At 45.7% G+C, this 121970-nt stretch overlaps 1 protein-coding gene and 1 pseudogene across 2 annotated transcripts; one reads left to right on the top strand and one right to left on the bottom strand.

Moving 5' to 3' along the window:
* Positions 1 to 4374: 4374 nt before the first annotated feature.
* CD99 (CD99 molecule (Xg blood group)) lies at positions 4375 to 57853 on the bottom strand. 2 transcript variants are annotated; one of them, XM_053579595.1, is made up of 10 exons: positions 57637 to 57844; positions 34273 to 34305; positions 32588 to 32635; positions 31648 to 31692; positions 30239 to 30301; positions 26026 to 26073; positions 23444 to 23479; positions 18196 to 18309; positions 8003 to 8059; positions 4375 to 6936 (listed from the first exon to the last, which is right to left on the bottom strand). In XM_053579595.1, the coding sequence occupies exons 1-10, from the start codon at positions 57701 to 57703 to the stop codon at positions 6911 to 6913; spliced, it is 537 nt and encodes a 178-aa protein (XP_053435570.1). In that variant the 5' UTR covers positions 57704 to 57844; the 3' UTR covers positions 4375 to 6910. The 2 variants fall into 2 exon arrangements, with proteins under 2 accessions (XP_053435570.1, XP_053435571.1); XM_053579596.1 differs by lacking the exons at positions 4375 to 6936; positions 8003 to 8059 and adding an exon at positions 11193 to 13121 and having other exon boundaries at positions 57637 to 57853.
* Positions 48172 to 54102, top strand: LOC128577374 (small nuclear ribonucleoprotein G-like; annotated as a pseudogene).
* Positions 57854 to 121970: the final 64117 nt, after the last annotated feature.

The following is a 121970-nucleotide window of genomic DNA, read 5'->3' as shown; positions in this document are numbered from 1 at the left end:
CTAATTGTCACTTACCGCTGAGTTTTCACTAAAGGTGACTATCTTTTTCACACCAGCATAAAGTATAAGCATCATTAATCAAGGGTCAGGTGCAGTGGCTAATACCTATAATCCCAGCAGTCTGGGAGGCCGAGCCATGTGGCTTTCTAAGCTTAGGAGCTGGAGACCAGCCTGAGCAAAAGAAAGACGCCATCTCTACAGAAAATAGAAAAACTAGCCGGGCGTGGTGGCAGGCGCCTGTAGTCCCAGCTACTTGGGAGGCTGAGGCAGGAGGATCACTTGAGCTCAGGAGTTTGAGGCCAGCTTGAGCAAGAGTGAGACCTCATCTCTTAAAAAAGAATCGCTTGGGCAGAGCAAATAGGTGGCAGAGCAAATTCTCAGGGTAGCCACTGCCATGCCAGACAAGCAGATGACAACTGCCTCTGTGCGTCCTTCACGGGAGCCCCATTGCAGGTGGTCAGAAGCCGTGGATTTGTAAATCCCAGCGTGCAGGGTCAAATGAGTTCATGCAGTCATTCAACAAACACCTCCTGCACCCCTCATCTGAGCCACTTAAGTTCCGGGTGCCAGGTGGGCAGCGATGGAGAACAGAAGGGTGTTTTCAGGGAACAGAGGCCCCTTCGACGGCAGTACAGTGTATGTGACATGCACGGGCACTCTTGGGAGGGTCTGCACGCAGCTTGGTTTCAGAAAAGCCTTCTGCGGAGGCCAGTGAGTCCGACTGGGTCTTACGGGATGGCTGGCACAAGAGGGATGGAGGGGACAGAAATGTGAGCAGAGGCCAATGCTGGATAAAGTTGGAAGAAGGAAGAGGTAAAGGCCAAGGTGGGGACAGCTGCAGGGGGCATCAAGCATCTTATTAACAGGGATGAACTTCATGTTTTTATCACTCCAAATTCATGCATCGAAATCCTAAACCACACTGGGATGCCATTTGGAGATGGATCGTCTGGGACTGAAGATGGGATCTTCACGGTATGGCCCGTATCATGGGGATTAGATCCCTTGTAAGAAAAAGGGGAGACACCAGACCTCACCCCCTCTCTTTCACTCTCTCTCTCTCTCTGCTAATCATCAGAAGATGCAGCAGGAAGGTGGCTATCTGCAAGCCAGGGAGAAAGTCCTCCCCAGAACCCACCCACGCTGGTGCCGTGATCTCCGTTTTCCAGTGTCCAAAACGGTGAGAAGGTAAACATCAGCTGTTTAACCCACCAAGCCCATGATACTTTGTTATCCCAGCCCCAGTGGATTTGGACAGCACGGTGACCAATTCTCCAGACTCAGGGACTAGCCAGCGTTTGCCATGTTCCTTGGTGACACGAATGAAAACAACTCTGCCAACCTCAATCTGACAGCGTCCAAGGATCTGCACCTGCTTTTTTTTTCTGAGACAGAATCTCACTATGTTGTCCTCAGTAGAGTGCTGTGGCATCACAGCTCACAGCAACCTCCAACTCTCAGGCTTAAGCCATTCTCTTGCCTCAGCCTCCCAAGTAGCTGGGACCACAGGCGCCCCCCACGACACCCAACTATTTTTTTGTTGTTGTTGTTGCATTTGTCTAGCTGGCCTGGGCTGGGTTCGAACCCGCCACCATCAGTGTATGTGGCTGGCGCAGTAACCACTGCCAAGCCAGCCCCCGTTTCTTAAGGATGTAGAGACCCTGAAAATAACATTTTCTCCACTAAAAAGCCACCTGCCCATGGATGGGTGAAAGAAGTGGTGTTAGAACGCTGTTGCATGTAAACAAATAAATCTCTAGCTTTGTAGCTCAGAATAGAGGGCGGATGTGCTCTGATGTGGATGGACTTCCACGCGGTTTAATTTGCAGACTGTCTGTATTCCAAAGCCAAATTAGAATACGAGGTTGGCCAATCAAGCTCGTAAACTCATTCTAGAAAAAGGGTCCCTGCTGAATATCATTATGGTCACCTTCTAAGTACTCCCCTTGGGAAGCTATGCCTCAATGCCGAGCCTAGGTGGCAAATGATTGAAAAAAAAAAAAAATTGAGGCTTGGCACCCATAGCACAGTGGTTATAGCACCAGCCATATACACCATCGCTGGCGGTTTCAAACCCAGCCCGGGCCAGTTAAAACAATAACGACAACTGCAACAAAAAATTTTTCCTTTTGTTTCATTTTGATTCCTTCTCTCCTTCCTTCCTTTTCTTTTCTTTTCTTTTTTTTTTTGCCGTTTTTGGCTGGGGTCGGGTTTCAACCTGCCACCTCCGGTATATGGAGCCAGTGCCCTACTCCTTTGACCCACAGGCACCGCCCATTGATTCCTTTATTTCTACCAAAAAAAAGATAAAAATAAATTCTATAAAGAGAAAGTACATGCATGTGTTTAAAGTCTGAGTCATTTTTTGTAACGACCGAAATTTAAATCTTTTCTGTGAAATCTCCCTAGAGAAGAAATATGGGTTGATAGCCCAGCTAACCAATTCTGTTTTTGCAGTGGTTGTTTTTTCCTTTTTTCCCCCACTGCAGACCTGTGACTGTGTCTAATTTATTCATACACATTGCTGTAGATTTGCCTTTCCAAGCCCCCTGTCATAATGTGGTAGGGGAAGAAGAAAAAAAAATTGCAAAAACCTTTAAACTCTTCTGCTAAGTAGGATATGTGGATGAGAAAGAGGGAGGGGAAAAAAAAAAACAGTTATGAGAACAGTTCCTAAATCCCCAAAGAAGCTAGACTGATGCCAAACAGACCCAAAGAAGAGAAAAATACAGCTTGAACTTTTCTGGGCATAGATTGTCGTGACTAAAAATGCTGTTTTTATTTATGTTGATTGTGTGGTGTTTGGGGTCTGTTTTATCTGCGGCATCTTTGTAAAGCTGTTGTGAAGATGGGCTAAATTCTGGCCAGGTAGGTGTGTAGATGTGTGTGCATTTATATATGGGGAACATGCTCTTAAGGCAACCAGCAGGTGAAAGGGGTAGTCCGGGAAAGCAGTCATTGTGTGCAGAAAGGCACTTCCTTCAAAGTTCCCTGACCACAAAAAGCAAGGAGGCTCAGACACCTGCTTCCCAGTGCCTATAATTGTCACATCATTATGTGGCAGAGCAAATTGTCGGGGCAGCCACAGGCATGCCACCCAAGCAGATGACAACGGCCTCTGAGCGTCCTTCCTTCACGGGAGCCCCACTGCAGGTGGTCAGAAGCCATGGATTTGTAAATCTCAGCTGGCAGGGTCAAATGAGTTCATGTATTCATTCAACAAACACCCCATGCACCTCTCTTCTGAGCCACCTAAGTGCCGAGGGCCAGGTGTGCAGCAATGGAGTGAATGAATCTTGAGAACATGACGCCACGGACAGAAACCGGACTCTAAAGGTGTCCATTTATAGGAAACGCCCCGAATTGAAAAACCCACAGGGACAGACAACAGACTGGAAGTTGCCAAGGGGTGTGGGAAGGTGGGGGATGCTGTTAACACTCCAGTTATATACCCTCAAATTGGTCGCTTGAGGCCCTATCCTCCAGCCTCTTGGAATACGACCGCATTTGGAAATAGGGTCCTTGTGGCTGAGATTAGGGGAAAATGAGGTCAGACTGGAAAGCGGTGGGGTTGCCAACACCTTGATCTCCAAGTTCCAGCCTCGGAATGGTGAGAGAATCAATTTACCTCAATGAAGGCCCTCTGGGTGTGCGAGTTTGTTACCGCAGCTCAACAGAATCTCCTTTTGAGGTGACAAAACTGTCTTGCAGCTTGATAGAGGTGGTGGTCATATAACACAGGGGATGTGCTAAGTGTCCCTAAAACACTCACTTTATTCATTTATCTTTTCTTTTCTTTTTTTTTTTTGAGACAGAGTGTCAAGCTGTCTCCCTGGGTAGAGTGCCGTGGCGTCGCAGCTCACAACAACCTCTAACTTTTGGGCTTAAGCAATTCTCTTGCCTCAGCCTCCCAAGGACCCGGGACTACTGGCGCCTGCCGCAATGCCCGGCTATTTTTTTTTTGTTGCAGTTGTCATTGTTTTAGCTGGTACCACCCCATGCTCACTTTAAAAATGATATGTAATTTTCACCTCCTTAGGTTAAAAAAAAAAAAAGTTTCTCGAGCAAGCTGAAATTATTAGGTTAAACGGTTCAACTCAGGAAATCTTTGCAGGTGAAATGAAGGTGCAAATTCAGTGCTGATATTTCCACCCTGCCTGACACGGGCTGGGCACTGCTTTGAGAATTTGAGGTGTAGGAAGACAACAGCAGACCAGCTTTTTTGTGTAAGCCTCAGTGTTAAATACGTGTGTCTTTGGAAAAGATGTGGAATCCCTGCCATGTGTCTGTGTGTCCCAACCAGACGTTATTTATGAGCATTGAAATCAGAGTTTCCCATTCTTTGTATTCATCACAAACTATCATCATTTTTTTTTTTTAATATACTTTTTGGCTGGGGCCAGGTTTGAACCCTCCACCTCCAGAATAATGGGGCCGGCGCCCTACTCCTCGAACCACAGGGATCACCCCATTCTTTTCAGTTTTAAAATTGATTTAGACATACAAAGACATTGTTAGCCTAAGAACAATACCAAACCAGGCAGCCGGTGCAGCTGCCTCCCAGGTGGCTTGTGACAAGTGCCTTGCTGACATCTGAGCTGAGTGGCCCCCTGAGACCTGGTGATGTGTCTGTTTAGCTGAGTGACGATGAGGCACAAAGTGGGTACAATACTGTCCCAAAGCCAGACGTCCAGCTGGTGAGGCAGTGAGCACAGGGACGGCTTGGGTGCCAATCCCTAAAACTACTAGCACAGTTTCTGAGCACAGACATGAGAAGATCCATAATTCACAGCTGGCACCTCTGAGCCACCTTGTCCGCAAGTCAGGTGATTTGTGCTGGGAGCGCACAGAGGTATGAACACACCCCATCTCTGTGCAGACAGAGATTCACGTGAAACTCAGCCTTTGCGGCAGGTGGTAGCTCTTAACGGAGACACGGCGAAGCTTCTCCATGAAACCACTTTTCCTGGGATGATGACTTTAAGAGGTTTACATTATTCTGCCCATGCTGCTGGGGACACAATGATGACACCCTCATTTTTCAGCAGAGGTGAGTTTATGGATGACACATCAATCTTGTTTGGCATATTGGAGCTTTTACACTTTATAAGATTAGCCCTGAATCCAAGCAGAGCCCTCTCCCAGCTTGCACAGAAAAAAGCCCTGGGGGCAGCCTGTAGGCTGTCGCTGCCCTAGATGGGGAAAAGTCTTAACTGACGGCAGGGGGGAGAACAACCCTTGGCTTTCACTTACTTCGACCCCACCAGGGAGTACAGAAGGATGTCCTCGTCTACAAAGCAGTTTCACTTGTTGAGCCCAGCTCTCATGTCAGAACCGTTCAACCTGTGGAAGGACAGTACACATAGCTAGCAAGTATGTAGCGTTCAACCTACAGGAAACCCAAGAGGACACAGGGGAGTATCTGAATCCAGGGAGAATCTGGAATAGAGAAAATCTGGATTCAGAGAAATAACTGGACACAGGGACTATCTGGATGTAGGGATAAAGTTGATTCAGAGGACTATCTGGATGCAAGGAGAATCTGGATGCAGGGAGTATCTGAATGTAGGGATAATCTGGATATAGAGTGTCTGGGTACAGGGAGAATCTGGATGCAGTGAGTATCTGAATGTAGAGAGAAGCTCAGTGTAAGGAGTATCTGGATGCAGGGAGTATCTGAATGCAGGGAGAATCTCAATGTAAGGAGTTTCTTGATGCAGGGAAAATCTGGATGCAGGTAGTATCTGGTGTAGGGAGAATCTTGATGTAAGGAGTATCTGAATGTAGGGAGAATCTGGATGCAGGGAGTATCTATCGTACAGATAATCTTGATGTAAGGAGTATCTGGATATAAGGAGTATCTGAATGTAGGGAGAATCTGGATGCAGGGAGTGTCTGGATGTAGGGAGAATCTGGATATGGGGAGTATCTGGATGCAGAGAGAATCTCGATGAAAGGAGTATCTGAATGTAGGGAGAATCTGGATGCAGGGAGTATCTGGTGTAGTGAGAATCTGGATGCAAGGAGTAGCTGAATGTAGAGAGAATCTGGATGCAGGGAGTATCTGGTGTAGTGAGAATCTCGATGCAAGAAGTGCCTGAATGTAGGGAGAATCTGGATGCAGGGAGTATCTGGCTGGAGGAGAGAATCTTGATCCGGAGAGAATCTGGATTCAGGGAGTATCTGGGTAGAGGAATGTATCTCCATAGAACCGAGTATTTAGACCTGAAGGAGGACCTGACCTCACGTGACAGATAAAAAGAAAAGGCCCAAAGAAGAAACCTCAGAAACTGAAGTGCCAGGGCCGTTCATGTGTCTTCGAGCCCCAGGGAAAGGAACTTAGAATAGCTCCCACTAAACTCCACAGCTGTCTCCAAAATCCGACCCTGCCATAAAACATCTACATAAAAAAAGTAACTTGGTTTCCAAATTCTTTTTTATTAGCCTGGTATGAAAAAAAATATATATCCTCACAAATGAAAGAGATGTTGAAGAAAACTGATGGAAGGCTTGCCTTATATTTAACACCAATTAAAAAAAAAAAAAAGTTGATGCTACCATGGAAGTTTCAAGGTAGGCGTAATCCATGAGTGGCCCAGACTTCCAAGTGGTGGTACCTTGGGGAGGGGCTGATGTTCAAAGTATGGGGACTTTATAAGGGTCAGCTCTTCACATCACATGGGAAGTCCCCCAAGGGCCTTGGAGAACGTTGCGTACAAGGCCCCTCTTGGATGTAAAACTCATCGTTAGTAAACATCGTCTGCCTGGAGACAGCTGGCAAAGGCGTCTCAAGATTAACACAGAAAATCAACAGAAAGGCCTCGTGTGTCGCCCCTCTGGCAGGTGTATTTCCGGAGGAGCCTGAAGCAGGTGTTAGGATCCCAGTCAGCGCTGCTTTTCAGACCATCTTCTACTTCTCTAAGAGAGTCTGTTGAACTGTTGAACAGAAAGAAAAAAAAGTCATTTCTGTTTCCCCAAACAGATACATGGATATGTTCCTCTGGTGTGGGCGGGCTTGATTGCCATATAACACGAACAAGTTCAAAACTCATCACCAAAGAAAACCCTACATCTAACATGCTCAAAAACTCAAAAAAAAAAAATCTCATTGAACGATGCCTTACATGTGTAGGAAAAAAGGGGGTTAGCAAAGGAATTCAGGGGAGAAAGCAAGAAAAGGCACATCCTGCCAACAACTTCTCAAACACACTCATGAATATCTGTGATTGACCAGATTTCAGAATAAATTTTCCAAATGAAATGATGCCACCTAAAAAAATCACTTTACAACAACGGGGAGCTTAGATTTTTCCGGTTCATTCATGTCATTTTAGAATTATATTTTGTATGACAGTCTTAGAATTATTTTTAGAGGAGGAAGGTGAGGTTTGGGTAACAGAATTCAGGGGAATGTTATTTTCCGTCGGAATGGGCTGGCAGAAAATGCCGGAAAGCCAAACCTTTAATGAGCTGTAAGTCCCCCCAACCCCACCAACACACAAGGCCAGCCACCTTCAAAAACCAATAGTAAGAATTAAAGAAATCTCCCTTCTAGATTTAAGACAAGAGTGTGTTTCAAACATCGCTTCCTGATTTGAGTCAGTTAACTACACTCCAACTTCCGAAAAGTTTCCTTTGTTTTTTTTTTTGTTGTTGTTGTTTTTAGAAATTCAAAATAATTCTGAAAATGTGCTTAAAGATTCAGCTCCATTTGACAGCCATCCTGTTAAATAAATGTTGCCTCTGTTGGGCAAGGGAGGTTTCCAACTTCCAAATAAATAAGAGCAAAAAAAGACACAAGATTTGTTAATCAATATTGTTTTGCAGAGAGACATAGGCATGTTGGAGTCTTCCCTGAGGAGTTTCTCTATTGCCTCCCAGATGACCCTCTCAAAAGCAAGTTGTAAAAAAACACATTGAACATCATGAAACTGAATCTGGGGTTGGAGTGCGTGGGTGAAGGGGACAAAATCTAAACACTCCCCGGTGTACCTGACCTTACCAGGTGGCTCTGCGTTGGTGTTCCGATGGTTCTGCAGGTCCACATCGCCTTGCTCCACTAAAAACAAGAAGAAAACACACCGACGGCTCAGTATGGCCGAGAACTCGCTCCTTAAAATGTACACAAAATACACTCGGGGGGTTGGGGGGTGTCAGGTTAATGCTACTATTTCTGGAACTAGACATCTCAATTGTAAAGTCCGAGGCCATCTGGGGACACTGGGTCTGTCCAGTGCACATTTTTTTTTTTTTTTGAGACAGAGTCTCGCTTTGTCACTGTCTGTAGAGTGCTGTAGCATCATAGCTCACAGAAACCTCAAATTCCTGGGCTTAAGCAATTCTCTTGCCTCAGCCTCCCAAGTAGCTGGGACTACAGGCGCCCGCCACAATGCCCGGCTATTTCTTTTGTTGTTGTTGCAATTGTCATTGTTGTTGTTTAGCTGGCCCAGGCTGGGTTCAAACCCGCCAGCTTTAGTGTACGTGGCCGGCGTCCTACCCACTGAGCTATGGGCACTGCCACACTTTTTTCTCTTAATGTCTTCAGTATAGTGTATAATGTGTATATCATATATATATATTTTTTTTTTTTTGAGAGAGAGAGAGAGAGTCTCAGTCTGTCACCGTTGGTAGAGTGCTGTGGCATCATAGCTCACAGCAACCTTCAGCTCTTGGGCTTAGGTGATTCTCCTGCCTCAGCTTCCCAAGTAGCTGGGCTACAGGCACATGCCACAGTGCCCAGCTATTTTTAGAGACAGGGTCATGCTCTTGTTCAGGCTGGTCTTAAACCTGTGAGCTCAGGCAATCCACCTGCCTCAGCTGGGATTACAGGTATGAACCACGGTGCTCAGCTGTTCAGGGCACATTTTGATGCTCACGAGGGAGGGCCTGATAAGGATTTGCCCACACACAGTGCAGGTATTAAGGTAATCCAGAGTTTTCTTTCTAGTTTAAAGGTGACTTTCTTGTCCTTAAACATGGCTATCTGTGCAAGGAGACCCCTGTGTTAAGAAAGTCGACGCATGTCTCTATGAAAACAAGGTTCTGACTTCTGTGTGTCCTCCAAATGATTTAAAAACAAATAAAGTTAAGAGACTCTCACCAGATTAGCATCTTTTTAATAACTGGAACTGAAAAGGTAATTTTTTTTTCCTTACACCCTAAATATGGCACTTTACGTAGTATGTGGGGTGAAACAGAAAGGCAGAGATTCAGACCACCACGAAGGGCTGCCCTTGTCCATCCAGAAATGGATGGACAAGGGGGCATCATCTAGCCTGTTTGGTTTGTTTGCTCACCATCCCTCCCCTGGCCCGTGTCTTATCTTGTTTTTATTTGCAAAGGTTTCATTTGATCCTGCAATCCCATTACTAGACATCTACCCAGAAAGGGAAAAAGAAATCCTTTTATCACAAGGACATTTGCACTGGAATATTTATTGAAGCTTAATTTACAATTGCCAACATGAGAATCCACCCAAGGGGCTGTGAACGCAGGAATGCATTAATAAACTGTGGTATACGTGCACCGTGGAATGCTCTTCAGTCATAAAAAAAGATGTAGACTTTACATCTTTTGCACTGACCTGGATGGAGCTGAAACATATCCTTCCATCACAAGAATGGAAAAGCTAATATCCAAGGTACTCAATACTAACAGAAAGCCAACAGACCATCTTCAGGGGTCCTCAAACTACGGCCCGTGGGCCACATGAAGCAGTGTGATTGTATTTGTTCCCGTTTTGTTTTTTTACTTCAAAATGAGATATGTTCAGTGTGTATAGAAATTTGTTCACAGTTTTTTTTTTTTTTTTAAACTATAGTCTGGCCCTCCAACAGTCTGAGGGAGAGTGAACTGGCCCTGTGTTTAAAAGGTTTGAGGACCTTTGCACCCACACAACAGAAAAACTCAAATCAATTCTAGATACGGAAGAGGGAAGGGAGGGGATGGTTAAGCTCCCACATAACGGGCACAATGTGAGGGTACGTGACACACTGCCGGGGTCCCCGCAGGACAATAGCTGAAACTTTACCTAACCAATGTGCACCTTGTGACCTAACCATTTGTACCCCCCTATTAAGCTGAAATAAACATGAAAATATTATAAACACACCTTGACATTAACACAATTGTCTCCCCACATACAGGTGATAGAGCTTCTCTAAGCCAGCAGAATTCAAAATGCATGACAGATGTACAGATAAAATATATTTATTTCTTTCCAGCATGGTTACAAAGGAACATGGGAGCTGTGGATTTCGTCAGAGAAAGCAAGCAGACAGTTAGCTCACGGAATCGGGGGCAACACACTTCCTGCTCACAAGGCTTTCGTATTTATAAAGCTGCACTGTCTGTGGTTCCAGAGAAAAGTATATGTGTGGTTCACTGACCATTTGTATGAAACAGATTCCATGATCTGAAACACTCTCCCCAGCCAACATCCACGTGAAGGGGCCAAACTTTTACACTTTCACAATTTTTTTTTTTTTTTAAGAGAAGAAAGAGAGAGAGGCAAGTATTCAAAAGGTATGTAAAAGTGAGCAAATGGTCATGGTGAGACATTTTAAATTGGCATTCATTTCAGAAGTTAAAGAAGTTCTCCCTACCAAGGCAAAAACAAAACAAAGGCTAACAAATGCCTTTTTAGCAAATGCTAGAAAAGGCAAAAAGTTATTCTTCTTACTCTTTTCATGGTATGGACCATGGCAAAAAAAAAAAGTCAGTCTACTTTTAAGGGAGGAAAAAAAACCCCCACTGGAAATGATAAATATTCCAAGAGCAAAACCAGGCAGGGGAAAAGTTCCAACACCCTGGACCATGCAGGAGGAGAATGGCTTTCATGAGATGCACCTCCCAGCCATCTATGCTGTCCTTCCCATTAAAACATGCACAAGAGACCACACACACAGCGTCTCAGAAACCAAATTAAAATAATTCTTGCTGCTTCTTTCAAGGGTAGTAACCATCTGCAGCACTTAGAAGAGGTAAGCAATGCAACTTTTTTCCCGTGTATCCTCTGGGAACTTGTGCACACACATGTAGATTTCTATAGCATGTGCTCAGCTTCCAGAGAGGAAAGGAGGGAAGGAAGGAGAGAGGAAAGGAGAAGGAAGGAAGGAAGGAAGGAAGGAAGGAAGGAAGGAAGGAAGGAAGGAAGGAAGGAAGGAAGGAAGGAAGGGAGGGAGGGAGGGAGGGAGGGAGGGAAGGAGGGAGGGAAGGAGAAAAGGAAGAAAGGAGGGTGGAAATCTTTTAACCACACCCCGGGACCAACGGCCAGCAGCATCTTAACTTTAAGGAAGAGTTAGGACCAAAATCTGGGGGACGCACATCTTTGATTCCAACTTAGTCCTAGTTCCTATAAGGGCCCACACCACAGAACGCTGGATGGCATCACAATTAAGCCACCTGTCCTAACTCTGAGCCTGCTACGACCTTCCAGAGAGGTGATGCTTCATTTCAGCAAGAGGTGGAATAAAGAAAAGTAAAAGGAGTAAGAAAACAAAAAAGAAATAAGAAAAAAAAAAAAGTAAAAGAAATTAAAAAGAGAAAAGAATCAGAAAAAAAAAGTAGTATGTGATAGTAATAAGAATAAAGAAAGGAGGAAAGAAGAAAAAAAGAAAGGAGAAAAACAAGAACTAAAACTAAAAGAAACAAAAAAAGAAATGGAGCCGTGCCTGTGGCTCAAGGAGTAGGGCGCCGGCCCCATATACCAGAGGTGGTGGGTTCAAACCCAGCCCCAGCCAAAAACTGCAAAAAAAAAAAAAAAAAAAAAAAGAAACTTTTAACAAGTTAAAGAAATTCAAAAAGGAAAGGAAGCAAAAAAAGTAAAGAAGTAATATATAAAAGAATTAAGAAAATGAGAAAAGTAAAAGAGGGCGGTGCCCGTAGCTCAGTGGGTGGGAACCAGCCACCTACACCCAGGCTGGCTGGTTTGAACCAGGCCAGGCCAGCTAAAACAATGACAACTGCAACAGAAAAATGGCCGGGCATTGTGGCGGGCACCTGTAATCTCAGCGACTTGGGAGACTGAAGCAAGAATATCACTTAAGCCCCAAAACTGTAGGTTGCTGTGAGCTGCGATGCCACCGCATTCCATGGAGGGCAACATAGTAAGACTGTCTCAAAAAAAAAAAAATAAATAAATAAAAAAGTAACATAAAAGAAATAAGAAAAACTAAATAAGAAATTAAGTAAAAGAAATAAGAAACAAAAGAAAAGTAATAATAAAAAAAGAAATAAGAAGGAAAAATAAAAAAGGAAATAAATAGAAAAAAAGAAATGAAAACAAAAATAAGTAAAAGAAATAAGAGTAAAGAAATAGGGAGGGAAAAAAAAAAAAGAAACAGAATTTAAAACAATGAAAATCATGCCCAAGAACAAGATGGTGGGATTTGCAAAGGGCAGGATGATGCAGGTGTAATTTCGGGGAGGCAGAAGGACCCAGCCCTCAGGCGGGCACAACATCCGAACACACCCATTCTGGACACCCCTTAAACTGAAAAGGTCATGAGGGCTGGGGGGTATTTCTAAACTCGTGGAATTTTTTTTTCCTAAAAAGTGAGATGTGTAACTATTTGTTAAAACAGGTCAGAGGGCTAGGTAAGAATTGCCATGTCAGGGGAAATGGAGTGAGACGCAAACCACTCAATACCCACTGCCAGGTTCCCCTTCACCCTCCCTCTCCTGCCAGGTGAAGACCTCTCACCATAGGCCTTTGTCCCAGGACACCTCAGGGGCCAGGCGGCCACCACCCCCAGCTTGCTCCCTTGTCAGGAATGGACTCGGTAAGGACGAGCCTCATTCCTACAGGGAAGCTGCCCGCCTGTTTCTTTCTGTTGGGTTTCAGAAAATCTGCATTTATCTTTATTTCCCAAGGTCACCTGTGCAGTAATATAATATAATATGATTTAATCTAATGGGCCTCCATGCACGGAGGACAAAGGCTTGTGGGGCCCAGGGTGTGACATGTGCTGCGTGAGAATCAGTCACGCTGGGAGCGGCTAGCGGTGGGGGGGGGGGGGACAGCGGCAGGTGCGGCTGCTTTAGGAGACAGACAACTATCGGTCAGGATGCCCTCCAGGCCTGCACCGGGCTCTCTGCTCATCCCTGGGTCTTCACTGCATCTGAAATGGAAGGTTGAAAAAGAAAAACAAAAAAAGGATAATAAAAAAGTAAACTTGTGACAGGTCCACGTTGGAGGTGTGCTGGGACCCCAGGTGACAGCAAGAGGGGTTAGGAAGGCAGCTCAGGGCTCAGAGGAGGGTGAGAAGTGGGGACTGGAGTTTAAGAGGAAGGGAGGGAGGGAGAGAAGGAAAGAGAACGGGAGGGAGGAAAGGAGGGAGACAGGGAGGAAGGGAGGGAAGGAGAGAGAAAAGGAGGGGTGGAGAGAAGGAAGGAGAGAAGGAAGGAGAGATAAAGAGGGAGGGAGAGAGGGAGGGAAGGAAGGAGGGATGGAGGAAGGAAGGAAGGAAGGAGAGAGAAAGAGGGAGGGAGGGAAGGAAGGAGGGAAGGAGTAAGGAAGGAGAGAGAAAGAGGGAGGAAGGAAGAAAGGAAAGAGGGAAGGAGGAAAGAAGGAAGGAAGGAGAGAGAAAGAGGGAGGGAGGGAAGGAAGGAAGGAGGGAAGGAGGAAAGAAGGAAGGAAGGAGAGAGAAAGAGGGAGGGAGGGAAGGAAGGAAGGAGGGAAGGAGGAAAGAAGGAAGGAAGGAGAGAGAAAGAGGGAGGGAGGGAAGGAAGGAAGGAGGGAAGGAGGAAAGAAGGAAGGAAGGAGAGAGAAAGAGGGAGGGAGGGAAGGAAGGAAGGAGGGAAGGAGGAAAGAAGGAAGGAAGGAGAGAGAGGGAGGGAGGGAGGGAAGGAGGGAAGGAAGGAAGGAAGGAAGAAGGGAAAGGAGGTTAGGAAAGAAGGAAAGAGGAAGACAGCCTGTGTCAGCCACCTGAAGCCTCCTGGAATGCACTATTAGACCAGGACCTGGTAACCAGCCAGCCGTGGCCCCAGAGGGAGAAGGACCCACACACCGAGGGTCAGAGTGTCATTAACACCAAGTGCCAACAACCCAAAGCTGGGCTCCACGTGGTCAGTGGCCTCATCCAGTTCCTTGAGGCCGAGACACACACGTGTGCGCGCGCACACACACACACACAGGCAAAGACACAGCCCCTGAGCTCGCAGAAGAAGCAGCTTCAACAGGCCACTGTGGATCACGCGGATGAAAACTAACCAGAGCCGGGTGCCCCAAACTCCCCCCAGCAGAAGTGAGAGGCAGAGCCATGAGGTGCTGCAGCCGCAGGTGCACGTGTATGTCTGATCAGAACAGAACCCTGAAAGCTTTCAGAAAATTCACAGCAAGACGCACACAGCTTGGATCAAGCTACTGTTCTGTTGGGAAGACTCGGTCCTGCCCCACCCACTTGCCCCAATCGTGCAAATTTAACAGACACCACAAATCTCAAGGCAATGACCTGGTCCCAGAAAAATCTGCCTGTCTCAGTAACCAGACAATTAATCTTTCAAACACATCCTGGAAAAAGTGCTATGTACCTCACTGCTGAGTGTCACGATGGTCACCAAATGGCCAAGGCATTGCTTTGAGGGTGTAGGGTGAGTTCTCAAACTTGATCGTCAGACCTCATATGATGACAGCTCGGACGGTCATTCCAGGAAAACAGTCCCAAAATTGCTTTGAAGGATGGACTAGGCGGTCACATCGCTGCATATCTTCCCAAGGGAAGCATCTTAAACGTGACCGTAGTGATATTCAGCAATGAAGCATTTACCACTTTTTCTAGGATGAGTTTGCAAACTTAATTGTCAAACCCACAAGGCTGTTCTTGCAAAATAAGGGTTTTCCCTGAAACTATGCTGTGACTTGCCACACACACGTCCTTCTCACGAAATCTCCAAGCTCAACACCAGTGTTGGCTCATCTTTTTTTTGAGACAAAGTCTCACTTTGTCACCCTCAGTAGAGTGCCGTGGCGTCACAGCTCACAGCAACCTCAAACTCTTGGGCTCAAGCGATTCTCTTTCCTCAGCCTCCCAAGTAGCTGGGACTACAGGCACCTGCCACAACGCCTGGCTATTTTTTGTTGCAGTTGTCTTTGTTGTTTAGCTGGCCCTGGGCTGGGTTTGAACCCGCCAGTTTCAGTGCACATGGCTGGCGCTGTAACCACTGTGCAACGGGCACTGAGCCAAGTGTTGGTGCATCTTAAAATCACCGTGCCAGAAAGGAATCACCACCCATAGAGGAACTCTGTTATGACATCTTTATGCTCCCGCATCCCAAGATGCAACAAATCAGTTCCATTGCTGGTCATGAAACCATGTAAGGGAGATAAACAGTTGCACTCATTTCATTTTTCAGGTTTAAAACCCAAACTATGTGTGAGAGTAGGCAGACCAATATTCTTGTAAAAGAATTGGGTCCTTGGTGTTTATAGAATAACACCTGATTTTTCTTTCTGGGTTAACATTGGCATTTGTATGGCTGGAGACAAAAATTCCTATACATGGAAATCTAAATGGCCAGCCTGTTCCTCTTGTGATGGCTGCTTCATTTTATTTTAGCTGTTTGGCCTTTTTTTCTGTGATGTATTTACACATCAAGATAATGACTGCCCAAATACGAAAAAGTACACCAATATGTAAAGTGGCACCTGTTGTTAATTTGACGTCAGAAAAATAAAAGATGGTAAAAAATACTTTCAATAATACAAGTTGAATCCTAAGCTTCCAGAGCCAACTTTTCAGGAAGGCTGCTTTTAGCTTTTGAAAATAAAAATCTAAGGAAACTCTTGCTGTGAGCGACAACTTCTGTTTTTCATGCCAGCCCACCTCCGGCGATGAATTTAGAAAATGCTTCAACCACAGACCAACACTCAATGCTGAGGAGAGAAAAGACAGAAAACAATTTGTCCTCTTTCCAATTCTGTTTCCAAATTTTTGACCAAGTCGAGTCTGTGGAGAATCTTGGGGGAATCTCCCAACTTCATTTGTCTTGGAATATCAATATTGAATGCACCATAAGCTCCCACAGGTTCATAAATCCTGTGCACGTGAGGACAGAAACGCTTTGCAACCCCAGAATCCAATTCGGATGGATCCAAAGATGCTCAGAAAAATCACTCAGCTCAGAGCACTCGCCATTGTCTAGGATTTTGAAAAGAGCTAGAAAGTTCCAAATAAAACGCCTAAAATATTATGCATCCTCTCCTGACAAATTTCTCTGCCATGCTGAGTGAAACAGCGCTGGGGAAATTAAAAATGGAAGGGAAAGAGGTGTTTTGTGTTACTTTTTCTTCCCCCTGGGTTCTAACGGTGCATCTTCAATCAGCAGCTCCTCAAATGTGGTCATCTCTCCATTTGGGCAGCCCTTAACGCTGACCATTTCATTAACCAAAAGCCATTTCCTGAGTGCTGACCAGGTCGGAGACACAGAACTCTGCTTGGGAAGTGAGAGGCAATGGGCACCCAGCCCTGCTCCGTGTGCGGCAAAAGCTCAGCAGTAAACACCAGCAGCCTATTTTAGATCTTTGAAATCAAAAGCTATTTCGGACTCTCCACTTCAAGCTATAAATAAATGCTGTTTGACCATGTCAAATTCTGGAAGGATGGAGGATTTACAGTCCACCCCGCCCTTATGCTCTAATTGGGTCTCCCCTGGCATTTAGTTAAATCTTCCGGGAATCTCCTCAAAAGCTTCAGAAAAGGAACCAAAGTTGGGCAGGTGAGGTCAGGGATCAAGTATGAATAAGGACATAAGGTCACAGGGGGGTGACCCATTCACACACCCAGGGAGGCTCCTTCAAGGCCAGGATTAGTGGGATCCCCATAAGAGGAGGAAATCCTTACAGTACTCTGCATAGGGAGACTGTTAGCTGTGTTCAAAAGAGCAGGGCTTACTGGCTTCAGGGCGAATCGTAAATAATTTAGGGACCTGTGAGTATTTAGCTCCCCAAGAGCCAGATGCCAGAGTTTGGATATTTGTGGTGCTGAGTGTTATTCTCCGGATCCCCCTTTCCATGTTATATCCCATCCAAGAACCTTCTTGGTACACAGGCACCTGTGGGTATCTGGTTCCAGCACCCGGGGAACCACATGTGTTGGGTTTTGATTTTAACCCTCCTCCCAGGAAAAGGACACAGCACCCCCTGCTGCGAGGCTGTGTCAGGCTCTCAAAGTAGGTGAAGTAGGTGGCGGAGATTGCAAATGAGGGTGATGTAATTGTTGTGTGAAGTTTCTTGTGCGTGGGCAGTGTTGCAAAGTATAGGACTTGCTTTTGAAATTGAATAAAATAAAGGTCTATGCTGGTGAGCAGCAAAGCTCTTTATTTCTCTCCAGCTTATATAGCTGGTGCTGCAGGGATACCCTGTTAACCACACAACTACCTTGTAACAATGGATTAACTCTTCTCTAGGGTCTGGTAGTCTACTGATTAACTGATAGACGTTCTTCTATGTTTTTTACTCTACCGAAAATAACTTTCTTTGAAAAACATGCTGTCGGCCGTTTACTCACATAAAGATAAGGTCACAGAGCATAGCAAGGGGAGAGGCTGCTTGAATGCCTGCTCTTTAGGCCCAAAACCAGCTGGAGGCTGTAAATTATCTTAAAAGAACACAGCCCGGACATTCCCAAGATATACTGTTGACTTGTATGCAAGTCCTCAGCCTCCAAGGCCAGCCATGAGTTATGGGAATTTTACCTCCTGCATACTCAGGCTATAGGTCTTTTTTGGGAGTTCTATCACAGTCTCTCCTAGACTGTGCCAAACAAGATTGTTTACTAGCTCAACTCTCAGACCGGCGGAGCCAAAAACACGCAGGCCTTTCGCCTATATGGAGTCCTTGCAGTGGAGTGCACCTTATACTCTTACACGCTCTGCTGGAAACTACTCAAGGCTGTCCCCACACCGCAGCCTCTGATCATCACAACAATTCTGCGCACAGTGTCTGCACCATCCTTTTCTCAGATTCCAGATGGGACACCTGAGCTCTGGGGCCGTGAGTCACCTGCCAGTGTTTACACAGCCACACACAAGGCAAAGCAGCAGGGCCAGGATGGAAGCCAGAAGCTCCAACCACAGAGTCTTAGCGATGTTGTGAACCATCAGCCAGCGTGCACATGTTTGGAGCCAGCCCAAGTTTTGTTTTTGCCTTTTAAAACAAAGCACAGTTTGCACAGGACCCACAGGAAGAGCCCTTACCGTTCTCTTTGAAGCACATTTTCTTTTTCTGGTAAGCGATGAAGCTGGAAATGGCTCCAGCCACGGCGACCACCACGGCCCCCACGATTCCGGAGATCATGCCAGGGGAGTCAGCTGCGGAAGGAGACACAGGACACGGACGCTGAGACACTTGCGGTATACAGGAGACTCAGCAGGATGGGTGGGGGACACACACAGCAGGTGTGAGATCACCAAGGTCGTGGGGAAATATGAGTGTGCCCACTGTTTTCTGAAGCCTGCAAATTGCACATTTTGAATGAAAAATAATAGAAACCCTCCCATTGTGTGCTGGGCTGGGCAGACACGCCGAGGTAGCAGTTTAGCAGAAGCAAGGCAGACACAGGGGAAGAGGGAGAGAGATAAAAAGACAGGGTTGTCAAGTCACAGGGAAGCAGGGAGACCTTCCTTTAGGGCTGAAGATTAAATAGAGTCCTGTCCCACCAGCTTCATCCTCCTTTATACCAGAGTTCTACGTCACTAAGACACTCCCCTGCGGCTGTGGGCTTCCATGCAAACCTTTTAACTCTCTTTTTTAAAAGTCATGCCAACAAGAATTCCTTTCTTTCTTTCTTTTTTTTTGTAGAGACAGAGTCTCACTTTATCGCCCTCCGTAGAGTGCCGTGGCGTCACACAGCTCACAGCAACCTCCAACTCCTGGGCTTGGGTGATTCTCTTGCCTCAGCCTCCCAAGTCGCTGGGACTACAGGCACCTGCCATAATGCCTGGCTATGTTTTTGTTGCAGTTTGGCCGGGGCCAGGTTTGGACCTGCCACCTTCGGTATATGGGGCCAGCGCCCTACCCACTGAGCCACAGGTGCTGCCCTCCAATAAGAATTCTTATGATGAGATGTGAATTTGAGGGATCTGGGCAAATTCCCTTAGAACCATAAGAGAGCGAAACTGCGCAGGCAAAGGCAGGAAGGCCCTCCTCCATCCCTGACACCTGCCCCCTGGGGTCTCAGAGGACCTTGGGGCAGCCCTCGCCTGGCTGAGTTATATGGCTGTTCCCCCAGAAGCAGCCTTTACAAGTCATCTTCCGTCTGTGCTGGCCTGGCATAAGCACTCATGAGGATTCCAGAGAAGTTTCAGCAGTGTGCCAGCAGCCTGCACCCCACCCAGGGGAAGAAGCAAAAGCTTGGGACCCCGAAAGCCGCCTTGGAGGGACCCCGTTCCCAAGCCCACCATGCTTCCCCCTAGATACGGCTCAAAGCCTCTTGCATGATAAGAAAGCCCAACCTGAATCAGAACAAACAAATTAACTTATTTTACATTACGTAGTGAGCTCTGCAATCAACATTCAGTATAACATTCAGTGTTCTCAGAATGAAATTTGCCCTTTTAACAAGACAATATATATATATGTATAATCCAAACAGTATAAAGTGCTCTGGAGTTGGATCAGTGTGTATCCTATGAAAAGCAATCTTTTAAAAGAAATAAACAATATTTTCTTTCTTTCTTTTTTTTTTTATTGTTGGGGATTCATTGAGGGTACAATAAGCCAGGTTACACTGATTGCAATTGTTAGGTAAAGTCCCTCTTGCAATCATGTCTTGCCCCCATAAGTGAAATATCTGTGCCTTTTTAATCAGAGTGTATTCCAATTGTGAAAGTACTGTTTATTTCCCCATATGGTGTCACAATTACAATACACTCTGATTAAAAATGCACAGATATTTCTTACTCACAATGAAAATCTCATATGTGGACATACATGAAAATAATGGCATGATTGAATTTCAGCAGAAGTAACTATTTATTTTACCTATTTATAATCAAAATACTTTTGTTTCATTTGAAGGTGTGTGTTAAAGATCCATTTTTGAGTTATGAGACAAGGATTTTATAACGACTTGAATTTTTACAGTAAAAATAATATAGGGCATAGTCACTTTTGATGAAAAATGACCTCACATTTGTCTTTCTCAGTATCACTTAAGGCTATTTATTTAGTTGGAAAGATGTTTTTTTCTGCCATGGGGTAGATATTTTGCCACATGGGTATTTATGGTGTATAACTATTTAAATGTATGTACACATATGAACATTGGTATGTTGTCATTATAAAACTATTAAAAGTTATCACCATTTAAAAAAAAGAAAGAAGAAGAAATCAACCTCACGGCATTCCTGAAGTCAACCCCGGAAATCACACACACAAAGGAAACTGGTTTTATCACTGGGAACATCTCCAAACGGATCACCGGTTTCCAGTGAGATAACAGATTCAGTTCCTTTCCCATCCTGGGCACCAACACAAGGGGTGGTCCTTACCTTCAAAAGGCCCACCTGGTGAACATGCAGCCTTAGACCCTCCCTTTACCCCCCATGGGATTGCTGTCCTGTGGATACACAGCTTACAACGGTGCAGGGAATGAAAATGTTTCTATCGGATACAGCTGCTGCAAGTTAACCTTCCTCTCTGTTTTATATCCCTGCTATGCGGAGGCTATCAGCTAAATATGCAGACTTCTTTCTCTACATCCATTCTAAACTGACATATTAAACACCAGCTCTATATTAGAAGGCCCACAGTGATGGCCAGGCACCCATTTTCTTCCTATCTTTCCTATTAAATGACCCTGCCACCGTAGGTAAGGCCTATAAGCATATTATCACTTTCTTTAGAGAAAGTTTAAAAGCCAGGAACTGCAAAGATAATAAAAATGTGACAGTGGAGGAGGCTGGTCTTGTTTCTTTTTCTGTGAACATTCACCACCTATTTTAGGAGTCCACGTTTTAATACCAGCAAACATGGGAAGGAGGTATTAAAATCTTTGGTCAAATCAATCTCTCCTCTGCCAAAGGTAGTTGCAGTCACTATTTCCTCCCCTCCCCTCCCCTCCCCTCACGTCCTCTCCTCTCCTCTCCTTTCCTTTTTTTTTCTTTCTTCCTTTCCTTCCTTTCTTTCCTTTCTCTTTTTTCTTCCCTTTCTCTCTTTTTTCTTTCCTTTCTCTCGTTTTTTCTTCCCTTTCTGTCTTTTTTCTTCCCTTTCTCTCTTTTTTCTTCCCTTTCTCTTTTTTCTTCCCTTTCTCTCTTTTTTCTTTCCTTTCTCTCTTTTTTCTTCCCTTTCGCTCTTTTTTCTTTCTTTTCTCTTTTTTCATTCCATTCTCTCTTTATTCTTCCCTTTCTCTCTTTTTTCTTCCCTTTCTGTCTTTTTTCTTCCCTTTCTGTCTTTTTTCTTCCCTTTCTCTTTTTTCTTCCCTTTCTCTCTTTTTTTCTTCCCTTTCGCTCTTTTTTCTTTCTTTTCTCTTTTTTCATTCCATTCTCTCTTTTTTCTTCCCTTTCTCTCTCTTTTCTTCCCTTTCTCTCTTTTTTCTTCCCTTTCTCTTTTTTCTTCCCTTTCTCTCTTTTTTCTTTCCTTTCTCTCTTTTTTCTTCCCTTTCGCTCTTTTTTCTTTCTTTTCTCTTTTTTCATTCCATTCTCTTTTTTCTTCCCTTTCTCTCTTTTTTCTTCCCTTTCTGTCTTTTTTCTTCCCTTTCTCTCTTTTTTCTTCCCTTTCTCTTTTTTCTTCCCTTTCTCTCTTTTTTCTTTCCTTTCTCTCTTTTTTCTTCCCTTTCGCTCTTTTTTCTTTCTTTTCTCTTTTTTCATTCCATTCTCTCTTTTTTCTTCCCTTTCTCTCTCTTTTCTTCCCTTTCTGTCTTTTTTCTTCCCTTTCTCTCTTTTTTCTTCCCTTTCTCTTTTTTCTTCCCTTTCTGTCTTTTTTCTTCCCTTTCTCTCTTTTTTTCTTCCCTTTCGCTCTTTTTTCTTTCTTTTCTCTTTTTTCATTCCATTCTCTCTTTTTTCTTCCCTTTCTCTCTTTTTTCTTCCCTTTCTGTCTTTTTTCTTCCCTTTCTCTCTTTTTTCTTCCCTTTCTCTTTTTTCTTCCCTTTCTGTCTTTTTTCTTCCCTTTCTCTCTTTTTTTCTTCCCTTTTGCTCTTTTTTCTACACTTGATCTTAGCCAAAAGGCCGAGAAGCGATCGCTCTTTTTTCTTTCCTCTTTTTTCATTCCATTCTCTCTTTTTTCTTCCCTTTCTGTCTTTTTTCTTCCCTTTCTGTCTTTTTTCTTCCCTTTCTCTCTTTTTCTTCCCTTTCTCTTTTTCCTTTCCTTTAGCTCTTTTTTCTTTCCTTTCTCTCTTTTTTCTTCCCTTTCGCTCTTTTTTCTTTCTTTTCTCTTTTTTCATTCCATTCTCTTTTTTCTTCCCTTTCTCTCTCTTTTTCTTCCCTTTCTCTCTTTTTTCTTCCCTTTCTCTCTTTTTTCTTCCCTTTCTCTCTTTTTTCTTTCCTTTCTCTCTTCTCTTTCCTTTCTTCCCTTTCCTTTCTCCTTTCCCTTCCCTTCTTTTCTTTCTTTCTTTCTTTCTTTTTTTCTTTCCTTCCTTCCTTCCTTCCTTCCTTCCTTCCTTCCTTCCTTCCTTCCTTCCTTCCTTCCTTCCTTCCTTCCTTCCTTTCTCTCTCTCCTTCCTTCCTCCCTCCCTCCCTTTCTTTCTCCCTTAAGACAGAGTTTCAGTATGTCGCCCTCTGTAGAGTGCAGTGCCATCACAGCTCACAGCAACCTCCAACTCTTGGGCTTAAGTGATTTTCTTGCCTCAGCCTCCCAGGTAGCTGGGACTACAGATGCCCACAACGCCTGGCTATTTTTTGTTGTAGTTGTCATTGTTGTTTAGCAGGCCCTGGTTGGGTTTGAACCCACCAGCCTCGCTGTATGTGGCGGGCACCCTAACCACTAAGCTCCCGGCACCGAGCCCTTCTCATGCCTTTTCTTCCTTCCTGCCTCTGTCTCCCTCTCCTTCTCCTGCTCACTTTCTTCTTTCTTTCTTTCTTTCTTTTTTTTTTTTACAACTTTTAAGGGATTTTTTTTTCAATCATTCTTTTCTTGTTCCCTATATGGGAAAGGATTATGAGAAAGGAGAAAAATAAATCACCAGCACTTTCACATCAAGAGCACAAAGACAGTTAGAACAGAACAGGTCCACATTCACACCACATCAATCAATCATCAATCAGTCATCAATCAATAATTGATTAATCACCAATCAATCCATCAATCGGCACAGACTGTCCGGGGCATGGTGGGAAACTGGGATCCCATGTGACAAGGTCCTGATCCTAGCAAAGGAACAGAGAAGCTTCCTGCTGGACACAGGACCAGGTAGACTGAGGGTCTGCAGGTCAGCATTGCCCACTATTGCCAGCCCAGGGGGCTTTGGGCAGGTGGCTACAAACACAGCAGAAAGCAGATGGCACCTACCTTGTTGTTCCTCGTCACTCCTGGGGCTTCCACCACCTTCAGGAGAAAAGCAAAATCCATTGACAAATTGTCCCAGGAAGAGTTTTGGCAAAGGAAAAATCCACGGCAAAGTTCCCCTCCCTGTGAGCTGGGGGCTCCTTCACAGAATGACCACAGATTCCCAAGGGTCCTTTTATGATTGAGATGCCCTCGTCAGTTGGTGACTGGGGAATTCCCCCTCTGTGTTGGTCCCTGGATTTCACAGGGAAACCAGGCTCAGCTCCCAGCTCAGAGCTGCCTCCTCTGGCCCGGAGAGTCTGTCCCCTAAATCCCAGCCAGGAGCCCATCACAGACCCTGTCCATGCTGACAGAGGGGTCCTATACGTCCTGCGCACTCCACCCATCTCCTACAGGGCATGAAATGGCTCACTTTACCTTATTTCAGGGTCTCCCCAAGCTGAGGGAGGTGGTGTCAAAACCACCTCTGAATTATTTTTAAATTTCACTCTGAAAACTTGTGTCTACAGACATTCAGAAGCGGTTTTAAGCCTCTACTTGTCTAATGATACAAACATTTCTGCACACTCAGCTCTAGGGCCCAGGAAGCTACAAACTTGTCAGAGACCCACTGTTTCCTTAACACCAGAATCAGCATCTGTGCATCATGAGGCTATGTCTACACAGGTGTCACATATCACGCAGCTACAGAGCTGGGGCTGCCTGTTATACTAGAGGGGTACATGTTACACAGTTACAGAGCTGGGGGCTGCCTGTTACACCACAGGGGTGCATGTCACACAGCTACAGAGCTGGGGGCTGCCTGTTACACCACAGGAGTGCAGGTCACACAGCTACAGAGCTGGGCCTGCCTGTTACACTACAGGGGTGCATGTTACACAGCTACAGAGTTGGGGGCTGCCTGTTACACCACAGGGGTGCATGTCACACAGCTATAGAGCTGGGGCTGCCTGTTACACTACAGGGGTGCATGTCACACAGCTACAGAGCTGGGGGCTGCCTGTTACACCACAGGGGTGCATGTCACACAGCTACAGAGCTGGGGCTGCCTGTTACACCACAGGAGTGCAGGTCACACAGCTACAGAGCTGGGCCTGCCTGTTACACTACAGGGGTGCATGTTACACAGCTACAGAGCTGGGGCTGCCTGTTACACTACAGGAGTGCAGGTCATACAGCTACAGAGCTGGGGCTGCCTGTTACACTACAGAAGGGCAGGTCACACAGCTACAGAGCTGGGGGCTGCCTGTTACACCACAGGGGTGCATGTTACACAGCTACAGAGCTGGGGCTGCCTGTTACACTACAGGGGTACATGTTACACAGCTACAGAGCTGGGGCTGCCTGTTACACTACAGGGGTGCATGTTACACAGCTACAGAGCTGGGGCTGCCTGTTACACTACAGGAGTGCAGGTTACACAGCTACAGAGCTGGGGGCTGCCTGTTACACCACAGGGGTGCATGTCACACAGCTACAGAGCTGAGGCTGCCTGTTACACTACAGGGGTACATGTTACACAGCTACAGAGCTGGGGCTGCCTGTTACACTACAGGGATGCATGTTACACAGCTACAGAGCTGGGGCTGCCTGCTACACTACAGGAGTGCAGGTCACACACTGGGGGTGGCCTGTTACACTGCAAGAGTGCATGTTACACAGCTACAGAGCTGGGGGCAGCCTGTTACACTGCAGGGGTGCATGTACACAGCTACAGACCTGGGACTGTGCTACATGAGAGGGGTGCATGTTACACAGCTACAGAGCTAGGTGCTCTCTGTTATACTACAGGGGTACATGTTACAGAGCTGGGGGCTGCCTGTTACACCACAGGGGTGCATGTTACACAGCTACAGACCTGGGACTCCCTGTTACATGACAGGGGTGCATGTCACACAGCTACAGAACTGGGACTCCCTGTTACACTACGGGAGTATGTGTTACACAGCTACAGAGCTGGGGCTGCCTGTTACACCATGGGGGTGGGGGGAGAGTACATGTTACAAAGCTATAGAGAAATAGAATTAAATCATATATTAAACATATTTAAATATCACAAATAACTACTATGTATGATATATTGTCAATATTATGGGTATATTTTATATATATTTATTTCTTATATTTACACACTGCTTTGGACTTCAATCTGAAATTGCATAGAAAGGATAGAAAGTCCACTTTCCCATTGTCAATGCTGCCTACTGGGGCCATCTTGGAGGGTCACTTCATCTCAGCCTCAGGGCTTCCATACGTGCGTGCGCTGACTGACATCACACAACCTCAGAACAGACAGCAGCTGAGATTCTCAGGAGAACGCCGGTAGGGGAGGGGTGAGGAGACTGCCCTGAAGTCCAGCTCACTGGTCCCTAACGCAGCTCCCCTCCCTTGGCTCCTGAGGACCAGGACTCGATGGGGAAAGCTTTACTTTTCTCATCCCAGAGGTTATCAGTAAACCACACATCTCCCATGGAGATTTCCTAACATTTCACTGTAATTTCCCTGATCCTGCAATGATTCTGCAGAGCAGGTGGCCATGAAGAAAGGAAGGCAGAAAATAAGCAGAATAAGGAGAAGAAATGTACCTTCTCCACCTGGAAGTCCATCAGCAAGATCAGAATCTGAAAAGCCATCTGTGGGAGAAAAAAATGCAGAGTCTCCTGTCACATGGGAACTTACTGGGAGGGGCTTGGTGTCTTGAGCAAAAACAAACAAATAAAAAAGGAAACCTGGAATCCAAACTAGCATCAATTTATGGAAGGAATCTTTCAAAAGCACAATTAAAACTAATTGCCATTCTATTTCAAATCTCCTAAAATTAGTTTTATTTTTTAAAGATTTTTTTTTTTTTTTAAGACAGAGTCTCACTTTGTCACCCTCGGTAGAGTGCCGTGGTGTCACAGCTCACAGCAACCTCCAGCTCTTGGGTTAAAGCGATTCCCTTGCCTCAGCCTCCGGAGTAGCTGGGGCTACAGGCACCCGCCACAACACCCAGCTATTTTTTTGTTGCAGTTTGGCCAGGGTTCGAACCCGCCACCCTCGGTACATGGGGCCAGCGCCCTACTCACTGAGCCACAGGTGCCACCCACCTAAAATCAGTTTTTACCAGAAACGAAAACCTGAAAAAGATGACCCCCAAAAGCAATGGAGATTTCACAACAGGCTTTCTGATAAAAACAAATAGCATTCGTCCTAAATAAAATACCATCTGGGGCAGACTTATTGCACCAATAACCCTAATTTTTCAATCTCCTGGTTATAGGTGGACTGTTGTGGCCACCTGTCAAATCTGGGCTTAGTGGCCAGCAAACAAATATAAGGTATATATACCGAAGGGCCCAGTCATCCCAGTGAAGACCACCCCAGAAAAGGCAACCCCAGAAGACCCCCCAGTTGACCACAGACACGTGAAAAAACTCTTTTCATCTGAGCCAACCTAACCTCATTAGAAATAACAAGGGCGCCTGTAGCTCAGTGCTTAGGGCGCTGGCCACATGCACCAGGGCTAGTGGTTCGAACTCAGCCTGGGCCTGCTAAAAACAAAAAAATTAGCCAGGCATTGTGGTGGGTGCCTATTGTGGCAGGCCTCTATAGTCCCAGCTATCACGAAGGCTGAGGCAAGAGAATTGCTTGAGCCCAAAAGTTTGAGGTTTCTGTGAGCAATGACGCCAGAGCACTTGACCCAGGGGGACATAGTGAGACTCTGTCTTAAAAAAAATAAAGTATTAAGCCACGGGCTCTGTAGATGGGTTTGTACCGAAGCAGTACTGAACTCATTTTTATCAATTTTAATCCTTCAGTTTATGAAAACTTACTATGACTAAATAGAGGTTATTCCATAAGTGCAAGGATATATTTCATGTAAAGGCACCTTTGAATATAATTTGTCATTTGCACGAGTTAAAAGAAAATGACGGGCTCGGTGCCCACAGCTCAGTGGTTGGGGCACTGGCCACATACACCAAGGCTGGTGGGTTTGAGCCCAGCCTGGGCCTGCTAAACGATGACAACTACAACGAAAAAAATAGCTGGGCATCGTGGTGGGCACTTGTAGTCCCAGCTACTCAAGAGGCTGAGGCAAGAGAATAGCTTAAGCCCAAGAGTTTGAGGTTGCTGTGAGCTGTGACGCCACGGCACTCTACCAAGGGTGACAGTTTGAGACATGTCTTAGAAAAAAAAAAAAGAAAAGAAAAGAAAATGACCATCCACATTGATGGCCCCCTACTAAAACTTAATATTTATTCCTGTTCAGGAAAAGAAAAAAAAAATGAGAATAGTGAAATGCTTCTTGAGAGAGAGCTACCTTTTTTTTTAAATTTTAAAGGCAGTATGTTATGTAGAAGATAAAGTTTTGAGGCTTTTGCCCAAAAGTCAGGACTGGAAAATGTCTGTTTTCTTCATACTTGTTTGAAGCTGTCCTGGGTTTTCTAATAAAAATAAAAAATAAGTCAAATAAAATTCTAAAGACACCATAAACATGAAAAGGGAAAAACTTTAAAAACTCATTTGCAAATGATAGGAATGTTTCCTTTGAAAAGGTAAGTAATGAAACAAAGCGAAATTTAATAGAAATTTATCATCAAATGAGTAGTCAGGAAAATATGTACAAAAGTCCCAGTAGATTATAGAAACAAACAGAAAAACAGTGAACATGAAACAGTACTCAGATTCAGAGAAACAAATTTAAAAACAGGTGAAAATGCTTCAAACATATATTTAGGGAAGTAAAAAAAAAATATCACCAAGAGGAAAAAGACAAATAGATGAATCAAACTCAATTCTGCAAGCCTGTTAGCACTCCATAAATCAACGTACAGTTGTAAACAATTCAACTGAAAATAAAAAGAAGGCTTTATGTTTTTTTTCCCCAGGAGGGACGATGAGAAAATGATTCTGATGTTAAAAGGAAAATAAAACAAAACAACACACACAAAAAAACAAGAAAGCAGAAGCCTTATACACGCATAAAAGACACAATAAAACCCAGAAAACTTTAACGTCCTGCTCACCAAATAATACTTTAACAAATATTAAGGGGCAAAAATAGTATGGAAAAAACATTTTCATAATAGGTGGCTGGCGACAATTAACAAGTCAACGCAGGCTCATAAATCAGTAAGAAAATATAAAAATAAAGCACAAAGCTTTACTGATATACTATTTAAAAATTAAAAAAAATTTTTTTAAGATCTAATTTCTTTTTATTTTTATTTATTTATTTATTTATAGTTTTTGGCCGGGGCTGGGTTTGAACCTGCCACCTCCGTTATACGGGGCTGGCACCCTACTCCTTGAACACAGGTGCTGCCCTTTTAAAAATTTTAATTGTCAACGAATTAAATAAATATTTATTTAGTAAGTATTTAAATAATATTTAATAATATTTAATAAATTAAATAGTCAACCAATGTACTATTTTTTAAAAAAGTACTATGTTAAAAAAAATTCACGAGTGAAACTGCAAAGGATTGGTATCATTTATTTTACACAATCTGTGGCAAAAGCTTTCCAGGTGATAACCACTGCTGAGATCATGGGAAAGTTTGCACACACTGGCGCCTACGGGATAAACTTTAAAATAAGGGCCATTTAAAAACCATGTCAAAAGCAAGAAATAAGCACCATACACATTGACCTAAACAGTTTGCACCCCGGAAATTTCTTTGCAGAATCAAAAGCAAAGTGCATTAAGTTAACTTAAATTTACTTAGTAATTCATCATGATTCTAACAGGTCAGAAAGTGACATTTTCAAAATTTGGGATTAGCTAAATAAATTAAATGATAGGACCATATTTGAGTACATATTAGTAATAGTATATAACTGTCACTAAATGTCATATGATAAAAACAAATTATATAAACATGCTCATGAAATATTAATAAGCAAAAATAATATGATGACAAATTATAAACAAAGGGCTTGCATTTTTACTTGAAATTTATTTAAGTTGATGCATAAAATACTAGAGCAAAAAAAAATCAAAACGTCAACAAGATATGGATAATACTTGTATTTTTCTATGTTAAAAATTAACCATGTAAATAAACAAACAAAAAACCCTGATGAAAATCTCAAGTTTCAGTCCGCATTCAGTTCCAAAAACTGGCTCTCAGCGGATTACCCAGAGAATGCTGTGATGTATGAGCAAAGCTGACTTAAACAGTCCAAGGAGGGTGGCGCTTATAGCCCAGTGAGTAGGGCACTGGCCACAGACACTGAGGTTGGCGGGTTCAAACCCAGGCCCGGCCTGCTAACAACGACAACTGAAACCAAAAATAGCCGGGTGTTGCGGTGGGCACCTGTAGTCCCAGCTACTTGGGAGGCTGAGGCAAGAGAATCGCTTAAGCCCAAGAGTTTGAGGTTGCTGTGAGCTGTGACACCACAGCACTCTACTGAGTGTGACATCGTGAAACTCTGTTCCGAAAAAAAAAGTCCAGGGCAAAAAAGGTTTTAAAAACATCAGCTTCTGTACAGGGAATAGAACAGCAGCCATTCTCTCTACATCAAGTCTACATTAAAATCTCATATTGAATGTTGTAGAATTTCCATAAAATCTTAGAAGTAAAATCCATAAGTCCATACAAACAAAAAATATATATACATATATATTTTAGTGCTATATGTATATAAACATATATTTATATTTGAAAGCCTTGTTGTCACTTTCTTGACACAGGAATTATCTTTACAGGGAGGAAGCAGGTGGCTCCCGCCAATCCCCTGTCACCCGACACCAGGCACATCACAGTATTATGAACAGGGACACACAGGGACCCACAGATGAGAAGCTCTTACCAGAGGAATCCGGTTGGTTGGGGTTCGGTTTTGGCTTGGGTTTCGGCGGGTTAGCTGGGTCATCTATCAGTAAAAGACGAGGGTACAGTTAGGAGTGTTTTGTAGCCAAGAGCGTGAAACATCCCCATACAGGTAGATTTTTTTAAAATTTCAGATTAATACAAGCGCACCCATGATTAGGGTATGTTATTTTTATTTCTTAGGCCAAGTTCAAGTTGTCCTTGAGCCATTCACCCAGGGGGTGTGCTGTGGACCCCTAGATCGTGCCCGTTAGGTGGGGACCCACCCATCCCCTTCGTTCCTCCCCCTCCCCTTTTCCTCCTTCCCAGCCCCCCACCCTTGAATTTAATTGTGTTTTCTCTGGGGTGCGCATGTAGTTGTTTATCTATGGGTATCGTGTTACTGTAGAGGGTACTGGATACTTGCTTTTGCATTTTTGTGATATTTTGCTAAGAAGAATGTTCTTTAACTGCAGGTAGTTTATTAAACAATTAGAAATTGGAGACTGTTCTTGGTTATAGTGGGGACAGCCCAGTGCATAGCCTCCCACCAATTTAGTATCTTTTTTTTTTTTTTCTTGAGACTGAGTCTCACTCTTTTGTCCTTGGTAGAGTGCCGTGGCATCATCATAGCTCACAGCAACCTCAAACTGCTGGGCTCAAGCGATCCTCTTGCCTCAGCCTCCTGAGTAGCTGGGACAATTGGCACCTGCCACAACGCCCGTCCAGTTTTTCTATTTTTAGTAGAGACGGGGGTCTCCCTCTTGCTCACGCTGGTTTTGAACTCCTGAACTCAGGTGATCCTCCCACCTCGGACTTTGAGAGTGCTGGGATGACGAGACAGGTGTGAGCCACTATGCCCAGCCTGCCAATTTACTAACTTACCTTCATTTTCAATCAAAACTAAAGCAGGTGTTCAAACTACCTGCAGAATTTGCAGGGCCCAACGCAGAATGAAAATACAAGATCCGGTTTGAACTGTATTAAAAATTTCTAAATAATAGCACTAGGCTAGTAAACCCTCCTTATAACCATGGAGCCCCTCCCTGCCTACCGTGAAGCCAGTCCTGGCAGGGGGCTGTCATATTTGACTTAGGTCATTCCAAAGACTGCAAGAGTTTTTTTTTTTTTTTTTTTTTGCAGTTTTTAGACGGGGCTGGGTTTGAACCTGCCACCTCCGGCATATGGGGCTGGCGCCCTACTCCTTTGAGCCACAGGCGTCGTCGCCCATGCAAGACTTTTAAAAGGAAAGCAAGCCGTACTTGAAAAAAAAAAAAAAAAATCCCATCAACGACAATGAGAAAAACAAAGACAAACCACACATTTGTCTATTCTTTATGTTTGCTCAGTAAAAAGTGGTCCCATGTATTCAAAAGAGACAGAGCTCTTTGAAAAGACCATTATACTCACGGCTTCCTCCATCACCAAGAGCGTCTTCTAAGTTTAAATCGTCCCCTATAGGAGGGAAAGACATGGTTACTACCAAAGCTCTGAGTGGGACCAGGAAGGACCCTGCAAACACACGGAGGAAATACCACATTCCCATGCTGCTAAATTATTTTCCGAATATCAGCCTGACCAGGACCTCATTAGAAAAACTGAATATACAACCGTTCTCCTATCACTGTTCTCTACGGGGGAAAGAGTCAAAGATAGATAAATAGATAGATAGAGAGAGAGAGAGAGAGATACCTCTCCTGTTGAATTCCACTATCATCTCCTACCAAGAAGTCCCCCATAACTTCTCCAGAATTGACCCTAAGAAGCAGGGAGAGATAACGGAGCTAAAACCCTCGAGTGGAAACCCAATAATTGAACCCAATCTGTTAATTATTCCTTTTAAAAACTCAGGCAGTGCCTAGATAAGAATTGGAAGCTGTCACCCGGGTCATGGCTTTTTATCTGAGTATCTACCCACCAGCAGATTTCATCCTTGGACAACTCTGTTATTTCTTTTCTCATGTTGCTCACTTGTGTTTGAAAACACGGCCGCACACGGCTTGCATGTCAGCAGGCTAAGACGGGAGTTTGCTCACAGGTTGGGGAGCTGAGCCCCGACTGTCTTCTCTCCCAGGAGGTGAGCGTGGAAGAGACATGAACCCAGATATTTCGAGTCCAAGTTACTCAGAGACATTGTCAAAATGACCCAGGAACATGGGCAACTTTTCTATTACAAGAATCGCTTCATGAGACCATCGACATTCTGACACAATTCAGATATTAATCAGACAATATGCACAAGTCTCCAGTGACTCATCTTTGCTTCCCAGTTCCCTAACCCTCAAGCTGCCTTCGGGGCACGAAAGATTTTTTTCTTTCACTTTGCACAGAAGGAACGTTTGCATCTTACCGGGGCTGGGCCTTTTGGGGGTCGGAGTGGATTTCTTGTTTTCATCACCTAAAGAAGAAAGACATTCCATAAGTAAGGCTTATAGCTGGGGGAAAAAAAAACACTGATGGTTTTTTGCTGATGGGGATGTCACCAGAGCAGACAGTGGCTGAGGTTTGCAGGATAGCTCTTGAGCCTGCAAGGGCCACAGTGTTCAATGAAGCCAAGAACCCCTTCCCCATCTCTTGACGCTGAAGAGGTCTACAAGTTAAAGGTACAGCAGGGAACCAGAATGGGACATTTGGCAGAAACACCTGACCTGCAGAACCCGAAATCCATTAATATAGACGAACAAGGCATTTGAAATGCACTTCATGTCTCTTACGGAAAACACATTCCGAGCTCCAAGCAGCCCCCTCTGTGGATGAAAGGCAACCAGGCTGGGCTGTAAGACCAAAAACACCTCCCACTATAGGAATCACCTGTTCCCTCTGGCCAAGAAGGGGCAGATGGTTAGAAAAAAGATTATCCCCTTTAGCAAGCCAAAAAAAAAACATTAAGGAAGGTGTCCTGGGTTGAAGAGGGTCCCTCCAAAACCCACATCTACCTGGAACCTCAGTATGCTATGTTATTAGAAATAAAATCTTTCAAGATGTAGTAGTTAAGGGTCTCAACATGAGACCATCCTGGATTAGGGAGGGCCCTAAGGCCAAGGACAGGTGTCCTCCTAAGAGACAGCAGAGGAGACACAGACACAAAGGAGAAGCCACGTGGAGACGGAGGCAGAGACTGGAGTGATGTGGCCACAAGCCCAGGGATGCCTGGAGCCCCCAGGAGCTGGAAGAGGCTGAAAGGAGCCTCTCCTGGGGCCTGTTGGGGGAGCAACCCTGAGACACCTGCACCTCGGACTCCTGGGCTCCAGAGCTGGGGGAGAATAAACCTCTGTTGTTTAAGTTCCCCATTAATGGTATTTTATTACATAGCCCCAAGGGAAGGCAAGCTCTAAACCAAAATAAGAAAGAATTTCATTAGGGCTTTGGATGAAGGGAGAGAGATAGGTGGAATGCCACACAGGGAAGGCACGGGCATTGCTGATTCAGAGAGAGAGGGAAGGTGTGGGGACACCCAGCCCTCACTCCCAGGACCCTGGGCATATTCACCCTCTTGGCAGCTTCCTCAAGTACCTTGCAGGAGTGTGAATTATTCAATGGGGGAGGGTTTATTTACCCTAAGGAAGGCATCTTTGCTTTCCTTGCTTTAAATCAGCATGGTTATCATCATTAACTCCTCCTAAATACACAGGCATACCAGCCACGGTTGCACTTCACTTTACTGTATTTGTTGTTGTTGTTGTTTTAATAAATGGAAGGTTTGGGGCAATCTGGTATCCAGCAAATCTGCAGGCCTCTTCCTTCCAACAGCGTGAACTCACTCCGTGTCTCTGTGTGAGCACTTTTTAGCAGTAAGGAAACTTTTGATGAACGCACGTATGAGACGTTTTTAGATGCAATGCTACTGCATACTTAATAAAACATGACTTTTCTACGTACTAGGAAACCCCTCCATTGATGTGACCCACTTTTCTGCAGTAGTCACCTAATGGCAAAGCTCTGGAACCAAACCCAAACATCTGAGGTATGTCTGTATTTATTACATTTAGATAAAATTCTTACGGTATTTTTTTTTTAAATGATGTTATTGCTTACCACCAAGAGCGTCAGCAAGGTTCAAATCATCACCTAAGAGAGAGAGAGAAAAAAAATCAGATTAGAAATCAGGAAAGATGAAGGTAAATTTGAAATTTATTAAGATGGAAAAATGGCAGGATATTTTTCTGACTCTGTAATGTATGTGGTTCTTAAAAGAGAAGATTTTAAAATTTGTAATGCTGAGCTGCGATTTACCTTTTTATTCTAAAAAAAAAGTCCATGTTCACGCCTGACAGTAAGAATTAAGCCTACGATTTAAATAATTTAGTAGAAATTAAAACAGTGGGAAAACACAATGATTTTGTGTGCACACTATTCTTAAAATGCAGATGCTTTGAAAGTTGGAAGAATAAGAATTTCTGATATATATATGTCTGCAGGGGTGGGGCACTTAGCAACTTTTCCATAATTACAAACCAAAATACACCTCTCATAGAAACCCTAGACCACCCAGAAAAATTCATAGTTTAAAAGAAAAAAAAATATATATCTTGGCTTGGCACCTGTAGCTCAAGCGGCTAAGGCGCCAGCCACATACACCAGAGTTGAAGGTTTTGAATCCAGCCCGGGCCTGCCAAACAACAATGAGAACTACAACCAAAAAATAGCCGGGCGTTGTGGCAGGTGCCTGTAGTCCCAGCTACTTGGGAGGCTGAGGCAAGAGAATCGCTTAAGCCCAGGAGTTGGAGGTTGCTGTGAGCTGTGACACCACGCACTCTACCCACGGCAACAGCTTGAGGCTCTGTCTCCAAAATCAATCAATCAATCTCATGGGATCCCAGGGAATGAGTAAAGAGTTGCTATTGATTGTTGATCTAGTATCCTGTCTCTGCATTTTGAAATTAAAACAATCTCACTGCTACTTCAAGGTGGCTGTCTGTAATAGATAAAAAGAAAGCAAAACGAAGGGAATTTGGGAAAACTCGGCTTGGACTGTTTGCTCAGCTGCAGGAGGGTTAGGCAGAGTCACCAAGATAATCACTCAGATTAGGCATCTCCGTTCCTAGGAACCAAACACTGTCCTACGGGTCTCAGGAAGTGCTGGGTGTGTCGTTAAGGGCCCACAAATCCCCCACCGTAGCCCCGTGGACCTGGGAATGTGTCCAATTCTAGGGGGTGTCTCACGGACAGGGCTCCGCTTCTGTGTGGGTGCCTGCAAACTGCGTCTGTACACAGGGACACCTGTGCAGATATGCGTGTAGGTGCGTGTGCTGGGAAACGTGTGTGCCTGTGTGTATGAATGTGGATTTGTGGGTCTTCGGATGCACGTGGGCAGAGATGCTTCGTGTACAGACAGGTCTATTTTTGTGTGTGCATACGTGGGGGTGCAGGGGTGTGTGTGCCTGTGTGCCTGCTCACAGGTGGGCGTCTCTGCATGCATGCATGTTAAGAATAAGTACGTCGATAGTATCAAAAACTGTCCTGTGGACCCGCCCGGGCAACCCAGTGCAAGCTCTTAAGATCCACTCTCTTCCGAGCTGTGTTCCAGCGTCTGAGGCGTTGCTGTGAAGTGCAGTTGACCAGGGGCACAAGGCATCTCTTGTCTGAGCACCTTTTCACATCCTCGGACCGACACCTGCTCATCTCCGCACACGTGGTAACCACACTCTGCTCTCTGCGTCTACCGCTGCGGCTTTTGCAGATTCCACATAGAAGTGAGGTCAGCTGGTCTTTCTCTTTCAGTCTCCTGCCTTATTTCACTCAAGCATACGATTCCTCGGTCTTTCTGCCTCTTCAAGTACATGATTGCTCCGTTCGTCTACCTTGGAGCAGGTGGCGGCCGCAGAGTTTTTCGTTGAATGCATATACTGGGAACAAAACTAAACTCTCCAGCTCTCCTGCAGCGCTGACTAGAGACGTCCTCTGTGACTCACTAACAGGCCTAAGGCTCTGCAAGACACACCTGCAGGTCCCCAATATACACAGCAAACCACATGGGTCTGGGCAGGGTCCTCTGGCTTCTCTCTGATTATCTGATTCGCAGACCCTTATCTGAACTCAGCATTCCTTTTCTCTGACTCCTGGTCTGCAGCGGTTCTCAGTCTGTGGGTTGCGACCCCCAGGAACTGTATTAAAGGGCCGCGGCATTAGGAAGGTTGAGAACCACTGTGTGAGACCGAGCCTCACTGTTTCAGACGGTTGTCAGCTAAAAAGAATCTCTAAACCCACCGAGAACCTGCAAGCCCCCCCGCTATGGCATGTCCCTCGTTCTGGACCCAAAGCAATGTGAGCCTTGTACACACTGATTGATGACCTCCCTGTCATCCCTGTCTCTCTAAAAGGGACAAAACCAAACTGTCACCACACCACTGGGACTCCAGCTGCTCAAAGATACCTAGATGTGCTTCCAGGTCAGGGCTCTCAAATTGGGCTCAGAACCATCTCCTCTCCCCTCCCCTCCCCTCCCTTCCGCTTTCCTCCCCTCCTCTCTCGCTTTCTTTCTTCTTCCTTTCCTTCCTTTCTTTTCCTTCCTTCCTTTCTTTTTCTTTCTTTCCTTTATTTCTTTTTCTCTCTTTCCTTCCTTCCTTTCCTTCCTTCCTTTCTCTCTCTTTCTCTCTTTCCTTCTTTCCTCCTTTCTCTCTCTCTTTCCTTCCTTCCTTTCTCTCTTTCTTTCTCTTTCCTTCTTTCCTTCCTTTCTTCCCTCCTTCATTCCTTCTCAGAATAATCTTTTTCTTCCTTTCTTTCCTTCCTTCCATTTTCTTTTTTTATTTTGTAAGAGTCTTGCTTGTTACCCCAGCCTAGACTGTCTTAACTCACAGCAACCTCGGACTCTTGGGCTCAAGTGATTCTCTTGCCTCAGCCTCCCAAGGAGCTGGGACTACAGGTGCCTGCCACACACAGGCTAGTTTTTCTAATTTTTTTTTTTTTTTTTTTTTTTGTAGAGACAGTGTCTGACTTTGTCACTCAGTAGAGTGCCGTGGCCTCACACAGCTCACAGCAACCTCCGACTCCTGGGCTCAGGCGATTCTCTTGCCTCAGCCTCCTGAGTAGCTGGGATGACAGGCGCCCACCACAACGCCCGGCTATTTTTTTGTTGCAGTTCGGCTGACGTCGGGTTTGAACCTGCCACCCTCAGTATATGGGGCTGGCCTCCTACCCACTGAGCCACAGGTGCCACCTGTTTTTCTATTTTTTAGTAGAGATGGGTCTTGTTCCTGCTCAGGCTGGTCTCCAACTTCTGACCTCAAGCAATTCACCCACTTGGGCCTCCTAGAGTGCTGGGATTACAGGCTGGAGACGCTACGCCCAGCCCAGAAAATACCTTTTTAAATTATTTTACAGACTATGGCTTCTTTTCTGCTAGTAAGATCATGTTTTTTTTTTGTTTGTTTGTTTTTTGTTTTTTTGCAGTTTTTGGCCGGGGCTGGGTTTGTACCCACTACGTCCGGCATATGGGGCTGGTGCCCGATTCCTTTGAGCCCCAGGCACCGCCGAAGATCATGTTTTTCTCCTGTTACCCATGCATGGACAGTTAGGTTGATCCCACATCTCGGCTACTCTGAACAGTGTGGCCATGAACATGGGTAGTACAAGTCTCCTTTGTATAGGTACTTTTTATCCTTTGATAAGCCCGCCCCTGTTCCAACCCTCTCAGTCCTTTTTTAAAAAAGTTTTTGTTTGTTTTTCTTGCAGTTTGGCTGGGGCTGGGTTTGAACCCGCCACCCTCGGTATATGGGGCCTGCGCCCCACTCACTGAGCCACAGGCACCGCCCCCCTCTCAGGACTCTTCACTGGAAATGGCAGAGCTCTGAGTCTTCTCAACGCTTCCCCTTCATTAGCCGTAGAAATGACATTTTCTTTTCTTTTTTTTTTTTATTAAATCATGACTGTCATTTATGGGGCACAATGTGCTGATTTGGCATACAGTATGGAATGCTTACATTAATCTGATTAACATAACCTTTGCATCGCTTACTTTTTTTGTTGTGGTAAGACATTTATGCTCTAGTCTTAATACTTTTGAAATGTACCCTTGCGGGTGGCGCCTGTGGCTCAGTGAGCAGGGCGCCGGTCCCATATGCCGGAGGTGGCGGGTTCAAACCTAGCCCCGGCCAAAACCAAAAAAAAAAAAAAAAAAAAGAAATGTACCCTTGCATTATGCACATTAGGTGAAGTCCCACCAAACACCCTCCCCCACTCCGTTGTCCTCCCGTCTTCTTTCTGGACTACAGTATTTTACCCATGGATGGATTAACAAACTGTGGTATAGCTATACCAGGGAATACTACGCAGCCATTAAAAAGGATGGAGCCTTTACATCTTTTATGTTTACCTGGATGGAACTGAAACATATTCTTTTAAGTCAAGTATTTCAAGAATGGGGGGGGAAGTGTCCAATGTACTCACTACGATTATGAAACCAGTATAGAATCACCTACACATTCATAGGAGTGATAAAACATAGAGATCACTTTAGAGAGCCTTCAGGATATTTCTGGCAACTCAGAGCACGTTCCCCTATGGAAAGAAAAATTCCCAAACCCCATACTGTACTCTTTAGGAAGAAGAAAAAAAAAGGGCTTAGGAACAAGCATAGGGGCCCTTCAGAATGCGAAATGAAAACCCCAGCGGAAACCAAGCAGCCCACACCTATGAAAGTAAAACAGTGTTTTCACACTTCACTCTGCTAATCCCTGTCATCTCACCCCAACGTAGACACACCATCACCCCAGAAACAAAACAACACAGAGCAAAACAGAACGGTTCCTCTAAAGTGACTCCTCTCTCGCTAGCTTCAGGACATACTCTGAAAAACAGCAAAGGGGCATGAGAAGCATTTTTTCCAAAGGTTTCCGAGACCAGGGTCCTTCCCAGACGCCCAGCTCTCAGCCTGACTCACGGCATGCAGCTCACGACGAGGACAGGGGCTTCCCCGGGGAAGGGCATCTCAGCTGCAGATGGCACAGAACATGGGAACATCCTGGAGGGACTCAGACGCCTCCGCCACTGGGGAGCCGTCAAACACGGCATGCAGGCTTTCAAGAGAACACCTCCCCGTTCACGTGTGCGTATGTATGAGGAGAGTGAGTGTCTGTTTCCCCTGTGCATATGTTCATGTGTGAACATACGTGTCTGCATTGCATGAACGTACACTTGCAGTGTGCCTGTGTGTGCACGTGGATTGAACCAACATGTATATGTGTGCCTGTGCGGCTGACCAGTAACACTGTGTCCAGGGCCCACCACCTCCACCAGCCCAGCCTGTCCATCGTCCTCCCTCTCCACCCCCTCCAGCACCACCACCTTCTTTTGCACCTGATGTCCCCCGACCTAGAACCAAGTCTCCCTGAGAAGGTACCTCCTTTCTGTCCCCACCTGCCCTCCTGAGGCCACACAGACTTTGAGAAGGCCACAGCTCACCCATCCTCTAACTCTCACAAGGACTCAGGGGAGGGCACAGAAGCTCCCGCCGCTATGTGATCATCCCCCATCTGCTCCCAGCCCTAACCCCTGGAGAATCCCCCCTGGGCCTGCAGGGAAAGCTCTTCTTTCCTCTGGGCTGGCCTCACTCCAGGGTCACCTCAGGGAGAGGAAACCACATGACAGACACATTGCCACACTCAGCTTCAGCTGCAGACATCTGCCCTGGGGCCCTCGACCTCAGGTCCCCTCTCCCAAGGCCCTCTCTGTCTCCAAAACTCCCATTCCTGGATACAACACCCAAGTCTCGCCACTTGCTCGTCAGGTGACGACAAAATCCAGGTGACTCATTACGCACTAGGGTTGCTCCTGGAGCAGCACCTGTACCACACAGGGAGGAAGGGGAGGTGGCCGGGTCTCAGTTTCACGCAGAGGTGGATGCCCTAAATCCCCTTGCAATCAGTCACTGAATCCCTGCGGTGGGGGGTCTGGACCACACACACCTCTGATGACAACCTCACTGTGTGTGCATCAGAGTCAAAATGCATCACAGTAGGGGCCAAAAGTCTCCCCCACCCCCAACAACCAAACCCAACCAATGACCATGGCTCTCTAAACGAATCTGCTCCATCTCCAGCTCAAGCCCATAATCTATGCCCAGGTGAGAACTATTTCCAATTCATCCTGCTCTCTGATGTGACAGTTGTAGGCAGGGAGCTCCCAGCAGACACCAGCCACCGCCCGCCCCCTGAATCCTGGGATTGCCAGGGTAGGGGCTGAAAATTGTCAAGAAAACACCACAGAACCCTACACTGCCACCCACAGGAAGGATGAGCCTGGTGGGGGACCCGAGTGCCCGTGTTGAGCACTGAGGCATCTAACTTTTTGCAAACTTGCACAGCCACCACACCCCTGGCAAACGCCCCACTGCCTCTGCAGTTTCCAACCGGCTCACTCAAGCTCCAGATGTTTGGGGCACAGGATGGTGAGTCATTTACACAAGGACAACGGACCTAGGGCATGAGTCACTGGGAAGGGAGGCTTTCTTCTGACTTAAACAGCATTTTTTTTTCACACCAGCCAGGGAGCTTGCAAAGCTGGGGGAGTGTGAGCTCCCCAGAAATGCAAACCTTAGGCCTGGGCCTGCTAAACAACGACAACTACAACAAAAAAAAATAGCCAGGCGTTGTGGCGGCGGGAGCCTGTAGTCCCAGCTGCTTGGGAGGCTGAGGCAAGAGAATCTCTTGGGCCCAGGAGTTTGAGGTTGCTCTGAGCTGTGATGCCACAGCACTCTAGCCAGGGCGGCATAGTGAGACTCTGTCTCAAAAAAAATTTTTTTTTTTAAATAAAAAAATAAAATAAAGAAAGAAAATAAAAAATAAAGAAAAACATTAAAAAAAAAATCTCGATGCACACATCACAAAGGCAGTGAAGTGTCACACACACACATAGCCAAGAGCCAGAATCGGGGTTGTCTTAACCTGCGGCGTGACAGTATGTGGGTGTCTCCCAGAGAAATCAAAACTGGGCAGGGAAAACGGCTCAGATTTTCAGAATTTTGCAATAAGAAAAACAGCATATAATTACACAGCAATAACAATAGCCCAGGGATGTCATTTACTGAGTGCTTTCTATGTGGTTGGAGGCTTCTAGATAATAAAATTCATCTTCATGGCCCCTTATGAGTGGGAGAAACAGGGGCCCCAAGGTCCGTGCTGGTAAACGGCCAAGCGGGACACTCAGCTGCAGACGCAGGTCTGGTCATACACAGTCACCTCTTCATCTGCTCATCCTCCACCACCTCCACACACCCAGCCTGTCTGTCCTCCTTCCTCCCCACCCCCTCCAGAGCCAGGTGGTGAATGAAGGGTTTTCCGAGCCCTTCTTCAAATCCCACGAAAAACGCAAAGTTTCGAGACATTGCAGAAAAGGTCCAGGATGTTCTCATGTTCTCAAAGCTGACTGTGTCCTTGGTTGCAAGGAAGGGATTTTTTTTTTTTTTTTTGAGACAGAGTCTCACTATGTTGGCCTTGGTAGAGTGCTGTGGCGTCACAGCTCATAGCAACCTCCAACTCTTGGGCTTAAGGGATTCTCTTGCCTCAGTCTCCCAAGTAGCTAGGACTACAGGCGCCCACCATAATGCCTGGCTATTTTGTTGTTGTTGTTGCAGTTGTCATTGTTGTTTTAGCTGGCCCAGGCCAGATCTGAACCCCCCAGTGTGGGTGTATGCGGCTGGCGTCCTACCCACTGAGCTTCAGGCACTGCCGAAGGAAGGGATTTTTGCAGGTGAGGGGAGCCAGGTGCATGAACTTCCCCTGAAACTTTTCTTCGTTTGTAGGGGGTCTGGGTGGGGTACCCAACAGAGAGGATAAAAACAGCCCACAACCATGGGACTGGATGTGGGCCAGATGTTATTGTTTTATTTTATTTAAATATTTGGGTTGCCCTTATTTTTCTGTCGCTAAAAATACATTACTTCATACGTAGTACAGTAAAAACCCTGTAAATTGGCCACCCAAGGGAGTGTAACAGGCTGGTCAATGTACAGAGGTGGCCACTGTAAGTTACTAGGTCTGCCTTACTGACACATACATGTGGTGCATATCTGGTCTACAAACATTCGGTCAACTCAAGCAGGTGGTCAGAGCAGGGAGGGGTCAGCTACAGAGGGTCTCCTGTCCTTTTTCTAATAAAATCTAGCTTGTAAATCTTAAAGGGTGGTGGCCACCAGGCTGTGGGGACATTCTTGGCTAACCTACCACGGTCGTGAATGGCCTTGGTGATGACAGTTAAATCCAACTGTCACCTCAGCTTTAAACTCACACACAGCCTGTTAAACCAATCTTCATGTGACATGAAGGGGACATCTGAGTTTCTAAAGGGACAAGGTGACATCTGAGTTTCATCCTAGCTGGGAGGATGTACCTGGTGGCTCCTTTGCATAATTTTACAATGCCTTTGGTGATGAGGGGGAAATTTTCTTTTTTTTCTTGTATGGTGACTCTGGAAACCTTGTATGGTGACTCTGGGAACCTCCCCTGGAGGGATGCCGAGTTTTGGCAGAGCCCAGAGGATGGGATGACTGTGTGGGCTGGGCTTGCCAGGATCTGCACACCCCCAGGGGGATTACACAAACCCAGATTTGTGGGTCTTTTCCCCTAAGACTGACTCTGTGGTCTGAGGTGGGGCCCGAGAGCTGACACTATTAATAAGCTCCAGGGTGAGGTTAGCATGCAGATGACTCAAAACCTTGCCTTGAATAATTTTCATGCTAACAGGATTTCCTGTTTTATGTTCCCTTCCTTTGCTGCAGGAGCTGGCAAGGTTGATTAATGTGCAGACACCACATCCTGGCACATTTCAAGCTTCTCCCAAACTGCTGAGTTCTCCCAAACTGGTGAGTGCCCTGTAGATTTGGGCTAGCTGGAAATAACACCTCCAAGGGTCCCAAACATGAGCAGTGAAAGCTCTTGCATTTACCGCTGGTCCGGCCTGGCTGTTTATGTCCTGGCTGACCTTCACCCCCAGTCTCCCATTCTTACTGTTTGGTAAACTCAGCTCCCACCCTGAAGATGCCTATCTTGAGCTATTTAGGTAGACCGATTTAGGAGATTAGCTTTGAAAGTAGAATGTTGTTAATTGTTTATGAGTCCTGGGTTCTGCTGATTATTAAGATAAGGGTTAATTTAACATCCTCCTCAGTTTGAACTCAAATGTATAAAATGGTCATGATGAAAATGGAAGAACAGAGCTGTCTTGGAGAGGCTGTTCTCCAGAATCCCGGCCTTCTGCAAATAAAGTTGGGTGGACCTATCACCATATTGCACCGTTTCACAGTGGCCGGCGGCCAGACCCTCTTTGTCCCATAATTGCAGTGCAGGGGGAACCCCTCTGCATCGCCACAAAATAATGCTGAAGACACCCCCTCATCGTCCTCCCCGCTCCCCCCAAACACCCCCACCCTTTACAGATCTCTTTGTTAATGATGGTTTGGTTTATTCAAAACAGTTACGTTCTATAAACTCTCCAACAACACCAAATTAGCTCACAGTGAATTAGTGAATACTGAATTAGCAAATACCAAATTAGGGAAGAGTGAACACGGAATTAGTGAATACTGAACACATGGTGCCTAGGGAAATACAGGGTTGTTTCTAGATCTTGTGGTCACATTTTGATCAACCAATCACTACCTAGGCTTGGATGATGTGGGTTTCTGTTTAAAAATATCTTATTAGAACATGTATTTTTGACTCACTGAAGCTGGCAGTGCCTTAAACTCATGCCCAAAGTTCATCCGAATGTGAATATATTCTGTGTAATATGCACCACAGACTTCCCCACTATGCGCGAGGCCCTTCGAAACAGCAGAAATTAGGAAGAAAAAGCCCCCAAATGCAAAAACTAAAAACCCACAATAGAGAAAGACTCTGGTGTCAGTGGAAGACACAGCGTAAGTTGTCCCTCCCCCCAGCGGACAAGAAAGTGTAAAATTGAGAGTGGGGAATGTGTAACAGAGGGAATGGCTTTTAAAAGAAGAAGAGGAAGAGGAAGGAGAAAAAAGAGGAGCAAAAAATACTGTCTTTGTTTTTTTCTTTTTTTGAGACAAACTCTCACTCCGGCTCTCTGGATAGAGTGCCGTGGCAACATGACAGCTCACAGCAACCTCGAATTCTTGGGTTCAAGCGATCCTCCTGCCTCAGCTTCCCAAGTAGCTGAGACTACAGGCGCCCGCCATAAGGCCCAGCTCGTTTTTCTACTTTTAGTAGAGATGGGGTCTTCCTCTGGCTCAGGCTGGTCTCAAATTCCTGAGCTAAGGCGTCCACCTGCCTTGGCCTCCCAGGGTGATGGGATTACAGGTGTGAGTCATATTGCCCAGCTGTGTTTTCTATCTTTTTAAAACTTCCCCCACTCTTTTGGGGAACTGCACCCCAGCCTCAGGTCAGTAGATGAGAGGGGCAAATATCGTTTGTTCTTTGCACAGCAGAAGATGGAGCAGAAGAGGCTCAGAAGGAGCTTGGGTGAGCCCAGGACTTGCAATCTTCCACCTGTGGGAGGAGAAACTCCTCAGGACTCAGACAAAAGTACAGCTATCTGGGAGACGGCAGAGAAAGAAGCAGGATAGAAACCAAATTGCATGATTCCAGCAACCCTCTTCCCACACTCCTATAAATCCTTGACAAGGGGATAGCCTTCATAGGACGACAGCTACAGATAGAAAGTAGGTCAGTAACCAAATGGCATGGTCACAGCAATCTCCTCCCCACTCTCCTGAAATGTGTTAGGGCTGGTGTTCCTGGGAAGCATCAGAACCTGCTACCGCTGCTCCTGGCTGGTACTACGACATGGCCTTCTTCGTGCAAGATTAACACCTTTTGTGGAAGGCAGTGATTCTAGAATCCGTCTCAGACACAGCATCATTCACTTTGCAGGAATAACGACTTCCCTCACCTCTCATGACCCCCTCCCACATTCCAACGACACCAATAAAAGTCCCTTGAAACTGTGTGAGCTGGGCTGACTTTTGGTCAGACTCCATTCTACTCCTCTGGAATAAAGCCGACCCTTCATCCCAGGACTGGCCTTCCCTCCTTCTTGCGGACTCTGGCCAGACTGTCCCTAAACCTCTCACCACCAAAATGGTCAGATTGGAATCGTTAACTGCAGTTAAACAAAAACAGCCCAGAACCGCGGGCCCTCACCTTACGATTTCTGTGTTTCTGCTTATGTACAGGAAATGCGGGCTTTGAGATGAATACGCGTGCATTTTTCCTCCTTGGCCAGAAAAGCAATCAATTCCTCTTCTGTTCATCTCTCCACTTGCTCTGCTCTTCTGATGCCACTTTGTAGACAAGCCCCCAGCTTCCAGGAACAGATTTTGGCATTCCTTGGGTGACAGGTGCCAAGCTATTGGTAACAAGGCAGCTGAGACCACGTGCTATTGGGCAGCTCAGTTTTCTTGGTGTTCTGTGCATGACCAAGAATGCTGATAAGAGTCTTGATTTGGGGACCACAACGAAACTTTAAGCAAGTTCTGAAATATAGTCTCCATGAACCATGACAATAAAGCGTACATAGGTTTAAATAACTGAATAACAGTATTTTTTGTGGTGTCCAACAGATGTTGCCTCCTCCCTCAGAAAACTCAAAATCACCACCTCTTCCCAGCATCTCGGATAAACATAATTGTCACACCCTGCGATTGACACAGGGGTGCCCTGGGGTCACACAGGTTAGGTCTTCCTCGGCCCTCTGCTTGGATCATCTACACAGCCTTGAATGCCTATCCCTGCTTTCCAAACCTGGAAAACTCCTATTTATCCTTCAAGGCCCTGGAAGAGGGTTCCTTCCTCAAGGAAGTCCTCCATCATCATCCCTCCCAGACCAGCTTGAAGCACTTCTTCACAAACATTACAAAATGTGATTTGTAAGCACACATCACAGTCTGAGGAGGACAGCCTCAAACCCCAATTCTTAATTCTGGGCAGTCCATCAAGACTCACCTTCAGGGTTTTCATGAGTTCCAATACCCAGGCCAATTAAACCAGAAACTCTGGGAGGTGAGATGCGGGCATCTCTATTGAAAAGCACACCCACACCATGCAAATGCGTGGCCAACTCTGCAGGACCCTGCTGCAGGTTTTTACTCCCTTAATTCTCCTTAGCCTGCCTTGTCTCACTCTGCATAGCATCCTTGTTGACCTGTCCAGGCTGTGCCAATAGCCTCAGCCCGCCTATCCACCATTCTCCATGCTGCTGACCATGGAGGGGTCATCTGCAGTGAGGTATCACTGTGCAACCATCAGAGTGAAACCCTTCAGAGGAGGTGAAATCCACATTCATCCGATGGGGGTTGTCCATTGCCTGGTCTCTGCGGGTGCAGCAACAGCCACAAAGGAATGGCAGCTCCTGGGTCATTCTTACTGCACCCTGCCATCCTGAGACATGCTCTTCTTTCTCTTTCTTCTAGATCTGGCTTCCTCTGCTCACACCTGGACCCCTTCTATGTGGTGCCCTCTCTGACCCTCTGGGGGAGTGTGGTCCCTGCTCCCTGCCCACTGGGCATCCAGGACTTCCATCCACAATGGTGCCTGTATGTCACAGTGATGCACTGGCCATCACTTCTTCAGCAGAGAACAGACGACAAGGACCAGGGATGTCTTCCCTGTGCCCCCAACTGTCAGCACTGAGAAGACAGATACCTTTCAAAGTCAACATATGCGGGCTGAAGGAGTGTAGGAGACAGCCAATGGAATGGATAGATGAATGGATGGGTGGATGGTGGAATGGATGGATGGGTTGGTGGGTGGATGGGTGGATGAGTGAATGGATGGATGGGTTGGTGGGTGGATGGACTGGTGGGTGAGTGAGTGAGTGGAAGAATTAATGGATGGATGGAAGAAGGAATGGATAAGTGAGTGAATGGATAGACGGGTGGATGGATGGATAGGTGGGTGAGTAGATGGATGGATTGGTGGGTGGATGGATTGGTGGAAGAGTGGGTGGATAAACTAATGGATGGATGGGTAAACTAATGACTGGACAGGTGGATGCATGGATGAGTGGGTGTTTGGGTGGATGACCTGATGGATGGATTCATAGATGGATAGATGAACTATTAAGTGGATGGATGGGAGGATTGATAGATGGATAAATTGATGGGTTGATGGACTAGTGGGTGAGTGGGTGGATGGATGAGTTAGTGAATGAACTGTTGGATGGCTGGGTTGATGGGTGGGTGGGTGGATGAGTGATTGGATGGATGGGTTGGTGAGTGAGTGGAAAAGTGGGTGGATGAGCTTTAATGGATGGATGGATGAATAAATGAATGAATGGATGGATGGATGAGTGAGTGACTGGATAGATGGATGGAAGGATGGGTAGGTGGGTAAGTAGATGGATGAAAGGATGGATGGATGGATGGATGAGTGGATGGATGGTTTGGTGGGTGGATAGACCAGTGGAAGAGTGGGTGAATAAACTAATGGATGGATGGATAAACTAATGAATGGACAGGGGGCTGTGTGGATGAGTGGGTGGATGGGTGGATGACTGGTTGGGTGGATGGATGGGTGGGTGAGTAGATGGGTGGATAAACTAATGGCTGGATGGTAGGATTGAAGGGTGGGTGTGTGGATAGGTGGATGGGTGGGTAGGTGGATGTATGGGTGGATGGATGGATGCATGGGTGAGTGGATGAATGGATGGGTGGGTGGATGACCTAATGAATCGATGAGTGGATTGATGGATGGATAAATGGATGGATGCATGGGTGAATGACTCGATGGGTGGGTGGATGAACTAGTAAGTGGATAGATGGGTGCATGAATGGATGGGTGGATGAACTAATGGGTGGATGGGTGGGTAGATGGATAAATGGATGGGTGGATGGCCTAGTGGGTGAGAGGATGGATGGATGAGTTAGTGAATGAATTAATGGATGGGTGGGTGGGTGGATGGATGGATAAATGGATGAATAGATGGACTGGTGGTGAGAGGATGGATGGATGAGTTAGTGAATGAATTAATGGATGGGTGGGCGGGCGGATGGATTGATGGATGAATAAATGGATGGATGGATGGATGAGTTAGTGAATGAACTAATGGATGGGTGGGTGGGTGGATGGATGGATGGATGAATAAATGGATGGATGGATGGACTGGTGGGTAAGAGGATGGATGGATGAGTTAGTGAATGAATTAATGGATGGGTGGGTGGGTGGATGGATGGATGGATGAATAAATGGATGGATGGACTGGTGGGTGAGAGGATGGATGGATGAGTTAGTGAATGAACTAATGGATGGGTAGGTGGGCGGATGGATGGATGGATGGACTGGTGGGTGAGAGGATGGATGAATGAGTGAATGAACTAATGGATGGGTGAATGTGTGGATGGATGGATGGATACATGGATGGGTGGATGGACTGGTGGGTGAGTGGGTGAATGGATGGATGGATGAATGGACGAGTAGATGGACTGGTGGGTGAGTGGACAGGTGGGTGGATGAGTAGCTAGATGAACTAATGGATGGATGAGTGGATGGATGGGTGAGTGGTTATTGGAACAGAGGGATGAACAAATAGCTGGAACATGGAAACTCCAAGGAAGTGGACAGGCCTCTGGGACTGGTCTGAGACAGGATCCCAGTCAAGGATTCAAGGGACTCCTCTTCTATATTCCCCTGACTGCACCTGATACAGAATGTCCTCCTCCCTGCCACACCCCACTCGTGGTCCACAAGGCCACAACGGGCGGGCTCTGTGCCACCCACAGTTGCAGCTGCCAACCTGCAAGCCCAGCAGTCCCAACATTCGGTGACAGAACGTGTCACTAGGAGCGGACCACATGAGCACCACACGCTTGACAGATACAGTAACCTCAGTGTCTCCATCTATAAAAGAGACATCTCAAGGGCTAAATGAAGATGAAAAAAAAAAAGAGTCTGCACACCCTTTGATAAACATAACCCCAATAACCATGGGTGTGAATGTTCAATGAAAGATTCTTGGGAAAACAAACGCAGGTGGGGAAAAAAATCAGAAAGCCTGGTGAAACCAAACTTCAATGATTCTTGACAACCTGGCCACACATAAAGACCTAACATCTAACCAGACTACTCAGGTAAGCTTGGGCAGATGAGCTATTCATTTCCAGGCTCCTGGGAACACCACACTGGAGATAAAACCCTCAGACCTCAGCCTGGAAAGTGTAACCTAGGGCAGGTTGTGTGTTTGGAACCATCACTCAGGAATCAGGAATGAAGGAGGGTTGGGCAGGGCTCACCTTGGTGCGTGTTTCTCCAGGGAGCTGCGTAATTGATTTACTATAATTTCTGTCCTCAGCAATCATACATATTTTTTCTTCTGAGTTAAAAGAAAATATATTAATCTGAGATAAATCTGAGGTCCTTGGGCCACCCCCCAAATGCCCAAGTTGTCCGGGAATAAGCCAGGTCATGGCTCTTGAATCAGCCTGGTAATGCTGCCGAGGTGGGGATATAGAATTTTTGGGGGGAAGGCAGAAATGGAGAAAGAGGCCAGGGTTGAAAATGATTTGGGGAATTTAACCAACAGGACTTGCAAACAGATCAGACAGCAGAGGAAGGAGCTGGCCTGAGTCATATGGGGGGGCTTCAGTTTGAAAGTTCTGGCAAAAAAAATAGTAAATGTTCATATTATAAAAGATAGAAGTAAAGACGGGGATGTGGGCTAAAGGGAACACAAAAAGCTTCAGACATGGAGCATTCAGGAGACCCTGGACACAGCCAGAGAGACCTGATCCACCAGCGATTTCCTACCTGGAGAGAGATTTAGTGGTGGGGAGAGTCAGGCTTTCAGGAAGTGGGCAGGGAAGCTTTCTCAACCTCTATCCCTGCGAATCACACCCCAGCTGAGGCTAATCTTCCTCTCTGTCATTCCCCAGCCCAGTTTCTCCGGCATCTTCTCTCGCCAAGAAGCAGAGGCTGGCTTGGCGCCCATAGATCAGTGAGTAGGGCGCCAGCCACATACACCGAAGCTGGTGGGTTCAAGCCCAGCCAGGGCCTGCCAAACAACAGTGACAACTGCAACCAAAAATAGCCGGGTACTGTGGTGGGCAGTCCCAGCTACTCAGGGGGCTGAGGCAAGAGAATCACTTACGCCCAAGAGTGTGAGGTTGCTGTGAGCCTTGATGCCACAGCACTCTACTGAGCGTGACATAGTGAGACTCTGTCTCAAAAAAAAGAAAGCAGGACGGCGCCTGTGGCTCAGTGAGTAGGGGACCGGCCTCATATGCTGAGGGTGGTGGGTTCAAAACTGGCCCCGGCCAAAACTGTAACAACAACAAAAATAGCTGGGCGTTGTGGCTACCTGGGAGGCTGAGGCAAGAGAATCACCTAAGCCCAAGAGCTGGAGGTTGCTGTGAGCTGTGACGCCACGGCACTCTACTGAGGAAGACAAAGTGGGACTCTGTCGCTAAAAAAAAAAAAAAAGAAAAAGAAAAAACAGGAAGCAGAGGCTGAGCCCCACCAGCCAGCCATGTGTGTTCAGAATGCTCCTTGTCACTTGCAGTTTGAGAGCGATCCCATGATGAACATCTCCAAGGGACACCAGGGGACAGAGGTTGTTGGGCTCTGCCAGCCTCGGGGCTCTGAGTCGAGGCCCGAATGCAGGTGCTCCTGTCATCTCTGCTCCTTTGAGGTCCCTGAGGAGACAGCTGCTCATCCCCCCGGGTACTCAGACCCAAAGGCTTCCCAGTCCAATTCCCCTGCACTAAATCGCCAACAATCCTCCCCACTCTGTGTCTGTTCATTGGGCATGGTGTGCATTTGGTGCTGAATATGTGAAAAAGAGCCTTGGCTTAATTTATGTTTGCAGGCACACCTAAGTCTCCCCACGGAAGACAGCTGACAATAACAGAAAGAGAAACTGCCTGGTAATATTTGGGTTCTGAGAGTATTTATAAAACCTGCACGCCTCCAAGTCCATCTACCCTAAAGACAATCCAATCTGTTTATTCTTCGCCGGTGGGTCACAAAGGTCCACCCTGTTCCTGTGGAAATGTCTGAGTCTTCTCCTCCGAGTCCCCTCTGAGAGGGTGTAATTAGACAACGATTGTCAGGAACAGATAACACAGGGCTGCATTTTCTGGACGTGAGTCATGCCTTCCACTCCCCGGGACATAACAGCTTTCCTCTAGCCATTCACTCCCTCCTCAAGAAGGACTGTTAACTGATTATTACGATGATGATTTTCAGCCAGCCCTGTTAGACCAGTAACTTTTCTCTGTGACGAGCCCAGAGGATGTATCACTTTAAAGTGGTAAATGTCATTCCAAACACATAGCACAGTAGCAAACACATTTTGTTTTGTTTTTCAGGGTGCTACTTTTTTTTTTTTTGCCGTTTCTGGCCGGGGCTGGGTTTGAACCTGCCACCTCCGGCATATGGGGCCGGCGCCCTACTCCTTTGAGGCACAGGTGCCACCCTCACTGTTTTTTTGTTTGTTTGTTTGTTTGTTTTTTAACTATTTCAGAGTGATATGAGGGTATAAATATTTAGGTTATATCATTTGTGTTTCTAAAGTAAATTCAAGTTGTAGCTGAGCCCTTCACCCAGGGGGCATGATGAACACCCCGACCTTGTGCACATCCGTTGAGATCTCGCCAATCGCCCTCTCGCATCCCCCGTCCCTTCCACTAGACTACTTGTGTTTTGTTTTGTTTTGTTTTCACATGGGTGTGTAGTTGTTTATACATTAGTTTCACATTAGTATTGAGCACATCGGATAATTTTTTTCCCCCACTCTTGTGATACTTTACTAAGAAGAATGTGTTTCAACTCCATCCAGGTAAACATAAAAGATATAAAGTCTCCATCTTTTCTTACGGCTGAATGGTACTGCACGCTGTACATATAAACAAATAAGAAATAAATAAATCGGACATGATCAAGCTGAAAAGCTTCTGCACAGGTCCAGGTACCAGAACAAACACATTTGCAGTCCAGAGGGGACAGTAGAAAAGGTCAGGGCACAAACACTTACTGAGCAGGTCTGAGGGCACACAGGGGGCTCTTTCTGTTCCCCTTGGTTGCTTTTTCTTCGCTTCCAGGCTGCAAGCTACACACTAAATTAACAGATTCAAACACTGGTTTGAATCTAACTCAGAGATGGGGAGCGAGAGAAAAAGAGGGAGGAAAAGGAAATTTCTGGTTTCTGCTGCAGGTGAAATTTTCACAGTGCGACTCAAGAGACCAGAATACCAGCAGCACTGACTCACCCTAAGCCAGAACTCAGGGCCCATGTGCTATCTCCCCAAACTGGCAGAGAGGCGGCCACAAAACCCCAAACAGGAAATTCAAAAGAGGAAGTCCTTCTGGCCCTGGAGCCTTGAGAAGATACTAGTAGTTACATAAGTATGAACAGAAATCTGGTTCGTTACTGGCTTGCCACCAAAGCTTAGGCACAAACCCCAAACACCATCGAGTCCTGGATAGCCTGCAGACACGCCGGGAGCACCACCACCTCCGCCACCCAGCAACCTTATCCCTGCCACCTCTGTCATCCAGCAAGGGTTATGCACTGAAGGCAGCTCTGGCCCTTAGCCTGGAGATGGTACCCTGAGACTTTGCATTAGCAGGATCCACTAACTGGCCTTTATCTGGTATGCATTTACCTCTTCCTTCCCCCAAGTTTCCGCTGTTGGAGACTCAGGCAGAAAAAAAATGCACCAGTCAGTGGAAAAAGTTAAGTTTTCCTGGCAGGAGTGTGCTGGGAGCCACGAATTATATGTTCCTAATCTTCTAATCATCTTTTTTTTTTTTTTTTTGAGACAAGCGTCTCAAGCTGTTGCCCTGGATAGAACCTCACAGCAACCTCAACGTTTTGGGTTCACACAATCCTCCTGCCTCAGTTTTTCTATTTTCAGCAGAGACATGATGTCAATCTTGCTCAGGCTGGTCTCGAACTCGTGAACTCAAGCAATCCACTCGCCTCAGCCTCTCAGAGTGCCGGGATTACAGGTGTGAGCCAACGTGCCCGGCCTTCTTATTATCTTTGATGAGGTGATGTAGCCACTGTGGGCCAAGTTCATGCTCTCAAGTTGAAAAAAATGATGGACAAGAAGTTATCATTGAAATGAAACAGCCGAGGACATGCCCAAGGAATCTTTCAGGGATTTGATCCCTTCACGAATCTTGTGATAGATGAATGTGTGGCGATGGCAACTAGAGCACAACACAATATCGGAATGGTGTTGATAAGAGGAAATAGTATCCTCACGTTAGATGCCTTGGAACGAATATAAATAATGGGGGATCAGCAGAGAAGTCCACGTCCCTTTGTCAATGAGCCTGTTACATTATGACGTCAAAATTGGGTCATGTGCGTTCTCATAGTCAACCTTTTATTAAATAAACTTTACTAATAGTCAAAAAAAAAGTTGAGTTTTCCTTTGCCTTGTCTATTCTTTACAAAAAAATGATTGTTCTTTGCCACGGAAGCTGGGATTGCAAAGCACAGCCCTGGGAGGTCACTTTGTAGGCATCTTCTACGCACATAGAAAAGATACACATTAATATACGAACCTTCGCCTTTCTTTGTTCATGTTTGTTTGGGTTCCCTCCAACTAATAACTTAGGAAAGTTGAGAAAAATATATATATATATATTTTTCCTCCTCTGCGCTCTCAACAACAGCCTTATTTCTTGAGCACATCCATAAATCCCCAAAACATGTGAGTCTTTTCCCCCTAAAATGGGCAAGAGGGATTGGAAAAATCTCAGCAGAAAACAGAACTTTGAGCTTCATGTGGGTGGCAGGAAAGACATGTCCCTTGTGGAAAATATCTCAGTAAGAGAAAAAAAAAAAAATTCCCAGATAGTTTCCCATTAATCTTGCCACCATTCCTAATTGTAAAACAGGCCAATGCATTCCATTAGCTGCATTCTTTTCTAAATTACAGGGAACAAGCAGGGATATATATATATATAGAGAGAGAGAGAGAGAGATAGTTTGGGGGAAGAAAAGTGCTTTCCAAACGAACAATCACGTACTTTAAAAAAAAAAAAAAATCCCCAAAGCATAAAGCCCCATTAACAAAGAAAGACAGAAAGAATGAAAATGGGAAGTTAAAAGAAATGCCATTAACTCTTCTCAAAGCCAAAAAGTGCTGGTGATAAAAGAAAGCAAACAGTGAACAATAAAACCCACTTTCCCCCAAACATTCTCCTAATGATTTCTACAGACACCCGCAGGAGGGGGCTACCGGGAGGGCTGGGATGAGAGGAAAACTATCAACAGTCTGAAAAAGTTCCAGCCCTCCCTTGCTCCCTCGGGGTAAGGGAATCCCAGAAAGGCCTTGTATTGTTCAACAGACATCACTTTATGGAGGTGTTTGAGGTTTGTTTTTTTTGTTTTTTTTTATTGACAATAGAATTTATTAGCCACTTGGAGTTATGTTGGAAAGCTCACTTCCATTGAGATTCTTTTACATTTTCTTGTGTATCAGGTAGAGTTATAATTTTTGTTTCAATAATCTAATATGATTTATAAAACTTATGAAAAAAAGAAATAGTGTATTGTATGTACACATATTTCAGTTCTTTTTGTTTTCCTTTATGATTTAATTAAAAAAAATAAAAAAAAAAAAGAATTTTGGAGCATCAGGAAGGAAAAAGGTGTTTGAGGTTTTAAGTGTACAGCGGTGGAGTCAGCATTCTAAATCCACTTCCCAGAGAGGCATGAATCTGGGTTACTCTGTGCAGGCAGAGATGGGAGTCTCCTCCTCACAGGAAGAAGGGCCCTGAATCCTGCACCACTTACAAACACCAACACGGGATTTTCCACACTTAACCCCACTGGCATTTGAAACCAGATTACTCCCTGCAAGTCTGGGGCCTCCTCTGCCCTATCAGGGGGACAAGCAACAGCCTTGGGCTCTGCGGACCAGATGCCGCCCCTCCCTCCCTCCAGCCCTCACTACCTCCCACCTGCACCCACGGGGATTGCTGCAGATAGCAGGGAACACAGGACCTGGGAGCCTCAGAACTCTGAAATCAGGCCAGGGCTTTTGCTGCTAGTACAGACACCAAGCCAGACACATGCACAGTCTATAAGAGAGTGTGTCTGGGGCTCCACCAACCTGAAAGGAGACTTCCCTGATAAAGCCCCACTTGTGTCCTTGGGACAGGCTGTCCCTGCCTCCATTCCCAGCCGGCTCAGACTGCATGGAAAGCGAGTGGGGAGGGTTTCTCAAGGGCAGCGCTCTGTCTTGTTTCTTCTATTGCAGGGACAAGCTGGCCTCTCCTTTGCCTTGCTGTCCTGGCTTCTGGGCACCATCGCGTACCCCCACGAGGTGCCAGCTTCCTGAAAGCATCAACGACCTTGGGAATCCTTACACAAGGTCAGTGTCAAAAATCACACAGTGCCAGGCAGGCTAACTAACTCTGCTGTGGAGGTTAAAAATTGTGACATGGGGCTTGGCTCCCAGTAGCTCAGTAGTTAGGGTGCCAGCCACATATGTGGAGGCTGACAGGTTCAAACCTGGCTTGGGCAAGCTATACAACAATGACAACTGCAACAAAAAAACAGCTGAGTGTTGTGGCACGTGCCTGTAGTCCCAGCTATTTGGGAAGCTGAGGCAAGAGAATCACTTAAGCCCCAGAGTTTGAGGTTGCTGTGAGCTGTGACGCCACATACTCTACAGAGGGCGGCATAGTGAGACCCTGTCTCCAGAAAAAAAAAAAAAATGTGAAGTGCTCAGTTCAGTGGTTAGGGCTCCTGCCACATACACGGAGGCTGATGGGTTGGCGCCTGGCCTGGGCTTGCTGAACAACAATAACAACTGCAAAAACAACAAAATTAGCTGGGCACTCTGGTGGGTGCCTGCAGTCCCAGGTACTGGAGAGGTTGTTTCAAAAGAATCTCTTAAGCCCAAGACTTAGAGGTTGCTGTGGGCTGTGAAGCCACGGCATGGCACCTTAGAGTGAAACTCTGTGTCCAAAAGAAAGAAATTGTGAAGTGACTTGTTTAGAGCTGCCCAAGTCACCCTCCCCAGTGAAGTAGAATTCCAGGCCTACCAGTAAATCTGTTCTGTTGCAGAAATTTTCAACACTCAGCCAAGAAATGCAGCTCCCCAAAGTCTACAGAAGAACCCGTGTCCATGGCGATAGGAGGCGAGGAAGAATAGCGCACATTTACAAAGGCAGAAAAGGGAGGCCCCATGTGGAACCTCCCCGGCCAGCTATAAATCCTTCCAACTTTCGTTCCACGGAACAGGCTTCTTTCCCTATGCAATGCACTTTTATTTCTGGGATACCAAGGCCACATTTTTTTTTTTTTTTTGTGGTTTTTGGCCGGGGCTGGGTTTGAACCCGCCACCTCTGGCATATGGGACCAGCGCCCTACTCCTTGAGCCACAGGCGCCGCCCCCAAGGCCACATTTTTAAAAGTGTGCAAATACTCCCTGAAAATACAGGGCCGCGCTCCTTAACCGAAGCTCTGGGCTGAACCAGAGGCTACCAAGAACAGGATATGTGCCCGCCCACCTCTCATTCCTAAGATTTGTCCAGCCCTGATAATCCAGCCCTGATAAAGGCCAGTCCTGGGACCATCCCGCCTGCAAAAACTTAAAAGTCTGGCCATATTAAGGCGCAAAAAATGCCCCAGTCAGTGGAAATCTAAGTTGGAATGTACCACACGCGCTGAGGACGGTTGTTCGGTTTTCTCTTTTTCTCTTCGTTTTAAAAGGAGACCGAAAAACAGAGTGGTAGTTACGACCAGAAATAGTCCCGGGCATGTTATCCCGGGGATGACGGCGGATTTTTCCTGTGTCTTCCCAATTTACCTTCCGAAGCACATCAACAATCTGGTTAAGAACACATCTCTTTGTGCTCAAGGGACTGGTGCGCGGCGCGCGCGCCGGCCTATCAGTGGCATGCACGCGCCAAGTATTTTTTAAAGTTTTAAGAGCTCAAAGTTTATTTTTTCTAACTTCTTCTCCCCCACCCGCTCCGTGCCGAGTCTCAGCTATTCCAAATTTAGGCCCGGGACGCAGGGCGCGGCTCCCGGGAGGCGGCCTGCGCGCGCCCAACAAAGACCCAGGCCGTGTACCCCTTGGGGACCGGGGGAAGATATCGGGGTGGGGCGGGGGGGCAGCTGCGAGGGGCGGAAGCCCCAACAAAGTCCCAGAGTTAGTCGGGGATCGGAGGCCCCCTCTCTTCCGGGTCCATCCAACTTTAAAAGTTTGCGACACTGACAAGCGACCTAGGCTGACAGTTGGCCTCTGGAATGGGCCCAACCTGGCCTCAGCAGGACAGCTGGAAAAAAGCAGGGCCGCCTCCCCAGGGCGCTGGCCGCCGGCAGGCACAGCGCGCCCCTCAGGCGGGCAGGGAGAGGGGAGAGGAGGCCCTTGTCCCCCGCGTGCCATTCTCCTCCGTGGCGGCGCATGCCCCGCGGTCCCGGACGCGGACCCCCAGACCTTGCCCGCGACCCCCGTTTCCCAACCCGGTATCCGCTCACCCGCGGCGGCCACCAGAAGGGCGAGCAGGCCGAGGAGCAGCAGCAGAAGGGCGGTCCGGCGCGCCATGCTGCGCGCGGTGCGGAGGAGTGACAGTCCCCGCGGCTCTGAAAGCTGGGAGCAAAGGCTGCAGCGGGACAACCCCCCACCTGGGCCGGGAGGAGCAGGCGGAGGAGCTGGGCTGGAAGGGTGCGGCTCGGCGGCTTCGCGGCCCCGCCCCTGCGGCGCCCGGCCCACCCGCGGCCTCTCCTCCCCGCCCGGCCCGGCCTCCGCCTGCTCCAGAACCGCGCCGGGCGCAGGGGCTCAGGGGCCCAGGTCCCCTCCGCGGTGGTGCACACTGTGAACAGGGGAAGCCCCCCTTCTCTTTTCAGGAAACTGTAGTCCGCCTGCTTCCCCGCGCTCGCCACTAACGGTGACCTAAGGAGGAGCCAAGGGGAGCAAAGTGAACCCCAGTACCCCAGCATTCTCGGGAAATCGTGTGCCCCTCTCTGCACACCTCTCTAAATGGGCCCCTACTTGTACCGACGCGAAACCCGCTTCCCTTCTCGGAAAGCTGTGGGTCTCCGTCTTCACCCGTCGCTAGAACCTCTCTCCACCTCTAAAAGAGGATCAAAGGAAACTCTTCTCCCCTCTCGGAAAAGTGGGGGCCCCTCCCTGCTGTAAGGGGGGCTGTCAGTGCGATCCTGAGGGGGCTGTCAGTGCGATCCTGAGGTGGAACGAAATGGAATTCCCTCTCTGCTCAGAAAAGCGCGGCCCCCAGCCTTAGGACCAGCACTGCACAACCAAGTCCGTTCTGGGGTAACAGAACTGGGGGTGCGCAACGGGAGGGCCCTGGTGGGCTCTTTAAGGTCCAGAGCGGATGACCCCTCTGCATTCTGCGTTCTGGCAGCTCCTCCCCGCCATCTCCAGGGCCACCAGGGTGTGGGCAAGTGGGGACTGGTGTTCACAGTGGGGGCACAGGGAACAGGCTTCCTACCCTTATCCCGAGCGCCAGGGCCCTGGTCCTGGTTGGGGCCGCCAATTCAACCCACCCCCAGGCCAGGCCACAGCTGCAGCGCAGCTGTCCTTTGCCCCACACTAACAATATCTTTTGTATTAACATGTTGGCCCCAAAGTCTAACCATTTTCCTTGGGGGCGGTGGAACAACATCACAGGCTGAAAAATATCCCTGGGTATTTCTGCATTCCACGCCCTTTACCCTGTCTATTAGCCAATCACAACACCTGCCAACACCTATATTCTGTTTCCTCTGCCCCCATCCCTCCCAGGCCACTTGCCGCCCTGGGGCAGACTCATGCCACCCCAAGAGGTTGAACTTGCACCCCAGTGCCGGCTCTGCAAACCCAGATGCAGGCAAAGCGTGTTTTTTTAAATCTTGTCCTGCAAAGTCCAGCAACACAAATGTGCTTTAGAACCACGAGGATATTGCAACTATTTTCCATAGAAACATTTCTTTGGAAGCATTACTCCTTGAGCTTAACCTGGGTTGTCCGGTTGTCCGGAACCCCCTCTGATTTTCTCCCTATGAGCACTTTGTTTATCCCTTGACTGCACTCTTGGGCTGGAGCTAAAACAACGTGGGAACCCTAGATTAGGGCCTCAGGGGGTTTTCTGATGGAGCAAGGGCCTGCTGGAGCCACTGCAGCCATTCTGACACCATGAGGTAAGTCAGCCTCAGGATGAAGCAGAGAGCTGGAAAAAAGCAGGGGCTTCATGCCAGTTCAAACTCCAAAGAATTTCTCAGTCCATTTCCATTACCTCCAAAAGAAAAGGCCCTATCTGGCTCATCTCCAGCCTCTGACGTTTGGTCTGCACTGCACCTGATTCTTCCTTACTCCTAGTAGCTGTAATATTCTAGAAGAGTCTGCAGTCTGGATGTGTTTCCTTGCAGAGGGCATTGGTTGCTATCATCAGCTATAATAAGTATTCATCATTGCTCTCCGGATGCCAGGCTTTAAGGCTTTTTATCTGCTCACAGAGAGGCATTTGGAAGACTCCTGTTTCTAATTCATTTTAGATTCCTCTAGCTTTTTTTTTTTTTTAATATTACTTTCCCTTGGCTCAAAATACTAATTTCCATAATATTTTGCAGACACTTCAAAAGTAGGCTTCAAGGAGCTTTCACTTCCAGAACAGAAAAATTAATTGAAAAGGTCTCCTGGGCTGTATCCAAATGGAAGTGTACTTGACAGGCTGTAGACGAGGCTGAGGAAGAGAGAGCAAACTCACTGTCCACCAGCAAAACTCACTGTCCACCGGGCAGGTGCTTTGCCAGTAGGACCTCAGAAAATGACCAAAGTTTTGCCACTTTCGATGGACTCTACTGGTAATTTTATTTCAGCTGAACCCCTGGTAGCCTGCAGTCTGTACCTGGGACCCTTGCTCTCTCTTTATTTTGTAAGGATTAATTTGTCTGGCTTTGGACGATTCCTACCAATCTCTGCAAAGCAGTTATATGAGGCCTGCGATCAAGGTGTCTGAGGCTGGCCCCTCCTGAGGCCTCTCTCCTTGGCGTATAGGTGCTGTCTTTTCCCTGTGCCCTCATGAAGTTGTCCCTCAATGCCTGTCTGTGTCCCCATCTCTTCTTTTTATGAGGACACCAGTTCTGATGGGTCAGGACCCACCCTGGTGACCTCATATTACCTTAATCATCTCTGCAAAGACCCGTCTTCAAATACAGCCACAGTCTGAGGTCCTAGGAGTCGGGGCTTCAATATATGAATTTGGAAGGGACACAGTTCAGCTCATAATGCACCAAGGCAGGGACCCCACAAGGGGTCTTACACTTGCAGCTGGAGATGTAACGTATAGCCACAAGACATGCTAAGTTTAAGATGTGCAGGTGCTAACTTCACTGGCCCGCAGGTCACAAACTTGCCCCCAGTTGCTCACGCATACCAGTAAAACACACTGTTAGACTGCCTTCCATCTAAGAAGAGCCTCTCACCAGCCAGTTACATGATTCCTATTAAGGTTTGGGCAAGAATGGAGTCTTAAATCAGTATCGACAGAACAAGGAATACAAATTTTGATGTTTTTTAATTGCCACAACTACAACAGGGAGTCTACCTAACAACTGCAAACATTGTAACCTAATTGATTGCACCTTCACAATAATCTGAAATTAAAAAGAAAATCCCTTTTCACCAAAAAAGAAAGGAGGGACGGAAGGAGGAAGAAGGAAGGAAGAGAGGGCATCTTTTTGGACCCCAACAAAGTACTTAACATGTTTTTTTTCTTTTTCCTCCCACCGCCCCTCACCACATCTGGCCTTGACTTAAAGCAGATGTGTTTCAATTCTTTTTTAATCTCACACCACAGTTGAACCTATAATTAAACTTCCATGGCACACTTAAATTTTGTTGATCAAAAACAACAACAACAACAAAGAATATATTTACTGTGCTTTGAAATTCTTTCAAAAATAATTTAATTAATGGTCTTTAAAATTTTTTGCGTTACACCTGAGATCCTCTCCCAGGTGAAAATCACTGGCTTTGGCAGAGCCCGTAGCTCAGTGTGTAGGATGCCGGCCACATACACTGGGGCTGGTGGGTTCGAACCTGGCCTGGGCCGGCTAAGGCAACAATGACAACTGCAACAGTGACAACAACAACAAAATAGCTGGGCACTGTGGTGGGTGCCTGTAGTTCCAGCTACTTGGGAGGCTGAGGCAAGAGAATTGCTTATGCCTGAGAGTTTGAGGTTGCTGTGAGCTGTGACACCACAGTACTCTATAGAGGGTGACATAATGAAACTCTGTCTTAAAAAAAAAAAAAAAACAAGAAAGAAAGAAAATCACTGGTTTAGAGGAACTAAGATGCATTAGAAGACCAAAAAGCCTGGAGAAATAAAGAAATAGCACAGTATCATCAAAGTTCATATTTTCAACCCATAAGGCTCAGAGACAGCCCTTTTACCTGTGCCGGTGGCCAGACTTTGAATGGAGAAGGTACAAAAGCACCCAAAAACTTTCCAAAAAAAAAAAAATTTTTTTTTTTTAGAAACAAGATTCAGGAAACTGAGATGATGCTCTCTCAAAATAATTTGGGTTCTAAGATGTGCCAAAAAAACTAGCAGAAGGGGGTGGTTTCTGTGGCTTAAAGGAGTAGGACGCCAGCCCCATATGCCAGAGATGGTGGGTTCAAACCCAGCCCCGGCCAGAAACTGCAAAAAAAAAAAAAAAATCTAGCAGAAGGTAAGAAAGGTCTCAAATGGTGGGCAGTGCTCAAAGAGGAGGCAGGTGGGCACCCCTCAAGGAAAACGCTGGGGGAATTGATTACAGAAAAACCTCTCTATATCAACAGCACTGTCTAAATAGATCAATAAATACCTAAAAGAGTCAAATGCTCTCATGCAGAATAATCCCGAATAATTTATGTCCCTCCTCTAGCCCTCAAGGACAAGGAATACAATACCCCCTTTCTTTCCAAAGACTATAACATTAAAAAAGGGGGGAAGGGAAGAGTATCTTCCTTATGGCAAAGTCTGGCAAACGTCACTCAGAACAGTGTGGTGGGCGGATGGGGGGTGTGTAGCTGTATGTTTTTAGCCCCCCAGTCACCCCAAATCGTGGCCAGCAGACTTCCTGATGATGTCTAGACTATTCTTGGGTAGGCATACTCAAAATCAAGAAGTTTTCAGTTTAATATGTACACATATCTGTAGTCCACCGTTCCCCAGAGTCAGCTAGACTCTGGTGCCCTTTCCACCTTAAGCGTCTGGACTGACCAGCGTCAGATGTTTGGGCCAGCTGCAAAGCCCACCTGTGTTTTCCTCCTGTGTGTCCTACCTGCTCCGATCCTCCACCTCTTACCTACTTTTGTCTCCCCAAGCTCCCTGGGGAATCCCCTTTTCAGAGTTTCCTTAGCAAGCGCACTCATTCGACAAAGCCTTTTGAGTATCCACTCTGTGGGAGGCGACAGTGAAATCACAGCCTCTGAGAGCAGCAAGCGTTTATTGTTAATGGCCCTGGGTTTCTATGTACTTGTTTCTGGTTTATCTGAGTCTCCCAAGAAGCCTCCGTCTTTGTTTATACCTCAGCAGCTGGACGACAGCCCTCTAGCTGCCTAATCACTGGCATGAATATATGTAAAAGCAAAGCAAAAATTAGTCCCCTAGAAAAGGCTAAGCATCCAGGCAATGAAGCTTATCTGTCTCTTTGTTATACTACAACACACACACACACACACACACACACACACTCACACGCACCTACATACATACAGAGGGTGCCAAAAGAAAAAGGCATCCAAGTTTTAAGGAAAAAACTATTAAAATTGTAACGTTCAACACATACCAGTAACATTTGTTAACATGTATGCTATATCTTCTATCTGTTGTAATTGCAAAAATCAAATGTGATTCAAGTATTACAGGTTTGTTTTGGTTTTTTCTTTTTTGCAGTTTTTGGCCTGGGCCGGGTTTGAACCTGTCACCCCCAGCATATGGGGCTAGCACCCTACTCCTTGAGCCACAGGCACCATACAGGTTTAGTATAGTATTTTCATCGCTTAAATTGTGCATACTTTTTTTGCCACCTTCTGAACACACAGTGTATGGATATGTATGTACTATTCATGGAGTTTTGTCCACCCTAAAAATTCCTACGTGGAAGCCCTGACCATATTTACGATAAGGTGATAACTAAAGTGTAATGAGGACATAAGGTAAAACAGTAATTCAGAAGGGTTTGTGTACAGATGCCACACAAACCCTTTTGAATTGGTGTCTCTCTCCCTCTTTCTCTCTCCTGCGAAGACTCATAAAGCCAGAAAGGGAGCCGTCAACGGGGGATTTCCCAGCCTCCAGTACTCAGGGAAAATAAATTTCCATCATGTCAGCCACCAGTCTCTGTTGCTTTCTTCTGGAAGCCCAACCAGCACTAAGACAGTATTTACATAGTCATCTTGTCCACCATCCACCCATCCATCCATCCATCTCTCTCCCATGCACCTGTGAGACTACAGCTTGCCCATCTTGTATCCCTTCTTCTTTATTTTGTAGTAAGGGACCTTGATTTTATAGATGTCAGTGATGTCCCAACTATATGCTCAGCGTCCCTAAGTAGTTAGGTATAACCAGAAAACTAAGTTGTGGTTCATAAAATAAATGTCAGCATATGATATCAGGTAAAACTTTATGAGAAATTCCTTAGAAAAGGAGACAGAAGCCTGTTTTAATCCTTTTTTGCTTTATCTTTTACCTGCTTGAGAGTGTGATGTGATATGTGGGGCCACAGCAGCTAGTTGAGGGCGTGAGGTTACCTAGAGGATAGAAGTCATACTCTAACAGTGGCAGAACATGTGAGGCAAAGGAGCCTGGGTGGCCGGTGACAGCACAGAGGGCTTAACCAGTCTCAGATTGATTCTCCTCATTTCCTTTATGGGACACAGGAGCATACGTTTATCTCACCATTTTCTAAAGTCACATTTATTTCAGTCTTGTTTGTGTGTGTGTGTGCGTGCATGCTCCTTATTTTTTTATTTTTAATTTTTTTTTCCTTAGGGGGTGTAAGTATTTTGTTTACATAGTTTGTTTTTGGAAAGATTGCATCAAAATTATACATGTAAGTCTGTCCTTCACCCAGACAGTGTGCACTGTACCCAACAAGTGTGAGTTTACCCAGTCCCTCTTGCCCTCTCTTTGCTTGATTTTCGTTGAAATTTACATCCGTATATGCACATAAATGGTGACCAATTAGCTTCAGCTTATTGTTGAGTGCATGCATTTGTTCCTCCATTCTTGTGATGTTTCATTTAGAGGAGTGGTTTCCAGTCTCCTCCAGGTTGTCACAAAAGATATTAGATCACCATGTTATCCATGGCTGAGTCATACTCCATTGTATGCATATGCGAAGTTTAATTAATTCACTCATGTATTAATGGGCACTTGGAATATTTCCGTGTCTTTTCGATTGTGAGACATGAACAGAAACTTTTTAAATGAAGGCACACAAATGTCTAACAAACTCATGGAAAAAAATGCTCAACATCTCTAATTGTTAGGGGAGTGCAAACCAAAACCACACTGAGGTATCACCTATCTCCAAGCAACTCTCATACACTATTTCAGTCTTACTTAAATCACTTTTGTTTCTGGTCTCCATTATTAGGTGCCAACTTATAACAGAGACCTATTGTCCTTGTGGACAGCCAAACCAGTTAAGAAGTGTCTTAGGATCTGCTGCAGACATGCTCAAATAAAAGTTCCTGAGTCGATGAAAAACGAATGGATGGGTAAGTAGATGACTGGATGGACAGATGGGTGGGTGCATGGATGGATGGATAGATGGATGGACGGATGGATGGACAGATGGATGGATGGATGGGTGGATGGATAGAAGAATGCATGAACAGAGGACTAACTGGAAAGCTGGATAAAGATATAGATAGGTACATGGATATATGAAAGAATGAATGGGTTGGGGTTGTGTGGATGAATGGGTGTGTGAGTGGGTGGATGGGTAAGGTAGATGAATGGATGGTTGGATAAATGGTTGATGGATGGACAGATAAATGGATGGATGAGTGGATAGGTAGATGGACATAGGGGTAGGTGGATGGATAGATAGATGAGTGGATGGATTAATGGGTGGATGGATGGATGGATAGGTCGAGGAAGGGATGGTTGGATAAATGTACAGGTAAATGGATGGCTGAGTGAAGGGATGGATAGATAGACAGAAGAGTGGGTGGGTGGATGGAAAAATGAATGGATGGGTAGGTAGATGACTGGATGGACAGATGGGTGAGTGCATGGATGGATGGGTGGATGGATGGATGGATGGATGGATGGATGGATGGATGGATGGATGGACAGATGAGTGTGTGGATGAATGGATAAATAGATGGGTAGGTAGAGGAATGGATGGTTGAATAAATGGTCGATGGATGGACAGATAAATGGATGGATGAGTGGATAGGTTAATAGATGGACATATGGGTGGAAGGATGGATGGATGGATGGATGGATAAATGATTGATGAATAGACAGATAAATGGATGGGTGGGTGAATAGATAGATAGATGAACACAGGGGTGGGTGGATGGGTAGATAGATGAATGAATGGATTAATGAATGGATGGTTGTATACATTAAGGAAGGGATGGTTGGATAAAAGGTTGATAAATGTACAGGTAAATGGATGGCTGAGTGGAGGGATGGATAGATAGATGGACAGAAGGGTGGGTGGGTGGGTGGATGGAAAAACCAATGGATGGGTAAGTAGATGACTGGATGGACAGATGGGTGGGTGCATGGATGAATGGATAGATGGATGGATGGATGGATGGATGGATGGATGGATGGATGGATGGATGGATGGATGGATGGATGGATGGACAGATGGACAGATGGGTGTGTGGATAAGTGGATAAATGGATAAATGGTTGGGTAGGTAGAGGAATGGATGGTTGGATAAATGGTTGATAGATGGACCATTTATCCATCCATTTATCCATTACATAATGGATTTATCCATACATAAATGAATGGATGGATGGAAAGATAGGTGGGTGGATGGATAGATGAGTAGACGATTAGATGGATGACTGGATGGAAAAATGGGTGGGTATGTGGATGAATGGACAGATGGATGGATGGACAGATGGGTGGGTGGATGGATGGATAGATGAGTAGATGGGTAGATGGGTGAATGCTGCGTAGGTAGATGACTGGATGGAAATATGGGTGGGTATGTGGATGAATGGATAGATGAATGGATGGATAGATGAATGATTGGATGGACAGATGGGTGGCTGAACAAATGGATAGATGGATAGATGGACAGATGGATAGATGGGTAAATGGATGAATGGATGGATGGATAGAAGGATGGATGAATGGAGTGATGGATGAATGGATGGGTGAGTGGGTAAGTGCAGTGGATGGATGGACAAACAAGTCAATCTCTTACTTGACTTTTTTATAGTTTCTTATATCTTATCAAGTGTTTACACACCAGGAAACAGGAGTGAAACAAGGATACTGAAATCATTAGCCCACCTCTGATGATGAGGAACTGACCCAGGGCCATGAAACTCATTAGCAATGGGCTGGGATCAAAACCAAAAGCTCTTTGATTCTGCATCCAGGGCATTTGTCTCCAAATCACAGATACTGTCCTCAGAGTGTTTGCAGCAGGCAAGAATAAAGACTGTGTTGTGGCTCAGAGTTTATATTATATATTGAAAACTTCATAGTCTGTGCCCTCAGCAGTAATTTACCTAATTTGGCAAAACTGATGTGTGAGCCTTATGTGTATGTCTTTTTTATTCATCTAACTGTAACATAGGTTGGGTTTTCTGAAGAAATTTAGACGCAGGGAAGCTTCAATATGCAAACACCTGCTTTGTTGATAGAACTAGTGCTTGCCCTTACTCTGGCTCATGGTCAAGAAAGAATCAACTTCTCAGAATCCTGTACTTGAAACACGAACCCTATTTGCTTCTGAGACTGCTTATGTGTTCAAACAACCTCTTGGGTTAGAACCATGTGGGTAATTAGGGTCATACAAACAGGCCCTGAGGTTGTATCTTGTTCATGACATGGGTTGCCTATGATGCCCATGGTGGCGAACCAGCCTAAGGTACCCCAAACCCCATCCTAGGGTGCCCCAAAATAGCGTGTGGTGGAAGAAATGTTTGAATTTTTGCCTGTTAACTTGTGTTTATCTGAGCTGCCCAATAGCCTGTGCTCCCTCTCAAATTTGATTTTGCCTCAGTACCTGGCTGGGACCCTGACACATATACATTGGACATTTCAGAAGCTTATCTGCTCTACTGAATGCATGCAAATGAAAATTGAGCTCCCCACAAAAGTCTGTGCAATAAGGAAGCTCCTTACCTTTATTGTTTTTGCTTCAACATACACACACATACACACGCAATACATGCCTATGTGTGAAAAGGGTACATGGAAAGTGTTAACACCCATGGATTATAAAATGTGCATTTGTTGTAGTAACTCTGTATAACAAACTACTTCAAAGGCTAGTCTTACAAGAGCCACAGTGTGCTTTCTGTTCACAAATCTACAACGTGGACGGGCTCAACCAGAAGACTCTTGTACTTCACCAGAAGGCTGAGGGGGTGAAATTGATGAAGACTTACTCAACACATTTCTGATGGGGGAGGCTAGCTGTTGACAGAGACCCAGACCAGCTACATATATAATCTATGAGGACAAATGCAGAGTGAAAACCTGGGTCTGTTGTCTAAATATGATTAAGAATTTCAAGATGGCACCATCAAAGTATTGAGCCAAGTCTCAGTTCCTCAGACTGGAGTTCACACCCTGGGATCTCCTGGGTCTCAGGTCCTCACACTGGAATTCACACTGTGAGCTCTCCTGGGCCTCAGGTCTTCACACTGGAATTTATACCCTGAGCTCTCCCCGGCCCCAGGTCCTCAGACTGGAGCTCACACCCTGGAATCTCCCTGGTCTCAGGTCCTCACACTGGAGCTCACACCCTGGGCTCTCCTGGGCTGTCAGGTCCTCACACTGGAGCTCACCCCCTAGGCTCTCCTGGGTCTCAGATCCTCACACTGGAGCTCACACCCTCTGGGCTCTCCTGGTCTCAGGCACACCCTCTGGGCTCTCCTGGTCTCAGGTCCTCACACTGGAGCTCACACCCTGGGCTCTCCTAGGTCTCAGGTCCTCACACTGGAGCTCACACCCTGGGCTCTCCTGGGCTGTCAGGTCCTCACACTCAAGCTCACCCCCTAGGCTCTCCTGGGTCTCAGGTCCTCACACTGGAGCTCACACCCTGGGCTCTCCTGGGTCTCAGTCCTCACACTGGAGCTCATACCCTGGGCTTTCTGGCCCTTACCTTGCAGATTGCAGATGGTCAAACTTCTCAGGCTGTATAATCACCTGAGCCAATGCTTCATAATCAATCTTCCTTGAAATCTCTCTCTCTCTCTCTCTCTCTCTCTCTCTCTCTCTCTCTCTCTCTCTCTATATATATATATATATATATATATATATAGTTTCTGTTTCTCTGGAGAATCCTGATTAATGCCTGTGGCCACATGAAAGTAAAAAGGAGCAGAGCAAAGTCTGAGTTTTCTCTCTTTCTCCAGGGAGATACTCTGATGGTGGAAGTGGTGGCAAAAAAGATGGGAAGTGGGGAAAATGAAGGCAAAGACAGCAACTACTCAGACTTCCATAAGAGAAGACTTTATTATTGTTGTTATTATTATTCAGCTCATTGTTATTTATGAACAAATCCAAGAATTTGAAACAAGAACCATGACGTCTTTCTCCCATCTTTCTGGCTCTTTAGAAGTTTTATTTCTGTCCCAAGTCTTCCAGCTCTAGATTTTTTCTGAACTTTCCCAAGCATTCACATAGGGCTTATCTCATGTTGCATGTTAGAACCAGGAGAATAATGCTGGTGAAAAGATCCTTATAACTAAGGGCATGGTCACAAGTCAGTAAGAAGAGCAGATGTTTCTGTGTGATAAGCTCATGGGCAGAAAGAGTTTAACATGAGTTTCAGGAAATGCAATAAAACTCCCCAGACTCCCCCACTTCCCTCCACAATGGTTTCCTTCTGATGGCTCCTGAGCCTGGGGTGTATGAAGCCCTCTGCCCATACAAGACCACTTCATATGTGGTCTCAGCTTTTATAGCCCCTTGTCCAAATCTTGGATGCCCCAAGATTTTCTTTAAACAAGACCAAATCTATTATTGTTTTTTATTTATACATATCGAGAGAGAGTCTCACTCTGTCATCCTGTGTGAAGTGCTGTGGCAGCATAGCTCACAACAACCTCAAACTCCTGGCCTCAAATGATCCTCCTGACTCAGCCTCCATAGTTAGCTGGGACTACAGGTAGCCACCACAACATCTGGTTAATTGTTCTATTTTTATTTTTATTTATTTATTTGAGACAGAGTCTCACTATGTCACCCTGGGTAGAGTGCTGTGGCATCAGAGCTCACGGAGACCTCTAACTCTTGGGCTTAAGTGATTCCCTTGCCTCAGCCTCCCAAGGAGCTGGGACTACAGGCACCTGCCACAACACCTGGCTATTTTTGTTGTTGTTGTTGCAGTTGTCGTTGTTCAGCAGACCCAAGCCAGGTTCAAACTCGGTGTATGTGGCTGGCACCTTATCCACTGCCCACTATGGGCATTGCTAATTTTTCTATTTTAGTAGAGACGGGACTCTTGCTCTTGCTCGGGCTGGTCTCAAACTCCTAAGCTCAAGCAAACCGCGTGCATCAGCTTCCCAGAGTGCTGGGGTTATAGACAGACACCGTGGCCGGCCCTAAATCTATTATTCTGAAGCTTCAATTCGGGAGGATTCATTGATCTAATTGTCATTGTCTGTTTGCTTACACTGGACAAAGCTGATGTCACTGCTGACCTTTGAGCCCTACCCCTGAGGCTGGATGGCGTCCATTGGCTCTGCTCCTCCCAGGCACTGGGTGCTTTGAAGCTCTTCTCTGCCAGGTAAAGATTGTTTGCACAAATGGCCACATACATCCCCCTCCTTACATTGTCTCTGCTTGTCAAGTGGAATCGTGTATCTGGTCCTTTAATCCTCACTGGACCTGTTACCTCCTTTGGCCGAAAGTAACAGACACATTTCTGGGCTTGAGCTGTTTGAGACTGTTTGCACTCCCCAACTTGGCCACCCGCCTGGACGCTGTGGGTGCACCTATGCTGTCCTGTTAAAGGCTGGCTGGAGCTCAGCCAAGCTCTCCCTGCTGAGTCATCCAAACCTGCCCTTCCCTGGCTACCCAGCCGCTGACCACTGACTCATGAGTGAGTGTATCTGACAGCCGGGCTGCCTCGCGGAGCCAAACACAAACAGCCCAGCCATCGAGTCAGGAGTGAACTCCGGGCTCATTGTTTTGGGGTGGTTTATCTTGCTGTGAACAGCTGTGTACAGCATGCCCTGCACAAAACCCTTATTTCCCCTTCCCAAAACAGACCTTGCTGAGAATTTGTAAAGTCCTCAAGCCTCTTCTACACACATTATGGGACGTACAGTAAAGGCTTCGTGAAGCAGTTGGCAATCTCTGTGCATTTGGGGAGAGGGCCGTGCACACCTGGGCTCAGTTCGTCACTGCGACTCTCCTGTTGCAGGTCAGCCTTAAACTGACCATCCTGTGCTTTATATCTTCTTCCAAATTTTAAAAATGATCCCCCAGTTGGTCTTGGCTCAGCATCTATGTGCAGTGAGGAATTATAAGCCATGCATGTCCCTTGTTCTTTCACAGTAGCACTGGCAGCTTGGGCATTATAGAACAGCCACTTTTACAATGCCCAGCACACCCTCCTGGTACCCTCAGGAGGACATTATTAACATCCCTGCTATAGAAAACCAAGGGCGTGAACCCAAGGCAAGCGATCAATTCCCAAGAGTTTGCCTTTGCATCTGAATCTCCCACTCCAGGGCCAGATAACCACATCTGGGCATCCCCCTTGCAAGCTCTTCTAATCAGCAGATAAATAACCAGCATTTCAATACAGGTAGGTGTGTGTATCTGTCTGTGTGTGCACCTGTGTGCCCTACCCACCCATCACTTTAACCTCATGATAAATTCTAATCAATGATTAACCCTGACTTCAAAGAAGCTAAGAGGTTTTGCCATTCACTGCAGTAAGACTTCCTCTCCTTGGTCAGTAGACAAACTAGCACAGGCCCACACAAGAGAAAATCTCAATTCAATTCGAGATAGGGAGGTGTGAGAAGGATGAAGGGGAGAGGGGGAGTGGGAGAGGGACGGGTGAGTCCCCCCTACTGGGCACAATTCCAGATCTGGGTGCAGGACACAGCTATAAGCGGGACCTTACCTAACAAATATGAACATTGCAACCTCATTGTACCCTCACATTAATCTGAAAGAAAAGGAATGTGTCTCTCCTTTGCCATGAATCCTGCTGAATTTGCTTCAAAGATGAAGACAAGATGCTTTTAGCTTCCAGACATGGCAATTTCACAATGCCTAAGTGAGTTTAGATTTTGAGCTGTAACAAGACATATATAACATGCACCCTTTCCAGACCATTTTTGGTATGATTTTCACAAATGGTGATTTATCTTTCTTTCTTTCTTTCTTTCTTTCTTTCTTTCTTTCTTTCTTTCTTTCTTTCTTTCTTTCTTTCTTTCTTTCTTTCTTTCTTTCTTTCTTTCTTTCTTTCTTTCTTTCTTTCTTTTTTTACTTTTCATTTTGAAATAATGACAGACACCCTGAAAGTTTTGAAGGTAAGGATGTTATAGAATCCCTTATGCTGTTAATTCAGCTTCCTTTCATATTTTGTTGCAGAACAATATATAACTAGGACATCAGCGTCCGCACGTTTCTTTTAACAAGACCACAGACTTTGCCAAGTTGTCATCAGCTCAATCAGTTTTAATTGTTTACATCTTTATCATCTCCGAGGACTGCGAAACATGGATGGTGAGGACTCATGACGAATCACCCGTCCAGGAGAGTGTATGGAACAGCAGTTCGACACCAAATTCTCAGAGAAATACCCACCCAAGGTTGCCATTGTTCACCTTGCCCAGACTCCCATCCTGACACGTTTCCCGGCCCTTGTGGGTTTATGCCCAAACCTCACTTGCAGGGATCCTTGAGCAGGAACAAAGAGGAACATTCCCTCCAGTCGTTGTGAGCCACCAGTCGTAGTTTGTTTATTGGGTCACACAGATAAAGGTGGACAGGATTAAAAGCATTCCAGACCAGAGAGAGGAGGAAAAACGGAGGGGCAGAGTCCCAGGAAGGACAAGAGACCAGCCCAGAATGCAGGCAGGGGGTGGTTCTACCTGTCAGAGTCCAGGTAGGTGGGGTGCAAGAAGTTATTTGGGAGAGGGGAAGCCACATGCAGATGCCCCTTATACGGGGCTGGTTCCTGGAGCTTCAGAGAGCTCAACAGGTTCCTGGAGCTTCAGAGAGCTCAACAGGAGTGACTGAGAGTCAGGAGCTGCGGCCTGCAGCCGGGGGTGGAGGTTCACGGAAGGCGGCAGTGGTGTATATGACTCTCCTGGGGCACAAAACAGGGGCTTAAAACAACAGACATTCACGATCCCCCAGCCCTGGAGTCCAGGGGTCTGAGGTGCAGGGGTCTCAGGGCCACTCCACTCCCTCCCTCCATAGGCCCCAGGGGAGGCTCCTTCCTGCCTCTCCCAGCTCCTGGGAGCTCCAGGCAGCCCTGGGCTTGTGGCCACATCACTCCAGTCTCTGCCTCCGTCTCCACGTGGCTTCTCCTCTGTGTCTGTGTCTCCTCTGCTGTCTCTGTTAGGAGGACACCTGTCACTGGGTTTAGGGCCCTACCTAATCCAGGATGGTCTCATCTTGAGATTCCTCACTAATCACATCTGCAGAGACCCTATTGCCAAATAATATTTTGGTCATAGCTTCTAGGTGATAGGCCATGGACATATATTTTGGGGTCACCACTCAACCCATTACAAATGTGTTCAGTTCCTTCAGGAGGCCCCAGGGGAGGCTCCTCCTGCCTCTCCCAGCTCCTGGGGGCTCCAGGTGTCCCTGGGCTTGTGGCCACATCACTCCAGTCTCTGCCTCTGTCTCCATGTGGCTTCTCCTCTGTGTCTGTGTCTCCTCTGCTGTCTGTCAGGAGGATACCTGTCACTGGATTTAGAACTCACGTAGATAATTCAGGGTAGCCTCATCTTAACAAAAATCTCCACAAAGACTCCACTTGGAAATAAAGTCACAGTCTGGGATTCCCAGTAGACTCAGATTTGGGGGACTATTATTCACTTCAATGCAGACTTTTGCCCCACTCTTGCCCCACGCGCCCAGGAGCCTCTGCTATAATCTCTGATGATTGACTGCCAGGGCCGAGAGTGGACGTGGACAGTTGGAAAAAAGATCTTCAGCCTGAGGATAAAATTATCCATGCCAGGTCATGTGGCAAGGGCTGGCCAGGCCTGATGGTCACAGGGCGAAACTGGAAAGTTCCTCAAACTGGAGTTTCATCCAGGAGCATCCTTGGGCCAGGAAAATTCAAGCTTTGAAAATAGAGAACTATAAAAGCATTAAATTCTAGTCCTGAATCCTACAATATTACTTAAAAAAAAAAAGCTCAAATGAAAACTATTTCTTCCAAAAGCCTTCTCAAACACATTGTTGACCAAACAGACTCAGAATAAGTGAGTAAATAAAACATAATTATATCAGAACACAGACCGTATTAAAAGATGTTTTCAAGAAAAGTAGATGAAAAAATATAGAGATGAACTGGGGGAGGGGGGAAGATGTTTCCTTCTCAAGAAATTCCAATGTTCTTATAGTTTCAAAATGAGTTGGAGATTTCCTATGAAAAGTTGGAAATTTAGTTGTTATCTTCAGCATTAGTGAGAATCACTTTTGTTCTTGTCTGGTGGTAAATACTGTTGATATAGTGCATGTTACTGTCTGAAAGCTGAGCTTTTTTAGTTCAATGTATACAAGTGTTTGAAATATTCTTTGTATCTGAAATGCTGTTTTGAGTAATGTAAAGAGAGTATGCAGGGAAAGAAAAAGATTAGAGGGAAGAAAAAGCATAACAAGGAAAATACTGTCTCCCAAAGTCACAGGAAATGTTTTGCATTTGGAACTATAACATTTTTCCTGTTTAAATGCCACTGAATGGAAATTATGACCAGGAAAAAACAAACTCATTTTCAGCAATACACGCTAAAGCAGTGAACAGGACCCATTTGGGTTTGATTTTGTATCCGGGGCCACTTCGGGCATGTCAGGTTACTCACGGTAAATTTTTGGGAGAACTGGAAGCTGAAGGATAGTGACCAACCAAAGAAGGGACAGCCACATGAGGGCCTGGGCAGGGCTCAGCCCTCCCTGGAGCCTCAGGGCACAAGCTGTGACTCAGCCTCAGATGGGGAATACTCAGCAGGGGTCCTGTGTCCTGGTGATGCATCTTCCCCAGGTTATCAATACCACAATATGCACAAATTAAGTCAAGATTCCTTTTCACAAGCTCGGCGCCTATAGCTCAGTGAGTAGGGTGCCAGCCACATACACCAAGGCTGATGGATAACTATAACCAAAATATAGCTGGGTGTTGTGGCACATGCCTATAGTCACAGTTGCTTGGGAGGCTGAGGCAAGAGAATCGCTTAAGCCCAAGGGTTTGAGGTTGCTGTGAGTTGTGATGCTACAGCACCCTACCAAGGGTGACATAGTGAGACGCTGTCTCCAAAAAAAAAAAAAAAAAGATTCCTTTTCACTAAAATGTGTGTGTGTGTGTACACTAAAACACACATGCTTATGTATATATAGGTATAAGTGTAATACATATGATCTATCAGTACAGATATGTAGGAGTAAGGACAGCTAAACAGAGACAGATAATGCATGGATAGATAGATAGAGATACCTGGATAGATAGATGATTAATAGATAGGTAGATAGACAATAGATGGATAGATAGATGAGATGGATGGATGGATAGATAGATAGATAGATAGCAGGATGGATCAATGGATGGATAGATGGATGGATGAATGGATGGATAGATGAGATGGATAGATAGATAGATAGAGACACCTGGATAGATAGATGATTAATAGATAGGTAGATAGACAATAGATGGATAGATAGATGAGATGGATGGATGGATAGATAGATAGATAGATAGATAGCAGGATGGATCGATGGATGGATAGATGGATGGATGGATGGATGGATAGATGAGATGGATAGATAGATAGATAGATAGATAGATAGATAGATAGATAGATAGATAGATAGATAGATAGCAGGATGGATCGATGGATGAATGGATACATAGATAAATAGCAGGATGGATGGATGGATAGATAGAATGGATGGATGGATGGATAGATGGATGGATGGATGGATGGATGGATGGATGGATGGATAGATAGATAGATAGATAGATAGATAGATAGATAGATAGATAGATAGATAGCAGGATGGATCAATGGATGGATAGCTAGATAGATGGATATATGGATAGATAGATAGATAGACATTAATAGATAATTAGAAATACTTCCGTGGCTGTATGGAGAGATAAGTGAATATAGAAGGTGGGTCCTGGTATGCAGATGAAAGACACACAGACAGACAGACAGACAGAGACAAGACGAGTCGATGACAGTTGTCTAAATAGTTCTCGACCTTTTCCCCCATTTCTTTCCCCTGACCTTCTGTCACACAGAAGGAAATTAATCACACTTAATTTCCACCAGCATTTCTCACACCCTAATGCTGAGAGAGGTAGAAACACACCCATCAACTCATGGTTAGTGTGGCTGGACCCTGGACGTAAAATTCACACATCTGTGGACAAAGCTGCACCCAAAGCTGCTTTGAAGCACCACACCCTTTTGGTGAGCCAACTGACACATACTTTTACTTACGGGCTGGATATCTTTAAAGGTCATGACTGGAGGCTGCAGATGGGTAAGAGAAAGCAGAGTCCTCAGCCACCGCGGTGATGGCGTCCCACCCTGCCTTCAGCACACATGTGGGGGCAGCTGACAACACACCAGCACCTCACAAGAGACAGACAGCAAAATCCTGACTCGTGAGATAAGACCCAGTAAGGGAAGGATGTGAGGATTGCCCAGGATATCAAAAGATGAAGCGTTCTTGGCGATAAGTACCCACAGAAGAATGGCGTAGAGTCTAAGGACTGTGGGTGCAGGGAAAAGGTGTGTGGGTGGTTGGTGACCAGGCAGGTGCTGATGGAGTGCACGGTGATGGACTGAGGCAGGTGTGCAACACGATGAAGGTGGAGGCTCGGCACCTGCAGCACAGTGGTTATGGCACCATCCACCTACACTGAAGGTGGAGGGTTCAAACCCAGCCTGGGCCAGCTAAAACAACAGCCAAACAACGACAACAAAAAAATGGCCGGGCGTTCTGGTGGGCACCTGTAATCCCAGCTGTTTGGGAAGGCTGAGGCAAGAGAATCACTGAAGCCCAAGAGTTTGAGGTTGCTGTGAGCTGTGATACCCATGGCACTCTACCAAGGGCAACATAGTGAGACTGTGTCTCTAAAAAAAAAAAGAAAAGATGAAGGAGGTGGAGGTGGCCAGGCAATTAGCAATGAGTAGGTGTCGACTTGGAGGGGGTTCTCCAAGAAGCCCAAAGGTACAGGTGGTGCCCCTAAAGCCACCTACGTAGACAGGGCTGCAGTAGGAAGCAACCCCTCGCCCCCCCCAAAAAAAAGCCCTCCAGAAGGAGTTCTCCCTGCCCACACCCTGATTTCAGCCTTCTGATTCTGCACCCTGAGACAATGAACTCCAGTTTTGTGCCACCTGCCCATGTAGTCACTTGTTATGGCAGCCCCAGCAAACTCATACAAGGGGATAAGACACAGTCTAATATTCCATCCACTAAAACAAGTACGAGGGTTTGTTCCTTCTAATGGTATCCTCCCTGCACCCACGTTTTTCCTCCCATTGTCATTTTTGAGCAAGAAGGTGAGGACCCAGGCCTGAGTCAGAGGCTGGAATGAGGGAACATCAAGATTTTTTTTTTTCAGTTATCTTGCTGTAGACCGCAACTTCCTCAATCAGGTTTCTGTAGGATAATATTTAGAAATAAACATATCCTACATCAAGCACACAAAGTGAACTCAGTGTGAGTTAAAATGACTTGCTTTTTTTCCAGAGGCTTAAGGGACCTGGGCCCCCCTGGGACACACGCAGAGTTGACTTGCTTGGAGTTAAAAATTCCACAAGCCCATTCTCTGAAGCTGTGCCCCCCATGAAGCCTGAGATCAAAGGGCATGCCACCCTTCCTCAGAGATACAGGCCAGAGGGTTGACGTAGGTTAACAACATATTGTTAGAGGTCTATAGGTGCTCTGCCCTGAGGAAAAGACACAGTCGTTACTTCATACCAAGTAAAGTGCATGAACGCTTGAAGATATTCTTCCGTTAACTCTGTTCCCCTGTGGCTGCTTTCTTTTTTGTGATCTTTATTTAGATGCCTGCCCAGAAATTAGTCAGTGTTTAGAAGAGGTTTACTACAAAAGTGATTGTGTTAATATGGTAACAGCATATTTCCTTCCAAGTTAATTTCAGATAGATAAAATGAGGCAATGATGAAACTAACAGATAATAGATTAAGTGTGAACGTGACTAGAAAGGTATAAAACCAAAACCCTGAATAAAGAATTTTGCTACACGCCATCCCATCCCGTGTAGTCTGTTTCTTGACGTAATAATTACAGGAGCGAGTTTATACCTACGGCAAAGCTGCTGTTCATTCGCGTCTCCAGTCACACAACAGTTTCTTAGGTGTAACAAGCAGAGTAGAATTCTGACTGATTTTGTGAAAGGAAACAGAAAAATGGTGCAGAATTTATTAGAAAAAAAATTGGTTGTTTCCACATTTCAGCTATTATAAATTGAACTGCAATAAACAGTCTAGTGCAAATGTCCTTACGATAAAATGATTTTTATTTCTTCTGGGTGGATGCCTAATAAGGGGATTGCAGGATCAAATGGGAGCTCCAGTTTGAGTTCTTTGAGGGTTCTCCATAATTCCTTCCAAAAAGGTTGTATTAGTTTGCAGTCCCAATAGCAGGGTAAAAGTGTTCCCTTCTCTCCACATCCACGCCAGCACTTGCAGCTTTGGGACTTTGTGATGTGAGCTGTTCTCACTCAGGTGGCCCAGGAACCAATTACCAAGCCATGGTATGTGTATGCCATGGCATACTATTAAGCTACAATAAAAGATGGAGACTTTACATCTTTTGTATTAACCTGAACGGAGGTGGAACACATTCTTCTCAGTAAAACATCACAAGAATGGAGGATCAAGAATCCAATGTCCTCAATTCAACTATGAAGGCAGTAGATAATCTAATGCACACCCTCAGAAGAGAAAAACTCAAATCAATTCAAGGTGGGTGGAATAGGGAGGGGGACGGGGGTCATGGTCTTTGGCACAACTCTTGGCAGGACACAATTATAAGAGGGACTTTAACAAATGCAAACAGTGTAAGCTAATTCTTTGAGCCATCAATGAACTTTAAATTATAGAATAGAGTAGAATAGAATAGAATAGAATAGAATAGAATAGAATAGAATAGAATAGAATAGAATAGAATAGAATAGAATAGAATAGAATAGAATAGAATAATAAAATAAAATAAATATTTGGTATACACAGACTGTCTAGGACTGTTGGTCCGGTGCACAGATTCTAAAGTTTTCAAAGCCTGTGTAACTGCCCCTCTTTCAGTGTGTGTAGGACTTGAAACTTGCTTCTAGCCAAGTAAACATGTCAAAGGGATAATATATCACACTGTGATGATAGGATATTATGTTACATAAGGCATTGTCATGGACTTATGGTGTGCGTGCCCCCCTGCCCAAATTCATATGTTGAAACGCTAACTCTCAAGGTGACACTGGTAAGCAATGGGACTTTGACGAGGTGATGAGGTCTTGAGGGTGGAGCCTCACGAATGGGATCAGTGTCCTTATAAAGGACCCCAGAGAGCTCCCTCGCCCCTTCCACCATGTGAGGACACAGTGAGAAGGTGCCATCTATGAACCAGGGGGTGAGTCCCCACCACTCACAGCACCTGCCACCCCGGGATCTTGAACTCTCAGCCTCCAGACCTGTGAGCAATAAATGTCTGCTGTGTATAAGAAACTTGGTTTATGGTATTCTGTCATCAGAGCTGCAGCTGATTAAGACAGACAACGTTTTGTTAGCAGAAATGCTCTGGTGTCTCTCTATCCACCCACCTCTGGCTTTGAAAGAGCATTTTTTCATGAAATAACGGACCATGGTACAGAATCCACACTCCAAAAAAAAAAGCTCTGGGTCACCCCTAGGAGCGGAAAACAGACTCCAGCAACATACCGAAGTTTCCCTCCTGCAGCTGCCAAGGAAATGAATTCCAGCAACGACCTTGAAAAGCTTTGGAAGTGGGTTTTGCACCAGTTTAAGGTTCTTCTGGGACGGCAGCCTGAGCTGACACCCATCACGACCCGGTGGGCCCTCAAGGCAGAGAGCCCTGCTCAGACCGTTGGCCCAGAGAATGAACACATGCCATTTTAAAGAGGCTGAGTTTCTTGTAAATTGCTAAGCAACCACTGAAACTAATGTAGGTGTGAAGCAAAGCAAGGGAGTCTGTAGCCAAGAAAAGGCTCCAAAATCAAACCATGAGACTGATCTTTGAAAATACTGCTGTGGCCGCTGCAAGCTCTGGAAGCTAAGCATATTGTATCCATACGACAGCTCCAGTCACTGTCCCAGGAACTCAGGCTGCTGTGTCATCTTGATGCACCTCCAAAGAGACCCTGTGCCTACTTCACTGCGATCTCAGCTCCCCAGAAAAGCCTGGGGACAAGTGTACCTGGTCACAGACCCCCAGTTTCCAGTCCCCTTCCTAGCTGCAAGGGAAGCTGGAAACACATAATATGAGGCCATTTCTGCATGCAAGTTCATAGGGCTGGGAGTACCTGGGACATGGGGAGGTTGTCTGGTTTCTGTGTAGCTTAAAATGAACAGTAGGCTTTGTCTTAGTCTGTTTAAGCTATTATTTCAAAATGCCTTAGATGGCACATCTTGTTAACAACAGACAATTATTGCTCTAAACTTCTGGAGGCTGGAAGTTTAAGATCCGGGTGTGGCAGATGCTGTGAGTGGTGGGGACTCAGCTCCTGGTTCATAGCTGGTGCCTTCTCACTGTGTCCTCACATGGTGGAAGGGGTGAGGGAGCTCTCTGGGGTCCCTTTTATCAGGACACTGATGCCATCTGCAAGGCTCCACCCTTAGGACTTCATCACCTTCCAAAGTCCCCACCTCCTCCACACCATCACCTTGGGGGTTGGGTGAGGGTCTCAATATAAAAATTAAGAAAACATCCACCTCATAGCAGGCTTTATATGCTATTTCATAATGGCCCTAAAGTTATTATGATTTCCTTTGAAGCAATCGTTGAGCTCCCACTCATGAAATTCCTGTCATACTAACCCTCCCTACAACTTGGCTATATAATGTGTTTTTCAAAATGTCATTTAAAACAGGAAGTCTGTCATCTCCCAGGACAGCAGAGTATACTGATTTAATGTTTTTGACAGGCCAACAGCCGGGAAACATGTGTTAACAATCATTCATGCAGAGGACCATTACTCAAGTCATTTTTTGTATTTGCCTTTGAAATCCGTCTTCCTTCCTCCGTGATCCAGCTGCTCAGAACACTTAGCAGCATGTCCCACATCTATGGAGGTTCAAAATGTTTGAACCACTTAATGACCCTAATAATTCCTGTAACCAAAGCCAAGTTTTGCTCAAGGCAAATTGTTGTTTTAACCAACTTATACATCAATTTTCTTTTCTAATGACCAATTAAATTTAAAAAACTGTACACTCACATCCACATGAGCCAGTCTGCACCTGGAATGCATTTGGTGTTGCCAATTACATAACAGATCATGTGTCCCAGAGTACTTCATAGTGGCTCTGTTTTGGCTGCCCATAACATCTAACAAGGACAACACATGTCCATTGTACTCCTCGAAAGAAAACACTTGCCAAGTCAGGGAGAAAATTTTAGATTTTATTATAAGTGATGACAGGCCAAACACAAACATGGTAACCTTTTATTTATTTATTTGTATCTTGAATTGGTGATTTTTCCTTAACGAGAACACAATGTGTGCAAACAAATAATAGGAAGGTTGGTAGCGTCATAGCCCATTGTGGCCTCAAACTCCTAGGCTCAAGTGATCCTCCTGCCCCAGCCCCTTGAGTCGCTGAGACTACAGGTGCCCACCACCACACATGGCTATTTTTAAAAATTTTTTACAGAGGTGGAGTCTCGCTATATTGTCCACACTGGTCTCAAACCCCTGTCCTTAAGTGAACCTCCCACCTTGGCCTCCCAAAGTGCTGGGATTATAGGTGCAGACACAACATACCCAGCTAATTTGTCTGTTTTGTAGACATGGGGTCTTGCTATGTTGTCCAGGCTGATCTTGAACTCCTGGGCTCAAGTGAGCCTCCTGCCTCAGCCCCTCTAAATGCAACGTTTTAAACTCATTTTCCCAGCCTGTCTGGTGTGGACCACATTCAGATCTTCACCCTCACCATGTTCTCAGCTTTGCTTTCCACAATGTGGTTCTCTCCCCCATCAGCGTCCGCATCCCCTGGGTTCTTACTAGACAGTGTACAATCCCAGGCCCCTGGTCCCAGATCTAATCACAATCTGCATTTGAAAAAGGTCCTCTGGTGATTCACGACTCACTAAAAGTTGTTTCACCCACTAACACATTTACATTCATCAAGGAAAATCTCAATTGTAGAGATACCTCCCTTTTCTATTCCCAGTAACAAAAAGAATCTGAACAACTCTCATCAGTGAAAAGGCACCAACTTAAATCTGCAATAATAAACATTACTAAAAAAAAAAAAAAAAAAACCTTACTCATCATACTTCTGTGGTCATGTTCCCATAAACTTGTCCAGATGACCCAAAGCCCTTTTCCTTTGTTCTAGCCTAAGACGATCCATGAACTCATGCTCTGAGTTTGCCTGAAGTTCGCCACGTGGTGTGCACGTGATAATGAGCATCCGTTTGCTTTTCTCTTATTATTCTGCCTTTACCCAATCTCATTTATAAGTCCCCTTGCTGGAAAACTTAATATGAACAGAATTAAGGGAATCAAAATATTTTACCCTAAGATCTATTTCTTTGGCATTTTTTTTTTTTATTAAATCATAGCTGTGTACATTAATGCAATCATGGGGTACAATATGCTGGTTTTATATACAATTTGAAATACTTTCATCAAACTGGTTAATACAGCCTTCATGGCATTTTCTTAGTTATTGTGTTCAGACATTTATCTTTGGCATATTTTGAAGTGTCCCTGTAAGGCTATCTTTGGGGGTCAGGTTCGCATCTGCAGACATGCAGACGGCTTGAATTAATACAATCAGCCTGTCCCCTTGTTGTGCCCAGGAGTTCCACAAAGACCGCACTGCCAAACAAGTTAAATTTAAAGAGGAGTCCTTTTATTGAAGAGCCGGCTAACGACTGCCTCAGTGTCCCAACATGGGGTTTCTGAGAGCAGCCCCGAGTGCTTAAGGGGTTGGGTTTTTAAGGCTTGGTCTGTATCCTGGTTGGCACGCAGGCTGTCCAGGTATATCCAGGTAGGGTAGCAAACAAGCATCGTACAGAAGCAGAATTTTAGTTAGTTAGGTTAAAATTTCAGTAATTTTAGGTTAGTTATATGTCATACATTTTCATTTTAATATTTTCCCTCTATACCTCTTAGTTTTGGTACTTTCTCCCCATACATCTTAGTTTCAGTAATTTCCTGGTATTGTTTTAAAGGTCAGTCCAGGGACAGTTGGTATCTCCTGGTTTTTTTCCCAGGGAGTTAGCCAAGCAAGAAACTTGGGAGTGAACTAGAAGCAAAAAATTAATTAGTACTTTCCCATCAATGTTGGGAGTGAACTAGACTGATTTCTTTTTTTCTTTTTTTTGCAGTTTTGGCCGGGGCCAGGTTTGAGCCCACCACCTCCAGTATCTGGGGCTGGCTCACTCCTCCTTGAGTCACAGGTGCTGCCTGACTGATTTCATTTTTTTTTTTTTTTTTGAAAGCTTGCAGTCTGGAGATTTGCCAGGAGTTATAGCTTCGGCCTGACACCTTTCTGTCTTAGCTTACACCCACCAGGCCTAACACCTTGTCCTAAGGTAGGAAAGATTAACACAGAAACTGACACCTTTAAAGGTCTGGAAAGAAATACTTACCCTCTACTCCCTCTGAGTGCTGCCATTTTCAAAGTTTCATCTATCAGAGAACACCAGCCTTGCTAGCCAAGCCTCCTGTCCTCTCTCTCCTGTAACCTGTCTTATCACTATAACCTGATTCACCACCATAACCTGTTTGGGGGCATTCTCTGAACCCACATTCTTTCTGTAAGCTCAAGATGGTATATAAACTTCTAAACTCCATGGGGGGGGGGGTGTCAAATCCTCCTTCTAAAAGCCTCCTTTGTACATGTATCCAACAGGTTTTTCTACATTTTCCCCTGTGAACCCATCACATCGGTGATTTTGTGTCAACTTGCAGAAGAGGAAGAGATTTTGTTTTCCCCTTCCCAATACCTTGGGTGAACTAGTATTCACCTGTCTTCACTGATGTTTTATTCCTTGTATATCTCAAGGGCTTAGACCAATGACGAACGCAAAGCAGGCAGCCGAAACAATGAATGCGTCTTATCTGTGTCACCGATGAGGGCTTGGCAGTGGAGAATGAGCTTTTCACTACGTCAAGGTTTGGCAAATGATGACCCACATATGCAATCCACACACCGCTTGATTTCTGCAGCTCAAGAGCGATGAATGACATTCCCATTTTTAAATGGTGCAGAAGAAAATCCAAAGAAGACTGCATAGTATTCCACGGTGTAAATATACCACAGTTTATTAATCCATTCGTGGGTCGATGGTCACTTAGGCTTCTTCCACGACTTGGCAATTGTGAATTGAGCTGCAGTGAACAATCTGGGGCAGATATGTTTGTTGTAGAGTGATTTTTTAGTCTTTTAGATATACACCTAGTAAAGGAATTGCAGGATCGAACAGCAGGTCTACTTTTAGACCCCTGAGTGTAGCCTTAAAAAAAGATGGAGACTTTACCTCTTTTATGTTTACATGGATGGAGCTGGAACATATTCTTCTTAGTAAGGTATCTCAAGAATGGAAGAAAAAGTATCCAACGTACTCAGTAATATTATGAAACCAATTTATAATCACTCACATTTTCATATGAAAGCTAAATCACAACTATAGCCCAGGAGGAAGGAGGGAAGAGGTGGGGGATGGGAGGGGAGCAGGCAGGTTTGATTGAAGGAGGGGAAACAGTGAGACCACACTTATGGTGCATATTGCAAGGGTACATGTCAAATCTATTAAGTATAGAGCATAAATGTCTTAAAACAACGATTAAGTAAATGAGGTGAAGTCTATATTAAGTAGTTTGATGTAAGCATTCCTAATTTTATATAAAATCAGCACATTGTACCCAATAAAAACATTATTATATACATGATCTATGTGTATATGACTTTATTTATTTATTTTTATTATTAAATCATAGCTGTGTACATTAATGCGATCATGGGGTACCATACACCGGTTTTATAGACTGTTTGACACATTTTCATCACACTGGTTAACATAGCTTTCCTGGCAGTTTCTTACTGTGTTAAGACATTTATATTCTACATTTACTAAGTTTCACACGTACACTTGTAAGATGCACCGCAGGTGTAATCCCACCAATCACCCTCCCTCCGCCCATCCTCCACCCTCCTACCCCTCCCTCTCTCCCTTCCCCATATTCTTAGGTTATAACTGAGTTATAGCTTTCATATGAAAGCCATAAATTAGTTTCATAGTAGGGCTGAGTACATTGGATACTTTTTCTTCCATTCTTGGGATACTTTACTGAGAAGAATATGTTCCAGCTCCATCCATGTAAACATGAAAGAGGTAAAGTCTCCATCTTTCTTTAAGACTGCATAATATTCCATGGTGTACATACACCACAATTTATTAATCCATTCTTGGATCAATGGGCACTTGGGCTTTTTCCATGACTTAGTAATTATGAATTGGGCTGCAATAAACATTCTGGTACAAATATCTTTGTTATAATGTGATTTTTGGTCTTCTGGGTATATACCTAGTAGAGGAATTATAGGATTGAATGGCAGATCTATTTTTAGATCTCTAAGTGTTCTCCAAACATCTTTCCAAAAGGAATGTATTAATTTGCATTCCCACCAGCAGTGTAGAAGTGTTCCCTTTTCTCCACATCCACGCCAACATCTCTGGTCTTGGGATTTTGTGATATGGGCTAATCTTACTGGAGTTAGATGATATCTCAAAGTAGTTTTGATTTGCATTTTTCTGATGATTAAAGATGATGAGCATTTTTTGATATGTCTGTAGGCCGTGCGCCTGTCTTCTTCAGAGACGTTTCTCTTCAAGTCCCTTGCCCAGCCTGCGATGAGATCACTTGTTCTATTCTTGCTTATACGTTTGAGTTCTCTGTGGATTCTGGTTATTAAACCTTTGTTGGAGACATAAAATGCAAATGTCTTCTCCTATTCCAAGGGCTGTTTGCTTGCTTTACTTACTGTGTTCTTGGCTGGAGTGTGCCAGCCCCAGATACTGGAGGTGGTGGGCTCAAACCTGGCTGTGCAGAAGCTTTTTAGTTTGATCAGGTTCCAGTAGTGTATTTTTGAAGCTGCTTCAATTGCCCAGGGGGTCCTCCTCATAAAATACTCGTCCAGACTGATTTCTTCAAGGGTTTTCCCTGCACTCTTTTCTAGTATTTTTATAGTTTTATGTCTTAAGTTTAAATCTTTAATCCAGTGAGAGTCTATCTTAGGTAATGGTGAAAGGTGTGGGGTCCAATTTCAGTCTTCTATATGTTGCCAGACAGTTCACCCAGCAACATTTGTTAAATAGGGAATCTTTTCCCCACTGAATGTTTTTAATTGGCTTGCCAAAGATCAAATAACGGTAAGTAGCTGGATTAATCTCCTGGTTCTCTATTCTGTTCCAGACATCTACTTCTCTGTTTTTGTGTCAGTACCATGCTGTTTTGATCACTATGGATTTATAGTATAGTCTGAAGTCTGGTAGCATGATTCCTCCTGCTGTGTTTTTATTTCTGAGTAATGTCTTGGCTATTTGAGGTTTTTTCTGATTCCATATAAAACGAAGTATTATTTTTTCAAGATCTTTAAAGTATGATAGTGGAGCTTTAATAGGGATTGCATTAAAATTATATATTGCTTTGGGTAGTATGGACATTGTAAGCATGTTGATTCTTCCCAGCTATGAGCATGGTATGTTTTTACATTTGTTAACATTTTCAGCTATTTCTTTTCTTAGAGTTTCATAGTTCTCTTTATAGAGATCTTTCACATCCTTTTTTAGATAAATTCCCAAATATTTCATCTTCTTTGGCACTACTGTGAATGGGATAGAGTCCTTAACTGTTTTTCAACTTGACTATTGTTGGTATATATAAAGGCTACTGATTTATGGATGTTGATTTTGTAACCTGAGACTCTGCTGTATTCCTTGATCACTTCTAAGAGTTTTGTAGTAGAATCCCTAGTGTTTTCCAGATATACAACCATATCATCCGCGAAGAGCAAAAGTTTGATCTCTTCTGACCCTATATGGATACCATTGATCACCTTTTCTTCCCTAATTGCAGTGGCTAAAACTTCCATTACAATGTTAAAGAGCAATGGAGACAATGGGCAGCCTTGTCTGGTTCCTGATCTGAGTGGAAATGATTCCAATTTAACTCCATTCACTACGATATTGGCTGTGGGTTTGCTGTAGATAGCCTCTATCAGTTTAAGAAATGTCCCTTCTATACCAATTTTCTTAAGTGTTCTGATCATGAAGGGATGCTGGATATTATCAAAAGCTTTTTCTGCATCAATTGAGAGAATCATATGGTCTTTGTTTTTTAATTTGTTTATGAGCTGAATTACATTTATAGATTTATGTATATTGAACCAACCTTGAGACCCTGGGATAAAACCGACTTGGTCATGATGTATAATTTGTTTGATGTGTTGCTGGATTCTGTTTGTTAGGATCTTGTTGAATATTTTTGCATCTATATTCATTAGTGATATTGGTCTATAATTTTCTTTTCTTGTTGGGTCTTTTCCTGGTTTGGGGATCAGGGTGATGTTTGCTTCACAGAACATGACATGAAACCATTAGGTCCCAGGCTTTTCTTTTTAGGGAGGTTTTGTATGGTTGATGCTATTTCAGAACTTGATATGGACTTGTTCAACATTTCCGCTTGATTCTGGCTAAGTCTTGGAAGGTGACGTGCTTCCAAGTATCGGTCAAGTTCCTTCAGATTTTCATATTTCTGAGAATAAAGTTTCTTGTAATATTCATTAAGGATTTTTTGGATTTCTGAGGAGTCTGTTGTTATTTCGTCTTTGTTGTTTCTGATTGATGAGATTAGAGATTTTACTCTTTTTTTCCTGATTAGGTTGGCCAAAGGTTTATCTATTTTATTGACCTTTTCTAAAAACTAGCTTTTTGATGTATTGATCTGTTGTATTATTCTTTTGTTTTCAATTTCATTTAATTCTGCTCTGATTTTGGTTATTTCTTTTCTTCTACTGGGTTTGGGGTTGGAATGTTCTTCCTTTTCCAGTTGCTTGAGATGTCCCATTAAGTTGTTAACTTCCTCTCTTTCCGTTCTCTTGAGGAAGGCTTGCAGTGCTATAAATTTCCCTCTTAGGACTGCCTTTGCGGTGCCCCAGAGGTTCTGATAGTTCGTGTCTTCATTGTTGTTTCGTTCCAAAAAATTGGTGATTTCTTTCTTAATCTCATCTCTGACCCAGCTATCATTCAGCATAAGGTTATTTAACGTCCATGTTTTTGTATGAGTATGCAGATTCCTGTTGATACTCAGCTCAAGTTTTATTCCACGGTGGTCTGAGAAGATGCATAGAATAATTTCTATTCCTTTAAATTTACTGAGGTTAGACTTGTGACCTAAGATGTGATCGATTTTGGAGTAAGTTCCAAGGGCTGATGAGAAGTATATGTATTCAGTTTTGTTGGGATGAAATGTTCCGTAGATGTCTGCTAAATCCAAATGTTGGATGGTTAGGTTTAAATCTAAGATTTCTTTGCTCAGCTTCTTGTTGGAGGATCAATCCAACCCTGCCAAAGGAGCATTGAAATCTCCGACTATTATGGAGCTAGAGGAAATCAAGTTGCTCATGTCTGTTGAGTTTCTTTATAAATTGAGGTGCATTCTGGTTGGGTGCATAGATATTAATAATTGAGATCTCATCATATTGAGTATTACCCTTAACAAATACGAAGTGACCGTTCTTGTCCTTCCTTACTTTTGTTGGTTTAAACCCTATTGTATCTGCAAATAAAATTGCAACACCTGCTTTTTTCTGATTACCATTTGCCTGAAATATGGATGACCATCCTTTCACCCTGAGTCTGTATTTGTCTTTTAAGTTAAGATGTGACTCTTGTATGCAACAAATATCTGGCCTGAATTTTTGTATCCAGTGAGCTAACCTGAGCATCTTTAGAGGAGAGTTTAAGCTGTTCACATTAATGGAGAATATTGATAAGTCTGGTAAAATTTTGGGTACTGAGTTTTTCTAAAGTCCAGTGGACATTTTTAATCCTTTTGCCACTGTGGAAGTTAGAGTTTGATCAAAAGTTTCTGAGTGAGTTTACTTTTGTGGTAGAGGATTGGGCTGGTCATTCGGGAGGATAGGTCTGAGAATATCCTGTAGAGCTGGTTTGGTTATGGCAAATTTCTTCAACATATGAATATCATTAAAGTATTTAATTTCTCCATCATAAATGAAAATCAGTTTAGCTGGATACAGGATCCAGGGTTGAAAGTTATTTTGCTTTAGGAGATTAAAAGTTGATGACCACCCTTTTCTGGCTTGAAAAGTTTCAGCAGAGAGATCTGCAGTCATTCTAATATTCTTCCCTTTGTAGGTAATGGATTTCTTTCATCTGGCTGCTTTGAGAATTTTCTCCTTCATATTAACTTTAGTGAAGTTAATTATGATATGCCTGGGGGATGTCTTATTTGGATTGAGTCATGCTGGGGCTATGAAACTGTCTGCTATCTGAATTTCAGAATCTCTTGGCATGTCTGGAAAATTCTCTTTCATAATTTCATGGAAAAGGGCCTCTGTGCCTTGTGAGGCCACTTCATCACTTTCAGGGATTCCAATGAGGCAGATATTAGCCTTCTTTGAATTATCCCAGAGCGCTCTGAGAGAATGATCCGTTTTTGCTGTCCATTTCTCTTCCTCTTTGAGAGTTTGGGAGTATTCAAAAGCTTTGTCTTCAATGTCAGAAATCCTTTCTTCTGCTTGTGATCTATTCTGGTTATTCATGTTACCAGAGTTTTTCCGCTGATTCCGCCCCATGATTATTTTACACCATTTGATTTTTTCCCCTGGAGCTTTGTCCAGGACCCATGCAGTGCTATGGCCTGAGAAACTGGCGACCTGTTTGGTGTGGTGGGGCTAAGTGGTTCTGTCTTGTTTTCAGCTGGTCTCTGTCTGGCCCTAGTGAAACAGGTACTCTGGGTTGAAGTCTCAGCTGTGGAGAAATACCAGCAATTAAGTCACCCCGCCCCCCTACAGGCAACAATTGGAAAAGGAAAATCTAACCTTCCTACAACCACACACCCAGGGCACCAGTTGAATAGTCCTTGGATGAGTGGCTCAGTTCAAAAGGTCCAAATCAATTGTCTCATTCAGCACCTGTCTCAGGTGGGAGAATTTAAAAGGTCTCTGACAACTGGATCGCAGGGGTCTGGTGAGAACTCAGATATGGCTTGCTCCAGTGCTACATGGAGTCAGGAAGACCCACCCAGCAAATAGATTAGTCTGAGAAGGTTGATGCTTCCTTCCCCACCTTGCACCTCTTTCACACCCAGTCACTGATAGCCCCTCAGGGCTGTGTCCCAGTTGCCTCTTGTGAACAGATACTCCAGGGTTGCACCTGCCTGAATCACAAGGAAATCTATATCTGCTCAGCAAGGCCGCTGCGCTCTACCTCTATCCAGCAGGGGGAGGTGAGGCCTGACACCCTCAGGTGCTTGATGGAGGATGGGGGGTGTTGTCACTCAGTTCCAACCCCACCCCTGATTGATGTTACTGACAGAACAGAACAGAACAACTTTACGGGAATTCATTTCTGTCCCTGCTAAATTCCCCTGCAGAAGAGAAGCTGTTTTGAGTTCCCAGAGCCTGTGCCTCAGGCCCTGTCTTTGCTCCTGCAGGTTTGTATTTGGTTAGCTGTCAGTTCTAGCCTCCTGCCTTCCTTTGTCTATAGGTTGACGATCCCCTGAGGGCCGGTGCATCTTAGGCTCAGTAAAGTGGTCCTCTGGGTCAGCCCCGCCCTGGGAATTTCCTGGCTCTGCGCGTGTGTTTTCTAGTCCCTGTGCTCCACCCAGGCTGGTACCGCCTCAGGCAAACCCTTTACTCACAGGGCCTGCATTTCCGTCCCAGATCTGCTCTATGGTGGTTGCCACCTGAGTAGATGCCCAGCCTCCTTTGTTTGCCCAGGGAGACAGGTGGTGTGGCTTCAGAATATCCGGGAGTGAGACCTATTGTTGCCAAAAATGGCTGCTGCTCTGAGCCTTGAGGCTCTGCCGCTCCCGTGTGGTTCCCTCTCAGCCAACTGTCCTCTTCTCATTCCCATGCCATAGATTCAGCACTGACCAGCTGCAGTTTAGTCCGTGTCCACACCCCTCAAGAAATCACCCAAGAATCTGGACTCCTGGGGGACAGGCCTCCAGACCTCAGAGTGAGAGTGGAGGGGAGTGCTGGGAGCTCAGAATTACAGGTAGAGAATATATACAGTTTTATACAGTTTTGTGTCTGGCAAGAGAACACCATAGCACCCTAGTAAGGGAGGTAGGTCCAGTTTTTAGAGGGTCTCCCCCGTGGAGTGTAGTGGGAGGACCTTTGAACTCTGCTCGTTTGTGTGGGGGACACTCTGAGCCGTTCTCATGGGGGAGGGAACTCCTGTCCACTTGGTGATGGATTTTTTACCTTTTGTTTGTATCCTTGGGATCGCAGCGCGCCTCAGCAGGGTTGATGTGCGTTCTTCAACCTTCTCTCTTGGTGCAGCTCTAATCCACCAGGTTACTTGCTAAATTTCTGTCCTTTAACTCTCCTTCTGGACAGGAGCCTCTGTGGGAAGCTGGCTTCAGTCAGCCATCTTGTCTCCGCCCCACTGTATATGACTTAATAAAAAGAAAAAAGGAAAGAAAGAAAATCCAAAGAAGAAAGACACTTTGTGACATGTGGAAGTGAAACCAAATTTAAATTTCAGAGTTCCAAAGGAACACGGCCACACCCATTTATTTACATGGGCACTATGGTCACTGTTACTCTGCAATGGTAGAGGCAGGTGCCTTACAGCAGAAAGCAGGTGGCCGGCCTGCCATGCTATCCTTTTGACTCTGTAGCTTAGTTCACCACAAGCTGCCCCACACTTGGAGCACAGGTGGCATTGTCACAAACATTTTCAGAAACAGATGCTCAAAGATGTGGAAATCCCTTCACTGAGATAGTGACTTTTCCTATCAGAGTTGCCGAGTGTTTTAGTCCATCTGACCTGTTATAACAAAATATCATGCCCTGGGCAGGCTAGAAATAATAGATGTTTACTGCTCACAGTCCTGGAAGCTGAAGTTCAAGATCCCGGCATGGCAGATGCTGTGAGTGGTGGAGGTTCCCTCCTGGTTCATAGATGGAGCCTTTTCTCTATGGCCTCACATGGTGGAAGGGGTGAGGGAGCTCTTTGGCGTCCCTTTTATAAGGACGCTGAGGCTAATAAACACCAGACATTTATGACTCACAGCTCTAGAGACTGAAGGTCTGGGCATGTCAGATGCTATCAGTGGTGGAGACTCACCTTCTGGTTCATAGATGGCACCTTCTCTCTGTATCCTCATGTGGTGCAAGGGGTGAGGGGGCTCTCTGGGGTCCCTTTTATAAGGACACTGAGGCTTATAAACACCAGACATTTATTGCTCATGGCTCTAGAGGCTGAAGATCCCAGCGTGGCAGATGCTGTGAGTGGTGGGGACTCAGCTCCTGGTTCATAGATGGCACCTTATCTGTGTGCCTTCACATGGTGAGAGGGGGGAGGGAGCCCTCTGGGGTCCCTTTTATAAGGACCCTGAGGCTTAATAAACAACAGACCTTTATTGCTCACAGTTCTGGAGGCTAAAGATCAAGATGCCGGCGTGGCAGATGCTGTGAGTGGTGGAGACTCACTCCCTGGTTCATAGATGGAGCCTACTCACCATGTCTTCACATGATGGAAGGGGTGAGGGAGCTCTCTGGGGTCCCTTTTATAAGGACACTGAGGCTTATAAACAACAGACATTTGTTGCTCATGGTTCTGGAGGCTGAAGATCCGAGCGTGGCAGATGCTGTGAGTGGTGGGGACTCAGCTCCTGGTTCATAGGTGGCACCTTCTCTGTGTCCTCACATGGTGGAAGAGGGGAGGGAGCTCTCTGGGGTCCCTTTTATAAGGACACTGACCCCATCCATGAAGCTCCACCCTTAGGACCTTGTGCCCTCCCAATGGCCCCACCTCCTCACACCATCGCGTTGGCAGTGAGGCTTCAACATAGGAATTTGGAGGGGAAATAGAACTTCAGCCCACAGCCCCTGGCTTCTCAACTCACCCGGGGTTGTTTCCTCGCTCTCTTAATAAATCATTTTGTTGGAAGCCACACTGTAGGATGTGCTTCTGGGGGAATTTAAGATATCTGCTTTCTTCCTTGCTAGCAGAGCCATGATTGTGTGGAATGCACCTTCCTCAGCCTCAGAGAGACAAGTTCTCATCATCTCATGCCCTTCTGCTCACAGATGTGCATAAAGTAGGGGAAAATGTAGCAGGCTCACCTTCCCTTTTCCCCTTCCCAACTTGAAATTCTACTTTTTTTTTTTTTTGAGACAGAGAGAGTCTCAAACTGTCACCCTGGGTAGAGTTCTGTGGTGTCACAGCTCACAGAAACCTCAAAGTCTTGGGCTTAAGCGATTCTCTTGCCTCAGCCTCCCAAGTAGCTGGGACTGCAGGCGCCTGACACAACTCCCGGCTATTTTTTGTTGCAGTTGTCATTGTTGTTTGGCGGGCCCCAGCTGGATTCAAACCCACCAGCTCTGAGCCACAGACCCCGAGCCCCAACTTCAAATTCTAACACCCACCCAAACATCCCGTCTGCATCATTTCTAAAACATAAAAAACCCGTTTGTAAATAATGCAATCAGTGAGTGCTTCTCAGGGGAAACCAGAGCTCTTCCCTTTCCTCTGAAGATGGTGTTATAATATGTGTTTATCTTTATCAGACGAGCATCCTTTTCTTAAGGGCTGATTCAGTGATACCCATTCTCCCAGGAAAGCTCTGAAGGCTTTCTTCTTTTGCTTTGGGAATCCCTGGAAAACAAACATGTCAGGCAATGAGTCAACAAGAGAAGCAGATAAAATACACCCACTCACACTGTCTAGAGATACCGTCACTGCAGTGGGCTCCTGGGAGGCCTTGGCTCAGGGGGTTTCCCTATGGCGTCTCATTTCTGTTGTTTTTCTTGTGAACTTAAATTCTGCAGACCTTCTAAATTTGGCTTCGACAAACAACAGAGGTGCTGGAGATTAATGACAGTCACTGCTGTGGCTGTGGGTTTTTTTTTAAATACTATAACAGAACTGAAAAGTTTTAGGACAGGCTGCAAATCAAAGCTATGTGCATAGGCAGGAGGGTGGAGCAGCAGCTGGGGGAATTCACACCTAACAGGAGCAGTGCACATTTCTGGGTGAGGGGAACACCCATAACTTAGACTTAAAATGTACAAAAGCAAATCGTGTAGCTAAAACATGTATACCCCTATCATATCCTGAAATTTAAAAAAAAAAAGAAAATTAACAAAAAATATATATTCATTAAGTATAGGCAGGAAAATATTTGCTCCTGGTAATTTTTATGGTTAAATTGAAAACAGAAGAAAAATGGAAATTGATCTTAATTCATGATACGTTGATTAAACACGCAGGGGACGGGCGGCACCTGTGGCTCAGTGAGGAGGGTGCCAGCCCCATATACCGAGGGTGGCGGGTTCAAACCCAGTCCCGGCTGAACTGCAACAACAAAAATATAGCCGGGCGTTGTGGCGGGCGTCTGTAGTCTCAGCTACTTGGGAGGCTGAGGCAAGAAAATCGCCTACACCCAGGAGCTGGAGGTTGCTGTGACACCACAGCACTCTACTGAGAGCGACAAAGTCAGACTCTGTCTCAAAAAAAAAAAAAAAAAATCTACTGGGATAAACATGCAGGGGAATTAAAAAAAAAAAAACGATTTGTCTCTGCAATGGATACTTTTAAGACTTGGTGCATGTATGTTTAGCTGGAGCCGAGCACACAGATGTCAACAATTCTGTTTTAACTGACAAATAAAAGTTGTATATATTTATGATCATGACATGATGTTTTGGAATAGGACTCCATGAAGAATGTCTAAATTAAGATCATTAACATGGTGTTTTGTCCCACACTTATTTTTTTGTGATTAAAACACTTAAAATCAACCCTCTTAGTGACTTTCAAGTATGCAACGCATTTTGTATTAGCTATAGTCACCAGGCTGTACATTACATCTTGGAGCTTATTCCCGAAATCCAATTGAAAAGTTAAATCCTTTTCACCAACATCTCCCCTTTCCCTCCAAATGCCACATCCTATATAACTAACATTCCACTCTCTGATTCTGTGGGTTCAACTTTTCTTTTTGTCTGTTTTTTTCAGACAGAGTCTCACTCTGTCCCCCTGGGTAGAGTGCCGTGGCATCATCACAGCTCACAGCAACCTCAAACTCTCGGGCTCAAGCAATCCTCTTGTCTCAGCCTCCCAAGTAGCTGGGACTACAGCTGCCTGCCACAATGCCTGCCTAGTTTTTCTGATTTTACCAGAGACAGGGTTTCACTCTTGCTCAGGCTGGTCTCAAACCTCTTTGAGCTCACACAATCTATCTGCCTGGGCCTCTCAGAGCGCTAGAATTACAAGGGTGTATCCACATGCCTGGCCTCTACAAAAAAATTTAAAAATTAGCTGGAGATGGTGGCAGGCACCTGTCATCCCAGCTACTTGGTAGCCTAAGGCAGGAGGACCGCTTGAGCCCAAGAGTTTACATTGTTAGGAGTTATGATAACACCACTGCAATCCATCTTGGGTGACAGAGAAAGATCCCATCTCTAAAAAGAAGAAAAAAACAAAAAACAAACAGACAAAAAAAAGGCTGTGACGTCACAGCACTCTACTGACTTGACTATATACACCCAAACTTCTGTGCCTTTTTAAACATCTAGCTAAATGTCTTCACAGCAAATTAAAATGAGCTTATTTATTGTTAATAACATGAGATGGGGGTATGAATTATAAGGTGAAAAGGAATAATGACATAATTTGCACACAAATGTGACGACATGCTTTAGTTAAAAGGGCTTTTTAGCACTTTATTGAAAAAAGAGCACCAGGCTCAAAGAAAGCAGGGAGAACTTTCATCCATGGATGTTAGGCAGGCCATCTGGACAAGGTGGCCATCTGGCCCCAAATTCCAGCTCTGTTGAAAAGTATCAGTGTCCCCAACCTGCACTGCTTCCGTTGACTTTGGATTCGGAACATCCCAGTAGAAGTCAAAACACCTCACTTCTCAAGCCTTGCTGCCCGTTACAAGGAATAGCTGCAAACCCTGATGGGCTGAGGTCACCTGGAATAAACATCCAGCAAGGCTTCGAAAGGCAGCTTTTTATTTTATTTTTGTTTGGGGTGGAGGACAAAGAGACAGCTTGTGACCGTAGGAGGCAGGATGGATAAAGTGGATGACGGTCAGGACACCAGACCATTAATAGTTCCAGGAATCGGGCAGCGCCTGTGTTTCAGTGGGTAGGGTGCCGGCCCCATATATGGAGGGTAGCAGGTTCAAACCCGGCCCTGGCCAAACTGCAACAAAAAAATAGCCGGGCGTTGTGGCGGGCACCTGTAGACCCAGCTACTCAGGAGGCTGAGGCAAGAGAATTGCCTCAGGAGTTGGAGGTTGCTGTGAGCTGTGATGCCACAGCACTCTACCCAGGGTGATAAAGTGAGACTCTGTCTCTCCAAAATAAATAAATAAATAAATAGTTCCAGGACTCACCAGGGGGGCCTGGTGGGAAGGGCTTGGGTCCTGGGGAGAGATCTCTATGAATTGTCCCACCGTAATTAGATCCTCCTGCCTCCAAATTAGAAGCCACACCCTTCAGATATGCACGAACAGACAGCCTCAGGCAGGGCCCATCTGAGTGAGGCAGGGGTCCTCAAACTACGGCCCACGGGCCACATGAGGCTGTGTGATTGTATTCGTTCCCATTTTGTTTTTTTTACTTCAAAATAACATATGTGCAGTGTGCATAGGAATTTGTTCATAGTGGTTTTTTTTTAAACTATAGTCCGGCCCTCCAACAGTCTGAGGGACAGTGAACTGGCCCCCTGTTTAAAAAGTTTGAGGACTTCTGAAACGGCCTGTGTCTCCGACCCCTGAAAGCCTCAGGTGGCGTGTTTGCAGAGCCTGTGTTAGAGGATGACCCCTGGGTGCAGGCCCCACCTGGCCTGGTGCCTCAGAACCATCCAGCTGCACCAGCCCATGCAGCTGCCTCAGGAGGGGTGTCATCAGTTGCACCAGCCATCCCTCTCTGGACGCCCCACCTCTTACCATCTCCGTCCCTGGCCAGTTCTCTGCAGACCGATTGCTCAGTAGTTCTCTCTGCAGTGACTCAAGTCAAGCTCCCTTGAAACCACATCCATCCAAAGAGTAATTCACCCACCTGGCCATTGGCCAAACAGCTACAGAATCTAACCCGAGCTCGTGGAAACCAGTTTATTTTGTTTTTGGTTTTGTGTTTTGGTAGAACTCTTATTTGAGGAACTGGTCATTGGTGAATGGGTGTGTCCCCTGTGTGGCTATTTGGGGCTGCTTTGCTGCAGGAGATTATGTTCCTCTTCCATTGGGGGGTTTCAGCCTCTGCCCCTTTTTCTGCTGTGGATGTGATCATAGAAAAAGTTTCTTTTTTTTTCAGAGACCAAAACCACTAGGGGAAGGGAATAAATTGCAGATCCCTGTGCTGCAGGGATCCCGGTGCTTACCTCTCTGCTGACTGGGCAGTAACACGGCCCAGAATTTGTGCAGGTGTCCGAGCCTCCACCCCACACCCAGAAGGTAAAACCACTGCTTCTCACCCCAGCCGAGCTTTGGGATCACCAAATCCAGAGTTCTGCAGCCCCAGGAAGCAGCTACAACTCGGGTGTGATCAGAACACAAACTTCAATGAGAGGACGCTTTATTCTTAGGGAGATAGAAACTGCCTACAGGTCTCCACAAAATAAGCCAGGTCACTTTCCCTCAATGGATACCATGGGGCTTGGCCACATTACCCAACGTCTACAGTCATTGAGGAAAATAAAGAACGTTGGACCATTCTCGAAAGAAAGAAAATTCCCATTTCATTTACACTCTCACCAAATTAATGATACACCCTTTAGGATGAGAAAAGATGCTTCAGAAAAATGTGCAATGCTGACAGTCCTGGTGTGGAATCTTTCTGCAAATCAGGCTCAAGCATGAGTTTCTGTCTTTTTTCCAATTTTTGGTAACTGGCTTTAGATGATGATGATAATAATAATGATGAAGAGACACAATGGTGACTAAAGAGGAGATTTAATGTGTTTAGGGAAGGATTTCTGCACTGTTTTCTGGTTTCACCTGAATTTCTTTCCAAATTACAGGGAGCGGAAAACATCTCTTGATTGTTACAGCGATTCTGTGTAAAGCAGAACCCGAGGTTTGGGACATGTCTACTTTTTCAGAAGTGATCCATTTGAGAGGATGGTTTCAAGCACCTTGTTTCCATATATTTGTTCCTGGGAAAAGTGGCTTTTTATAAAGCAATCCAGTTTTCAATTTGTTTTAAGCAGCATTTCAAGTCAGGGTTCAAATGTACCCAATCGCATCCGGCAGCCAGGTGGCTCCAAGACTTGAAGACAGGGGAGGAATTTCGGTGACTCTCCCAGACCAGTAGATAGAAATTTATTTAAGAACAAAACAAAGGTACATGGAAATTGCCAAAGAAGCACACAGTATTCCCAATGCCCTTCCTCTTCAGGTGACTATGAAAAAGAATTGCAAATGTCCACACGTGCCCAAGTTAATTTACACGAATTAAATTGTACAGCCACCAAGGCCGTACAATCCTGTCCCAAAGTAACATCCACCTACTATTGGGAACCAATTCAGTATTTTGCAAAGAATTCTACATGTTTGTTCATCCTCTGAAAGTCAGACCAGAATATTCTTTCAGATTCAATGTGCTTTAAAAACCCAACTCCACAGAGGACTTCTTCTTCTTTTTTTTTTTTTTTGAGACAGAGTCTCACTATGTCACCCTCTATAGAGTGCTGTGACATCACAGCTCACAGCAACCTCCAACTCTTGGGCTTAAGCAATTCTCTTGCCTCAGCCTCCCAAGTAGCTGGGACTACAGGCGCCTGCCACAACGCCCGGCTATTTTTTATTGCACTTGTCATTGTTGTTTTAGCTGGCCCTGGCCAGGTTTGAACCTGCCAGCCTCGGTGTATGTGGCTGGCGCTGTAACCACTGTGCATGGACGCCGAGGCTGCGGAGGACTTCTTAAACTCTGCAAGACCCGGTCTCTACTAAAAACAGGAGAACTACCCAGGCATGGTGGCAGGTGCCTATAGTCCCAGTTACTCGGAAGGCTGACACAGGATGATCACTTCAGCCCAGGAGTTTGAGGTTACTGTGAGCTATGACGCTACAGCACTCTAGCCTTGGTGACAGAGTGAGACTCCAAAAAAACCCAAACAAACAGAAATCAGTAAATCTCAGCTCTCCCAGTGTATCAGGGCGGAAGTGTCATCAGCTGGGTTCTCCCGAGACACCCTTTAAACATGGAACTTCGAGCAGAGATGATTACTATGAAATTGCATGTTAAACTGTTGCCTGATACACCTCTTTTTTGTTTCTGTTTTCTCTCTTCCCTCTTGTATTTACTTAAGCATGATTTTTTTTTGGGGGGGGGCAGGGTTTTTTTGCCAGGGCTGGGGTTGAACCTGCCACCTCCAGGATATGGTGCCGGCGCCCTACTCCTTTGAGCCACAGGCACTGCCCAGCATGATTTTATTTTTAAGAAACAATAACTATGCGTACTGACGCTATGTGATGGGACCTTTAGTCGTGGATTTTGAATGCACATCTGCCATGTCTGGGGACATGTGGTTGGATGGGAGGTTGCATCTGATAAGTGAATTGCTGTGACTTTCATGTAAAACCAAACCATGGCACGTTGTGCACTGAGACAGGTCTTTGTGATTTTCTGTCTCTCTCACACCATCAACACTTCTCCTTGGGAGCTGGGCTCTCGGAATTAAGTGCTGTCTTCTGCAACAGGTTCTCATGGACAGTGAGATAATTTGCCCAATCTGTGTGTGCACGAATAGACAGGTTTAAAATAAAGTTGACTTGACTGGGTGCCTGGAGCTCAGAGGCTAGACATACACTGGAGCTGGCGGGTTTGAATACAGCCCAGGCCTGCTAAACAACAATGACAACTGCAACCAAAAAATAGCTGGGTGTTGTACTGGGCACCTATATCCAGCTCCTTGGGAGGCTGAGGCAAGAGAATCGCTTAAGCCCAAGAGTTTGAGGTTGCTGTGAGCTGTGATGCCACGGCATGGTACCGAGGGCGACAGAGAGACTCTGTCTCAAAAAATAAAATAAAATTAAACAAAATTAAATTAAATTAAATTGAGTGAAGACAAAATGTTGGGTGAGGGTGGGGACAGGGTGCATGGGAGAAATATCTGCGGCTTGTTCTGTGCTAAAAATGATCACACTCCGCCTTTGTGGCAGAGCTCCACGCCTTCAGCTATTGTGATATCTCAGTAGTAACGTTACTACAGAGAGTTTGGCATGTAAACAGAATAAACCAGAGGCTTGGGAAGCTGCCAGGTGCTACGTTAATGCTGCACCCTTCTAGCTCACCCCTGTCTGATTTTTCCCTCTGGTAGAGAAAGGGGTAATTCAGCTTAAAGGGACTCAGCTTGATGTTTGGGGAGGGAATGAAAGGGTCCCCGTCTGTGCTCAAACTTGAGGCCTGCCCATGCAGTCTTCTAGTTGCTTGGGTCCTGAGTCAGACAGTTAACTTCGTAGAAAAACTGCTACCTACCTCATTCCTGAACATCAGCGTCGTCCCCTTCGAGACCCTCCCCTTGAGAAGCTATATGCCCAGTGCACCCATCAAAGCAACCTTGCAACTCCTTTTTCAGGCACGGCCATCAGAGCTGTTCTCATACAAGGTGGACAATGAAGTCTGAGAACTCATCCTAGAAAAACGGTTACAGACCTTGAAGATCACTTCCGTCCTTACAAGGTACTCCCCTTGGGCAGCTCTGCACTGGTACCAGCACCTAGCCCACCCTTCAAAGCAATTTTAGAGCTCTTTGAACACATGGCCATCAGAGCTGTCATCATATGCAGTCTGATCACTCCATTTGCAAACTCACCCTAGAAAAAGTGCTGCACGCCTCACTGCTGACTATCCCTGGGGTCACCTTCGAAGCTCTCCCCTTGGCCATCTGGTGACAGTCGCAATATTCAGCAGTGAGGCATGTAGCACTTTTTTTAGGATGAGTTCACAAATTTAATTGACCTTTTATTTTACTTTTGCGTCCAAATCTCTGTCTCCTGGATTCGCCCTCCCTGGTGGCAGTCCGTACTCCACCTCCACGCTGTCCTCCTGAAGTCATGAGAATTGGTGATTGTGTGGGCACGGTGGCCACCTCTGCACACTTGGAAAAGCTTCACGGTCTCATTTGGGCGCAGAGACTGCAGTTAGAGTTGGATGATCCAGGAGAAACGGGAGTATTTCCTGCCTCCCTCATCCTTCCCCTCCCTCTCAGCCCTGTCTCCAACTTCCACATATCTTCTCTCTCCCTTCCGCTATGTTCTCTGGCTCTGAAAGTTTCTGGCACCTTCCCCTATAGCAGGTGGGAGTGGGCGGGAAAGTCACAAAGTGCCTAGATGGGGGTCTATAGCCTTGTCTCCCAAGGATGACACACACTTTGATTGAGCGACTCCATGTCTTACATCCCTGCATCAGAGCAGAGGAAATGGGGACACCTCAGTGCCCAGCGGCTCTCCCCTCCTCAAGAAAGAACCCCAGGAGGCACCGAGCCTCAGTGTCCTCTCGTCCTTCTGCAGCAGGCAGCGGGGGATAGGTGGCCATACTCCTGTGGAAGCCACACCCCGAGACTCAGCCTTGGGGTAAAGACGTCAGGCACTCAGGCTTGTTGATTCACCAATCAATCATCCCTCAGTTTGGCAGGTGTTTTTATGGGAAGAGACAATAGCCAGGAAGATAATGCACCAGACCCCAACCTGTCTGTCCCAACTGACTAGGACAAGGGAACGGGTACGTTAGGGAACTTTGACCTGGGAGGAACTGGCATTGATTTGGGGTTCAGCCGTCTCCTGGCTTCCTGCCCATCTGGAGCTCAATCTCAGGTGGGTCCAAAGGGTTGTTTGTACTTCTGGAAGGCATGTGGGAGAGGTCACTGGGAGTTTTGCTCAGGAATGACTCCCTGGTGAGTCTATGGATGGTTCCACAGCTGCGGACACTAATGCACCCACGGCACAAAATTGGGACACCAGAAGTGGCCAGCCCAGGAGGTACAGGACAAGCTCAAAGGTCAATGTCCTCAGAGCAAACAGCCGGCACCAGGTGTGTTACCGGTTAAACATACTACCCTGTGGAGCTAAGCAAGGAGGCAATCTATATACACTGACTTGTGCATTGAGATTCCCGTGTGTTAGGATGTCATCACTGGGGGTAAAATACCCATAACATAACATTCATCCTTTTAATTGGAAAGTAAACAATTCAGGGGCATCTAGTATATTCCCAGAGTGTGCAACCACCACCATTCTCTCCTTCCAGAACTTTCTCATCACCCCCAAAGGAAACGCTACCCCTTGCAAGTAATCACTCCATAGCCCCCTCCTCCCCAGCCCTTGGTAATCCCCCAATCCACTTTCTGTTTCTCTGGATTTGCCTGTTCTGGAGATTTTTATAAATGCAATCCCTACACATCTGTCTTTCTGCGTCTTTCTTTTCTCACTGGACACGTCTTTAAGATTCACCCACTTTGTAGTTTGCCTCTGTGCCCTGTTCTTTTTGGGGGCTAAATAATATTCCATTGTGCAGATGAACCTTATTTTGTTTTTCCATGTTTGAGTTGTTTATGCCTTTGGGGGATTTTATTTTATTTTATTTTATTTTATTTATTTCAGATTGCTAGGAGAGTACAAAAGTTGAGGATAACTTCTTTTCACTTCTAAGGTAAAGTTCAAGTTGTAGTTGAGCCCTTCACCTGGGTGGGGGGCTGTGCTGAACACCCTCGCCTTGTGCACATCAGCTGAGACTCCGACAATCACCCCCCTCCTTCCCTTTCCCCTCATAGACTTTACTTGTGTTTTTCTCTCCTGTAGTTGTTTATGTATTGATTTCAATGCCCACTATATTGGGCATGTAGCTGTTTATATATGGATTTCATCTTGGAATTGAGTCCATTGGATACTTGTTTCTCCATTCTTGTGATGTTTTACTAAACAGAATGTGTTGCAACTCCATGCAGATTAATACAAAAGGAATAAAATCTCCATCTTTTAATGGCTGAGTAGTATTCCATGGTGTACACAGACCACAGTTTATTCTTGCATTCAGGGGTTGATGGACTTTTAGGTTGTTTCCACATCTTGGTGATTGTGAACTGAGCTGCGATAAACAATCTAGTGCAAATGTTCTTATGATAAAATGATTTTTTTTTCTGCTGGGTAGATGCCCAGTAATGGGATTGTGGGATCAAATGGGAGGTCTAATTTGAGTTCTTTGAGGATTCTCCATATATCCTGCTAAAAAGGCTGTCTTAGTTTGCAGTCCCACCAGCCGTGTAAAAGTGTTCCCCTCTCTCCACAGCCACACCAGCATCTGCAGCTTTGAGACTTTGTGATGTGGGCCATTCTCACTGGGGTTAGGTGATATGTCAGGGTGGTTTTGATTTGCATTTCTCTGATGATCAGAGATGATGAGCATTTTTTCATGTTTGTTAGCCATTCGTCTGTCTTCTTCAGAGACGTTTCTGTTCATGTCTCTTGCCCAGTGATAGATGGTGTTGTTTGTGCTTTTTGTTTTTGTTGTCGATTAATTTGAGTTTTCTGCAGATTCTAGTTATCAACCTTTGTATTTTTTACTTTTTTTTTTGATCAACATAATTCGAGTGTGCCACAGAAGTTCAACTACAGGTTCCAGTGTGCCGTGAGATAAAAAAGATTAGAAAACACTGCTCTAAAGGAACAAGTGAGGCTGGAGAATTTATAAAGGAAAAGATTTCATTGGCTCTCGGCTCTGCAGGTTGTAAAGAAGCCTGGTGATAGCACCTGCTTGCATTGGAGCCTCAGGCTGCTTCCCCATCAGCCTCCCCTGGGACTGCTCCAAAAATCACCTGTCTGTAGCTGACTCTGGGTACCTGACTTCTGAGAGATACTCCAAACCTCTCCCTTCATGGGGGCAGACATGTCTGTCCACCCTGAGGGGAACTTAGCTTCTTCCAGCTCCCAACCAGAAAGGCTGTGAAGAACAAATGTCCGGTGGGGAGGACGGAATGCGTGAGTGTGTCTGCAGACAGGGTGTCAAAGACAGAGAAACTGAATGGCTTTTTGAAAAAATACCCTGCAGTCAGCTGGGCCAAGCCGGTTCCCACTCAGGAGACAGCGCCTACTTGGCGTGCCCAGAACAAGCGTCCCTGTGTTGGGCAATGGCCACTGCCCGTGGGGGTGGCTTGCTTGGCAGAGAGGAGAGAACGGAATGAAGATGGAAGGCATTTGTGAGCTGTGGGCTATTCCATAGAAGGTGCTAATGTAGGAAAGCTTGAGCCAACTTGGGATCTGGAGTGTGGGCCAGATGAGCAAATAAGAGGAGGGAAGGGGCTCCCTGGGAGGTTGGCTGGACGATGGGGAGCCACACACTCAGAGAAAGAGAGGCCTGCAAACCACACTAGAACAGGGAAGGCCAAAGAGGCCCAGCATGAAGCAAAGCTTTGATCAAGGTAACCCAGAATGGGGGGGCAGCCAGAGCTCCCTGCCTGAGACTCTGCAGCTGGATGTCAGGACACAGGGAGGATGGCCTCACCTTGACTGCAACCAATGATGGCTCCAGGGGCCTCTCTCTTTGTATTCACCCATGTATCTGTTTAGCTAAATGTGTATCTTCCATCCACCATCCACACATCTACTATCTATTCATCCAACTGTCCTTTCACTCATCCATCCATCCATCCATCCATCCACTCACCCATCTACCCACCCATCCACTCATTCACCCACCCATTTATACATTCACCCATCCATCCACCCATCTTTCTTTTTATCCCCCTACCCATCCATCCACCCATTCTCCATCCACCTTCCATCCACCACCCATCCACCCATCCATCCATTCATCCATCCATCCATCCACCCACCCATCTACCCACCCATCCACTCGTTCACCCACCCATTTATACATTCACCCATCCATCCACCCGTTCTCCATCCACCGTCCATCCACCCATCCACCCATCCATCCATTCATCCATCCGTCCATCCATCCACCCATCTACCCACCCATTTATACATTCACCCATCCATCTACCCATTCTCCATCCACCACCCATCCACCCATCCATCCATTCATCCATCCATCCATCCACCCACCCATTTACCCACCCATCCACTCATTCACCCACCCATTTATACATTCACCCATCCATCCACCCATCTTTCTTTTTATCCCCCTACCCATCCATCCACCCATTCTCCATCCACCTTCCATCCACCACCCATCCACCCATCCATCCATTCATCCATCCATCCATCCACCCACCCATCTACCCACCCATCCACTCGTTCACCCACCCATTTATACATTCACCCATCCATCCACCCATTCTCCATCCACCATCCATCCACCCATCCACCCATCCATCCATTCATCCATCCGTCCATCCATACACCCATCTACACACCCATTTATACATTCACCCATCCATCTACCCATTCTCCATCCATCCACCCATCCATCCATCCATCCATCCATCCACCCACCCATCTACCCACCCATCCACTCGTTCACCCACCCATTTATACATTCACCCATCCATCCACCCATCTTTCTTTTTATCCCCCTACCCATCCATCCACCCATTCTCCATCCACCTTCCATCCACCACCCATCCACCCATCCACCTATTTACTCATCCATCTACTACTCATTCATTCACCCATCCACCCATCCTTTCACCCACCCACCTGTCCACCCACACATCTATTTATCCATCCATCCACAAAACCATCCATCTACCCACTCATTCATCCATTCATCCACCCACCCATCCATATGTTCACCCACTCATCCATTCACTCGTCCATCCACCCATTCTTCCATCCTTCCATCCATCCATCCATCCATCCACCCATTCACCCACTCATCCGTTCACCCATACAACCATCCTCCCATCCACCTATCTACCCATTCACCCACTCATACATTCACTCACTTATCTATCCATCTAGCCAGCCACCCATTCATTCATCCACCCATCCATCCATCCATCCGCCCACCCATCCACCCATCCACCCATCTATTTGCTCATCCATCCACCCAACTACTACCCATTCATCCACCTATCCACCCACACATCTATCCATTCACCCATCCATACACCACCCATCTACCCATTCATCCATCCATCCACCCTTCTATGCATTCACCCACTCATACATTCACTCATTCATTTGACCATCCACTCATCCTCCCATCCATCCATTTACCCATCTACCCATTCATACATATTCACCTATCCACCCATCCACCCATCTACCCATTTGCCCACACATTCACTCATCCATCCGTCCCCCACCCATCAATCCATTCACCCACCCACTGCCCATTTACTCATCCATCCACCCATCTACTACTCATTCATCCACCTATCTACCCATCCTTTCCCCCACCCACCTGTCCACCCACCCATCTATCCATCCACCCATCCATCCACCCACCCATCTACCCACTCATTCATTCATCCATCCACCCACCCATCCATACAGTCTCTCATGCATACATTCAGCCATCCAGTCACTCATCCATTCATCCATCCACCCATCTTTCCATCCTTTGATCCACCTATCCACCCATTCACCCACTCATACATTTACTCATCCAGCTAGCCAGCCAGCCAGCCACCCATTCATTCACTCATCCATCTATCCATCCATCCACCCATCTACCCATTCATTCACCCACTCATTCATTCACTCATTCACCCATCCATCCATCCTTCCATCCATCTATCCACCCATTTTTTCCTCCACCCACCCAAACACTGACCCATCCATTCATTCCTCTACTCACCCCCAGTCCACTCATACCTCCATTCATCCATCCATTCATTGATCAGCCCTTCTCCATTCATCCATCTCTCCATCCATTTATCATTCGTCCCACTTTCCATCTCTCCTCTTTCCTTCCCACTGTCCCTCATTTCCCAAACATGGACCCCTGGACATCTGCAGACTTCCACGTAGCCATGAGCCCTCCTATGCCATCACCCACACACAGCCCTCCCCACAGCTGTGCAGCCAGAAGATCATGACTGGAGGTGACAGAGTCTCAACAGCATGGGAGAGCTGTGGGCCACTGGACTTGGGCAGATCTGCAGAAGTGTCCCAAGGACACTTCCTTGCTGTCTTGTTCTTTAGAGGAATGCTGCTCCATGAATGCAGCATTCCTGTCCATTTCTCAAGTTTCTTCACTGCTGGCCTTTGCTCAGAATTGTTAGTAGACACAGCAGGAATGAACCCCTGGAAAGTCCTTAACTCAGAGCCCAGTACAGATTAATACCTAAGTCCTTGCGAGTTTTTTTTTTTTTTTCTGAGACAGAGTCTCACTCTGTTGCCCTAAGTAGAGTGCTGTGGTGTCATAGCTGACAGCAACCTCAAACTCTTGCGCTCTTGCATCAGCCTCCCAAGTAGCTGGGACTACAGGTGTCTGACACAATGCCCAACTATCCTTGTGAGTTCTTAATAACTGTTACCTGAAAATTGATGGAGACTATTTCTCTACCCATCCACCCATTCATTCATCCATTAATCCATTCATCCATCTCTCCCTTCATTTATCCACTTCTCCATCTACCCATATTGCATCTTTTAAAGATACAAATGCTGTTTTCCACTGTGCAAAATTATATCTAGGAAACAGAGCCCCATGAGTCTGAGTTCTACTTGAAAGAACCAGATAATTTTGTAATTTCCTTGACAAGAGTCATAGACCCTCATCTACGGTTTGTCTGTTTGCACTTTCCCACCCCTATTTCAGACCAGAATAATTCCAATGTGCTATTTGGTGGGGTTCCAGGATGGGAGACTGAAGCTAACTCACTCCTAGAATATCAAGGTAGGAAAAATAGAAGTTGAAAAAATAGAGGAGGAAAATCTTGGTATATGAATCCCACCTCTGCTGTTTATTAGCAGTGCCTTGGGAAACAGGTGACCACTCTGATCTTCGAGTCCCTCAGCTGTGGAATATGAGTAATCATTCCTACTATAAGTTTTGGTGTGGATTTTAAGGAAGAATTACAAACTCTCTGTCTTGCAGAGATGAGCAAAGGGGCTGTTGTTATAAATTTTCATTTCTGTCCCTCAGGATAACTGTTTGTGATGAGTTATTCCCAGCCCTTGATGTATAAGCAGGTTGAGAATGTGGATGAGCATTCCCTGCTGTGGAATAGGGTCTACCAAGGGGACCCAGTGCTGTACCACAGTGCTGGGCTTTGGGGAAGAGAAAGGAGAGAAAAGCCATATAAGGTGTGACTCACTCACCTGGATCTGAATTGAGAACCTGTTCATGAGTTTTCCAAACCTGCTAAATTGTGGTATATGTATACCGTGGAATACCATGCAGCAGTAAAAAAAAAAAAAAAGGAGACTTTACCTCTTTTATGTTTACATGGATAGAACTGGAAAATATTCTTCTTAGTAAAGTATCTCAGAATGGAAAAAAAAGTATCCAATGTACTCAGTTCTACTGTGAAACCAATTTATAATAACTGACACTTGCATATGAAAAATTAAACACAACTTTAGCCTAGGATGAAGGAGGGAAGGGGAGGGAGAGGAAAGGGGAGCAGGTGGGAGGGATAGTAGGGGGACCACACCTATGGAGCACATTGCAAGTACAAGTTGGATCTATCATGTGTAGAACACAAATGTCCTAATGCTATAATTGGGTAAATGAGGTGAAAGCTATGTTGATTAGTATGATGTAAGCACTCCAATTTGTACAAATAATCAACACACTGAAATTGGCAAAAAAAAAAAAAAGAAAGGAAAAGAAAATTTGGGGAGTTCTTCAGCCTTGGTTGGAGCTAGGTGCTCCTCTGTGGTCATTGAACCTTCTTGGCTCTGCTTTTCTCAGTTGACTTCATTCTCAGTAAAGTTTTATCCTTTGTGATAATATTAAAAAAAAAAAAAACGCAAAAAACCCTGCTCTAGTTGACCTGTCTGAGCAACAGTGAGACCCTCTCTCTATAAATAGCCGGGTGTTGTGGTGGGCACCTGTAGCCCCAAGTTCTTGGGAGGCTAAGGCAAGACAATCACATGAGCCCAAGAGTGTGACGTTGCTGTGAGCTGTGATGACAGCACAGCACTCTACCCAGGCTGACAAAGTGAGACTCTGTCTCAAAATAAATAAATAAGTAAATAATGCTCTACTTGAGATGATCATTGCACAGAGAGGAACAGACTCTCAATGCCTGTGTTTGCCCATATCTGTATGCAATAAACACAGATGCTAACAGTCTTAACATAGATGCAGCCCTCAATGGATATCTCTCTTTCCCACGCAACAGACTTTGTACAATAATTTAAGATTTCTTATGATTTCCTCAACCACGAGGGGTATTTCAGACAGTTGCACTGACATGGCTTAGAATATCACTTCTGAGGGCTGACTGGAAAGTGTCTGGGCATCGCTAATACAATTTTTCATATTAGAGTAAACTCTTCATTATCCAGAATTCGAGCAAATGGCATGTGACCTGATATATATACATAAACATATAGGTGTGTGTGTGTCATATATAGAGTTTAAATTTGGTGCACCAGACCACCAGTAAGCCCACACTTTGCGCATCACTCCCAAGCCTATTCTCTGGAATAGTTTTGAGTGGCAATTTGTGTTACTTTAAGTTAAAAAATAATGTTAAAAAATTAGGTCCATGTGATGGATGGACAGTGAAGTTGAAAGGGGCATTGATGGCCATTCAACTAAAACTGCACACGGAATTCACAAAGCTCTTTCGTAAGACAGTAAAACTGTGTCCCAGTAAGTGATATTTGTCTTTATTTCTCTTCATTTGCTTTTGTTTTTGACACAGAGTTTCACTGTGTCACCCTCGGTAAACTGCCATGGTGTCACAGCCCAAAGCGACCTCAAATTCTTGGGCTTAAGCAATCGTCTTGCCTCAGCCTCCCAAGTAGCTGAGACTACAGGCACCCGCCACAACACCCCGCAATTTTTTGTTGTTGTTGCAGTTGTCATTGTTTTAGCTGGCCTAGGCCGGGTTCGAACCTACCAGCCTCAGTGTATGTGTCCAGCACCCTACCCACTGAGCTACAGGTGAAACATTTTTTTTTTTTTTGAGACAGAGTCTAATTATGTCACCCTCAGTAGAGTGCTGTGGTGTCACAGCTCACAGCAACCTCCACCTCTTAGGCTTAAGCAATTCTCTTGCCTCAGTCTCCTGAGTAGCTGGGGCTACAGGCACCTGCCACAAGGCCAGGCTATTTTTTGGTTGCAGTTGTCATTGTTGTTTAGCAGGTCTGGGCCAGGCTCGAACCCGCCAGCCCTGGTGTACGTGGCCAGCACCCTAACCACCGAGCTACGGGTGCTGAGCCTCTTTATTTGCTTCTAACGAGCATATTTCAATATTAACATCAAGTCAGCACAGAGTTCACAGTCTGGTATAGTGTAGTGTGGGATATAGAATCAGGACTATTTTTAACCGTAACTCCCAAGCAATCAGAAACTACATTTATCTGGAATCTGATGATCCACGTGGGTGCCAGATAATGGAGAGATAACTTGCTGCCCTCGGATACTTTCCGGACAGCCCTAAATCAGAAGTCAGCATGCCAACTTCAGCTCCCGCCTCCTCGCAGCATCCCTGTGCTGGTTCTGCTAACTTTGCTGCTGTTGACATTGGTTTCGTTCTGTATTAAAATGACTGAGTTGCTTCCCAACGCGATCATACATCGACTCGTCATCACATATTCTGCATGTGGCACCTGTTCCATCTAACTTTGCCCCTCAGTCTATGGGATCCCGAACCCCCATATAGAACAGACATAATTAAGTGGGATGGTAGCAAGAAGTATTTGCAAAAAAATTGGGCTAACTCCAGAACACCTGTTGTAGGTGGAAGATGCTACGTTGTGAGATTTGAAGACAGAAGAAAAGCTCCCGCCTCCCCCCTGTCATGAATCTGTCTTCAGGTGGAAGACTCCGAGAAGCAGGTCTCCCCTGGGGCTCCCAGAAGGACTCTACCCTCCCAACGCCTTGCTTTGAACCCAGCAACACAGATTCCAGAGCTCCGACCGCCAGAACCAAAAGCCAACAAATTTACACTCTTTTAAGCCACAAATTTTTGTGGTTACCTGTGACAGCAGCAAGAAGAAACTCATCTAACACCTGTAAACAATCTAGAGAGAAAGGAACAACTACTCAAGCAATCAGGAACCTGTCTCCTATTCTCATAGAACGTAGACGTGTCCTTCCTCGCTGTTGGTTTTGCTCAAGACCTAAGATCTGAATTTGGTGCAAAGGGCATCAGAGTTATTACTGGGATTAGTAAGGATGTGGCCCTGGGCTGACATGGAAGGCCACACCCATGAGACAGAATCTGGGGAGCTATCACATGTTTACTAATAAAAATATTTTTATTTTAAGTAAATAAAAATATTTACTTAAAATTCGTGTCTGGCCAGGTCCCTCCACTTAATGGCTATTCCCCTTGACTCTTTTGGTTCCCAAAAGGCTAAATCACAATAGGAATGCTTTGCAGGGACCATATAGCAAAATTAGTCTCCTGGGACATTTTGCACCATAGTGGTGTCTGGAGCCAGCATGAGTCCATGGGGTCAGGACCGCTTCCAGGACACGGGGCACTAAATGAGCTGGAGACGTTCAGCAGACAAGTACTGGAAAGGTATTGCAGGTGACGAGAAAGAGGGAAACCAAACCATGTGGCCATGACAGCAAGCCCATGCCCAGGGCACAGGTCCCGTGTGTGTGTCTGTGTGTGTGTGTGTCCAGCTCAGGATGGCACTGAATGTCTGTGAAGCCAGCCAGGCCTGGGGATATGCAGATGCACCACCGCTGGGCAGACACCCACTCTTGTGTCCCGTGAAGAAAGCAGACGTTTAACAAAATCACCCACAGGGTATACAAGTCTGTAAGTGATGCCGTGTAGGGATCAGAGCAGGGGTGACTGGGAAAGACTGCTTGATGTTTGCAATGTGGCCTGTGGGTGTCCAGCAGGGGCACAGAGTGGGGGAAGTCACAGTTGAGTGGACAGCTGGAGAATGAGGATGCACGATAGCACAAGGAAGGGACAAAAGGGAGTTTTGTGCAGCAACGCTGGCACGTGCAAAGGGCCTGTGGCCGTTACGACTGAAGCTGCCTGTCAGGCTCCGTGAGGAGGCAGAAGAGACATGGTTGTGTGGCCGGAGGGAGGGGAACAGCCTTGGAAATGTCCCTGTGAGTGTTCCCCAGGGCCACCCCTGTTTTCCATGTTCATTGCCTTTGGCACCCTCTGCTGACTTGCGGAGATCACCCTTCTGCCTCCCAGCAGTGTGTCTCTACTCTCTGGGGTCCTGGCTCTCAATCTCAAGCTGCTGCTGCTTCCCCTCTTGCGGTCCTGGCTAATGTTACTGTTCCCTTCAGCAATTAAATACAACATTCATTTTTCCCATTATAAAAGCTGTCTGTGCTCTTTTGCAGCCAACTAGGATACCCACAAGATTGCAGCAAAAAGACAATAAAAAAAAAAACAACAACACTCAAATTTGCCCCGAAAAGAAACCAGTGGTATAGTCACTTAGCTGCAGTTCCTTCAGGCTTTAAAACTTCTCTGCAAAAGTTACTTCCTTTCATTTTTTAAAAATAAATAATAAGAACATACTGTAGAGAAAAGTAATTTTTTATTAGGATTCTATAGTAGACTAGGAAATAGGTTTTTCCTGGAAATAATATCCTAATAATTCCACATCCTTCATCACAGAAAAGGCCATGATTTGGGCCAAGGGCATCTTTTCTGTATTTTTTTTTTAAATTTCAGATTACTATGAGGGTGCCAATGTTTAGGTCACATTGGTTTCATTTTTAAGGTAAAGTTCAAGTTGTAGCTGAACCCTTCAGCTGTGCTGAACACCCTCCCATTGTGCACATTAGGTGAGGCCCCCACCAATCCCCCTTCTCTCTCTGCCTCTCCTTTCCCTCCTCTGCCCTCCTCCTCACTACGTTACATTTGTGTTTTTCTTTCATATGAGCATATAGTTGTTTATATATTGGTTTTATATTAGTATGGAGCACACTGGATACAAATTTTCCTCCATTTTTGAGATACTGTACCAAGAAGAATGTGTTTCAACTCCATCCAGGCAAACACAACAGATGTAAAGTCTCCATCTTTTTTATGGCTGAATAGTACTCCATGGTGTACACATACCACAGGTTGTCAATCCATTCCTGCGTTGATGGGCACTGGGTTTGCTTCCACGTTTTGGCAATTGTGAATTGAGCTGCAACAAATACTCCAGTGTAAATGTCCATATGGTCACGTAATTTTTATGCTTCTAGGTAGATGCCTAGTAATGGAATGACAGGATCAAATGGAAGGTCAACTTTTGATCTTTGAAGTAAGGATTCTCCATACTTCTTTTTTTTTTAATTATTTTAGACAGAGTCTCAAGCAGAGCCATGGTGTCACAGCTCACAGCAACCTCAAACTCTTGGGCTCAAGCGATTCTCTTGCCTTGACCTCCCGAGTACCTGGGACTACAGGTGCCCGACACAACGCCCGGCTATTTTTGTTGCAGTTGCCACTGTTGTTTTAGCTGGCCAGGGGCGGATTCAAACCCACCACCGTCAGTATATGGCACCCGTGCCCTACCCATTGAGCCACAGGTGCCACCCAGTGTCCACAGTTCTTTGCAAAGAGACTGTCTTAGTTTGCAGTCCCCTCAGCAGTGTAGAAGTGTTCCCATCTCTCCACATCCATGCCAGCATCTGCAGATTTGAGATTTTGTGATGTGGGCTAATCTCACTGGGGTTAGGTGATAACCTCAGGGTGGTTTTGATTTGCATTTCTCTGATGATCGGGGCGATGACCAGTTTTTCATATGTTTTTTTGGCCATTCATCTGTCATCTTCAGAGAAGTTTCTGTTCAAGTGTCTTGCCCACTTATAAATGAGGTTGTTTGCTCTTTTCTTGTTGGTTAATGTGAGTTCTCTGTAGATTCCAGTGATAAGTCCTTTGTCAAATTCATTGTGTGCAAATATCTTCTCCCCGTGCAAAGGCTGTCTGCTTTTACACACGATCCTAGCATCCAGTCCACGCAGCCCTCTCTGTGTGTGAACAGTGCCCTCTCCTGGTTGGAACTCTCAGCATCACTCCCTAAATTCATAACCCTCAGGTGGGGGATGCCCAAGTGTTCCCTTTACCCGTGGAACTGAGAATCACCAAAGTCCTGTGGCCACCTGTGCCTGCTGTGAGGTCCCTGCAGACCCAGCCCCTCCGTCAGCCTTGCACGGGCTGTGCAAACCTCATGTTCTGATCCCTGGAACCTGTGAGCGTGTTCAGGAATAACACAAAGGAACTTTGCAGATGGGATTGAGTGAAAGATCTCCAGATGGGGAGATCACTTTCAATTATACACGAAACCACGATGCCATCACAGTGTCCTATTAAGAGGGTGACACTGTGCAGAATACAGACGTGAGGATGGGGGGCAGAGTCAGCGGGACCTTGGAAGATGCATCAAGAAGCAAAAACAACTTTACAACAAAGACATTGGTACCGGAAGGTTTATTGCTGTCCACTTCATAATTGCCAAGTCATAGAAGCAGCCCAAGTGCCCATCGACCCATGAATGGATCAACAAGTTGTGGTATATGTACACCAAGGAATATCATGCAGCCTTAAAAAGATGACTTTACCTCTTTTATGTTTACTTGGATGGAGCTGGATCATATTCTTCTTAGGAAAGTATCTCAAGAATGGAAAAAAAAAATACCCAATATACTCAATACTGTTATGAAATCAATATATAATCACCCACACTTTCATACAAAAGATAAAACACAATTATAGCCCAGAAAGAAGGAGGGAAAAGGTCGGCGAGGGAAGGAGACGGGGCTGAACAGGTGGAGGGAGGGAGTAGATGGGACCTCACCTACTGTGCATATTGCAAAGGTACATGTCAAATATATTAATTGTAGAGTATAAATTTCTAAACACAACAATTAAATAAGTGAGGTGAATGATACATTAACCAGTTCGATGTAAATATTCAAAATTGTATATAAAATCAGCACACTGTATCCCATAAATGCAGTAATATACACAGTTATGATCTAATAAAAAAAATAAAAATAAGCTAGCAGCTGAGCATTGCAAGAGGCTTCTAGAAGTTAGAAAAGACAAGGAAAGGATTCTCCCTTAGAGATGCCAAAGAGCCTCTGACACCCCGGCAAGACCTTGATTTTAACTGAACAAAATTCCTCTCAGACCTCTGACCTCCAGAACCATAACGTGATAGACGTCTGTTGTTTACAGCTGCGTCCATTTGTTTTCTTTTTAACCTTTATTCAAATTAATTATGTTGATTTGTTACCTCAGCAAAAAAGAAACTGATATATCCTCTTTCTCCATAGGATTCTTCATCTGCCCAATCGGAACAAGTCTTTCTCTGTTTTATTATTTTACTTTATTTTATTTCATTTTACTTTTAATGGCTCTATTTATCTTTGAATTGAAAATTTCAACAGTTTTTTGACATAAAATTGATATTTTTTTAAGATTTCGGATTAGGCCAGGTGCGGTGGTGGCTCATGCCTATAATTGCAGCATTCTGGGACGCCGAGGTGGGTGGATGGCTTGAGCTCAGGAGTTTAAGGTCAGCCTGAGCAATGGTGAGACCCCCATCTCTAGCAAAGATAGAAAAAACTAAGGCGAGAGGATGGCTTGAGCCTAGCAGTTTGAGGTTGCTGTGAGCTATGATGCCATGGCACCTACTCAGGGTGCCAGGGTGACACTCTGTCTCAAAAAAAAAAATAATACTAATAATAAAATAAAATTTCAGATTGCCATGAGAGTATAAATGTCAAGGTTATATTGTTTTCATTCCTAAGGTAAAGTTCAAGTTGCAGTTGAGCCTTCACCCAGGGTTGTGCTGAATAACCCCACACTGTGCACGTCAGGTGAGATCCCCCCCAGTCACCATCCCTGCACCCCCTCCCTCTCCGTACGTTCTCCTCCTCATCTCTCTGTTGTGAAGGGCATTTGTGCAAGGTCCATGAGCAATATGAACGTAGGTGCTCTGATATGTGGCCTTAATAGTAATAATAAAAGATTTGGGTGCCAGGCACGGTGGCTCACACCTGTAATCCCAGCATTCTGGGAGGCCGAGGCAGGTGGATTGCCTGAGCTCAGGAGTTGGAGACCAGCCTAAGCAAGAGCCAGACCTCTTCTCTATCATTTAAAATAATAATAATAGGAGAGGCGGGGCCAGGGCGACTGGGAGGAGCTGGGTGGTGGTGAGCTAGGCGACAGGCGGGGCTGAGAAAAATAAAATAAATTAAAATAAAATAGTCTGCACGTCTATAGCTCAGCAGCTAGGGCGCCAGCCACATACACTGGAGCTGGCAGGTTCAAATCCAGCCCACGCCTGCCAAAAAACAATGACGACTACAACCAAAAAATAGGCAGGCCTTGTAGCCGGCACCTGTAGTCCCAGCTACTTGGGAGGCTGAGGCAAGAGGATCACTTCAGCCCTAGAGTTTGAGGTTGCTGTGAGCTGTGATGCCATGGCACACTACTAGGAGTGACAATGAGACTCTGTCTCAAGATAAATAAATGAATAAATAAATAAAATACAAAAAGATTTTGATGTGTGTGCCCCCATGCTAGCCAATAAGCAATCTTATTGTTCTGGACAGGACTTAAGCCCCACTGTCAGTGAGCTTAGGCTGCTACATAATCAGAGTTTCATCCCCAGGTTTTACCCATCCAGTGGTGGGGATTAGGTGCGGAGGGCACACCAGTGTGGGCAGGGGCAGGCAGAGTCCAGGACCCAATGCACCAGCATCTTAGGGCATGAGTATAACCCAGGCTTCCACATTTTTAAAGTTCCTCGGGGGATCCCATCAAGCAAACAGGGCTGAGAATAACTACGAGGCAGTTGATGTACATTTGCAAAATCACCCTCACGTTTGCATGAATCATTGCCAGGGCAGAGCCCAGCCCAGCCCAGCCCTGGGACGCAGTCGCCCTACCACTTCCCAGTTACACACACCACTTGTCCTTTCGAAAGGGCACAACTGCCGGGGCCAGATGGCCAGGGCATTCCAGGTTCAATAGCACCCAACTCCTATGCCTGGTTCATGAGCCTCCAGGGCCCAGGATCCCCAAAGCACCTGCAGAAACAGCTGGGACAAAACGGGACCCGTACGGTGGGGCTTCCAGCCTGGTTTCACATGACACCAGACATGATTTGGAGATTCGTATCAGAGCTCTTTATTATTTTTTTAAACTTTGTGTCTCCGTGCAATTATTAGATTTTCTTTTTTAATTTCAATGCACGTAGGGGCCCACATGGTTTTTAGTTTTCAGGCACATGAATGAATTACAGCTTTCGGCATATCCATCGCCTGAATAGGGTACAGTGTATTCAGAAGGAAATTTTCCCTCCCTCGGCTACTAAGACGTCTTCTGAGTCTCTCGCAGTTACTTGGTTAGTCTGTGTGGCCACACGCAGGAACAGCTTAGCCCGTGTGTATACCTGAGAATGTGTGAGGGTTGATTTTCCCTTCCTGACACAGTGCACTTAGGATAATGGCCTCCAGTTCCATTCCAGTTACCACAAAAGACATGTGTTTTGTTTTGTTTTGCTCGTGGCTGGATAGAACTCTATAGTGTGAATATACACACAGGATGCCAAAAAAAAAATGTACACACATTTTAAGAAAAAAAAACTATATTAAAATTGTAATAGTTTTACACGTTTGACTTCTGAAATTATACTAGCTAGAAGATGCAATATACAATGTAACAAGTATTATTGGCATATATTGAATATTGTGCTATATATATACACATATATATATTTTTTTGAGACAGCGTCTCACTATGTCACACTCAATAGAGTGCTGTGGTGTCACAGCTCACAGCAACCTCAAACTCTTGAGCTTAAGGAATTCTCTTGCCTCAGTCTCCCGAGTAGCTGGGACCACAGGAGCCTGCCACAATGCCCGGCTATTTTTTTTGAGACAGAGTCTCACTATGTCACACTCATTAGAGTGCTGTACTATCACAGCTCACAGCAACCTCCAACTCTTGGGCTTAAGTGATTCTCTTGCCTCAGCCTCCCAAGTAGCTGAGACCACAGGCATGTGCCACAACCTATTTTTTGGTCATAGTTGTTTTTTATAGGGGTCCAAGGCTGGGTTCGAACCCGCTGCCTCTGGCGCTGTAACCACTGTGCTACAGGCACTGACCCTGATATTGCAATATTAATACAGTTTTATTTTTCTCTCTCAAACTGTGTGTCCTTTATTGATGCCTTCTGCGTGCACAACGTTTTCTGTATCCCTTCACGGGGTGAATACCAGCGCTCTTACCTCCTTCCCGGAACGCAATCAACGCAGAGCGTCCCCCAAATCCCACTCACTTCTTTCCTCACAGCCCCTCTCCCGCACCTGCTTTTCCTGCCTCTGACCCTTCCTGCCCCTCACAGACATGTCTTCAGAGCTCACATTCTGAGGGTGTCAACTCCCAGGCACATAAGAGGGAGCCATCCTGGGGCCGGTGTTGGAGGGACAAGGAGCTTCTCCCTGAACTTTCCTGAGCTCCCGGGCTGCTCACTTGAAGCCCCTTTCTCCCTTTCAACGACATCCCTCCAGTGAAGATCTGCCCCAACTCAGCCCCAATGCCTTTGACCCCCTTTTCCCCTTCTGTGTGCCTCCCCTGCCCCACGTCTGTGCCCTCTGCTTCTCACACCTGCACCGGCCGCCCCCCGCCACCCCTGGCACAGCTGGTTTGCACAGCCTGTGATCTCGGGGACACCCAGATTCCCCCTTCCTTCATTTCCTGTTGGTAAGCCCCCCCCCCTTCCCTTGACACACAGCCATGGGGATTCTGCCTTCATAAACCACTTACATGTGCTTGTGGGTTAAGGGCAAAAAAAAAAAAAAAATAGATGCATCCACCTGACCCCAGGAATCTGTGAAGGGGATACTCACAAAGAGGGTCTTTGCACATAATTAAGTGAAGGATCATGAGAGGAGACCATCCTGGGTCAGGGAGGGAGGGCCCTAAACCCACTGGCAGGTGTCCTCAGAGGAGACACAGAGGAGAAGCCATGTGGAGATGGAGGCAGAGACTGGAGTGATGTGGACACAAGCCCAGGGACACCTGGAGCCCCCAGGAGCTGGGAGAGGCAGGAGGAGCCTCCTCTGCAGCCACCAGAAGGAACTGGATATGATCGTAATTGGTCGAGTGGTGACCCCAAAATATATGTCCATGTCGTATCACTCAGAACTTAGAATGCAATTTGGCAATAGGGTCTCTGCAGATGTGATTAGTGAGGGAGGGTCCTAACCCCAGTGACAGGTGTCCTCCTAAGAGACAGCAGAGGAGACACAGACACAGAGGAGAAGCCATGTGGAGACGGAGGCAGAGACTGGAGTGATGTGGACACAAGCCCAGGGACACGTGGAATCCTCAGGAGCTGGGAGAGGCAGAAAGGAGGCTCCCCTGGGGCCTGTGGCGGGAGCAGCCCTGAGACCCCTGCAGCTCAGACCCCTGGGCTCCAATCAACTAACCATGACAGCATAAGCTTCCTTTGTTTTCATTCTCCCCATTTGATGTAATTAGTGATGGTGATGCAGTGATGGCTCATTTCAGAAGCTGCTGTAGGGGGGACCTCATCTAACACAAGGTGTTTGGGGGGGTCTGTGTGACATGAGTGACTAGGGTCAGGACAAGCCCCCCTAGTTTGCTCTGTCTCAGCTGACAGGCTCCCGGCCCTCCATGCTTCCCCAGAGCCTTCATTTACCACCATATCGCTTGTGCATCTCGCCTTCCCGCAAATCTGCATGTTTAATTCTCTCAAAATGTGATCTTTCGCAGTAGAAAAAAAATTTTTTTTGAGACAGAGTTTTATTCTGTCAACCTTGATAGAGTGCCATGGTGTCGCCAGCTCTCAGCAACCTCCACCTCTTGGGCTTAAGCGATTCTCAGCCTCCCAAGTACCTGGGACTACAGGTGCCTGCCACAACACCCGCCGATGTGTTGGTTGCAGTTGTCATTGTGGTTTAGCAGGACCAGGCTGGACTCAAACCCGCCAGCTCCCGTGTGTGTGACTGGCACCCTACCCACTGAGCTACAGGCGCCAAGCCAGCAGTAGAAGATTTTAAATAAATAAAATTGAAGAAGCATCATCTGAACAATGGTATGCTAAGAAAAAGTTCATTCTTGACCCAAGGAAAAAAAATAAAAAGCTTGACAATGGAACAGTCTGTTGTCACCTTAATTAGAGGACACGGGGGATCGACATTCATTCCCTCTCAACTGGACGCAGGCAGGAAAACGGAGAAGACAAGTTATCCAAACCTGAGTCACCAATAAGCGTCCCCATGGGCAGTGATAACATTCAAAGAAACGTCAGCCTCATGCTGGCCCTCTGGTTAGGACGTCATCAACAAGGCACACGGGCAAAACCCCAGGCTCCAGCTCGGTTCAACAGTCTTGACCACAGCGGCAAGAATGGCGTCTCCTAAGAGCATTTCAGAGTGTCTGACAGGACTTTGCAGCAAAGAGCTGCAGCTTCCTCTCATAAATCAAATAAGATTGCCAAGTGTCTCTTAGTGAGAAAGTCAGATAATTCTTTTTTTTTGTCTGAGACAGAGTCTCACTATGTTGCCCTCCATAGAGCGCTATGGCATCATAGCTCACAGCAACCCTAAATTTGGGGCTTAAGTGATTCTCTTGCCTCAGCCTCCCACGTAGCTGGAACTACAGGTGCCCTCCACAATGCCTGGCTATTTTTATTTTTTGGTTGTTGCAGTTGTTTAGCTGGCCAGGGTCAGGTTTGAACCTGCCACCTTCGGTGCATGTAGCTGGAGCCATAACCACTGTGCTATGGGCACTGAGCCAAGTCAGATAATTCTTTTTTTTTTTTTTTTTTGTAGAGACAGAGTCTCACTTTATGGCCCTTGGTAGGGTGCCCTGGTGTCACACACCTCACAGCAACCTCCAACTCCTGGGCTTAGCCGATTCTCTTGCCTCAGCCTCCCAAGTAGTTGGGACTACAGGTGCCCACCACAACGCCCAGCTATTTTTTTGTTGCAGTTCGGCCGGGGCAGAGTTTGAACCCGCCACCCTCGGTATATGGGGCCAGCGCCCTACTCACTGAGCCAAAGGCACTACCCCAAAGAGTACCTTTTTCTATTGGAACTAACTCACCCCAAAGCACCAGCATGCAGCGTCACTAAGTGGGATGGGCAGAGAGCCGTCAGAAATGCTAATGTCCAAGGCCGTGATGTTCACATTGATTTCTGTGCTCTCTGGAGCTATCGTACACCTCAAGGCAGCATCTGCTCCCAGCTGCTGGAACAGCATGAACAGGTATGAATGTGAACTACACTCATGGGCTGTAGACTATCAAGTTCTCTCCCTGCCCAAACTACAAAATAATAATAGTTATAGTCATCCAAATCCTCCACCTGGATTGCGTCAGATATTTCAACACCCCGTGTGACGTATCTAGACTTTGATATTTTAATGAAATTCATATCCTCTTTGATGTAAGAGTGGCTGTGTCAGGGACGTGTGGTTGAAGACAAACATTTACTTACTCTTGGCTTGGTGCCCGTAGCACAGTGGTTATGGCGCCAGCCACATGCACCGAGGCTGGCGGGTTCAAACCCAGCCCCGGCCTGCTAAACAACAATACAACGGCAACAAAAAATAGCCGGGCGTTGTGGCAGGCGCCTGTAGTCCCAGCTACTTGGGAGGCCGAGCCAAGAGAATCATTTAAGCCCAAGAGTTTGAGTTTGCTATCACTACCAGAGTGATAGCTTGAGACTGTGTCTCAAATAAATAAATAAATAAATAAGTGCTCAACTTGACTTGGGTTCATCTTTTGTTATCAGGCTACATTGAGTATTACAATTTTAATACAGTGTTTTTCCTTTCTTTCTTTATTTTATTTTTTTGTAGTCTTTGACTGGGGCCTGGTTTGAACCCACCACTTCCAGTATAAGGGACCAGCTCCCCACTTCT

Source organism: Nycticebus coucang, chromosome X (genome assembly GCF_027406575.1).
Source record: "Nycticebus coucang isolate mNycCou1 chromosome X, mNycCou1.pri, whole genome shotgun sequence".
Lineage (NCBI taxonomy): Eukaryota > Metazoa > Chordata > Mammalia > Primates > Lorisidae > Nycticebus > Nycticebus coucang.
Note: the sequence above shows the minus strand (reverse complement) of the source record. Positions and strands in the feature narration are given on the sequence as shown.

Excerpts from the sequence above, each read along its gene's own strand:
- CD99 (XM_053579595.1), bottom strand. The coding sequence starts at position 57,703 with ATGGCGCGCCGGACCGCCCTTCTGCTGCTGCTCCTCGGCCTGCTCGCC. Across the intron at positions 26,074-30,238 it reads CAACCAACCGGATTCCTCTG|ATGGCTTTTCAGATTCTGAT; the intron begins GTAAGAGCTTCT and ends TTTCTCCCACAG. Across the intron at positions 6,937-8,002 it reads CACCAACGCAGAGCCACCTG|TTCAACAGACTCTCTTAGAG; the intron begins GTAAGGTCAGGT and ends TCTGTTCAACAG.